The 144179-nt window shown below is 46.0% G+C and overlaps 5 protein-coding genes and 1 non-coding gene across 14 annotated transcripts; 3 read left to right on the forward strand and 3 right to left on the reverse strand.

The window, feature by feature from the left end:
- Positions 1-4260: 4260 nt before the first annotated feature.
- On the forward strand, positions 4261-52289 carry Amnionless (amnion associated transmembrane protein). Of its 4 annotated transcripts, none has more exons than XM_075700225.1 (13): positions 4261-4532; positions 6372-6535; positions 7936-8020; positions 9430-9680; positions 17264-17398; positions 18524-18623; positions 19344-19423; positions 20848-21004; positions 21865-21960; positions 26195-26309; positions 27978-28113; positions 30058-30189; positions 52267-52289. In XM_075700225.1, exons 1-12 carry the CDS (start codon positions 4490-4492, stop codon positions 30160-30162), a joined length of 1467 nt encoding a protein of 488 aa, XP_075556340.1. In that variant the 5' UTR covers positions 4261-4489; the 3' UTR covers positions 30163-30189; positions 52267-52289. The 4 variants fall into 4 exon arrangements, with proteins under 4 accessions (XP_075556340.1, XP_075556339.1, XP_075556337.1 ...); XM_075700224.1 differs by lacking the exon at positions 52267-52289 and adding an exon at positions 46316-46780; XM_075700222.1 differs by lacking the exon at positions 52267-52289 and adding an exon at positions 44077-44278 and having other exon boundaries at positions 4262-4532.
- yata (N-terminal kinase-like protein yata) lies at positions 31107-57001 on the reverse strand. Its single transcript, XM_075700219.1, has 19 exons — positions 56593-57001; positions 56326-56385; positions 56136-56216; positions 55899-56018; positions 55583-55806; positions 54503-54593; positions 54217-54372; positions 53958-54116; positions 53395-53502; positions 53074-53280; positions 52291-52353; positions 46353-46541; positions 44088-44163; positions 43816-43959; positions 42274-42428; positions 41064-41180; positions 39984-40127; positions 32984-33077; positions 31107-31313 (listed from the first exon to the last, which is right to left on the reverse strand). The coding sequence occupies exons 1-19, from the start codon at positions 56704-56706 to the stop codon at positions 31159-31161; spliced, it is 2457 nt and encodes an 818-aa protein (XP_075556334.1). The 5' UTR covers positions 56707-57001; the 3' UTR covers positions 31107-31158.
- An 81-nt stretch (positions 57002-57082) lies between these two features.
- On the forward strand, positions 57083-79649 carry LOC142588462 (uncharacterized). Of its 5 annotated transcripts, none has more exons than XM_075700226.1 (10): positions 57083-57638; positions 58681-58722; positions 63643-63696; positions 64848-64886; positions 68299-68403; positions 69961-70029; positions 70703-70786; positions 74487-74564; positions 77080-77115; positions 79247-79649. In XM_075700226.1, exons 2-10 carry the CDS (start codon positions 58702-58704, stop codon positions 79532-79534), a joined length of 774 nt encoding a protein of 257 aa, XP_075556341.1. In that variant the 5' UTR covers positions 57083-57638; positions 58681-58701; the 3' UTR covers positions 79535-79649. The 5 variants fall into 5 exon arrangements, with proteins under 5 accessions (XP_075556341.1, XP_075556342.1, XP_075556343.1 ...); XM_075700227.1 differs by having other exon boundaries at positions 70703-70783; XM_075700228.1 differs by lacking the exon at positions 77080-77115.
- A 30674-nt stretch (positions 79650-110323) lies between these two features.
- LOC142588465 (glutaredoxin-related protein 5, mitochondrial-like) lies at positions 110324-111656 on the reverse strand. The gene has a single exon (XM_075700231.1). The coding sequence runs from the start codon at positions 111426-111428 to the stop codon at positions 110964-110966; it is 465 nt and encodes a 154-aa protein (XP_075556346.1). The 5' UTR covers positions 111429-111656; the 3' UTR covers positions 110324-110963.
- Positions 111657-112037: 381 nt separating this feature from the next.
- TRNAR-CCU (transfer RNA arginine (anticodon CCU)) lies at positions 112038-112110 on the forward strand. The gene has a single exon. It is a non-coding gene; the product is annotated as a tRNA-Arg (tRNA).
- A 537-nt stretch (positions 112111-112647) lies between these two features.
- Positions 112648-118962, reverse strand: DnaJ-60 (DnaJ-like-60). 2 transcript variants are annotated; one of them, XM_075700234.1, is made up of 6 exons: positions 118773-118962; positions 118584-118668; positions 118107-118282; positions 117117-117305; positions 113844-113933; positions 112648-112801 (listed from the first exon to the last, which is right to left on the reverse strand). In XM_075700234.1, the coding sequence occupies exons 1-6, from the start codon at positions 118841-118843 to the stop codon at positions 112711-112713; spliced, it is 702 nt and encodes a 233-aa protein (XP_075556349.1). In that variant the 5' UTR covers positions 118844-118962; the 3' UTR covers positions 112648-112710. The 2 variants fall into 2 exon arrangements, with proteins under 2 accessions (XP_075556349.1, XP_075556347.1); XM_075700232.1 differs by having other exon boundaries at positions 118584-118677; positions 118773-118960.
- Positions 118963-144179: the final 25217 nt, after the last annotated feature.

The raw sequence follows: 144179 nt of genomic DNA on the forward strand, positions 1-144179 counted from the left end.
ATCGTGCGAAACGTTTCAGCGACGACCTTAGTTATTCTCACTGTCGACCTCAGACTTTGGCATGTTGTCAACCCTCGCTGCTGGACCAGCAAATTAATCGAGGCTTGAAGTGGAGCGCGAGAGGAAAACGGGGAGAACCGGTACATACACGGACATGCGCGTGCATGTCCCAGTCTTCCTCGAGTTTCTTTTTTTTTTCTTTGCGCCTCAACAACATTGATCAGGAAAGACGAGACGACTATGCTACAAAGACTGCATATAAACGAGAAGAGAGGGGGCTGACCGAGGGGCCCGATTTTTATTAGTCATATCATAAGAAGCCAACAAACACCGACACCAAACACAACATGGGGGAAGTTACATGTGCTTAATAAATGAAATGAAGAAACGATAAATTTATGGAAATCAAAGTGGATGAAAAAACTTCCACCTGCGGCAAGTTTTTTCATCCACTTTGATTTCCATTAATTTATCGTTTCTTCATTTCATTTATTAAGCACATGTAACTTCCCCCATGTTGTGTTTGGTGTCGGTGTTTGTTGGCTTCTTATGAAAAGGCTGCATATGTGTGCCAACCGAAATTCAGTGCGCGCGCGCACTTGCCCTGTTGGTGCCATGACGTCAGCATATGATGCCAGCAGGGAGAGAGAGAGAGATAGAGAGAGCGAGACGCAAAGACTGTGCACGTGTAATCATTATCATATTGTGATGTTTTTAGGTCATATCCCTGTTTATTCATATAGATGATTGTGGCGGCTTGTCACGGTTAAAAAAAAAGCGCAAGAAGTGTTAAAATGCTCGTCGTCTCATATATTTTGCTCTGTCCGCTAAAGACTATATAGCACTGTATAGTCGGTGACCTCGGGTCCCGCGCGGCTACCTGACATCTGAGCCATCTGAGCTAACCAGCCTATGCTGGTTAGCTCAGATGTCTTAGAGCGCGACTACCCGCCCGCCCCGGGAATACTGTCGTCCTGGGTTCGAGTACCCGGGCCAGGATAAGCCTTTTGTTCAAATGCGAAGCTTACTTTTTAAGAAATTAGTGTGGGTCTCCTTTGTATCGTCGCGTTTACTCTTTCCGATGGATGAGAGTCTTTTTTTTTAAATACCGGTATCCTTTACGGCAGTGATGGCGTAGTGAAATTTGTTGTGAAGTTGGTGTCACGAGTTAGCTGATGTACTATGCGTGTGTTGGCGCCAGCGCAAGAGCACTTATCGGTCCTGTTTGTGCGTTTCGGCGACTATGCCTCGGTATCGTCGACCATCAGTAAACTTTCGTGACGAATGCAAAGCGTCATGTTTGTTGCCCGCCAACTTTCAAGAAACGTTAGGCATTTTATCGAAGAACTCGCGCCTCAGCGGACGCTCCCCTCCATCTTATCTGAGAGCATGCACAAAGAAGCACTGTACGAACTTTCTAACAGTCTTGGTGCCAACTGTCGACTTTTTGCCGAGTACTAGGTTACGGGTTGCGGGTTCGACTGCCGTTCGATGCGGCAACATTTAGTTGCACGTTAACGAAACCGGGGTCTAAAGTATTCGAAAGCCCTCAACTACGGAGTCTTTCACAACCCCAGAGTTTCTGAAACGTTAAACCCAACGAACCAATGAGGATAGCAGCGTTTTGTGTTCTGTCGTGTGCCTTCTGTGTCCATGTCGTTCAGCTTACGCTACTACAAATTAGATGACCGACGAGTCAGCCTATGCTACAACAAATTAGATGACCCACGAGTAAATCAACTTTCAACTTTATTTCATCATCAAGGACTGCTGGGACAGGCACAAGTTTCGGAGTTGCCGCTTGACTAGGCGTTTGCCTCACTATATTGCAAGAACAAGAAACTCGAATAGAAACATTTGAGTGACAAAAGAAAAATTCACACATCGAACACGTAGTACTACGTGTCGACGTGCGCTAAGTACTATGCATCAGTACTCCTTCCATACAGAGCTAACTTATCTTCACATGGCCTCCGAGATCGGGCGGTGCGCCACGCATGCCCCAGTCTTGGGGGCCATGGTCTTCAGAACACGTGTTGATGTTACATTCTACGTTTATGTCTGTTAATGCTTACGGGGAATCTCTCTTCGGCTCTGACACTGGCACCTCCTTAAAATGTTTTGCTCTGTGTGAATGAGAAATGAACTGAAACTGAAAATTGAATCGCTCCAAGCATCCGCCGCGGTGGATCACTGACTGTCTGATGCTGGACACGAAGTTCGATTCCCGGCCTTCAGTGCGCAAGATTGGTCATTCATCTTAGTCGCGACTGCTGCCGAGCGGTGGCGCGCAAGTCTGAAGATCTGTTGCGCGATGCGTTCTTATTAACACATGCTACCATCCTCTTGGCGCTGTGAGCGTGGAGCCGAGTCTGGCGTAAACATGGATTGCCTTCCAGCATTCGTCTTGTTCGACCATGCTGGACCTTTATTATCATGATCTGTTACGTCGATGTAATCATCAGCGTTAACCGTTAACAGGGACTGATATGAGATGGATCGTTGAGGCCGTTTTTTGTAACGATTCATTTCGTTGTTATGACGTATCATCGATCATAACGAAATACGGCCTCGAGCATTATCTTGGAACGAAAAAGTTTGTTTTATTATTATTATTATTATTATTATTATTATTATTATTATTATTATTATTATTATTATTATTATTATTATTTCAGCTGTAGGCCGGCAAGCCCAAGCAAGAGTGGATGAACATAGACAGAACCAAGTACGCGTATCACAAACCATACAGTATAGCAACAGCAATATGCTCTTGCACCAAGCCACACAATAAAAAAGACAAAAGAGGGTAGTAGACCGCGTGCAGTAAGTTGAAGAGAACGATAATGCCTGCAATAATAACTCATAAAAAAGATGACATACTTCGGGTTATACGTCCCATCGCGTTGGCCCAGCGGAGGGGTTTCAGTTTTCTTTTTTCTTCTTTTCTTTTTTTTGACGATCCATCTCATTGTTCTGATGGATCATTGATCGTTACAAAGGTCCTTAGGTAGTATTTTGTAACGATTGGCTCACTCTTCTTTTATTTACGATCGGAAACTGAGCACGTTAATATAGGATTAATCTTGAGGCTTGTGCAGCTCTAGAGAAAGAAGTGTGCATGAGCAATGTTCTCTCGATCTCTCTTTTTTTATTGACATGAATAAATAAGCAGTTCTCGGTCAGTAACAATAGGTGCCCCTGGCTACTTCCTTTCTTGTAAGTAGTAACTTGGAACCATATCACACATAATCATAAAGGGAAAAATGACATTATAAAATGACGCATTATTAATGTCACAAACATTAGATGCAGTACGATGTACAAAATGTCACAAGAGATAAAAGTGCATTATAAAAAAAAAAACACCCGCCGTGGTTGCTCAGTGGCTATGGTGTTGGGCTGCTGAGCACGAGGTCGCGGGATCGAATCCCGGCCACGGCGGCCGCATTTCGATGGGGGCGAAATGCGAAAACACCCGTGTACTTAGATTTAGGTGCACGTTAAAGAACCCCAGGTGGTCAAAATTTCCGGAGTCCTCCACTACGGCGTGCCTCATAATCAGAAAGTGGTTTTGGCACGTAAAACCCCAAATATTATTATGCATTATAAAACAACACATTAAATATGTCACGAACACTACAGGTGCGAGAGAGAAAAAAGGCGGCAGATCCCGCGCCCTGTGGGAATCGGTGTCATGCGAAGCACTGTGGGGGGAGCCTCCCAAGTAAACGAAACAACCATGAGAGGACCAACACGTAGGCGGCTGTTTCATGACCTACATATGACACGCATGCCACGACCTACAATTTATGTTTGGCATGAACTTCGTCATACTATGCCAGTTGTGGTACATACCACGTGAACGAAGCGACCATGAGAGCACCAAGACTTGGCGGCTAGATAGATAGATAGATAGATAGATACTGTCAAAGTGGCAAATGTTCACCAAGAAATGAGTGCCAGAGGGTACCTGGAATGAGGAGACCTCCCACCTAGAGTTGAACCAGGGCTTACCCCGGGATACTGTTTCGAAAATAAACGTTTACTCCTCGTCCTCCTCCTGCCGACAAATATGCGTCGCACTTGTATCCCTGTATCACGCCGTTCTCACCAGGCAAAAATGCAGATATGCGCTTTTACGTGCGCTTGTGAGTGGCAAATGGTGACGTATACAAGCGCGACAGAGCGAGACCTGCGGGCGTTTCCGTGGCGTTCCGTCGCCACTGGCCCAGCGCGAAAGCTTTCACGTTGCGGCGGTGGGCGTCCGACCGACTCGCGGGCAGAATTCGATCCCCGCTCCGGGGGTGGAGCGCCCGGGCGAGCACAGTCTCTCGGCGTCTCGACCGTGCCTCCTTCGACGACGTCGGGGCTCCTCTCGTACCACGCTCTGCCAGCTCCCGGTATCTGGAGGCTCATTCATTCGGGATCGCACTGCGGACCAGTCGCAAGCTCGCGTCAAAGATACATCATCAGCACGTTCACTGCCATGCTGCCTGTACTCCTTTGCCTAGCGCTGCTTTCCCTGTCAGGTAAGTGCGAGTTGAAACGGTCAGATTTTTTTTTTTAAATCCCACAACCGTTTTTGCGCGGCCACGACGTGCGGCGGCGTGCTCAGTGTCGAATTTCAAAGAACAGCCGACGACGCAGCCTGCGCCGGGGTGCCAAATTTTCGCTTCGAAACGTTATTATAAAATAAAAGTTATATAGAAAAAAGAAATATGGATGACTGGCTAAAAACAACGCGAAAAGATATTGTCGTTTGTTCGAGTACAGTATACTCAACGAGAAATATGGATGACTGGCTAAAAACAACGCGAAAAGATATCGTCTGTTCGAGTACAGTATACTCAGGTATACCTTAAGTATACTCAAGGTATAACCTTGTGTATACTCTACTCGAACAGACGACAATATCTTTTCGCGTTGTTTTTAACCAGTCATCCGTATTTATTATTTCTCAGGACGCGTTTTACCGGCTCATCGTTGGAGGTCAGCTAGGAATTTGTACGACTGCGGCTGTGAAACCTAACGGCGTGGTCCAGAAACGCAGGCTATACGCGAGAGCCTCGAAGCGTAGCCGTTAATACCTGGGCGTCGATGATAAACCATCCAGAAGACACGTCCGACGAAGGGTGCACGTGAGGAAGAACTCGCTCATGCAGCTTCGTTTTCTTTGACGTATGAGTTACTCAGATTCACAAATATACATGTACGAGGCCTTCTTTTTTTTAATTCGCCTGAGTTGCCTCGCGACATAATGTGGGAATTGAATTATGGAGGCCCACTTCGTGTGGATACTGCAACTGCGACTCATAAGATGCTTCTCAAGATTAATATTTGCCTGGCTTTCACGTCGTAAAGCTGCACTGTCGGCTATGAAACACGCCGTATATTATACACGGAGGGCTTCGGAATAGCGTTGGTTTCGTATGTGGCTTTTTAACGTGCACTAATATCCCAGTGCAGCGACATTTTAGCGTGTTGCCACGGTCAGATTGCAGCCACCGTGACCGGAAGCCGAGCCCGCGTCTTCGTGCTCAGCAGCGGAACACCGCAAATGTTGGCAATGAGTCACCGCAGCGCACGTTGTCCAGTCAACTTTTGACTTTTTCCTTTGTTGTTCCTATAATGCGTTCCTTCCAGGTGCACCATGTAGTTTGTTGTCTGTCGAATACTTCCGGACTTTCCCTCCTTCTCTCCCCCCCAGATGTATCTATAGGGCCACCATTGTCGATGTACACATGTGACACCTGTCGTTTATGTATAGCATCGTCAGTCTGTCTGTCTGTCCGTCCGTCCGTAATTCAAACCTTACTGAGATGTCTCACTTTTCGTCATTGCAAAAACACGAACGTAAACGATACTCCAGCGAAGCGCACACAGGCAATATCATTGCGCAGTGAAATATAGTGCGGGGCGTAACTGTCTCATTAAATGACAGGATTAGAAAGTATTGTTTTTGCTTGGTACATGATTCGTTACAGTGATACGTTACACGTTAGGACGTTTGCGCATGCACGCAGTAGCGATTTCAGCAGCCGCTGAGCAGACGACGCTGCGTGCATGAACACATCTCGAGAGGCATTCGGCTTCCTATTGGCTAAGGAGTCGTGTAGCTTCAGCAGTGCTGTAAACGACTTGTGAGATAGATTATAGGCATAACGCAGCGTTTCCTTTCGGTCGATTCTATTCCTTTCTTTCCATCCGCTACCCACGACTAGCAGATCTTGGTGACAGCGTACGCGGAGTGCCATTCGGACCATTGACGAAGCGCGGAAAGTAAACGAATTGGGAATAGAATCGTTACGCCAACTCGGACATGTTCGCGGAGACATTCACGTGGCGTTCATATCAATTGATGAATGCAGTTTGCGGCGAGGGTGCCGTGAAGCGCTGGCTGCCGGATACCCGCTGGGAGACGGGCCGCAACTGGCAGGCAGGGAAGCCGCCCTGTGCCGGACAGAGGGCCTCGTTGGGACACTCGCAGGGACTGGCCATCTACGTCGGATCGGCGGTGCAGCTCGGGGCGCTGGTCAGTGCGCGCGATAATAACCGCAGAAGTTTGTCAAACTGTGTGTTTTAAGGTCCCGAAACTGCATTTGGGAGGGATGCCTTAGTGGAGGGCTTTGGACTAATTTAGACTAGCTGGGGTTCTTTGACCTACACCCAAAGCACGGTACCCGAGCGTTTTCGCATTCCGTTCCCATAGAAATGCTGCCGTTTTGGCCGGGAGTCGCACCCGCGGCCTCATGCTCATCAGCGAACGTCATCCACTAGCCACCGTGGCGGGCTACGTGTAACCATTAACGCAGACAAAAAGAAACATGCTGAAATCGGGTCCGGTGCTGTAGCAATTTTTCTTTTCTCAGTCCCGCTCTCAAGCGGCGACAACATGGACGCTAACGTAATGCTGGCGCGTTGCTCTTTTTCTTTTTTTGTTTACAATTTTTTTTATTGCGATGGCGACTTATAGTATGTAGTGTTCTCACTGGTTCGTTTATCATTTTGTCTGAAGCCTGTTGCGTGTCATATGTGCCTCGGAGATGTGCAAATAGTTGGAGTTTTATTTGCGACAGCCAATTATATAAAAATTTGAACTGGTTCGTGTCATCTTGTCTGAAGCCCATATGTGTGTCGTTTTTATCACGCAAAACAAAACAAAGCGGAGAAAACCTAAGGGCAGCACTCAAAAGCTCGACGCGTCTCTAGAGTATTCGTTTATTTGTTTTCTTTTTTCAAACGCCACTGTATTAACTTTGCTATAGAGGAGGAGGGTCATATACCAGGCTACAGGGCGTACAGCCTTTAAAAAGTTCTTTGTCTGTAGGCTGACGTAATCTACTTTTTACGGATATTGAGCAAAACGAGAATAAGGTGAAAGCAGGAGCCAACGTTTCGACAAGGGGACTTGTCTTCTTCAAGGCTTGTCGAAACGTTGGCTCCTGCTTTCACCTTGTTCTCGTTTTGCTCATGGTCTTGAATTTCCATCCCCCGCCTTCCCCGTGTTTTTATGGATATTGTCACGTGTGTGTCCTACATTTTGCCGATGATTGTTTTCACCGAGTTATCGTCGTTATCGATTTCTTGTTTCAGTGCGTGACACGCTTGTGGTATGAGATTACGTCACCTGTTTTACATCATGAGTGCTGTAGGTAAAGGTATGGCCCCCGTCTAATTAAATCTTCAGCCATCCGTCGCTTTAGTTCCGCGTATTGCAACATGTTCCATGAGGCAAATAATTGTCAGTTAGAAAGCTTTATTAATTGTCTAACTACACGCGATACCATATAGCGCGCAAGTGAGGTTCCACCTTTTCGGGTAATAATCGAGCTTATCCAGCACAGTTGAGATCTGTTTCTTCTTTTGAATCTGTTCCCGTTAAAAGAGATCGCGCCTATACGTCACAACGCGTTGCCGTTTCATGCAATGCAGGTATTCCCGAAGACGGGGCAACTGGTGCTTGAGGAAGGCGCCGCGCTCAGCTTCGAGAGCGTCGAGACGGACGGAGACTGCGTGGGTGAGTGCGGGGCTTATACCGCGTCTGTGCATTCGCGTAAAGTTGTACTCCCTTTAATTATGCAGCCAGTGTTTGTTAGTTGAAACATTCATTTGTTCATTGAGAATGTTTTTTTTTACCTTTTTCGTTCAGAGGACTTAATTTTATTTTATGTTTACCCATTTGTGACCCTCAATTCTGACTTTTTATATAGTTGTATGCCCACCAGGCATGCTCACAAGTGAGAGCAGGCGTATCGAAAATAAATAACCTACACGTGTTAAACGCAGTCTCACACGTTAAAACTCTCCAACATGACAATTGTTTTGCTGAAAAATAACCTCTTTATACCGCTGTAATGAAATGTCGAAGAAAAGTTATTCAAAATGAAGCCTGTACGCAAGAGATCACGTGACGCGTCATCAGAAAATTAACCGTGGTCGGGATTGCCCGTGTAACTCTGGTGGACTACGGTTCGCGTTAACCGCGGTTGAGCGAGTTAACAACGGTTAAGTTTAACTGCGGTTAAGCTGCCCGTGTAACTAGGGCATTAGTGTAGCCGTGCCATGCCGCGCCATGCGCAAGGACAGCGACGTCTCGTGGTACGCGAGGGAACGTGTGCGTGTCATCGGTATGCAGCATTCGACAGTGCGGCGACTGTGCAAAAAGGAATGAAACAATGAACTTTATTTTCCGCTCAGAAGAGCAGGAGTCGTGAGGAAAGCTCGACAGAAATTGACGGTGCCCCCGATCCCTACATTTATCTGCAGCACAATAAGACAGCTGCAGCATATGGGTTGGCATAGCAAGAAATACCATCAATGTCAGTAAACAACGAAAAAAATCTAATGGTACAAGAATCGAAAAACACGCACTGAAACTGAAATAGAATATGGATTAGTCTAGGACAGGAAAAAAAAAAAGTATCGGAGAAAAGCACCGGGCCGATTCCCTTGGCCTACGATGTTAGGTAGTCACATCTCTAACCACTGAACACCATAGAATTCATAAACATATCTTGCATCATGTTCTTTAAATATTTTTTTCGTTATACAGTTTGGCTAACGTTAGCTGGGACACACGGTATTGCGTTGTCACGTACCTACCTTCACCTTCATATGGCCTCTGTCTTAACATTCTGCTCATGTACGTGCCTCGTCATGCGTGAGATTGGCTGGACATCAACTAAGTCGATGTCCAGCGCTCGTCCAGTCTATACTTGTTTCCTTCTGTGTAGGTGCTTTTCAAATCCGAGCTGCAAACACGAATGCGCGATCCAGCAGCCAACTAGCCCGCCTCACCGCTTTAACTGCTTTACGTTGCGCTCGTCAATTTCAGCTTGTGCGTCTGGATTGCGAATAAATTTAGTTCTTTTTCGGCGGGCCTGTGGTCGCTGTGCTCTTTTCGCACGCCTCGACGCCCTGCCATAGGAGAGGCCCAGTTCGCGGCCCAAGAGCGCGTGCACTGGTACAACCCGGATCACTGGGCGCTGCGCCAGTCGTCGCAGCTGCTGCCCGAGGCCGTCGAGAACCGGCCGGACACGGCGCCCAGGCCGCCCGCGGTGCCGGACTCCGAGCTCGTGCCCTGCCCCAGCGACTTCGTGATCTTCGAGGACGAGCGATTCCGCATCGACATGGACGGCCTCAGGCCCAAGGTGCGCGAGGTCCAGATTGGCGACCGGGTGAGCACCTCGACGCAAATTTTTACAACCCTTTTGGCGCACTGGGTTTCCCTTGGCCCTGTACCGATTTACTTGTTTTTTTTTTTTCGGCTCGCTGATGACAATGACGGCTTGCGGGGCTGTGCCACCAATACATATTGATGTTTGTAACACGCAAACTATGAAGGTAAGCGCCTTAAACTTAGACGCGAACTGCATGTTGGGGTACCTTTGGCAAAATTTTAGCAAATGCCCTGCATCACTAAAATTACTGTTTTACAAAACAGTCATACGTTCCAAGTTGGAAGATGCTGCTGCCATTCGGCACCTTAGCAATGCTACGCTCGTTAACTTCGTTGAAATGGTTCAAAGCAATTCCACGCGCTTCATTCTTTCCAGCTACGATCGTACGTAAAGTATAATTAACATCCATGAAAAGCAGCTTGTGTGTACCCTTGCTATCGCTGCACATAAAGGTCTTTAGCTTATGCCTTTTTCAGAAAGTGCATCGTCACCGCATCATTCGCAGTGAGCTTCTCCTAACACCTACTTATCAGTCATCTTGAGTTGATCACCATCATATAATAAGCGGCACATTTTGTCGCACGAGCAGGTTTTTATACTCATTTATTCCACAAACAACCGGTGATTAGAACCATCCTTCCGCTGATACCGTGTCAGTCGAAGAGTGCACTTTTCTTCAAAACCTTGTGTGCACCTTTTGAATTGCGACAATACCACGTAACTTCAAGTCTTGTTCAGCTGTATCTTGACTAGTCAATGGCATTTTTCTCTATCTCTTCTGGCAATGTTGTTTTGGTAAACATGTTGAGCGCAAATGTCGCTAGCATTATCAGGGTGTCCACTCACGGGGGACAACTGGGAATTCTCAGGGAACTTGAATAGTCTGGGAATGCTCATGAAAAACTCAAAGAATTTGTGCTTCTATCAGGGAAAATTAGCTGTAATTTTATTGAAAGTGAACGAAATTCGCGCTAATGCTGGCTCCAGTAACATAGGAATCACAAGAAATCGTATTTGACGCCGTGGTCACCGGCTCGAGGAGTTTCCAGATTTTTTCTGACATGCCCGATAATTCGCGCGGCTTCGCGGCACCATCATGTCGTACCCCATAGAGTCAGTGTATAAGAACGTCTGAAATTTGGAATGCAAGGGCATTTCGCCGACCGATATTTCGTAATTTTTTCCGTGACTGCAGGTCCGAAACGGCATTAATCAAAGCCACCACCGCCGCCATTTAGGTTATCTCGCCGCCTCGAACCGGCGCACTAGCACGCAGATCCGCTGGCAGCCGTAGCCACCACCGTGGCAAAGCCAGGCCTAGCTGCTTCTACGTTAGCTATTAAACTTCTTTTCGTGCGGTGCCGTGTTTTTTATTGAAAGAATTCGCCGCTATCAACAATGGCACCGACACCGCCGTTTTAATCCTGGAGGTTGGCTTCGAAGCTCAAAGAAAACACCACGTGTTGTATAACGCCGGTTCTCGAAAGTGAACTTCGCCTCAATGCAGAAATGTTAGGCGTTGAAGCTTAACAATCGTGGGAAGGGGCAAATGTCACGGGACACAGTATATGCATACCAGTCTTCTGTCGCACTATGAGCACCGATATGCCTAATAAGTTTACTGGCAGGCCTCCAGAGCTTTTTTGAACGTGCCTGTGGCGATTTGAGCCCTTAAAGGGCCCCTCACCAAGTCTCGCAATATTGACACGTGTACTTCTTTATCTTTATCGGGCGACCACGTTTCCTTGAAGAAAAGAGCGCTACGAAGACACGGACTAAAAGAGGAACATGTACGACGGACAAGGCGCCTTGTCCGTCGTACATGTTCCTCTTTTGGTCCGTGTCTTCGTAGCGCTCTTTTCTTCAAGTATGCAAAACCAACTCGCCCACATCAAGCTTCTGCGACCACGTTTCTTCGCCTAACAAATGTTATCGCACAGCGCAGGACACGCATGCATGTATAGGAAGTTTCTGGAATGTTATTGATGGTTCCATCCGCTGTCTGTGAGCGAATCTTGTGTAATCTGATTGCATGTATGCGCGACGCGAATAATGTAGAACTTTGTGGAAGACACGCGGGTCCCAGCGATTACTCTGAAACATTCGACGACTGATGTACAAAAGCTGACGTGCTTTACCCGCTGATCAGATTTTCGACGATCGCTGACTGTGTTCGGCGCTGTCGCCGTTCTTTGAGTATAGCCTTTTTTTTTTTTTTTTTGAAGGCACAAAAGCTCGCCCAATAAAACGCTAGTTTCGTCGTTCCCAGTATTGCTGCTTTCCTCACCGTCACTACTACGTGACAATATTGAGCTGACAAGCGCAGAGCATACAATGCGCGCCAACGATCGTGTTTGCAAAGGATTACATCGCTATGCGCCGCGGAAAAGTCTGAAATTTCAATCCGAACGTCGCTTTTCCTTCTCGCGGCCGCTGCGCTCCAAGCCCGATGGTGACGTATACTCGCGTCCTTGCGCCTACGTACTCGGTTCTGCAGTGTGACGTCGCTCGTGGTGGCACGTGACTTCGAGAATTATTCAAGGCCACATCTGTTATTTGTGTGATCAGTGTTTGCTTGAATTGACGAATTGAAGTTTAGAAAAATAATAAAACACAAACGGAATGTTCTTCTTGTTTTACTTCGCACCTAAGCACGAGAGATGTACTTCCGCTTCGTCTGCTTGTTTCCATGGTCGTGTAGTCACGTGGGCAGGTACCGAAAGTATGCCATCTTCTGCCGTGTTGCAGCGCGTGATCATGCTCTGCGATCCGCTTGTTCTGCCTCAGTATTCGTGTAGCATTGAATTATACCACTAGTTATGTGTCCTTGTGCACAGCGCGCAAATCGTGCGCTGCGCGAACGAGACAACTAAAGTCCCTTTAGAGACAACAGCTCGCGCGGGACGCTGTCAGCGAAGTGCGTAGTGCCGAAAAAAAAAAAAAAAGCGAGGAGAAAAAAAGATTAAGGCGGGCCCTGTGACGTATGCGTCACACGATCCTCGAGGTCCGGTATGGGAGAACGCAGGGAAGGAATTTCGCTTGCGGAGGCTAGACGGGGCGAGTGGAGAGAGCGTCTTGTTTGGCAGTGGAGCCCGCGTGATGAAATCATGGGTTCGCGGCACTGAAATATTTCTATCTCGGCTATTATTGAGCCGATTTTAAATATTTTTGCGGCAGAACGCTCCTTAGAGGACATGTAACAACTTGCAGCGTATGACGAAAATTTGCTATGGGGCCTAGTGAGGAGCCCTTGAAGGGCAGTTAGACATGGGTTCATTTTTCCGGGCTGCCCGATTTTTCGGACGTTTTCGCGGCGCGTTCGGAGTCCGAAAAATCGGTCGTTGACTGTACTACTGACCAAGAGGGTGCTTCAAGTGGTCCGTGGGGCGAACGCGTGGTGGAAGGAGGACAAGAGCAGAAAGGATCTTTGCAATATTGAGGAATCAACGGGAAAGGAATGGTGCCGCTGCCTCTTTGAAAAAGCTTGAACTCAAAAAAGCAAAGCGTTGGCTGACGCCGAGATGCAGCTGTCCCTCATCCTAACCAAAATAAACTTTAAAGCAGTGCAACCCAACACTGAGGTGTTGTGTACGGGGTGGGAGCATGTCTGGACAGTTGAGGTGGACTTTCCAGCTGCTGAGAGAGAATCTTAGTTGTGACAGAGTTCAGGCCTCATACCAATGAGCTTGCTTTCAGTTGATAGAAGTAGCTCATATTGGAAAATATTTGCTTCTGTACGCATCTCCTTTTCATTGGTATTTGAAAATGTTTGACTCGATTTCGAATTGGGTTTGCCATTTTTTTCCCAATATATTTTATTCATTGTGCATTTTACTAACACCTTGCTTTTGTTTTCTTTTTGAAGAAAATAAACATTACACTTTGCTGTTTGAACTGGATAAAATAATTTTTTGTTTCAACATGCTTACAGAGACAGGGTGTCTACCAACCGGGAAAACCGGGAATTCTCAGGGATCTTTAGTAGTCTGGAAAAAGACAGGGAAAATTCAGGGAATTTGTGCCTCTATCAGGGAAAATTAGCTGTGATTTTATTGAAAGGGTCGCAAGTCGCGGTAATGCTGGCTCGAGTAACAGACAGAAATCGTAATGATCGTCTTTGACGGCCTGCCGTCTTCTGGAGGAGTTGCCAGTGTACAGTCAACGACCGACTTTCCGGATTCCCGATAATTTGGACGGCTTTGCGGCACCACCACGTACCCCATAGAGTCAATGTATCAGAACGTCTGAAATTTCGGACGTACGAACTCTTCGCCGTGCGATTTTCCAGAGGTTTTGCCGTGACCTCAGGTCCGAAACGGCATTAATCAAAGCCACCACCGCTGCCATTTTGATTATCTCGCTGCCTTGAATCGGCACTCTCGCACGCAGATCCGCTGGCAGCCGTAGCCACCACTGCAGCAACGCTAGGCCTAGCTGTTTTGAGGTTCGCTATGACGCTTCTTGCCGTTGGGTGCCGTGTGTTTTATTGAAATAATTCGTTGCTGTCAGCAATGGCACGGAGACCGCCTTTTTGGTCCTCGCGATTGGCTTAGAAGCTTGGAAAGCATGGTGCATTTCATAATGCCGGTCCCCGAAAGTCAGCTTTGCCTTCGAACAGAAATGTTACTTGGTGAAGCATAGGCACGAGTATCGCAGGGAAGCATAACAAGCGTGGGGAGGGGCTATTGCCACAGGACACAGTATGTATTCCTTAATTATATTCGCGTGCACCCGGTATTTCCTCTCACAGTACGAGCACCGATATGCCTAATACGTGTAGTGACAGGCCTTCAGAGCGTTTTGGAATGTGCCTGTGGCGGTTTAGGGCCTTAAATACAGTAAATGACATGCATTTATTTTTTTTCCCAGCTGGCCGATTTTTCGGACGTTTTCGCGGCCCGTAGTGGGTTCGAAAAATCGGACGTAAACTGTGCGACTGACCAAGAAGATGCTTCAAATGGTCCGTGGGGCGAACGAGTGGCGGAAGGAGGACAAGAACAGAAAGAACCTATGCATTGATGAATGAACGGGAAAGCGAGTGTGCCGCCGCTTCTTTCAAGGAGCTTGAGCTAAAAATAAGTGTTGTCTGACGCCGAGATGCAGGTGTTCCTTATCCAGGCCAAACTAAACTCTTTAAAGCAATGAAACGCAACACTGAGGTGTTGTGCCTGGGCTGAGAGTATGTCAGGACAGTTGAGGTCGACACACCAGTTATTGAAAGAGAATCTCACTTCTGACAAAGTTCGGACCTCATACCAACGAGCTTGCCATCAGTTGATAGAAATAGCTCACATTCGAAAACATTTGCTCCTGTATATGCATCTCCTTTTTTATTCATATTTGAGAATGTCCGACTCGATTTGCAATTTTTTCGAAGATATTTTCGAAGAAGACATAACACATAGTTCTGCATCACTCAGGGAATTTTGCAAAGGCACTCAGGGAAAAACCTGGAAAACTCAGGGAATTTGGAAATGTCAACTTGGTAGACACCCTGAGAGAGTGACAGCATCAGGCCACATGGTGTCACCTCGTCTTGACATATAACAAAGCTCTGTCTCATTTAAAAAATTTTGCAAAGGCATTCAGGGAAAACCTCGAAAACTCGGGGAAATTGAAAATGTCAACTTAATAGACACCCTAACTATATGTAAATTTATTATAAGTAATCTCGTTATTGTTGTACGCATGTACCCCGTCTCCCACTACAATGCCTAGGCACTTCATGGTATGTGATATAAATAAATAAAATGTATACAGCCTTCTCTTTAGTATGTGTACTACATATCGATCATCTTGCCTTTTCCCCCATCCACTTCTGCTGGCCGCTGTTCAGGAGTCAGTGGCCTAGATAGATTACAATGTTGCCAGCAGGAACTTTTATCCATTTCATAATAAAATGCTTACTACTGTTGCGTACTGCTATACTACTACTAGTACTTCTTACTATTATTACTAATATAAACTATTACTACTAATATATACTGTTGCTGCTACTGGTACTGTCTATATCTACTGCTGCTGCTGCTGGCTCTATACGACGGCCGGTACTACTACTACTACCTACTTTTATGCTATTCCTACTACTATATAATGTTGCTGCTGCGGACTACTACTACTACTAGGAGTGCTGCTGCTGGCTCTACGACTGCCGGTACTACTTTACTACTAGTAGTGCTGCTGCTCGCTCTACAACTGCCGGTACTACTACTAGTAGTGCTGCTGCTGGCTTTACCACTGCCGGTACTACTACTATAGTTGGATACAACTGAAGTCTGCAGTGAAGTCCCGCCTACGCCCTCATAACCGCGAGGCTGCAAATAGGTCGTACTTCAAACTTTCCCGAATAAGGCAGTAACCACAAAAATAAAATTATAAGCGCGCAATTTTATACGCTTTCAGTCGCCTATTACTGTGGAAAGGTGAAAGCCTAATTCTTTCTTGAACTGAAACAAAATGCTTGCTTCGCTGCAACTATTTACTGTCGTTTCACTTCAGCTGGCATGAAAGTTTCACGAGTAAAATGGGCTCAGCAGTGAAATCCATTGTACCGTGGACTTTTGAAGAGCGAAATGATCAGACTCCATGCACTTTGTCCATGTTTGTTGCCCATCTCATCGCTTTGGCGATGAAAAGACTCTCCAAGAACAGCAGACGCTCCGGAGTAGAGTGCACGTCCCGAGGTATCAAGTACGACGCCATTTTGAAAATGTTGCATGACAACGACTTTGTTTGCTTCTGTGATTGGTTAGTGGAGTAACCCAATGCCACGCTGTCCGTGTGCTTTGGTTGCCTACTGCTGTTTTTTTTTTAAGTTGTATCCTACTATAGTAGTGCTGCTGCTGGCTCTACGAGTGCCAGTACTACTACTAGTAGTGGTGCTGTGGGCCCGATGACTGCCGTTGCTACTACTAGTAGTGCTACTGCTGGCTCTACGACTGCCGGTACTACTACTAGTAGTGCTGCTGGTGGCTCTACGACTGCTGGTACTACTACTAATAGTGCTGCTGCTGGCTCTACGACTGCCGGTACTCCTATTACTAGTAGTAGTAGTAGTAAACTGGAACTAAATTGAAACTGCTATTCAATATGGATCACTTTCAGGAATATCACTTTGGATGCGCATTACAAGATTGGCTAAGTCATTGACTGGATGCACAGTCGCTATAATGAGGTGTTATGCTGAGATTGACGTCACGCAATAAAGAAAGCATTCCCGATGGGAAACATCATCTACTGAGAGTGCGATCGAGGGGTCTGCTGAGTGTAAACAGTAAAAGCCTTATAGGGCACTCCACTGCATGTTCTCTCTCTCTTCCTATGTCTGTTCTATTTGACTTCCTATAGCAAGTTAGTGTATACACTAGTTCATTAAGCCTTGTGTGAAGCCTGTTGTGTGTTATATGTGCCTCCGAGATGTCTAGAGAGAGAGGAAGTTATCTACATAAATGCGGAAAGCTTGACCAGAGCTTGCTCTTGCCTGCTGAATGCTGCACTGGGAAAAAGGGGGACGGTGAATAAAAGTGATGACGATGATGATTGTCCACGCCTCCTTCGTGTTTACATTTCAAAACGTGCAGATATATGGAGGCCCCGAGATGAACTCGCTACTCGGCAGCGACGAAGGAAAAGCTATGTTCAGTGGCGTTCTGACTAGCGGCTCACCGGACTGTGAAGACCCGCAGGGCTGCTCGTGCGGCAACGACCAGCCCGAGGTGAGGGCTCCATTGCAATACATACACCGCGACTGGGAATCGAACCCACAAGCTCATATGCTCAGCAGCAGAACGCCACTGAGCCTGCGGTGGGTGCAAATTCGTGTCAAGGCAGCACTGGATTCGGCATGCGCATTTGCTGGCCCCACTTTTTTTTTTTCTTTTTCTTTTTTTTTTTTTTTTTTGTACGTGCAGTTCTTTCTCAAACACATTTCAGTTTCAACGCCTGGCCTCCTCGCGACTTTTTGTCATGTACAGTTGTAACGACGCTCACATTAGCATGTGGCATGCATTTCAGTCCTCCTGGCAAGACATACAAACCAGTTAGAGCCATTTATTTTTTATTCACAAACACGCTCAATGGGCCCGTGACTTTGGAGTTACGGGGACTCTAAAGAGAAAAGAAATTTAGCTGTATTTGTATATTACCCTTCTGCAATACCGAAAAGCTGCTCTTAATTTGTGGACAGGCTCGGTAAGCCAAAAAGGTGCGAAAACGAAAGACGGGTGGTGACCCTGCCTTGAGGTTCGCGCACCAGCTCGAAGTGTCATCACGGATTTTGATGGCATCTGCTCAGGGCGAGTAAAATTTTTACTGGCACAGAAATACTGTATTGCATTCTTGAAGAAACAAACTGAAATTGACAAGTTTCAAGTACTTTTACTGAGCCAAAATGGGAAAAATACAAACAAATACTTTAAGATACTTCAGCTCACAGTGACTTAACGATGCTGAGGATTATGGGCAGAATAAAAAAGAAATGAAACTTTGATCTTCATTTTCTATTCTAATAATGAACCTATTTTTCCATGAAATTAACGAAAATTAAGTTTTCAACAAATATTTTATCAATCTGGAATGATTTAGTGTTTATCTTTATCCTTCTAACATACTTTTATATTCTAAAAGAAAATAATGGCTCACGTTTGTCTCTCTTTTTTTCTGAGTGTCACTTCAAAGCCTGCGGTTGAAAATTGCTTAGCGCTTGTATAGATAAATTCAGGAAACCTTAGTACAGGGCCATAGTTGCTCTCAAAATTATAGATTATCTTATCTGTTTATCTGGTGGTCTTGTTGATACTGTTTTCAATAGAGTGTACATGCGGTCATTCTTTTCCCCGCAGCCCCTGGAGCGAATCTGCATACAGCACGCGCCCCGTTGCGCCGAGGATTTGCCTTGCCAGGACTCCATCGTTATGATAGGAAACTGCTGTCCCATCTGCGGTACGTCATGTGTGTTCCAGCGAATACTAGATGTCGCGAGTCTCTAATATGTTTACCGGAATGTGTGGCACATATATGGACGAGATAGAGGATAAAGTGGCTGTCGCTATTTATATTCTGGCAAAAAAGTAGAGAGGAGAGTGAAAGTGTGTAACGTGGAGTCAGTGGCAGCCCTATAAGATGCACGATGTCACCATGCAACGTCACCGCGACATCACCACGCAAAGGTGAACTTCTTTCATTATGGGCGTCATTTGGGAACAGTAAATTATTTTGAGGCACTGAGAGACAGATGCAGTGCTTTTTTTTATGTGGGCAGAGCTTGTATTTAATTCATAGGTTGCGTTTTGATTGCAAAATTGTCCACGGAAATAGCCATAAAGCACTGGGCAAATATCAAGAAATGCGTGCTGGACATGTTGAAATTTATTATTGATTAGCGATAATACTTACCAGAGTTCTCCTTTTTTTTTTTTTTTTGTGACAGCGCATTATAACCAACACATTGAATTGCAGTTTCAGGTGTAGGCAATACGTATGCCTTATCGCCTATGTATTCGCCATCATTTCAGCTACTTTACTCATTGTATTGCGAGTGTCGTGACAAGTGTGAACTACTTGTTTTCTGCATTTTCTTTTATCTCCCTCCCTCGCTTTGGGAGTATACCTTCTCCAGCTTTACCCATCCGTGTATGTAACTGTTGAACTGCGTCCGTGCAGCTTCTGCGTTGCTAATACATCCCGGTCCGGGCTTCATCTTTGACAATGTTGTCCAGCTCCTCTTCACCGACATCATCAAGGTGAGCTCAGTGAGTGGTTTAAGAAAGATTCTCGTAAGGTACACCCAGCTCATATGCTAGATCTTGAAGTGCAATCTCGAGTAATCGATATAAAGGACAATTGTGTGTGTACGGCAAGAGATCCTCAGGCTTGTAGAGATGAAATGACAGTGCTTTTGCATTACAGGTATCTTTGTATAGCATGCCTTTTCCGACCTCAGGCTTTTTTAAGTCTTCTGTCGGGGCTGTGCGAGCTGTATTGGTTAATTACGTTTCTAGAACTCCATAGAAAGCCGCCCAAACCGTAAACTGGTAAGGCAGAAACTAGGCAAAAACACAAGGTGAGTGGCAACGCCCCATGTAAGTTCTCGCACCAGTTTTTCTGAATTGATCAACATTAACAGCATTTCCTGTTGTTCTAGTTCATTTTTCATAGATCAGCAATGAGTGTTTTTTTTTTTTTTCACTGGAGCAAGGACAAAAACGTTTTGAAAAAGTACTTTACCAGTCTAAACTTATTGTTTCCAAGAAATGATGTTGCTGGTGACCCACCGTAAGGGACTCGAAGCACACAAGCAGGCAACGTACAAGAAACAAATGGACACAAGCACGAACTTCCTACTGGTGTTTCTCCTCCTCATTTTGTTCATGCACCATTCAGGCATCCTGTCAATGTATCTTTGTGGTTCCTGAGCCAACCATGTCCTGCGAGTGCGACATTTGGACGTGTCTGGTGCCCATGTGAGCGAGGTCTGATAGCTTCCCAGAACGCCAGATGTGTTTCCTTCACAGGAATAGCTGTTATGCACATAATTAGCAGTTTCGTTATTGGCTGGACGTTATACAAAGACAGGAGCTGCCACCATATATGCTCCCGGTGGCAGTGCCACCCCTGTCTTAGGTTTTAACGTGAAGTGTTCTTTGGTCGACCATCCCAGGGCACTTTGTGGTAGGTAGGTGGGTTCCTCTCTCACATCGCCTAACCACTAAAGTGTCCGACGGTGGTGTCGAACCTCGGCCACCCGGCACAGTATATCTCGATGCTCCTCCATAAGGCACTACCGCATGTATGCTTCTTTCGTGCCAATGCCAGTTAACTCTTTCAGGCATGTGGTGCGTACAGCATGTCACGTAGCTCAAGCTAGAGCGCACATGCTGGTTTCAGCTGGTCCGCAGACTCGGAAATGAAAAAGCGCTACTGATAGTTGCCTAATCTTACACTATCGTTTGCGTGTGTCACATCGCATACCAACAAAAGAGAGTGTGTGTGTGTCTGTGTGTGTGATATACATAACCGTGTTGTATTACATGTAGTCTCACTCTACCATCAACATTTGGCACATGTAGAATAGCCGGGCTCGCATACTACAGCTTGCGGAGAGACTGCGATTTGTGCCAGGCGAAATCGTCACATGCACTTTATTGACAAGGCGATTTCCTTGCAGCCCAAGTATGGCGGACATGTGCAAGCCTACATCCATCGTACCTACACCGGACTCATTCAGGTCATCACCGTCGATCTCGGCACCAAGAACAATGGGATGCCGATAGCCCCTGGAAAAGCTCACAGCCTTGCCACGGACATCTACGAGAGAATAACAGGCAAGGATATTTATTTATGATAAGAGGTTGCTAAATTTTTATTTCAAAGTGTATAGAAGCCTACCGCTGAAAGTACTCTCGCCAAGTTTGGGCACTGCAAACAGACAAGCGTGCTGCGCACCTCACGCACTGACGACCATGTCTGCAAGGTATTGCATCGATGCACACCGTGAAAACGGCTGGAAATTCAAATGGCAGGCCTGCCCACAGTCACTTTCAAGGGAACCTTGCTTCCTGACAGAGCGACAACGTCACACCGCATGCCTGCAGTGTCACTGATAATGGCACGTGACTTCGGTAAACTATGCAATGCAGAATGCGCAAAAGTGCCATCGAAAGTGCACTGCACAAGAGGATAAAAAACAACAGGAGTAGAAAAAAATAATATGAAGGAGGCGGGGGCTCGTGATAATAGTGCGGCATGGTCCCTTGACTGCGGTATGTTAGAAGGCAGTAATGGAGGGAGAGTGATTGTGGTAGAGGGAAAGGCGTTATTTTCTGCAACCCTCTATACGGAGCACAGCTCAGCGCCTACAGCGAAGGGATGTCGCTCGCCAGAAAAGGGCAGGAAGACGGTGTCTATGTTGGCAGTGAAGCTTGCCTCCGGGCAGCATGGCATTGCGACATTTCAGTCTCTTCTATCACCGCTATTAGCGAACCAATCTGAAAAAAAAAAATGGTTCTTTAGAGGGGACTTCACAAGTTATAATGTATAATCTGAATTTCTGACGGGCCCTGGCGAGGGGGCATTTAAACAGTCAAACGTGTCGCTATATAAGCAAATGTAGTATGTGTCGCTTCAAGGTGGTTTCAAGAGGGCACACCAGACCTATAAGTATCATACATACTGTTTCCCACAGGCGAGGATGCAGAGCATTACAGCGTCCTCAGTGCGAGCCTGACCGGGAGTGAAAAGTGGAACACCACGCTGGCTGGCGGAAGCGGTGCATCGCAAGGTTAGGTAACGTCCGTATATTCACGTTAAATTCGGGCAACCTCTCGGCAGCTTCTTTCCCTTTATAAATTGACGCCTTGCGTTATTTTTTTTTTCCTTGGTTCGCAAGAGACTGGAATGTTCTTCTACTTGCAAATGCTAATATGGTATCTAATGACAATTTTTACCATGCCTTGTGTGTTTGATTTGAGTGTGAATTACACGATTTCACACGAGATGTATACCCCCTGATGTAAGTAAATAACTACATCTATAAATAAGTTCACAATGAAGCCAACAGATAATGAAGCCTGCAAAAGTAGAGAGGAAGTCATTAGTAATTTTAATTGAAGTGTACAAGTGATAAGCTAAGGAAATGAAAGTGGACGCATGAACAACTTTCCCAGAGAGCTAACTTTCCCTAACCAAGAGGACCGCATTCCTGCTAGTAGCGTGCTTAAAGCTGAGACGCGCATTTTGAAACCTTGTTAAGTGAGGAAATGGGATGGTGGCAGGAATGGCGTAACTGACCCACATTTTGATACTTTAATTATGATTACAGCCCAAGGTCTGCCAAGTTGGTTGCGTCAAAGGTGTGTAGAGAGGCGCACTTGCAAGTTTTGAATATCATCTGTTGTGCTATGACGGCGGCTGGTTCCACATCCACACTCTTGGATGTTTATTCATGTGTACTAGATCATTAAGTCAAGGGGATGAAAAAAAGACTGTTGAGTTAAGCTGTATTAGTGAACTACGCTTCTTCAGAATGCCAGAAAAGTGGAAAAAAGAAAAAAAAGATGAAAGGCGCTTAACGACGCCGTCCTGAAGTTTCCGCAACGGCTTACTATGATGCCAGGGATTTTGACAGCGCCTATTGGCGTCGAGATAAATGTTTGTTGGTAAAGGAGGACTACATTGGACTACAATATAAGCAATTGCTACTTGGACTCAGCCTAGCAACTTTCGAGAAAGTTTCCTGCATCAGAACGGTCCCCGGAGAATACGTCACAGTGCCGTATGCAGGCGCCGAGGTTACGGCGTGAAAATATAAAAAGGGGAAGTTTGACTATTTTGTTCGATAATAATGAACTATTTCCTGCCAAAAAAGTCAAAATAGATCTTTGAAAGAATATCACTTCGAAATGACTTTCTATAGTTCCTTAGTCTCCGTTTAAAGTTGCTTCAGGGGCAGCAGCTGCACGGCCAAGGTAGCACGTTATGTTAGGAGCTTCTATGTAAATACGTGGGAACTAGCTTTCTAGTTGAGAAATGGTTTTCCTTGGCATCCGCTTCACCGCATTTGGTGGGGTTTGTTGAATTTAACAGAACAAGTCAAAATCTACAGAATGTAGGCAGCATGTTTTCCATTTTGGCCATCAATTTGGCTACAAAAGTTGCTGAATACCGTGAAAATTGGAAAACTTTAACCATGAAGTATTGGCGACTCCGGAATCCGTTACTTGTGCTGGCAACACGGTCCAAATGTCTGTGTTGCCAGCACAAGCTGAATGTCGTGGTGCTACAACATTCAGGTTCACGGCAGCTCTTTTGCTTGGTGCTATGCTCAAGTTTCTCGTTTGTGGCATAGAATCGAGGTGTTTCGCCCAAGCCGAAAGCGACCTTGCTGCCGATTACCTTATTTAGATTGGTCTCAAGGATTATAGCGTTGAAACCGCGGAAATCGTTGCGCTGTGCGTGCAAATGTCCGGCCTGCCTGGCGAGCCACATCGGTCTTTTTTGAAAGACGAAGAGCTTTTCAAGCGAGCCGTAGGTTAGAAAAGGGAAGTGTTTATACGTAGTGTGCCTCCGAAAGGTGCAAGCACTTGTTCGTGGTGTTGCTTTGCCGCTACACGTACAATACTTGACCGTTTTCGACCTTCACAGGCGACTCCGCACTGTGACTCGTGTTGCAGTATATCGCATAGCATCCCGCACAATATACAGGCAATAACGCCTGTCGTGCTTTCAGAAAGTAAATACGGATATGGTGCACCGATAGAATGAGGCTAAAAAGTTTTCAGATTCATGGTCAATGTGTATTGAAATAAAAAATCAAATGAGAGTTCCGTTTGTGAGTCGGGATGCACCTTTCTCTTTACACTTGGCTGATCCATGTGATAAGGTAGTTTATGCCTGATGACTGGCGCTTATTCATGCTCGTAGTACACAATGTTCGAGGTAGGGCCCATACTTGGGAACACAACAGACAACCAGCGTCCGTAGAAATTCTCAAATCGCGGTGAAGCATAAGAAGTAAATAGTCAACCGGACCAATTTCTTCCCCTAGGTTTCCGAAATTTAGTGACCATTTCCTTTTGAGCAGTGCCACCTGTATTAGTGCAAATACACAACTTGCAAATGAAACGCACCAATTGTAATGGAATTTAGCTGTGTGCACAGTGTTGGAAAACAAACTAGCGGCGCTGTGACCAGTCCGATTGCTCCACGTGTGGAATGAATGCTGTTGCAATTGCACTTAAATTTTGTGCTAGCAAATTAACTGACAACTCATCGCATTGAATGAGAAAATGGCATCTTCCGCTTACGCCGCTAAACTAAAACATGCTCTCAAAATGATATGTCGCCTTGCGGCATATCATTTTCGCTCTCATGATCAACTTCAGACCTTCCGAGCTAGTTATTGTTCCGGGTATACTGGTGCCTGCAGACAAAAGTACATTAGCGAGAATATCCCTGTTGCTTAAGACATCTGTAACACTAATTCTGGGTGTACAAAACTAAACTAACCAAACCAAATGAAACATAAGCTTACATCACTAATTTATTAAAGTGCCCGCCTAGACAAGATGCACTCCGCGATCTGAAATGCTAGCAACATATTTAAAACAAAAAAAGTTGCAGTCTCACCCGAAAGGCGAAGCATCGACTGTGATTGCAAATTAGTAGACAGCTATACGAAGTAAAGAGAGTAGTTTTATTGGCCTTATAAACTTGTAAACATTTGATTAGTTACTAAATCAACAAGCATGGTGTCACGCGCGCACAAGCAAACATGAACACATTGCCCTCAACGACCACGGAAACTCGCTGTCAGAACGCCGGAGTGAGGAAGTGCGGCATCAGGAGTGAGCAAATTGACCTTCGAGCTGCCTCTCATTTCAACGCCAACTGAGCGGCGAGAACACAGCACACACAAAGCTATCAGCCCTTTGTGCGCCTAGATGCCTAGACTCTGTCCCCATGCAGATCGGTGCACCGTATGCACGCCGTGTGCACCACATACAGTGGTGCAGGGACGATGGTATTGCCCGGCGACATCACAGCGACAAGAGGAATGCGCCTGGAGTGTCCATATAATTGCTTTTGTAATAAAAGAAAGCAGTGGTCTACACGCCTGGAATAAAGCAGTCGTCCTATGCACAAGTTTCTTATCCATGTCGCTCTAGGTTGCGTGTCGTCTGCTACTTTCGGGGCACGATGAAATTATAAATTTCTGTCTTCTGCTGTGATGACACGCCGTAACGGTACACAGCAAAATTCTTTCGACATCCATATTTTTTTTTTTTTTACTTTTTTGGGCTTGTGCGTGGCGGCGTCACGGCGTTTGAGAATTACCTAGGCAATGCTGCAGCATACGCTGTAATGTGAGAACCTGCAGCTGAACCTAGATCAGCTGGATCTAGGCATGGCCGCTTTGGGGCAAGCATTTAGTTGGCGTCGCGAATACAACTCTATAACTTGGCAATAAAAAATGATATCATACGTTGTATAAGCAGCATCTATTTAGACATCTAAAGCAAGCAAGTAGGATGTATATACACTGCTCTGAATTATGCAGCTGATTTGTGAGTAGGTCTTTTGTAAAACCCTCATATACATCGTAACTGTTCTATGTAAGCTGTGAACTCTTATATCATGTCTTAACATGATGTGATAACATAACAGATCCTGCTTACAGAATTGTGATATCTGTTTCGCTGCATACTTGTGGATTTGTAAACATTGTGCATCAACGTTATTCCTTGCGAAATCGTTAATTTTTAGAAAATTAAGAATAAACGAGTTTAGGCACTGGATCAAAATTCTGCTACCTAAATTCGGTAGAATTTGGCCTCCTCTCTTAAACACAATGAATTTCATTCACGTCGGTTGATGGGTTGTGTAAGGAACAAGGAAATGAGCGTTGGCCCCGAGGCAAGCTTACTCTTATTGTCAACTATCGACATGACTCTGTATTTCAACCAGTGACTTTGCAGTTTCTTTTTTGTTTCTCTCTCTCTTTCTTCATTTTTCAGGAGGCTCCGTGGCTGGTGTAGTGTTTGGAGTACTGTTCACACTGCTCCTGCTCGTTGGCGCCGTCTTCCTGATCATTCGGCGCTACGGATTCAGACACCCCAAGACCTTTTTCAGGTGACTGCAATACGGGCTAATGAGTTAATGTGTTTCTGCGTGTATTACCCACCACAAGAATTCAACAAGTGTAAAGCGGAGATGGACAAGCTATACGGAAATGTTGCTTTCCAGTGCAGCTTCACGGCAATGCAATTTGTATATCCGCGAAGTCGCACTGCTCTTCACCGGAGACAAAAAGCCACAGAGCACCTATTGCCAGCTTGAGAAGCACGTGTTACCTCAATGAAGCAGTGAGTGCGAAGTAACGACTTGACGCACAAAACACAAAATTGTTTTCACAGCTGCGCTTTACGTGCACAGTTCTGTAGTTAATTGTTCTTTAGCAGCATAGAACTGTTGTGCGTGGTTAATTGCACGATTTATACAAACTGCGCACGACAAATTCTGTGTGACTTATGGATGCCCGAAAGGCTGCATCACGCAAACCGTTTGTTATGCGTAATTTGCAATGCATGCACTCGCATGCGCGTAAACGTCAGCAACTAGATGCGCACTAGGGACTACCGAGAGAGTGCTGTGCTGCTCTCTCAGTGGCACTGTTACTGTTGCTCCTCTGAACCAACAGCCAGATGGGAACACAGAGCCTTAGCCGTGATTCGTGTGCAAGTATATGTCAGGGCTAGTAATGACACTCGTGCCTCAGTTGATTGATTCAATAAAGTTTATAGCAAGATCGTGGAGACCGGCAATTCTCAATCACAAGTTGCATCACCATAGGCTTAAGGGGCCATGCATACTGGCCGCCAGAATACATCGGAAAGATGTCTCTACGTGCAACAGGAAAATACCTAAGGGGAGCAAGCTTTACAGGAGAACAGTGCAGCGTGTTGGGGCTTATTCGTGCCTCTTTACAATACACTCTTAGGCAAAGTTACACCTTTTGGCTTGCCCCTTCTGCCACACAACAATAATCGTTATCTGTCTTGATGCGTTTCTTTTCTTTAACGCTGCGAGCCTGGAACGTTCCAGTAACGAACGGCACGCACGTTATCAGAAGGGGCACTCCAAAGGGTGTAAACTGTTCTATGCCGATAACGCGCGTGCCGTTCGTTACTGGAAAGTACCGGGCTCGCAGCGTTAAAGAAAGGAAACACATCAAGGCAGATAACGATTATTGTTGTGTGGCAGAAGGGGCAAACCAAAGGGTGTAACTTTGCCTAAGAGTGTAGATCGCTATAACGCTTCTCTACTGGGCTCTCGCTTATGGTCTTCCTCCGCCAGGCTCTCGGATTCTCGTCGGTTGCCACTGGTCCTCGTACGAGGTGGCTTACATGGGCACGATCGGGTATTTGTGTTTTTATTTTGTCGGAATGCAGCTAGCCCATCATAAGATCTGTGTGTTCACATAAACGGGGAAATTATAAAGTGGATCTCACCATTCTACAGGTCGGACTCCCTTTTACAGGAGAGAGATTTCAAGTCTTGGCACACACAGCCACTCTTCTCACTGGAGAGAGATAGGGAAAAAATGACAACAAGAGGAAGTTGCGAAAAATAAATCTCTTGTTTACTACCCTTTGCTTTAGAAAGGGGGAAACATAAAGATCTGAAAAAAATGTAAAGACGGAAGTGTGAACTGTTCGCGGACGTGCGGTAAAGCGCCCAACAACGGATCACTCAGCCTTTCACACAGTCGTGTTGCTTTAAACAAACACTCTATTACAGGGGAAGACCTTTACTGCCGATGGCTCGTTTCGACGATGGGCGCATTGAGCTGGAACTGGGTACCACACCCCACGATGCCCTGGTGCCATCAGGGGATGAGCCCAGCTTCGAGAACCCCTTGGCAGGACCCTTTGAGGTAATGGATGACTGCGCCACATAAGTTACCTTGTCTTAGTAAAGTAACTAACCGCTTCTGCTGACGGCTATGTTGCATTGAAGAATTCAATGCAACAAGATTTCCTACTTTTTGTTCCAAGTTCTAGGGTTTCAAAGCTGCAGACTCCTTATTGGAGGGCAACAAGTTAATTTGGCCACCTGGGGTTCTGCTTCAACCCCAAGGCACGGCACACAAGTATTTCCTCATTCCACCATCAGAATGTGGCAGCCACTGTCGTGAATTGAACCCGCGATCATTGTGCTCATCAGCAAATGCCACAGCCCCTGACCCACTGCAGTGGGCACGTGTAACATCTAGTGCAACAAGGGGAAAAAAAAAGTCAAGTATACGCACCAGACACAATTTGTTTCATCGACGAGGACAATATAGGAGCAATCCTAAAAAGCCTGAAGTTTGAATGAGGGTATCTTTCAATGAACTGCCTAATAGCTGCATGCAATGTACTACCACTTGGTGTACTTGGAAAGACATTTAAGGAGTATTGATGGTACAATTATACAAAGATTGTAAAATGCGCGACTTTGTGGAAGAAACTTTTCAGACCATGCTGAATTAACCAAGCATTACCAAGCTCAGAACTGCGCCTAAGATAATGCAACAAAATCTGCATTGCAAAACTGGAACATTTCCAACAGAACTTTGACATGTCATGCAAGATCATAAGTATGGTAAATGGCCCAAATAATCTCCATTACATTAATCTCAAGCATCTAAAATTATGGAAGTTCACAACGTCTTGTAACTGAGACCATACATGATAAAAATATTTCTAGTAGAACCAATCTATGGATGAATGTCTGTGGCAGTACAATAGCATTTGCATGAGACTTGCTACAAGACTTACCATCATAGGCATCATCAACATTATGGGCATCAAAGCAGAATTTCATCAGGCAATGTCATTACTGCAAACTCATGCACAATGTGTGTGCGTTGACAGCATTGTGGCACCATTAATGGCACTCCTGGATGACATAGGACCCAAATACCTAGATTCAGCAATTTGGGCAAGGGCCGACCAGAAAAAGCTGCTCTCCTACTTACTATAAGATCACAGTGAGAAAAAGCAACCACTATCAACACTGACTTGATGTCATGAACTTGGCACACCAACTGAGGCTGCTCACCTTTACGACAGAACTGAGCAGTTGCGTTTCCACATGCACTTCTTTCATGTTTTGTACCACACTTCAGTAGAAAAAAATGAACATTTCTTCCCTAGAAAAGAAGACTCGCCTAATAAAAGTACTGCATACTGCATTAATGCAAGTCATGGCATCATAGTGAAGCAGCTTTAAAGGGACACTAAAGCATTACACTAAATCAGTTGAGACTAATGAAGCATTGTTTGAGAACTCTGCAGGCAGTCATTTCACAAAAATAGTTTGTTTATTAGATGAGAAAATGAAGGTCCAAGTATCAGTATTTGAATTTCGCGCCGAAACCCTAGTGCGGTACGTCAGCGTGACGTCAGGGATTCCAAAGTATGTTTTCGCATTTGGGCCGCATTGGCTGAATAAAGGTTCCCGAAACTTGCCATGTTTAATATTTGGTTCCTTTAGAACACAATGTAGTCAATCTATACCGCTATATATAATTAGTAGGCCCTTGAAGGTGCTATCAAAATCCAAGAGGTCACAGCCCCCCGGTGCGGGAACTTAAGTAGGCGTCGCCACCCGTATTTCGTTCTTGCGCTTTTTCTGGCTTACCAAACGTCTTATTGTTGTAAGAGTCGTGTTTTTGGTGTTGTAGAACGGTAATTTACTGATGCAGAAGAAATCATTTTTCACTTTAGTGTCCCTTTAAGCAGTTTGACATCAGGGGGTTTCAGTAACTTGAATAACTAGGGCTTGTAGGTCAGAGCTGATTCAGCATACTATGCGAGTCCGCTTCTCTGTGCAGGCTTTTCCTCATTATGGCGCCAGTGACAAGGAAGAACCAGGGACTTTTTCAAACCCGGCATACGAAGAAGCAGGGAGTGAGAAAAGCGAAGATGAATCACAGTGATGAGAAGAAAGACAACCGACGACAATGGTAATGATGCATCAGCTTTCTTTCTTTTCTCTTTTTTTGAAGCACAATGTTTGTCCTTATTAAACACATTACTGTACAAATCATGCGCATTTGCATGTACAGTTAAACCTCATCATATAGAAATTGCATCCAACATGAAAATACCGTCATTATACGCTGATATTTGGCAAGAAACAGTTAAGATTTACTTCATTGCTCTGACTACTCACGAATGCCAAAAGAATGGAAAAGCATTACTATTGGAAAAGAGATTGCTCTTCCAATGCTAATGTCCGAGACCAGAACTATAGCACACCAGCAGGTTATGTAAAATTTGTAAAGAAACTTCATCTTTTAAGCTTTTCAAAACACACTCTTGGTTATGCCCTTGACTGTAGCAATGAATGACTGTGGCCCATTACTAACTCTGGATTCTTTGAGAGCCACATTGTCTTAAATAATATATATGTCACCTCACAGATTATGTTAACTTTTCTGAAAGGAGAAGGAATGTGACATCAGTCACACAACCTCATCTCCAGTATACCGGTTTGACTGTACAGGAAATGTAGAAGTCATCATCTGCTGAATAGAGGCTGAAAGAGTTGACATTCTTTCATTCGACCCTGTCCAAAAGCCCCTTAAAGGTGCATAGGCAAATTAAACACTTATGTCAACTTCAGTGTTCCAACAGGGTTCATTCAACAGATGGCAGCTGTAGTTTTCTACTGTATTTTCTTAAGAGTCCTTTTATGGCTGCCATATCTAGGTAATTGGGAAGACACAACTGTTATTTTCTAACAAAGTGAAGCTGAAGTTCACGAACTCCTAATTTCAGATTAGTGCAAGATGACAAGTGACTTGCAAGGCAGCTTCTAACGAAGAATGCTGCTCAGATGTCCCCCTATGATTACCGCTGTTTTAAAGAATGCTGCGACTTTGGTTAAAACATTCTGAAACATAGCATTTATTCACATGTGTTGAGTTGTCTTAGAATTCCTTTTTGACACCTAGTTTCATGGGCCCCGCAGCTTGACGGGCTGCTCTCCGCTCTTGCAGTTCCTTCTGCCGCTGCTGCCGTTTGGCTTCCCTTTGCTGCCGTGATTCCTCGCTCTTTGAGTCACCCTTGCCAGAAAGGGTCGGGCCTGGAAGGCAGTAAAAAGAAGCTCAAGGTTACAAGGCCAACTGCAACTAAATCTTGGGCCACATAAAAAGCCTAATTTCAAATAGTGTAGATTACAGTAGCCTCTGTGCAAAATTCTGCTTTTTGAAGTACGAGTGGATGTGTCAAAAAGCTAGAAAATTAAATGCTTTTGATACAGAATCCACAAAAAAAGAAAAAGAAATGCCGTAATCATCGCTGACCGAAATGATTAATGATTGAGAATGCATGGCTCTTTAGCATGACGTCCTGAGATTAGGTGGCACCTGTGGCTGCCCTTGGCGCACTGAGAAATCTCAGAGGTGATGCGCTAGAATTTACATCATGTCCGCTAACCACCGGGTGCAAACACTGTCTGCTTAGGTGCTACTGAAAGGCAGCTAATAAGAAAATTATATGATTACCACGACTGTAGCTTTGCCAAGACTGCTCAGTAGTGTATAAAAATTAAGCCTAAGTGAAATTTCACTGCAGCTGGCCTTTCATCTCAATGTTCATCAAGATGCTGCATGCTCTATGAGCACCTCATTGAGCCTGGCACAGAAAACTGCCAGTACTTGAACTTACAAGACTCAAGTTTGAAAAAAAAAAAATGCTGCTGTAATAAGAATGTTACCTGGCATACACAGACAACAGTTCAACAGACCTCAGAACCATTCACAGTAACATGTAGATGCGGCATTATCAACATTGTGAAGCCTGCACACTGTTTTGTGAGGACTGCTAGTTGCGTCACTGAACAATGCTTCTCCTAGAGGCACGTTCAATCATGCTATATATGAGTAGAAGAAAGCAGTGTACAGTGCACAGAACTGCTGACAACACAGAACAGCACTGCTAATAATAGTTCCTGAGGTTTGTACATACAATGCACGTCACAATTACTGTAGGCACTGCAACTTAGATAAACAGCACAGCACATTTTATGTTGGTGCGTTTTTCATTTTTCCTATAGCTAACATCCTTTAGTCACCAAAACCATTTTCTTTGAAATTCTGGCTAAAATAAACTACTGTGAAAGGTTTTGAACAGGTAATGCTAGCACTGAACGTGCCTTATCATACATAGGTTCGCAACCTTGAGATGAACAGGGCACTGATTCTGATGGAGTGAACATTCTTCAATGACAAGAAATAAATGTTTATAGTATGATTAAAATTAAACACATCTGCACTGCCAAAATTAGACCAAGTTGACGTTCTCATGATGCTAAGTATCACAGAAGTGACTCTTTGCAAAAAGCATAAGGCACAAAGCTGTTGTGGAAAGGTTAGGTATTGCGGTGCCTTCTTACTTGCAGAGACATCACTGTGATGAAAGCTGTACTGAAGTACATGTGCAAGCCATTTTGTAGGTGCAAAATAGCTTTTCAATTCACCCAGGAAAAGATAACACCTTGTTGTGAAAGCAATTAAAAGGTCAAGTTTCAAGCTCTTAATCCTATCTACAGTGGCAAGCACATATTTGTTGCAAGACTGGCTGACTAGTATGCTTGAAAATGGCAATGATGTTATGCGAGGAGACTGTCAATTTAATCTGTACACCAAGTCAAGGCAAGAAAGCACAGAGTTGCAAAATTCTTGAAAAGCTTGGTCTCACTGCTGGACTGATAATGTAGCAAGACAAATAATGAGGCTAACACAAAAGGCTAACCTTTGCTTGTACCCCATTTGTCCCAGTCATCATTTTCCCATGCATTTTCAGAGCTTGGGCTTTGCTTCGAACTGGCTGCCGTAGGTTTGGGTGGCTAGAAAGATTGCACAAAAGAGGGAAAATGAAATACAATGGGACAGTGTAAATATACAGCGGTGCCAAATAGCCTTCCTTTTGTTCGAGCTACACAAAGTGTATACATCTGATATCATCTTGCATGCTCACTTTTAAAGTTTCCTGAACATGCTTGTGTGCTACTAACATTAAAGACAAGATAGTATAATCTGAATGCAGAAGCAGACTATGATGCAAGCAGGGATGAAGACAACACACAGAAGTGCTTTTGTGCATCATCTGTACCTTTTTTTTTTTTTTTTTTTTTGTCATCTCCTTGCACATTCAAGTTTTAGTGCAAAACCAACTCACCCAACTATCTGCTCTAACAAGATGCTTCTGTACGATCTATAACGTACAAGTTCTCTTATTCATAACATATGGCTCAGAAAAGCATCACAAATTATGATCATCTCTTGTTTACATGGTAAATTTTACGTCATTGTGGGTACAAATTGGTGCAGGGAAAGTTCAAAACATAAGGCAAGGAGGACCCATAAGCATGAAACTCCCATGACGGTTTGTTCATGCTGTAGCATATAAATGAATGAATAGACCTTTCATACGGGATGGCTCAAAGCCTTAGTGGGGAGAGGGGAAGGGATATATAAAAATCAACATTGACCCCCTTTAGTTGCCTCATGGGCGTGGCGAGGGAGGAAGAAGAACGCCTATAGCTGTGGTCTCTTCATTTTCCTGTGTCTCGGACGTTTTTCAACATCAGAGGCTGTGCAAAGGGCACAACGTCATCCTCCAGGATGGGGGATAGGAATCCCAACCAAGCGTTTGACCCTGGTCGTCCACCACTGGCTGCATCGAAGACAAGGGACCGCACTGGCCCTTCCACTGTCGCCCTTGAATCTTCCGACAGCTCAACGGTTGAAGAAATGGAATCGGACAACAATTTCACACTTGCCGTGGGTCGCCATTTGAAGAGAAAACTCAGGAGGACATCAACAGACAGTGAATCGTTGCCCAGGCAGGACACTGGTAAGCAATCATTCACTGTTGCTTACGTCCCTACCACAGCTACCGACGATCTGAATACCTTGAACAGGCAGAGCTTAACAGAGTACTTTGAGCGAATTGCGCCAGGCCAAGTCAGCGAGATCAGAATTAACGCACGGAGGAACATCCTTTCGGTTGATGTGAACAACAAGTCAATTCTGGATATGCTAAAGGCTGCCACACTACTAGGAAACATCCTAGTGCGCTCCTTCTTTGCGTATGGAAAAGGAACCTCAACTGGCATTATTTCTGACGTGGACAAATAAATCGCGGACACTGACCTCCAGAGGCTTTTGTATTCCACAGCACCAATAGTGCAGATTCACCGCTTCGGTCAATCCCGGTGTATTAAAATAGTCTTTGACTCTGAAACATTACCTGACTATGTAAAAGTAGGATATGTAAGACACCATGTGCGCCCTTACATGCCAAAACTGGTGCAGTGTCGGAAGTGTTTCAAAATAGGACACGTAAGCGCAGCTTGCAAGGGCGGCGTAACATGCCAACGGTGTGGAGGGGCCCATGAAAATGATAGCTGCGATGCTACTGCCCTAAAATGTCCTAATTGCACCGGTCCACATGAAGCGACATCAAAAGACTGCCAGAAAATCAAGGACGAAATGTCAGTGCTTCGAAAGATGGTGCGGGACAACTCCACTCACAGACAGGCTGCTACATCGATACGCCGCCGCAGACGTCGATCGCGACACAGACGCCAGCAAGACAAGAGTACTTCCCGTACAGATGGACCATCGGCTGCATGGCAAACTCCTCGCTTGCCAAGTTTGCTTCTGCGATCAAGATGCGGGCCTGACGTACCTTCTTCAGCAGCAGCACGTGGAACACATGCGCTGCATAAAATGACGCTTCTGCCGACCGACTCTGACATTGACTGGCCGTCGCTCCCACCTAAACAAAGAGGCTTAAATGCATCGGGTGATGTCTGCAAAGGTGGTTGAGAATGATAAGACAGAAAATGAAAATGTACGAAGTATGCTGAAACACCTGATAACTACGATGCGTTCACTTCTCTGCGGACTACAGACGCCGGTTGCTAAGACCGCGCTACATGTTCTAGATGATTTGGAACTGCTCCTCGCGGCTCTACAATAAGGTATCATGGCGCTCTCATTTGAAAACCACTTAAAAAGATCTGCAATAATGCAGTGGAATGCCAGAGGCCTACGAGGCCGCCTCGCAGACTTTCGGCAATGGATGTTCAAATACCAGTTTCCCGTGGTTGTAATATGTGAACCGAACATGACGTCTTTACTACGCGTATCTGGATATGTGCCACTGTGGTCAAGGAATGATCACAATTTAAGCAAAGTGCTCACTTTTGTTCGTCGGAATGTAACGTGCCTTCGTAAAGACATTCCTGCACACGCTTCCAACGAGTACGTTTGCATAATGCTGTAGTACAAGCGGCGCACACTCTCAGTAATTGGCGGGTATAGACCCCCAACATCGCGCATAGACTGTTCATATTTGCTGTCCATACTGAAAGCTTGTCCAGGTCCCCACATAGTCATCGGTGATTTTAATGCTCACCATACCATGTGGGGCTCTGCTTTGATGAACACCCACGGTAGAGACTTGGCTGACTTCATGCTTAGTCAAGGCTTGATGGTGATCAATGATGGCTCGCCAACATACCTTCGAGGCTCTTACTACAGCAGTTGTCTTGACATTGCGTTTGTTTCAAAAAGCCTGCTGTCTGCTACACGATGGTGTACTGATCTCAACACCCATGGAAGTGACCATCTACCAACATATGTTCAGTTGAAATGGTTACATCCCCCAGCTCCGGACTCTGTGCATTCTATCGATTGGCCAACATTTCGAGAATCTGTGACCACCGCATGTCAAGCCATCCAAGCACCATCCAATATTGAAGATGTCATCGCGGCAACTTTACGTGACACAACAAAACACCTCAGCGCACCTTCACCGAGATCATTTATTGATGACCAGTACGAGCGACTTCGTGCGATACGGCGTCGAGCAGAACGGAAATACAGAAGGACCAAATCACCATTAGACATTACTACATCACGCCGGGCTCAGCGACATGTCCTGCGCCACCTTGACAAGCTTGACAAACAATGCTGGAGATCATTCTGTGGCTCTCTGGATCCGAGAAAACCTCTCTCTAGAATTTGGAAAATTGTACGAAGCCTTCGCTCGCCTCCACAACAGCTTGACCCGTTCAGCACTGTGGCCATACAGCAAGGCCGGCGTGAAGTTGAGGTCGCCGATCACTTCTGCAAATTACTCATGAGCTCCTCGAACGATATACCAACTTATTCACGACTGACTTTCCCATCATCTAGTGATCACCGTCTGGACGCGCCTTTTACTATGCACGAGCTCGACGCTGCGATATCTTCTTCCCGCCGGTCAACTTGTCCAGGACCAAACAGAATTACACACTCCGCGATTTGTCATATTGGAGTAGAAGATCGAGAAATTCTCCTGGCGCTCTACAACTCTACGTGGGACACAGCAACTGTGCCTAATCACTGGAAGTGCAGTCGTCTTGTGGCTTTGCTAAAACCTGGGAAATGCCCACATGATCTCTCACATTATCGGCCAATAGCCTTGGCAAGCTGTGTCGGTAAAGTGATGGAGCGGATGGTACTGAGCAGACTGGAATGGCTACTCGAGAAAAGTGGTGGACTTCCTGATTTCATCAATGGATTCATAAGAGGCCGATCATCTATTGATGGTGTGATCGACCTAGTATCTTCTGTTCAACAGGAAAAGAGACGCCGTCGTCTGGTATGCGCAATATTTCTGGATATCAAAAGTGCCTACGACAACGTCTTCCACCATTCGATTCTTCAGGCGCTTGAGAATATTGGTGTTGGTGGCCGGATGTATGCATGGCTGCAGAGTTACCTCAGTGGCCGCACCATTTTCATGTCCACTTCGGATGGCGAGACTGATAGACATGACGTTCGCAGGGGTGTTCTGCAGGGTGGTGTCCTTAGCCCAATATTGTTCAATATCATACTGGTGGGCCTTGCAGACAAGCTACCTGAAACAGCGTGTATCAGTACGTACGCGGATGATATCTGTATTTGGTCATCTGGGGTCACACGTCCACAAGTGCGTGCAAGGCTCCAATGTGCGGCTACCATAACGGCGAAGTACTTGCGCCGTAGAGGCCTGCAACTCGCAGCAACTAAGTGTGTAGTCATGGCATTCACGCACAAATCAATGTCACATTATCCAATCGTTGTCGACGGAACGGCGCTCCCTTTAGTGACCCACCAGAGATATCTTGGCGTGATAATAGACCACAGTCTTTCTTGGAGCAAACATGTTACTGCGCTTAGGGTTAAACTGACCAACTTCATACACATTCTTCGTGTAATATCAGGACTGAGATGGGGCCCCTCTGAGCGAAGTTTGCTCGAAGTGTACCAGGCACTTTTTGTGGGCTACATATGCTACAGCATGCCTGTGTTATCTAACATGGGGTCATCTTGTATACGCACGCTGGAGAGCCTTCAGGCACAAGCACTACGGATATGTCTCTGCTTGCCACGCTGCACGTCAACTAAGGGCACAATAGCGGAAGCACGGGCTTGTCCTATCGACATATACAGGTCTTGTGAACCTGTGCGAACCTATCTTCGCCTGCTAACCAGACACTCACACCATCCACTGTCAACACTTCCAAGCACCAACCTTGACTGTGCTTTTTCTAAAGCTATTGCATGTCACGCAAGCATTGTACCTGCAAGATTCCAGGCCATCGACATCCCCGCGACACCTCCATGGACATTGCCAAGACCACTAGTGAGGCTTCAGATACCCGGAATTAGGAAGAACTCTCATGTTTCCTCTATTGGCTTGAAGCAGCTCACCCTGTCCGATATATTTACATTATATAGTGGGACTGTACAAGTATATACCGATGGTTCGGTCACGCCATCTGCCACAACGGCCGCATTTGTCATCCCACAACTTGGAATTACTCATCGATTTCGATTAGACCACAAATCGACATCTACGGCTGTGGAACTTGCGGGAATACGGGAGGCTGTCCGTTTTATGAGAACACAGACACCCCATAAATGGACGATATTGTGTGATGCCAAATCAGCGCTACAGGCGCTAAAATACTTTTTAAAGAAAGGACCATACTATCTGCTCGTGCTGGAAATCGTCGAACTTCATCACAGTGCTGAGTTAAGTGGCCACGTGATCAGCTTTCAATGGGTGCCTAGCCATTGTGGTATTTTTGGTAATGAACTCGCTGACAGCGAGGCAAGATCGGCCTACTCTTCCTCTGACGAAGTACGGATTGCCTACTCGCGACCTGACACCAACTCCATGATCAAGGCACCCATGCAGGACCTTACAAAGGCTTACAGAGCCCACTCTGATAACATTCGCAGATGTCTACATATGATTGACCCAGACGGTAAATTCTGTTTGCCCCCGAAGCTTACACGGAGCAAAACATCATTGCTACACAGGATTCGGCTCGGCGTTGCTTTCACCCGTCGCTACGCACACCTCATCGGCCAATCGAACAGCCCTGATTGTGTACACTGCCAGATGCCCGAAACACTGCAACACGTACTGTGCGACTGCCCAGCATATATGCTGGAGCGAAGGACGTTAGACAGTTTCCTAGCCAGCGTTGGCAGACAACTACTGTCGGAGGAAGCTGTCCTCGGCCCATGGCCTGACACTGCAATTTCAATGCGTGCAACAAAAGTATTGTTGAAGTTCCTGCAGGACACCAAGCTCGACGAGCGGCTCTAGCGAGGCAACTGTCTGATGTACATAAGCACTCACCACTTCTCTTATCATCATCATCATCCATCCCAGGCTTACAGAGCCCACTCTGATAACATTCGCAGATGTCTACATATGATTGACCCAGACGGTAAATTCTGTTTGCCCCCGAAGCTTACACGGAGCGAAACATCATTGCTACACAGGATTCGGCTCGGCGTTGCTTTCACCCGTCGCTACGCACACCTCATCGGCCAATCGAACAGCCCTGATTGTGTACACTGCCAGATGCCCGAAACACTGCAACACGTACTGTGCGACTGCCCAGCATATATGCTGGAGCGAAGGACGTTAGACAGTTTCCTAGCCAGCGTTGGCAGACAACTACTGTCGGAGGAAGCTGTCCTCGGCCCATGGCCTGACACTGCAATTTCAATGCGTGCAACAAAAGTATTGTTGAAGTTCCTGCAGGACACCAAGCTCGACGAGCGGCTCTAGCGAGGCAACTGTCTGATGTACATAAGCACTCACCACTTCTCTTATCATCATCATCATCCATCCCAATACTTTCACTCCCCTTCCCTCTTCCCCAGTGCAGAGTAGCAGACTAGAGCGCACTAGCTCAGGTCGACCTCTCTGTCTTTCCTATCAATAAATTCTATTCATATAACATTGACCCTGAAGTTTAGTCTATTATTAGTAAGCATGCAGAATATACATACGCAGTGACTTGCATATGGCCAGTCAGTATACCATCTCTAAAATTTATTTTTTATGCAAACCAGCTGATGATTAAGAGTTTTCCTTTTATTTAAAGCTATGAGAAACACATATATAAAGTGAATGAAAGTTCAGTGCTTGTTCTGTCATTCTTGCCTTACACCCAATTTGCAACACACAATGATTAATACTAACTCGCCGGAGTCACTGTCCACATTTTACAGCCTACATATGGCATGACTGAAACTGGTTAGTTCATACTTTTTCAACACTCTCATCAACAAAGGTGCAAAATCTTCGTCTTCTACAGCACTTTGTTGCACAAAGGCATGTAAAAATACATGTGACATTGCTTTCCTCACTAACTCCTAATTAGTAACCAAAAAGCACATCAGACAAGCACCTGTTTTGTGGCTCCTAGTCCAGCGGCACTACAAAAGAAATCCTCCTCGGCGTCTCGAGTTGTGCCCCAGTTATAGGAACTAGTTGGCCTTGCGTCCGGAGGCTTGGGCTCGGAACTGGACTTCCCTGAAGGCGCTTCAGAAGGCTGCAAAAAGTACAAACAGCAAGGAACTATCACTCAATGCCACAAAAGGATGAGTTTTTTGAAGCCATAAATACATGTTTTCTTATATTGTGACTCGATAAATAAAACCAGAGAGGTACTCATGAGTTATTAAACAGATAATACTAGTCAACCTGCATTTCATTCCAGTCTGAAAGCTGGCACATTTGCATAAACTCGATCACAGTGGAGATCTGGTCTTGCTGGTGTGACATTTTCATAAGGCTGTACAGTGCAAAACCAAAGAGACAGACAAGGACAGATGCAGCACTAGTTCTTGCATTAAGTCTTTCTGGTTAGCCTTTGTGGTTTCGCGCTACAAAAACCAAACACAAAATCACACCTACATAAGTTTCTCACAACTGTCTGATTTGACTGAACGTTTACCAGCTCGTAAATTTTGTCTACAATTCCGTTTCAATTCTCGTTTTAAATGTTTTATGACAGCAAAGATCGTGTGAGTTGCCAAATAATGCACAAGAATTCGTTTAGGTTAGTGTACAATGTTTAACTCAGCTGTTCAAAAAGTTCATGCACATTTTGTGGCTCTTCACCGCGGTCAAATCTGGAGAAAGGTTGAATGTACTAATGCCAAATCAATGTAAGCCCGTCACACTGTGCAACATATAAACAACAGCGGTAAACAGTGGGCTTAGAACAAACATTTCAAAAAGGGGACTTGTCTTCAGTCAGGGCCCAAAGTGCACAGACAAGCATCCTCGTTGAAGCACTGGCTCCAGGTTAAGGCCTTCCTTTGTTCTCCCACTGTTGACACCTTCTTAACTTTTTCTACTGTTCAGCATGAACAAGCATGTTAATGCACATGACACAATGCATTTATTGCTGAAAGCCCCTGCCATAGCCCTAAATGTGAGCTTTGTTTCGGAACAGCATGAATTGAAATGACAAAAGGCTCACAGGGGTAGGCTCTTCTTCGAAGCTCTCCCAGTCGCCATCGTCCCAGCCGTCTTGCCCCGAGGGGGCACGTTCCTTTGGCGATGCTCCACTTTTCCCAGAGTTGCCTTTAGTGTCTTCCTGCAATGTTGCAAGAACACACATTCTTAATGTAGCACAGGCAGCCAATATTATACGACTTCAGAGTCACTTTCATTCCAACATCCAGCGCAAGAAGTACACTAACGCCGAGGCGTGGAGGCGAGAATCCCACAGAAGGCTTGACAGAGGCCTAAACCTCATTGGAACAGAGAAAGCAAAATGCAAAAAGTGGTAGCTTCCATTTCAGCCTATGCACTAAATAAGGGTGCTGTAGCAACTATTATGAGCACAAACAGTGCAAAAAAAAAGAAAAAGAATGTCAAACAGTGTAACTATACAGTGAAAGTCAGTGCATCGGTTTCCCATGAACAATTGGCCCCAAAGTATACAGGACATGAGCTCCATGGCAAACATGACTTTCTGCTCTGTTAAGTCGGCGTGCTTCTAATTTCAGTGGATCACTGCGTAGGTCACAAATGCTACTACGCAATGAAACTTTCAATTCAAGGTCATGTGCCCACGCTGTATGGGAATCTAGCTTTTTCACAAATCTTATGTGCCATAAATTTTTGTGGCTTACAGTACAATAGTAGAGCAAGGAGATGCCAACAGGAAAGTGTGAAGTAGAACACCTCCTACAAAAGAAATAACTGGGCAGTACGATTTTGCACCGTTACATATCCATTTATGACAGATGGCACAGGTCCGAAAGTAGGAATCAGGACTAAACTGCAGCCTAATGACTTTTTCACCTAGTACTCAGCAAACCTGGGTGAACATTCTAGAACGCAAGCAGGCAGCAGTGCAAATACAGATTTTACAGCTTGAGCTGAAAGCAAGCTGGCTGAGCAAATCTCTGATGAAGTACTGTATCTGCAATACTACTATCAAGTTTATGAGGAGACAGTTATAATTAACAAGGTGCAGAATACACTGTTTTCTTATCACGGCATTTGTAAATTTAGTGACTCTCTGACAAAGAAAAGCTTCTGAGAGAGTAGTTTCAGTTATGACAAAACTTGAAGTCGGGCTTTACCTAGATATAATGGTAGCTTAGGCATTACCTTGTAAAATGTTGTACATATTACTCTGTGTAGATTTCACTGAGCGTACAAAAGAAGGCATCTCTAACCTCCATATCTCCCCAGTCGTCTTGGTCATCCCACTTGTCGTCACCCCCCGAGCCAGAGTCGACACCGGCGTCCTCTGATGCTCGGCGATCGTGCAGTGCGGTGCTCTCTGTGGCGGGTGAAGTAGCATTTGAAGACGGCTGGGACTGTGCCTCTCCTAGTGTAGCAGAGAAGACAATATGAAGTAAGGTTAATGCAAATTCTTAACATTAGTTAAAGGGACACTAAATATAAACGCTAAATCAGCTTCTAGCTAAAAGTTTTAGCTTTGTTAACTTTGCTATAAGAAGTTCATTACTAAAAGAAGAGATCAAAGCCACACTTCCCTATATTCAGGGAAAACCGGGGAAGGCGGGAGATGGAAATTCAAGACGATGAGCAAAACGAGAACAAGGTGAAAGCAGGAGCCAACGTTTCGATGAGTGGACTTGTCTTCATCACTGCCCTATATTGTATTTCGTGCCGGAGCACCAGCACTGGCACGTCAGTGTGAAATTATGGATTTCACTGTAGATAACTTAATTGTTTCTGATATGATCTCTTTTGTTGTTTTTCTGTTTACAAGTGCACTTAGTTTGCTCACGTTTCTAGGTGCAGCTTATGATAGCTGCCAGCTGGCTACAGCTCTTGCCTCATTCAATGCCTGATAACTCACGGCTATAGCTTTTTTTATGACATTAGCTATTTTCCTTGTTCCCCACTTTTTGTTCCCCAAGAAAACCACCAGTTGATAGTCAGTGCCCATAGTGTCGTCTTCCTATAGTCTTGTCAGAAAACATTCAGAATGTTGATATTTTGTCTTACTGCAACAACACAAAGCTTTGGGTGGCTTGCAGAACAAAGCTATGCGGAAGGATGTTTGCAGAACAAAGCTTTATAATAACATTTACACTTCCTGCAGAGCATACCTCCTTCCAAAATGCTATGCAGTTGATTCCAGCAGAGTGGCTGTTGTCTGCTGTTAGTAATCATGCCTTGTTAGAAAGAAGACGATGTCACGAGGGGAACAGGGCACAGGACAAAATGCAATAAAGAGGGGAAGGCAATAGTCCGAACCACTCGTCCTTTTGCATCAAGGCCTTTGTCCGCCCCCACGAAGAAGCATGCTCCACTTCAACAAAGGGCTTTTGCCTTTTTAGCAGTGTTTTACTATTGGTGAGCAAATGCATTAGTATGCTGTATAATATTATGGCTTACTGTAAGCTGAACAAGAAAATACAGAATCAGCTTATATACTTATCACGACACCAAGAGAAAATGTAAAGTCAAGCTAAATTGGCGCATGGCTTGCAAAAATAGGCCAATCCTTCAGTGAGGGGATGTACAGCATCCCAGAAAGGAAATTCAATACATTTCTTGCTCACTTTCTCCACTGAACTTTTTTTCTGTAAAAATAAAGATGGAAAACTGAACGGACAGTTTAACTGTGTAGAATTCTTAGTGTTTCTCCAATGCCATTTTAATCGCATTACAGTTAATTATTTGTTGGCAGCCATGAAAGTGCTTATTGCATCCAAAACTTATTAACTGGAGCTTCAACTCACCGCTCCCTGTTGTACCAGGTGCAGGGGCGCTTGCTGTGGGTTTTGAGCGGTAAAACTTGGACGTCAGTGACGTCACTGCCCAACCAGCCCAGCTGGCAGCCAGGCTTGATGGCACGCTCGAGCTGGCTGCATTTACATCTGCCTCTGTTGATGATAAAAGAAAATGTCAAAAAAGTTTGCAAATGTTTCTTATCCTTAATGCATAAACAAAGCATGCTTCACTGAATGCAATGTATTCTTTAATAAACCTATTTGCGACAGACGGCACTCACCCATTTGCTCGGCAAGGCTGGGGTCCTCGGACACCTTCTCCAGTTTTCCCAGGAAACCCTTGATTGCGCTGAATGCCTGCGGAAAACGAATTATATTGCCTGTCATGTTGCCAAACCCCCAGCCACAGCTTGATGTATTTGGATAACCTGTCAGCTTTCTTTGAATAAACTCTTTCTTTTTCTGCCTCGCTGCTATGCCTTAACCTCTTTTAGTTATTATTACTTGGTGCATGCTCAAGTAAAGTTAGCTGCCAGTTAAATTATGTATTTTTCGAGGGCCAATCATGGTTCACCTACAAAAGCAGCAGCACAGATTAGAGAAAAACACTGATGGTAAATGATTATTTACTTAATACGTTAAGAATAAGTAGACTTAAGTACACGTGATGCATATAAAATATATATATCCAACAACTCTACAAAGCAGTAGAATGTATACCAAAAGAAGCACTGACCGCCACTTAAACATAGGCAGGCTGAATTACACCACTAAGTGCTACTATGAGTCCTCCATTGCAAAGACCAATGCAGACTGGAATTGCCAACCTATCTACAGTTTTTTTACATCTGTGACTGCGTAGTTTTCAAACCAGCAATAAAAATGTGCTTTGTTCAGCTATTTCTAGGCATTAAAGCGATGCCCCACCCTGTGTGTGTGCTGGCTGCTGCCTTGCAGTACCAACTGAAGTGGGACTGAAAATGGGACCAAAACGTGCACCGAGTATAGGAAAAACAAGGCTTCGAAGAAGCACTGAGCAAAGCAGGAACATCTTCAATATGTAGCAAAGTGTGGTATATAATTGTATATGTTCGGGCTTGTTTGTTCGACATCACGACAAATCGTAGCATGGAAAGACATAGACCATTCCTGCGCTAGCATAGCTTGTCATGTAGCTTAAACCTTAAGCACAGCTTGTTTGCTCGTAAATACAGAGTGGAGCAGTATTGAGTGGCGGCAACAATAAGCACTGACAACCACAGTGGATGCTTTGCCCAGAAATGCGAAGCGGAGCAGCTTCGTCATACAGCAAAGAATGGCTTGAAACACAACTGCAAACTCGCTCGTAAACTTGAAGCAGGGCAGCATCAATGTGAAGTGATGGGATGGCAGTGCGGTGTACGCTGCTGTGAAGCCACACATCAAGGCAAGGTTCTCCACCACATAAAGTTTCGTTCTCTCGTTATGACCTAGAAACCCAACCCGCTGCCCACCTCTGCATGTTGAAGTGCCCTTCTCTCCTACTTCATGGACACCCATCCTTATCCTCTCTATAGGTCGCCATATTGCATTTAGTAGCTAGCGATGTGCACATAGCGATAGCGATAGTGCACGTGGCACCAGTAGTCACGATGAGCTGTGCTCAATGGCCATCCTTTACAAGCCCAGCAGAAGATGAAGATTATCAGTATTGCTGAAGATGGGGGTAACAAGGCCACTGGCCGATGATACGGCATGGACAAGTAGTGCATCTGCGAATGGAGACTGTTTTTTCAATAATGTGAGCGTTGTTGTATGCAGTTATTTCTGAAGGTTACATGTGCAGATTTTTCCTTTCCGGGCTGTTGTAATTGAGGGTGCAGGTTATATGTGGAAAATATGGTCAATGACATCATGCAGGAGGAGTTCGGTTTGATGTGTAGTGTGTGTGAGATTGACTCTGGTTTCTGCCTGACACATTCACTGCGTCAGAGTGCCACAAGTTCATGTTGAGAGAGTTGTTTCTTGTTGAAAACATGTCCAACCTAGTTACGTGCTCTATACATGCAAATGATTGCTCAACAATAACAGCACTATTTTCAAAGATCAAAGCAAGCTTTGCTTAAATGGGTTTACACAGCATGTCACATGTGCATAATTTTTAGACTTATTTTTTCTGTATGATGTCTCGTAACCCTGAGAATGAATGAATGAATGAACAAACTGCAGCTGACATCGGCCTAGTGGAACAGCGATAAAACAGCAGTGGCCTTGCGGTCTTGCAGTGCTCTGCTTGTGCCCAAATCTGTTTTTACACTCCACAAAACAAACAAATCAACAGATAACTAAATTGGGAAATACAGTCAGGTTTATAGAGATTCAGATGGAGTGATGAAATTTGAAAACTAGTTGAAAAAAGTGCAGTTCGTGGAAGACATACATTACAGCAAAACTCTGCAAAGCCGCTGCCATGAAGTGTACTGAAATTTAGGCCAGTGATGATGATTTACTGATGTGAACCGACATGCAGAACGAGGCCAACGCTGTCAAGTGGGGTGCTGGCTTACGTGGTCCCGGACTGTCTTTTCGGGGTCCATCGTGAGGGCACACAGAGCTGGAAGTACCCTGGTCGCACAGTCCTTCAGCGTGAAGTAGCCCTGGGTGGCGGACAGGGCCAAGATGGCAGCCATCCTCGACGGGTGGAATGGGTCCCGCATGGCACGCGTGAACGCCACTATTAGCACCCTCTGTCGCACCTATGTAGATAACATGCAAGTGCAGAAACATTCAGTTCAACTTAATCATATTGAACTTACAGAAAAGTATATGAGTGTGATATGTTATCGTTACAAACTACACTATGTATCCGGTTCCCTGTTCATCCAGAGCTCTCAAAAGTGATAATACTACTATCTCAAGTGCCAACCAACCACTTCACCTATAGCACAAACTTGTAGTTTCTCATTCCTTTCCATTACAGTGTATTGAACTTGCAGCTGTGGCAACAAATTTATGCATCCTTGATATTTCTCTCTATACACGGTGGTGATAACCAGAAGCTGCAGACCAAGCAGAGAGAAGTCAAAGAGCTACCTAGACTGTATCTCGTACCTCCTCATTGTCATCATCATCCTATTTTTATGCCAACTGCAGGACGAAGGAAGAGTGCTCTCCCTGTGATCTCCAATTAGCCCGGTCCTGCGCCAACTGACTCCAACTAGCGCCTGCGAATTTCTTAATTCAGGGTGTCTATCAACCGGGAAAACTGGGAATTCTCAGGGAATTCGAATAGTCTGGAAATATCAGGGAAAACTCGGGGAATCTGTGTTTTTATCATGGAAAATTAACTGCAACTTTACTGAAAGGGAACGAAAGTCGTGTTAATGCTGCCTCTAGTAACAGAGGAATTGCAACGAATCGTCATTGACGCCGATTCATCGGCATGGGGTATTGTCAGAGTAGTTAACCGATTTTCCAGACTCCCGATTTTTCGAACATGCCCGATAATTCGCACGGCTTTGCGGCACCACCACGTAATCCACATAGTCAATGTATATTGCCCTGACTGCCGATCTGAAATGGCATTAATCAAAGCCACTACCGCCACCATTTTGATTATCTCGCCGGCTCGAACTCGCACTCTCGCACGCAGATCCGCTTGCAACCGTAGCCACCATCGCGGCAACGTTACACCTAGCTGCTTCTACGTTCGCTATTAAGCTTCTTGCCGTGCGGTGCTGTGTTTTTCATTGAAATAATTCGCCGCTGTCAGCTGTGGCACCGACTCCGCCTTTGCAATCCTCACAATTGGCTTCGAAGCTCGCAGAGCACAGCGCGTTGTGCAATGCCAGTCTCCGAAAGTTGGCTTTGCCTTATTAGAGCAATGCTACGCGGCGAAGGATAACAAGCGTGGGAAGGGGCAATTGTCACGGGACACAGTATGCACTCCTTAATCATACGGGCATGCACCCCGGTCTCCTGTCACAGTACGAGCACCGATATGCCTAATAAGTGTACTGCAGGCCTTAAGAGATTTTTCGGGCGTGCCTGTGGCAATCTTGGCCCTTAATGGCAGTTAAAGACATGCATTCATTTTTTATTGAAAGAATTCGCTGCTGTCAGCAATGGCATGGACTCCGCCTATGTGGTCCTCGCGATTGACTGAGAAGCTTGGAAAGCACGGTGCGTTGCATAATAGCGGTTCCCGAAAGTCAGCTTCGCCTTTGTACAGAAATGTTGCTTGGTGAACCATACGCAAAAGTATTGCAGTGAAGCATAACACACATGGGAAGGGGCTATTTCCACGGGTCACAGTATGTATACAGTATGTATCCTTAAGTATACACGCATGCGCCCGGTATTGCCTGTCACAGTACGAGCACCGATATGCCTAGTACGTGCACCGACAGGCCTTCAAGCATTTTCGAATGTGCCTGTGGCGGTTTGAGCCCCTAAGGGCAGTAAATTACATGCATTTATTCCAACTGGCCAATTTTTCAAACGTTTTCGCGGCCCCTAGGGAGTTCGAAAAATCGGACGTTGACTGTACAACTGACCAAGAGGATGCTATTATCCATGGGGTGAACGCGTGGCAGAAGGAAGATGAGAACAGAAAGGACCGATGCACTGAGGAATTAACGGGAAAGGAAGCGTGCCGCCGCCTCTTTGAAGGAGCTTGAGCTCAAAAAACAAAGTGTTGGCTGGTGCCGAGATGCAAGTGCCCCTCATTCAAACCAAAATAAGCTCTTTAAAGCAGTGAAACCCAACACTGATATGTTGTGTACGGGCTGAGAGTATGTCGCACAGTTGAGATTGACTTTCCAGCTGCTGAGAGAGAATCTTAGTTGTGAGAAAGTTTAGGCCTCATACCGATGAGCTTGCTATTAGATGATATACATAGCTCATATTCAAAAATATTTACTTATGTATGCATCTCCTTTTCATTCGTATTTGAAAATGTTCGACTCAATTTGGAATGGGCTTAACCATTTTTTTCGCTGTTCCTTCTGTTTTCTTTTTAAATCAAATAGATATTACTCCTTACTACCCAAACTGGATTAAGTCTTTTTTTTTTTTTTTTGTTTCAACATGCTTACTAGAGAGTGACAGCATCGAGCAACATGGTGTCAGCCGGTCTTGACATAAAACGAAGTTCTGGCTCATTCAGGGAATTTTGCAGTGGTGCTCAGGTAAAACCTGGAAAATTCGGGGAATTTGGAAATGTCAACTTGGTAGACACCCTGTAATTTCATCACCCCACCTAATCTTCCGCTGTCCTCGACTGCGCTTCCCTTCTCTTGGCACCCATTTTGTAACCTTAAAGGGACACTAAAGGTTAATACTGCGTCGACGTGGCCTGTTTAAATACCATTCCAGAAACCTCGCAACGCACATTTTGACAAAGAAAAGACATAGTTTACGAGAAAATTGCATTTGAAGGGCCCGAATACCTTTCTTGAAATTCAAATCTCCCGCCACCCAACCGCGGGAGTGGTGACGTTGCATATGCCATCATCGCCCTCTGCTGCCATCGGTGAGTGAAACGACGTCTGACAGACGGCGGTACTGAGCCAAGACAGATAAAGTCGGAGTGGCAGATTTTCCGCAGCAGCTGCTTTTCGTCCAAGTGGTGTAGACCATCTGGGCGTCTTGCGACATCACATGGAAGTTGAATTCTCTGCTACTTGCAGTTTGTGCGAGTTTCGCAAGCCAGCAACCCCAGCGCAGCACTATGCGATAACTACTGAAATGCGAAAGCGTGAGCGGCACGCAGTCGAGAGAAAACGAAACCGTTTGACCGCCCACGTCGTTTTCAAGGGTAATTTTAATGAGTTCTTTTGTCTAGACATGAAATAGAACTGGACAAGTAGCATTTCATTTCGTCTTATAATATAATACGATAATGTTTTATGGAACGAGTGGTTGACTACTAGTGACAGAATTTAAGTGAGGAGTGCTTTTGTCACCAGGCAATGCTTGAATGTCCCGGGGGAGTCTCTGATCATGTCGTGCGTTTACCTCAATTTCTCGATTATTAAGGCTCTGTTCGCGATAATACTGACACATTAGAGATTCTCCAACACTAATCTATCACTTTAGCTGGACTTAATATTTGTCTTTGGTGTCCCTTTAATGGTCCACCAGTTATCTAACCCACATATTATGTGAGCTGCCCAGCTCCATTTTTTTTTTTTCTCTTAATGTCAATTAGAATATCGGCTATCCCCACTTGTTCTCTGATCCACACCACTCTCTTCCTGTATCTTAACATTACGCCTAACATTCCATCGTGCTTTGCACGGTCCTCAACTTTTTTTCGAGCTGCTTTGTCAGTCTCCAAGTTTCTGCCCCATATGTCAGCACCAGTAGAATGCACTGATTATACGCCTACCTTTTTAATGATAATGGTAAGCTTCCAGCCAGGATCTGACAATGTCTGCCGTATGCGTTCCAACCTATTTTTATTCTTCTGTAAATTTCCTTCTCATGATCAGGGTCTCCCGTGAGTAATTGACCTGGGCAAATGTACACCTTCAGAGACTTTAGAGGCTGACTGGCAATCCTGAACTTTTGTTCCTTTACCCGGCTATTGATCATTACCTTTGTCTTCTGCATATTAATCTTCAACCCCACTCTTACACTCTCTCTGTTAAAGTCCTCAGTCATTGGTTGTAACTTGTCCCCAGCATTGCTGAACAGGACAACACCGTCTGCAAAGCAAAGGTTGCTGAGATATTTGGCGTTGATCTTTGCTCCTAAGCCTTCCCAGTTTAACAGCTTGAATACTTCTAAGCACGCAGTGAATAGCATTGGAGAGATTGTGTCTCCTTGTCTGACCCCTTTCTTTATAGGTATCTTTCTACTTTTCTTGTGTAGAATTAAGGTGGCTGTGGAATCTCTGTGGATATTTTCCAAGACATTTACGTAAGCGTCCTGTACTCCTTGATAATGTAATGCTTCTATGACTGCTAGTATCTCTACTGAATAAAATGCCTTTTCGTAATCTATGAAAACCATATAGAGAGGCTGATTGTGCTCTGCAGATTTCTCGATAACCTGATTGATGACATGGATGTGACTCATTGCAGCGTATCCCTTCCTGAAACCTGCCTGTTCCCTTGGTTGACTAAAGTCCAGTGTTGCCCTTACTTTATTGGAGATTGTCTTGGTGAATGTCTTATATAATAGTAGAAGTAAGCTAATGGGCCTACACATTTTCAATTCTTTAATTAAATGTCTCACTTTTCGTGGATTAGTATAATGCTGGCATTCTTCCAGTCCTCTACGACCTTTGAAGTCAATAGACAGTTTGTACAAAGGGCCGCCAGTTTTTCAAGCATTACGTCTCCTCCATCTTTGATTAAATCTACTGTTATTCCATCTTCCTCTGCCGCTTTTCGCCATTTTATGGCTCGCAAGACTCTTCTAACTTCATCACTAGTTATAGAAGAACCGTCTGTAACCTGTTCATTACTACTTCGAATGGAGGTATTGTGGCTTCTCCCGGTAGTGTACAGGCCAGTACAGAATTCTTCCACTGCTTTTACTATATCTTCGAGATTGTTGATGATATTACGCTGCTTATTTTTAAGTGCACACATCTTGGTTTGTCCTATGGGAAGTTTCCTTCTTACTGATTTCATGCTGCATCCATTTTTTACTGCTTACTCAGTCTTTCTCACGTTATAATTTTCGAATATTCCTTATTTTCTTCTTGTTGATCAGTTTTGACAGTTCTGCGAATTCTATTTGATCTCATTAAAGCTAAGCATAGAGTCAGTCTATTATTTTGGCAGCTTCTGTGCGCTGGTGGTGACAAGTGAAAGCACCTGCATTCAGGGGCATAAAATTATTTCCGTCAATTGTGGTTGTCTTGATAAACAAGTCTTCCGAAATTTCGCACCTAATTTTGTGCAAATATTGTCAACAGAGATGAAAAGAGTCTAAATTCCAATGACTCGCTCTTAGCTTTCAAAGATGAACATAAATCAGTGCTTATTGTCTTCTATTCCCCAAGATCAACATAGTCTACACAAAGGTAGCCACTACAGATGCTAACAGAATACGTTTCAATTTACATATAACACAAGTGGATATAACAACTGGTGATTGAATCGTGAGGTTTAACGCTCCAAAGCAACACAAGAGAACGTACGAGGTGTCGCAGTGGAAGGCTCTGGATTATTTTGACCACCCGAGGCTCTGTAATGTGCACCTAAATTTGAGCACACACCAATATTTTTTTGCATTCCCACCATATTACAATGCAGCTGCCATGGTCATGTATTGAAGCTGTGCCTTCATGCTACGGCAGCAGAGTGCCAGAGCCACTGTGCTGGGTTTAAAAACCAGTTGTAACTATGGACATTTTTCGCACATCGAAAATGCATGAAGTAAGCTCGGATGCTATGATACTGTCATATTGATCAAAATATTTTATTATTAACATTGTAAGCAGACCGAACTCTATATTTATTGCAGAGAGAGCAAGGGCGATTGCCGTACCTGAGGGTGAAGATGTCCAGCTATCTTTCCAAGGCACACAGTGGTGTTTGTTCGGATGCCACCCTGCAAACACAAGGCAGCAGAAGATTAGCATGCCCATAAGGGCACACCTCAGATTAAACTGCTAGCCAGCATGGGTAGCAAAATATGGCCACACTGGCACATTAAACATATTATTTCCTGCAAAAATTTGCGGGACAGAAGAACCAGAAAAGAGAGAGAGAGAGAAAAATGAAAATAAACCTGGTCATGAATTCCAGCAATGGGAGGTTAAAAACTGTAGGCAAAGACAAAAGTGCCGAGTGAACACATCTATTGTAAGCTGCCAGTACAGGTTACAAGTGAGCTGAATTTTCATTAACCCTTACTTCCTGTGAACATTTATAGGCAATGTTACATTTGTCTTCTAAAACTCTTTTCAGGCTCATTTCATATATCTGTTACACAGCCACCTGTAGTTGCAACATAAAAAACACTGCTAATTCGCTATCCATGAGTTCCAAGACTACAGCATGCAAGGATACAAGAAAGAAGCTTGAAATGCTTGTGTCCATTTCAACCTTCGTTCTCGCCTGCTTGTGTGCTGCCAACTACAAGCCAGAGTAGCTAGCAACTTTTTCACCATAATTGAAGTTCCACAACCAGTGATTAAATGTGAACCTACACAATGGTTAAAGCCTCAAGATGCTGCAATGTGCAAAGGGATATTGAAAGCTTTGCATAGTCAAGTCATAGGTCATGTGCGCTACACATGACAAGACAAGGCAGCAATAGCCTACCAACCTGGTCATCCTTGGACTGAAGTCGTGCAAAATGTTGCATCACTTCCTCGTTGAGGTTGTTGTAACTCAGCTTCGGTGCCAAGTGCACAATTGCCTTGACTGTCTGCTCACGTATCGTCGGGTTGGTGTCTGAGAAGCCTTGAACAACGTGAGGAAACACCTCCTGGTTCAAGACATCATTGCTGAGGTAGTCAACGAACTGGTCCACCTAGAATTTTCAAGACAATGTTACAGATCAAGGGCTTACTTATCTGAGGTTGATTAGTATGCACACCACAAAGAATGGCTAGTGGAGATCAGAAAAATCAAAGGGAACTCATGCCTGTTGCAAGAGACGGGCCCGTGTTGCCCTGTCCTTTGAGGAAAATAATTTTACAACACAGGGAACAATCTTTTTCTTGAATTCTTCAGCATCCAGCAGTTTTCCAATCTGCAAATGCAAATAGATTTTATCCAGGTCAAATGTACTCAAAGGGCAACGAACAGTCTCAAATTTGTATGCTTGCTATACTCAAAAAACGCACACACAAAAATCTCCCATGATAGTTACACGAACTACCAAACAGCAGCCACCAGTTGCTCTTGTGCTGTGAGCAACTCGCGACTACAATGTATTACGAACAAGGGCTTCTGCGAGCAGATTGCTTGAACACGTGCTGTGTGTTCAGTCCCTGCTGTAGTACATTTAGATGATGATGAAATGAACAAACATTTCATGAACTGTCCTGGATTTTGTGGTGAGTCGGCATAAATGCCTCCTACTGCGGCTACACTATGCTTTTTCCTACACTATTTTCCTAGGTGATACTAGCCTAGTAAGAATGCCTTCCTGCTGTAATCATATAGAACTTTCAGTGAAGAGTCATAGTTACAAGAATGTCTCACCTTAAAGAGAGGTGACAGTACGACTGAGCCAGCATCACCAAATTCAAACGCATTGATAAGTTGCGGGAGGATCTTGTACTTGCAGACATTGGTTGGGAAATTATCCATGACAGATGTGAGACCTGTGAAGAACCTGTTCTTTTCTGTAGTGTCCTTGATCTGAAGTCAAAAGGATAAAAAAAAGCTCATCCCTTTCACACACTGTATTTTGGACACCACAGTACCCTGTAAGAATAAACAAAACATTATTATAACAAACCTGAATCTCTTCAATGAAGAGCATGGTGTCAACAAAACTATTCTTGAAGAACCCACCAGCTGATCGACACCTAGTGAGGACATCTGCTGGACTAGGGCGGGAATTAATGTTTGAATTTGTCAGCTGGTTAAAAGCAGGCGTGAGTGATTTTGGGATCTGTTTGTAAATAAAAGAAGAAAACCACACTGAGTGTGAACTAGTTCCAAAGTTATTGGAACATGAAGTTTATTAAATGCAGAGCATGTGCTTGTGAAGGAAACCAACATGAGAATAAAATGACACAAACCTTTCCAGGAGATTCGAGACAAGAAGGCTTCAACAAAGGTCCATTGAAAACTTCCCACATCAGGCAGCCAAGACCCCAGCTATCTCTTGCCCTTTCGATTAAGGAAAACGATACGATAAAATTTAAAAGTTTTGAAATGACGCACCTGGGGCTGGTATCATGATTGATCTTTTAGTGACATTTCTACATTGAGGCATGTTACAAAGTCTACAATTTTTATACTTTATATGCTTCATATGTCACTAGCCACAGACAAAGGTACTGTCATCACGCTATGCTGAAGGAACTCAAAGTTTCAACTCTGGCTTGCCATCAATCCCATTTCCTGTTCTCAAGTTGATTTGTATGAAACGTGGAAGACAGCTTTACACATGTCACTTCAAATGTTTCCCAAGTAATATTGCTAGCGCTAATATTGCCTGCATTCAAATAACCTATCAACAGTCTTTTTAGCACATGGTGCCATGAAATAGTAAGTGTAATATGAGTCGCAAACAGAAAAATGACTGTTTATTCAAGTGTACACAGTCCTAATTATGCGCTTCATATTCTTTTCTTTTACAATATCATGTGTATTACCCTTTTCACTTACTATGCAGTTTCAAGGATTTGGTTGGGCATCTTATTCCAAAGGAGAATGACAATACTTAGTGGAAATGGACAGAATGAATGCTCACAGCATATAACTGAGAGCTCCAACAACAAGCCTCATGTTGATCTGAAGATGTTTGCCAACTGATACTTCAGTTACTTACAAACACATTGATTCAAGCTTTACAATCTTCACAGTATATTTTCAGTGTATTGACTCTAGTGACGTCTGCCGTCCAGTCTGGAACCTGTCCATCGTTAGCCAGAGTGTTTACATTCGTCAATAGACATCATCCAAATGTACTAAGCTAGTCCTTTTCACGTGTTTCATACTGTTTTGCTTTGTCAGCCAGTGGGAATTTTATTCTGCACTTCCTATACAGTTCCAAGGATCAGAATTTTCGTGCAGTGTGACAGCACTTCAACAAAGTATAACTTTTGCAATGAACTCGCTTAACATCCATTGTGAAAAAGACGCATCAGTCTTACCACTTTGGTCCTGACCGCCTGTGGGATGCGGATGAATCCTTAAGTTCAGGAGGTGTGTAGACATCTAAGGCGGAAAGGTTTTTTCTTGGTGGAGACTCCGTCACAGGACACATGTACTCTACGCCGCCAATCTTCCACTCTCCAGCACGATTGACAAAAATTGATGATGAGCAGATGTTGTTATGGCTGAGGCCACAGTCTCCCGTCAAGAATCCGAGTCCTTTCTGAACAGCGAGTAACGGGGTTAGGCGTTTGTCAAAGCACTACTCGCTGCAACAATAGCACCATGTGGAGTAAGATGAGTCACTGCACTTACCGTAACCTGGTAAAGACCCCATGCGGCACCTAGTTTTTTTTCTTCGTCTTTCTTTTGCACCTCTAAATGTGTAACAAGGGGCTCCACATATTCAGTTACTAGGTATATCACTTTCTCAGTCTGAAAAAAGGTGTCATAATATTTAGTCATTATGCAGGTTACTACTGCTACTGCTATCGCTACAAACAAAAACTGCTTCAAATATGAATGAAAGAACGTCATAGGGGAAGCAGTTACCTCGAGACTGTCAACGTATTGTAGGACGTTCGGGTGTCTTAGAGTTTTGAGCCTTTTGACAGAAGCCTTGGCAGTGTCCAGCTAGGGAACAAAATCACAAAAACGTTATGCGCAAAGCTACGAAATTTTGCGACGTAACGCCTTATTGATCATGGAAAAAGTCCACAAATGATGGAAAGAGTCCACTCACCAAGCTCTCACTGCCTGATTTCGCTTCGAATACGAAAACGGACACATCTTGATCACCTCCCTGAAGAGCAAGGCGTCAGTCATGTCAGTGACAAGAAAAATATCTTACAAAATAGGGAAGCGACACAAAATTTTAAATGAAGGCTCGCGGAGTGCCAAACAGGCTCCCTTACGTCGGAGAATAATAACGGCTTTTAACAAGTGCCACGACGCAGCCACGGAATGGGCCTGACGTGACAAGTAACAGCTAGCGAGTTATATCCGTTACCTTTTTCTTTCCCTTGTGTAGCTGCCATAGCGATTTTTCTTCTAGTCCGGGCACAAGCTCACCGATCTCGTATCCAAAGTCCTTGGCGGGGTCTCTCGCAAAGAATGACCACATTATGGGTTGTAGACAATACAAACACCGCCTCTCCCGACGAGGCGATCAGTTTCTCGCCGCTACACAGTCGGTGGCTTGGACGCTGCGACGCCGCTGACGGGGTGTCAGCGTCGGATCGCAATCACAATCGGCAGAAAAGAGTACGGCCTCTTGGCGTATGTCGGTCGCACAACTTCAACATCCCATTTGCAACTACCTAATCAGAAGCGCGTAGCAGCACGTAGTAGGACGCGCCGATCAAACCCTGTGATCGTGCGCTTGAGCTGATGCTTCCTTACATTGCCTCCCATTGTTGCGAGCTGCAGAAAAGGAGCCCTCTGCATCTATCCGTTGTAAGATAACACGTTTGAAAAAGCGCGCGCAGTTTAAATTGATAACTTTAGCTAGCTTTCGCTTCCAGAATTCTTTTTAGTATTCTGTGATTAAGTGTGAAAAACACTGCAGCGAAATAAGCCACTCGAAACGATGCAGGTTCCACAGCCATGTTCTTTTTCTTTTTTTTTCGCACTCCTTCGTAAGCGCAGTAAGCGTCGCACAGATCGAAGTGGTGGTGCAGTGGAATAGTTAGTCGCGCGTTGAGTATTCCCGTAGTAGCTCCCAAGAGTGATGTTGATACTCCTTAGAGTGAGCTCTATATGTTTAATTCAATAGCATTTGCGACAACAGTAAAGTGTACTGAGCGCCTAGGTGTCCAGTTGAACACCGAGCAAGAACTTGAATTTCATGATGTCCGATTTGTCACGCGTTTATTTGTCCTCCGACAAGGCAGCCTTGCATAACACAACATATGAGAAACGGGCAGAGACGAAGTTTGTGGATGGCTCTTCAGCGTAGTTCTGTTGATGATCGGTGGCAACCGCCAAGGAAGACGAGGTGAATGCAGCGCGTGACTAAAAAGTGCGCGTGAACAAGAAGATCCAACACAAGCGGAGGTACGTACGTTTACTCCGTGGTCCTCACTGCTATATCAGCAAAAACCGCGGGTTAAGCCACAATAACGGTGGCTCCCAGGCGCAGCGGAACGTCTGTGTTCTACGAAGAACTCTGTGCTTATACGCCATTATAGCAACAGCAACAGCTTCCGGTGTGCTCACTACCATGGTTCTGTGCCTATGGAAAATTGACAGTGCTGCTGCCTTCGGTCAGCTGTAGTGATCATAAAATTATAGAAATAAGACATAGTTGCCCAGTTTTGGGGGATATATCGGGTGACCGTTTTTTTTTTCTTTATTCGTGGAGACAGATTTATTAAAATCAGCCTGTGGCAGACAGCGCAATTATTGCATCAGCTGTATTTGCTTAAACCAGCAGTATTTTACTTGTACTGCAGATCTCAGTGCCCTTGAGGTTATGTCAATGACACGCTTCTCTCGAATTAACTCTGGCAAAATACTTCTTCAGTATCATTCGTGAAATACATTGATGATTTACTGTTAAAACGAGAGTGTTGACAAGTTAACTGAAGCTATATAGCAAGAGTAACCAGACAGGCATATACGAAGATAGCCATAAAAATAATCTTTTTTAGTCTAGAGCTGCGGTAAAAAATGGCGGCGAGGTAATTTTATTGCTATTTCATCCGACAAAGCTGGTGGTCACAGTGAATGCCACTCATGCAGCGATTGCTCATTGTGCCTCTACATCGCGCTTCCCCATTCTTGAAGCAAGAAGCACCTTGAAGTTTGGCTGCCTGTGTATGTGCCTCTTCTAGAACGCAAAGGAAGCAAGTCTTTAGATGCAGAGATTAAGAGAGAGAAAGGGCGGGGGGTTACAGATGTCAGAGAGGCCGCGAGCCGCACTTGAACCCGCGAGACTTTGGTCATCCCTGCTATATATAGCACTAATAAGCTATGATCAGACAGACGCCAATTTTTTCCATTCATGAGCGTACTAAGCACGGAATGATCTTTTAAATTGGCATGTATGTTCCTTGGTGTGGCTGTCGCTCCACGGTGTGTTTTCTTCTCCTTGCAGTCACGTCGCCTTACCAACAACATGGCGCAGTCCCCGGAAAAAGTGAGTGTAGTGCGCCTTTAGCGAATCTTTAATATAAAAGTCATGCATGTCATTTGCTTGAATTTCAACATATAGTTCATTGAATGCTGCAAAAGAACACTAAAAACGCAATATAACTTCTGCAACAACTTATGCAAATTGTGCAACTTATGCAGCGAGTGTCGTCTTTTCTTGTGTGTCTTCACTGTGTCCGTGTCAGTTCACTGCTTCACCAGCAAGGTATGATGATTACTCACCAACTAGCCCAACTTTCCACATACTGATTGTGCAAGGGAGCTCGCCTAGCTTCTACAAGATGCAGCGTCAATGATGCAACATATTGCTGCCCATGGAGCCCATGGCCATGGAGGAAAGACAAGGAAACTAGGAGGAAGCGTCACGCAACAATTTGAACCCTCGTCATTAAAAGCTGGTTCATCCAGTTTTCAGAGGACTTGGCCATAACACAAAAGCTAAACGTTATTCGAAGCAGTGGCAGCTTTGTTGCACATTCATAAATACAGGTCCATAAACGTCCACAGTTTTTTTTTTAATTACAGTTTCGCTCGAAGAGCGTAGCTATGACAGCGATAGCAAGCACGCGAGGCCTGTGCCTCTGCGCAGCGTAAACAGCACCCCGGAGGCTGCATGCCGGGCGTCATATCCTACGAAACAGCGAATGTAGCAAAGCTGCGTCGTTAGAGCAGCCGCGGCATCGTGCGCCCATAGAAAATGTTCAAAGGTGTACACACACACATTTAGCGAGCGCACTTATCCTGTGTCACCTCTGAGCTGAATGCAAGCATCCGGTGGAAAAACAGCGAACTTGGCGGGGCCTTTCCCTGCGCCCTGTACAGCAACTCCTCCCGACACGCCCGCGAGACCACGTCCGTGTCCTTCCCCGTCCGTTTCCCCGTCCTGGTTTCCAAATCTAGGGGCAGTGCCAGTTCCCACCGTTTAGGGTGGTGACACGTTTGCCATTGGGGTACAAACTCCCTTTGTGAGCTGCAGTTGCCTCTACTTGACCCCTAAAAGAATGTCACGCTATCTGGAAGCCGGTCCTTGTTCAACTGCTTTTGCTCTGTGAATATAAATTCGAGAATAATTGAAAAAATGAAGCCTCATTGTTCCGGGCTAAACTATTGTCTCTGGCAGATTTGTGATATCGTGATTCCCCGTATACCATTTGCCAAGACGTTCAAATTTCATCCTAATACCAGTTACACTAGCGACACGTCGAGCAGTATATCGCGGGAAGGCCAGGAAATTTCCGTGATGATGATCGTGCGACATATGTACACGGGTCAGATTTTTGCTGGAGCTCGGCAGAGAACGCTTTGGCGTTAAAGCACGTGATAAGTCGTTGTTTCAATAATCCCGCGTGGCTGCGCTTGGTTCGTCACTTGCTTGTCTATACTGCGCCGCTCGGAAGTTGTAACACGTAGCGCATGCACTGCTAATTCTGCGGACGCACCGGGGCCAGTGTTGCCGTAGCAACAGCATCGAGGCCGAGAACATGCATAAAATTCGGCCAGCTGAAAGTGAGCGGCACGGGCTGGGCAAAGTGACGGGAGCTCTGGAGGCCAGCGGCACACTGTATACCACGAACCGAGCCACGTACAGGTATACAGGCCGTGCTGTTGCCAGGATTCAACGCCCCACATGCGCATTTCCTATGATTCCACGAGAGAAATCGCAGAGAGGACGGCGTCAGAAGGAGGCTTACTTGCGAAGACCGTCTGACGATGACGCCAATTGCTCTCTCCTATAAAGTATTTTTTCCCTGACTAGCACAATGAAAAGTTCCCTATTCCCCCCCGCCTCCCTCGTGCTATGGGAAGGCCCCTGACATGCGAGCGAAGTACGTCATGGAGCTCACTGACGTTTGAGTTGTTTTTGGTAGCCACAGAGGTATTTCTGTTGGTGAAAGCGCCAGGCGAAAGCCTTACTGCACGCATAGTCGGCAGCAAAAGTCTAGAATCGAAGTCGCCGTGTACCGATATAAGTTTCGAGTCTCCTCTAGACTACGTCATGAATGTCAGCGAAGGAGCCGGACAGTTGTCACTTGCAGCATATAATTGGCAGCAAAGAAAGCCAAGAATCGATGCCGCTGTATAACTTCGCACGTTTGAAGCCACCAATCCTGTACTGTCACACAGTATACCTCATTATAATCTCACTGATGTCGTCGTTGCCGTCGTGCTGGCAGCCACGTACATTTTTCGTCGGCGAGACGCGGTGCTCGTTTCATCTCGTTCGTGCCCTGCGAACGACTGAAGTCAACAAGAGCGACCGACGCGCATTGTTGTTGCCGTACGCGCCAAAGCGCGCGAAAAGGTTATCGTGCAATCCTTGACAGAACAATAGAGGAAGCCTATTTACTGGAACCCCCGGCGCAGGAAACGTGTTGCGCATGCGTTCCCGTATTCTGCCATTTTCGACAGTCGCAGTTTGTTCCTTCGTGCGCTTAGCATTGTACGAAACCACAATCGATTGATTGTTTCAAGGGGTTTACCGTACCAAAGCAACACCATGCAGAAATATGAAAGACGACGTATATAATGGAGGGCTCAGGCTTATTTTTTTCCAACTTGGAGTTATTTGAGAGAAATCTTTATTTTGCGGCGAATGCCAACTTGCTTATTCAAATGTAAAAGGCGGGAATGTTTTCGTGAGATTGAAACAAAATATATGTTGCGTTCGAGAAAGTCACATGCTGGCAATGTAGAAAACAAAACTTTTATTTACGGCTTCGATCTTTTTTAACGAAAATTGCTGAAAATCGGAAAGCTCCAAAAAATTGAAGGGCGAAGTTTACGAATCTGTAACATATTGCACCAAGACCAGATATCGCAGTTCCGTAAACTGCATCTTGAAGAGCTTCTAAGGCGGTATACGCTTTTAATGTATTATAGGGGGCGGTTTACAAAATTTTAATACCGTTTTTTTTTTTCATTTATTGCACCCTCTGCAGTAGCTCAGTGGCTATGACGTTGCGCTATTGAACACGCAGTTCGATCCCGGCCTAGGCAGCCGGATCTCGCTGGCGGGAAGAATGCAAAAAAAAAAAAAAAAAAAAAAAAAAGCTCTTGCGCCTACTTGATTTATGTGCACGTTAAAAGAACCCCAGGTGGTCAAAATTAATCCAGAGTCCCCTAACGCGGCGTGCCTCATAATCACATCGTGGTTTAGGCACATGAAATTCCGTAATTTATCACGAATATACGCAACTATAGTACTTGTGGACGCTGCGTGTGACTTGTTATTCCTGTGCATCCATGTATAGCAGTTGCGGTATGCGCAGAAAAACCTTCATGATTACGTGTACCAATAATCACAAGTGTCAACCAACAATTGATTTATTGATAGTTGCCCCCCCCCCCCCCAATTTTGCAGTTTTCAAGAATTTTTCTTTGAACATTGATGACATAAAGTGTAATTTCTTCCCTACGATTACTATATTTTAACTTCGTCTTTTAAGTGCAACAAACCTAATGAAAATTTGTCCTGTTGTTGTCGAGAAAAACAATTTCTCCGTTCCCTGCGCATTTAGACGGGAGCTCTCGAGCTAAATATTCAAAGTGCATCCAAATTTACGCACACATAACTGCGTGCGCCTTTTTTTTTTTTTCATTTTGACCCCCATCGAAATGCGGCGGCCGCAGTTGGGTATCGAACCCGACGGCGACTGGCTATTGGCATTTGTTGGCTGACTCAGTGGCTATGACGTCCTCGTGCTTAGCAGGACGACGTCATATCCACTGAGTCACCACGACACGTACAGCAACCAACAACGTGCTTAGCTGCCACACTTTCTCGAATTTTCTCGAATAGCAGCATAGCACACGACTGCACAAGCGAGCCCGGAGCGAGTGTTAAAACGTCACGATGTCCTGCTCTATCACGTGACCACACTTTGTGTCATGACGTCAGGACACACACCACCTTCTGAGAAACGAAACTGATGACGTAGAAAAGCTGTTACGGTGAGCTCTATCTAGGACACTCTGAGGCTTTCCAGTATTTTGTTTTTCCTAGTGTTTAGAAGTTGAAGACATTCGTTCAAAACAAAAAATGAAAACTAAGAAATGTCATGTCAGTACTCCTTCAATATTCCCGAACAAGCTCTCCGTGGTGTCATAAACTGCGACAGCACTTGTTCAGGGTTAGTTAAACATGTTTATCGATAAAGACCGATGACATTGCGTTCTAAAGTAAGTAAAGATAACGCCTCGGTCATTTGGTATTTAATTAATTAATTTATTTATTTATTTATTTATTTATTTATTTATTTATTTATTTATTTACACTAGAGGTACGTAGCAGTACTGCCCAAGCGGGAGAGGTTTTACAAGAGATGGGTTAGCTACATTTTTTTCAGGTGATGTAATGGTCGTGCATTAAGCACTATTTGCATACGAACGATTCCATGTCCTCACATGTAATAGGAAAGAATGACATGATTAAAAAAAATACCTTCGTAAGGGCTAAGTAAGGTCGTACTATTTTATAATGATTAGCGCGTGACGACTTGCGGTGCATGAAAAAAACGTACGCAACACTTGAGAAGCCAGTTTTGTCATGAATCTCGTGATACACCTCCTACATCCCACACATTTTATTGTGCAATATAACGGTGCAAAGTATGCCAGAATGGTACGAAATCCGTGGCGTCGCACTGAAGTCATCGGCGTATGTTTGACTTCAAGTTTCCCTGCTAGCACGGTCAACGCCAGTACTTTGTACCAGTCTAAAGGGATACCGCTTTTTCTTTTTTCAGTGTGTCCTTAATTAACAGTGGTTATCACTATACACATGTATTGTAAAGAACGTCCCGTACAGCATTATATACGTGCCTTGTGTCGTTTCCACCATGCCATGTGACGTTTTCCGGCCGTAAAACACTCAAGCGATATGTTGTTGTGTCTTGTTGCTTCCAAGGACGCCAAGCCGCATCCAAGTGACATAAAAGCCGCGATCGGGGAATATGAACTTGTGAGTCGCATCATATTCTTAGATGAGATATTGCTATGCCATACTTTCATTATTCGGGGAAAATTATTTTTCCACTAGAAAGCATCTCGCTTCTGCTTCCTTCGTTGAATGACAGAGTGCCGTATAGGGCAAGATACCATTCTTGCAACCTGACAAGGCAGTTAGCACTGCACCGTAATAGTCCATCTTATAGGCGTGATTCTAATTGCAGTGACGTGTAGTCTAAGACAGATGTGGGTCGTGTATTACAATGAAGCTGTAAATGTTGCTAAAATCACTTTTCGAGTCGAAAAAAAAAAACGAAGGTAGGCAAAAAATATAAGAAAACAAGTTCCGATTGAATGGTCGAAATAAAGCTACAAGTCGTATGGGATACAACTTTGCAGGGGTGCAGGAGATATTACATATCACATGTACTGGGAATTTTAAAGGCCTGCCTTGATCATGGGTGCCACAAGAAATTATCACAGCATCGCTAATTGCTCGTAACCACCCACGGTGCGTTTGATACAATTGCGGCAAGAGCCCAGTCCCCTGAGCGGGAATGAAACCTCAAATAAATAAAGTTGGCGCAATTGCGGAATAATCAGGTGAATTCAGAGAAACTAACCAAATATATTGCACTAAAACCCACTACAAACGGCTTACAAAGTGGATAATGGGCGAAAAAACACGGGGTTTAACGTTCCGAAACTTCACAGTTGGTCAGGAGGAAAACACCGTAGTGGGGGCTCCGGATTAATTTTGACCACCCAGAATTCTTTAACATGCACCGAAAGCACGGTACACGAGCAATTTTTATTATTTTGCATTTAGCCCGCATCGGAATGCGCCGGGATTCGAACCCGCTAACTAGTGCTCAGCTGCAGAACGCCATTGAGTCACCGCGGCGAGTAATGCTGGGCAAAGCCATTGGCCCGTTCCCACGTATTTAGGGTTGCGCAGTGCTTTCCTCTTGTGATGTAATATTACGTCGTCTCGTGGATAGCTAATCGCACGTGAATGCATGTGCCTATCACATTCGGCTGCTCCACAGCACACATAGGCGCGGCAAACGTGCAGCACATAAATGGCAACAAATAATGATCAATATAAAATATTGAAACATACCGTCTCGAAAAGTCTTGTTTATTCATGTCTCCCTCTTTCAGACGACTTCCCAGGCGGCGCACGCTGCTGCTACTGCAGAAGTAAGAGGCTCTCAGAAAGCGAGTGATGTATACTGTAGCCGTAAGCCATGTCACAGCCATATGAAGCCAACAGACGGTGAACCAATATAAAATACTTCCAGCGCCATGCACGCGCACAAATACACAAGGAAGTGCAACAGGGAGACAGCCGCCGCCGTAGCTCCCTTTATAGAGCATTGTTGCACGTGTGATGCGGTAGATGTGGGGGCAGAGTTCTGCCGTGCCGATGTGGGTCCGGCTCCCACCAGGTTGCAGGTTGTCTTTTCCCCTTTTATTCGCCTTATTAATGCGATTGGCATTCTTAGCCTACTTCGGTCCCTTTGTGTCTATAACTTTCTAACCTCTTTAACGCCACTGTTCGCTTAAGTAAAAAGGAAACGTTTTCCGGTGCCGGGTGAATTCGAACCCGCGTTCGCACGCACTGGTTGCGCCACTGACACCCGCGGGCCGCGAGAGAACAATCCTCTGCGCATGCGCGCAGTGGCGCGCCACCGGTGCAATCTCGGTGCAATCTCGCAAGATGGGAACGGGGGGGGGGGGGGGAGGCAGTAAGAGAGAGGATCCTGACTGTGTACACGGCTCATACATGACGCGTATACCGACGGTGGAAACACAAGAGTGTCGCTGCGTTGCTGAAAGGGTAATTGCGCATTAACGTCGGCGGTCATCGTGAGGTGAGTTCTGCCGGAATTTATTTATTTCTACGTTTCAGTTAAAAAGAACAAGTGATTTTCCCTATGTTTTCCCTGTCTTATGTTGGCTTCATCTGGTTGGACAAGACGAAAACTAGAGCCTTTCGGTTATTCCTATTCTTCTCGCTCGATATAAGTCAGAGAGAGAGAGAGAGAAAACAAGGATAGGAAAGGCAGGGAGGTCAACCAGAAGAGCATCCGGTTTGCTACCTTACACTGGGGGTGGGGGAAAGGGGAATAGAAAGAGGAATATGAGGAGAAATAGGTCAGGTTGGAACTTAAAGTTACACTGAAGAGGCAACACTAAATTAATCTGAAATGATAAAGTAAGTTTCTGAGAACCCCAGTTGTGTTTATTTGGTGAATAAGGGTTAATTACTAACGCAGTTAATGATGCAGGCTTCAATATATTGAATTTCTCGCCCGAACCACTCGTAGCGCCTGTACATAGGTGTGACGTCACAAATGTCGAACTATTTTTCGCTTTTGGGCCGTTTATACTGAAGCGGAAACTCTCAAAACTTGTTAGGCTGAGCTTTTGGTTCCCTTTGAACGTGGCGTCACGAAACGGGAGCTTCAATGTGGCGTTGCCGGTAGAGTTTCATCTTCTTTTAAGGCGAAAGCCTTGGGTAGAAAAATCCGATGTCCGGCGTTATGCACCGAAATTCTTGGCACCAAAATTCATAGGGAGTTGAGCCTGCGATCTTTGGGCGGAGTCGAACCCACGACCTTTGGTGTTAATTAAGGTGAATTAGGTCATCAATTTCATTATAGAAAGCTTTATAAACAGACCGTAAGTTAGATTCCTATGGATATCGTGAAGGTCGTGAGTCGAATCCACTAGCTTTGGTGTTAATTGAGGCGAATTTAGTTAAGACAGTCGAAATCACGACCCAACATGGAGATATGGGCGAACAGGCCTCTCCAAGTAAGATTCCAATTAACATCGTGAAGATCGAGAGTCGAACCCGCGACCATTGGTGTTCGTTAGGGCGAAGTTAATTAAAGCACATGTAATTAAGCTAGAGTTAATTAAGGCAATAGAGCCCACGACCTTTGGTGGGAGTCAAACGATTGACGTTTGGTTGGAGTCGAACCCACTTGGAAACCGGCCTTCAAGTTGGATTCCAATTGACATCATGAAGGTCGAGAGTAGAACCCACTACCTTTGGTGTTTGTTAAGGCGAAGTTAATTAAGGTACTCGAAACCACGACATTTGGTTGGAGTGGAACCCGCGACCTTTGGTCTTAATCAGGGCGAACTTAATTAATGCGCAGTCAATTAAGGTAGAGTTAACTGAGGCACTCGAACCCATGACCTTAGGTGTGAGAAAGTAATAAGGAGTAACAACACATTCGAATGCGAATGTCAGGTAATGCAATGAATGCCGCGTGAGCGCGCATGCTTCCGCCTTCATCCTCTTTAGCGTATGCTAAAGTGACTGTAAACTTTTTGTTGTGTTTTGTTTTAACTCTACTTTATCTCGGCCTTAGGTAGGCTTAAGCCTTGCAGAAATTTTCTCGTTTTCTTCTCTGGTCTGGATCATGACTGCTGTATTAGTGGTGCTGTTTGACATACAGGAATTGTAATTTAATAATACAGCTGAATTTAATGTTTCCCTTTATAGTGTGTCTAGCTTCCATCCACGCACAAAGCGCTGTGCCCCCCCCCCCCCAGCTCCCCCACACACACACATACGCACTCACATACACACACAGCAGCACCTATAGACCACACTTTTTTTCATCTAGCCTGCGCCAGGATAATGCTGCAGAAAAAATCTAAAAATACATTTAAAAATCCGCCCACAACACCGCACTACGCCAGCCCTCTGTGGATCTGCCGTGACGTCGCGGGAATGAGCGAACGTTATTGGCTGGTATATGTATACAACTTTTCAAAGTTTAACAGCAGTGTATCTGCCACTACTTCTTAAAGGGACACTAACGAGAAAAATGATTTCTTCTGCATCAGTAAATTACCTTTCTACGATGCCAAAAACACCACTCTTACTACGATAAGACTCTTGGTAAGCGAGAAAAAGCGCAAGAACGAAAGACGGGTGGCGACGCCTCCTTGAAGTTTCCGCACCTGGTCGCGGTGCCGTCATGGATTTTGATGACATCTTCTAGGACCTACTTAATTATATATTGGTACAGATTGACTACATTGTGTTCTAAAGGAACCAAATATTACACATGGCAAGTTTCAGGAACCTTCACTCGGCCAACGCAGCCCAAATGCGATAACATAGTTTAGAATCCCTGACGTCAAACTGATGTAGCGGCGTCGGGGTTTCGGCGCGGAATTCAAATACTGATACTTCGACTTTCATTTTCACATCCAATACTCAAACTATTATTTTGAAGGGACTGCCTGCGGGGTCCTCAAACAAGTGTTTGTTTGTCTAAGCTGATTCATTGTTTCTCTTTAGTGGCCCTTTAAGGTTAACAAAGCGACACTATATGTAGCCTATCCACAATACCCTTGAAAGGTAATCGACTACTGTACAGCGAAACTCAGTGCTTCTCCTTTGTGTCAATTTATTAAGCAGTGAATAAACTAAATTTTGCACGTATGGAAGCGCCCGATACACTCGCCTTTCCCTGCGTGCCTACCATTTCAGCAAATGTCGTACTGCACGCAATAGTCGTGTCCGTCTAGCCCTGAAACAAACCACGTGTCCTCTCGGATCTCTGGATCGATGCTTGTTTCGCAGTCGGTGACGGCTGCCGGCGGTGCAGCGCCCCACCTGTCACCCCCGACAACGCTGGTGCCCCCATCGGCGAAGAGCCCGACGATCGACACAGTGGCGACGCCGTTGGTGAGTAAAGCGCGCTCGGGCCCGTGCTTGTCGTACATGGAACATTGTGCTGGCGGTGGAAGAGGCAGACGACAGAGGGAATCCGCCAACAGCTTCCTCACTTTCGTTCTGCTCAATGTTTCCCAGCTTATTGGCGCGTCACTTCGAATAAACACACCGGCAGACCAAGTGGCTATGTTAGACATTGTCATGTATCCAAATTCTGCAATGGTGGTGGTTTGAGCCAATGAGAGAGGTTGTAGCAGCCCCGTGAGCCAATCAGAAGTGACGAGATGATGATTTCGACAATATGGCGGAGTTTGGCAGTATCCCCAATTTAGGTGGTGGTGATGATGATGATGTCCCCTTTGAAACAGGGCTGCAACTCGTAGTCGGCGAGCCTGCTTGAGCTAATCGGCAAAGTATGTCGCAGTCTATAGTCAGGTGCAACTTAGAAGACAGCGGCATTTGCCCCTCAGAGGCGGATGCACGCGATCCTCCTCCAATGGGCGCGCACTCTAGACTGACGTCATGAGCTGGACGGCGGGTTACCCCGCCGACGGAGAACATGGCAGCTCGCGCTTCGAACTGGGCCGAGTCGCGTCAGCGGGACTATTTCTTTAGTCGCGGAGGAAATCGGCTGCCGCTCTTCAATCATCTGGGCGGGACCTATCCTTCCTTCTTGAGTTGTACCCGACTATAGAATATTGCCTATATCTGCTTTATACTCTTTTCCGTCTTTAAAGTAACTGTCTCTATATTGTAACATTGTCTTGGTCTGTAACGACACCGACTGCATCTGTTTCATGGTTTGTTTGTTTGTTTGTTTGTTTGTTTCATCAACACCCTGAACGTCTCTTGTTTATCTCGACCGCGAGCAGTTAACGTTACCATGAGCAGAGAGACGTTAGGGAGCTCTCATTTCACGCAAGTGTGTGCTCGCATCCTTAAATAAGTAGTGAGATAAATGGATGGATGGATGGATGGATGGATGGATGGATGGATGGATGGATGGATGGATGGATGGATGGATGGATGGATGGATGGATGGATGGATGGATGGACGGACGGACGGGCGGATGGATGGATGGATGGATCCATCCATCCATCCATCCATCCACCCACCCACCCACTTAAGGATGCAAGCACATAATTGCATGAAAGCTACCTATGCATCTAATCTAGAGGACCGGGCTTGATTTAGAGTTGAGGCACCTTTGCGAATATGGGCGCGTGAGGCAGTGACGTGATCCAGCAGGCGCCTGGAAATAATTGTACTGTGAAAAAAGTGACCACAGATCCGACGCTTTCGACTTCTATTTGGTGTGTACTTGAAATTTAAGCGAGAAAAAAGAAGTCTTGAAGTCACAGCTGCCGCAGGGCTACTAGTGTGACTGGTCAAGTCACTGCCGTCATAATGAAAGCGACGGATACGGCAGCCCGAATGTACTAAATGTATATAGCTTGAGAGATGTGTTCGCATTGCGAAGCTTTCGAGACTTGACGGTGGTGCGACATGCGAAGCACAGCGCCTCTTGTACGCGGGTGGTTATGCTGCATTGCACTTCTGCTTTGCAGGAGCACAACCTGTCGAAGGAGGCGCTGTGCGGTTCGAGGGCAGCCAAGGACAGCAACGACGCTTCCATGGTAACGCCACTTGGCAGCGAATACCTTTTGCTATACCCTACGCTGCTGAGCCTAACAGAAAAGCTAACCTTTCAGTGCACAAAGGCGTGACGCAGGAACGAAAAAAAAAGATAAATAAGTACCGGTGGCGACGCCACCTTGAACTTCTGGCACTACTGCCAGTGATATCGTGGATTTTGACAGCGTCTTTTAGGGAGTAGCTTTGTTTATTGATTGAAGTGATCGATTGACGTGATTGAAATGATCTCATTTTGCCGTTGTAAGTATGCAACGTCGCTATTTTTCTATTTGATGCTAAGCAGAAATATGTACACCTAGATTTACGTGCACACGTACACTATAACGCATGTGAAGCAGGCGTACCCATATTATTTTTCCGCTTTTATTTTTTATCACATGTTTGTGTGAATCCATATCAACGCTGTCCACTGCTGCCAAAGAAAGAGATAGTCGCTTCCGACGAGCTGCTCAGCGCAGCAGCTTTTATGCGGCTGCTCCCCTCCGGCTGTTTAAGAAAACCAAACTTGAAGTTGAAAGATGGGGTTGCAAAAGAGTCAATGCTCACCATATCGAGCTTTGGCGACTTCTGCGCAGTGGCCGAACACTCGCAAAGAGTTTGAAATTTGGGACACCTCACTCACGTGCCTGTGCCGTTTTCTTTCTTCGTGCGCAGACGGCCTCTGCACTGCAGCGCGTGCTGAGCCCGCCGGGACCTGCATCTCCGCCGGCGGCGCCGCCGCAAAAGAAACTTGAGGTGGTTGGTACACGCCGGCTGATTCCGCATGGCGCGCTGTCGCCAGCCAGCGACCAGGGTTGGCGTTACTGCATATGCTGCCGTAGCATGTGCGGGCACACCAGCCAGGGTCGTACTTTGAAGGTTTCGCGTTCGTTGCACGGGGGCTTCGTGCTATTAGGACCACAGAAGCTAAATCTGTCGATGCAGCGGTTGATCCACAGTGGGAGTCATGAGTGTAGCGAGAGAAAGAGTACGCTGGGCATGCAAGAAGGAAAAATACTAGGAGGTGCAGCGTGACGTTAGGCCGCTATAGTCTCCGCAAGGCAGCCTACCCGGACGCCGCCCCTTTCCCCTTTCTGCGGATATCAGCGGGTTAGATTTTGGGAAGTGGGCCCTCCAACGTTGCCGGACCTTTCAAGGCGCTGTTTGTTTCGTGGTGGCTCTTACTGACGTCTTCGTCATGCTCCGCCCTCTCCACTCGCTCTCACCAAAGACCGAGGGTTCGAATACCTAATTAACTATATCTTAATTAATTTGTCTTAATCAACTTCATCATAATTTAGACCATATGTCGTGGGTTCGACTCCCACCAATGGTCGTGGGTTGACTGCCGTAATGAATTCTATCTGAATTAACCCTACATTTAATTAACTCTACTTTAGTTAACTGTGCCATAACATCGCGTTAATCAACACCGGAGGTCGTGGGTTCGACTCCCACCAAAGGTTGAGGGTTCGTAGCCCTTTCGGGCCATCTTGTGGTCACGCCAACGCCGACAACTGCGCCGGCTTTTCCTCCTCATGACCCGTACAGTGTCTTCGCATTAAATATATGGGGTTATATGTGAAGCACGCCGTAGTGAGGGACACCAGATTAATTGCGACCACCATGTGGTTCTTTAACGTGCACCCACTGCACGGTATACGAGCGTTCATTGCATTTCGCTCGCGTCGAGATGCGTCCGCCTCGACCACGAATCGAAACTGAGACCTGGTGCTTAGCAGCGCGACACGAAAGCCGCAAAGCCAACACGGTGAGTTTCTTCAACTGCGAAGCTTTCAGTCGGGTTCCCCCTTTCATGTAACTAAGAATTCAATGCAAGGTCCATCTACGAAACCGCATGGCACCGACGTTACTGAAATGGGCGAACACGATAGGATGACATTGGCATAAAAGGAGCGGAGAGAGAGAGGACAAACAGGGCGCGGTGTTTATTAATGCGTCAGGGTGCTTCACGCACTTTTCGTCCGTCAGTCTGTCTGTATATCTATCTGTTTTTCTGTGTCTTGCTCTGTCTGTCTCTGTTTGTCTGTGTCTCTCTGTCTGTCTGCGTCTCACCACCTGCCTCACCTGCGTCTGTCTGTCTGCGTCTGTCTGTCTGTCTGTCTGTCTGTCTGTCTGTCTGTCTGTCTGTCTGTCTGTCTGTCTGTCTGTCTGTCTGTCTGTCTGTCTGCCTGCCTGTCTGTCTGTCTGTCTGTCTGTCTGTCTGTCTGTCTGTCTGCCTGTCTGTCTGTCTGTCTGTCTGTCTGTCTGTCTGTCTGTCTGTCTGTCTGTCTGTCTGTCTGTCTGTCTGTCTGTCTGTCTGTCTGTCTGTCTGTCTGTCTGTCTGTCTGTCTGCGATGTACGTTCCGAAAGTAAGTTTCGACATTTATTTTCCCACGGAAACTTTATTTTAAAAAAAGATACACCGTGGCACATGAACTATACACCTTGCACTATTTTTCCACATAGTCGCCACCGACATTGTGACACTTGTAGCGTGCAATCAGCTTGAAGAGACCACCACTCTGGTAAAACTCGGTGCCCTGCAATTCAATCCCCCGAGACATGACTTCTTTACCATACACGATCTGTAAACATTCATGAATGACGGGCGCACTAGTCCCACGTGCCCATTCATACCGGATAACAGCACGCACTTGCATAGGGGACATTTTCTTGACAAAACGTCGTTTTGGCATTGAAGCACAAAAGTAACTGGAACACCAGTGCATTTCTCCGCAAAGTTCGGGAATTAATATCTCGAAACGGGTGTCATCCTGATAATTCGTTCCAAGTGAATCCGCCTTGCGAACTCCATGGCTAGTATTTGTAACTTGCAATAGGGGTCATAAGGTAATTACTTAAAATCTCAATTAGTTGTATTTTGTTAATTAGTCAGCGAGTATTTAAATTTTTTTTCAAGTGATGTGCGCCTCTTCGAGTAGACCAGCAAATGAGTCAGTGTTAAAAAAACATTACCAAGTAGTTTGGGTAGCTCCCTGCTGTGTTTAATGTCTCTTAAACAAATTAAAATTTACATGTACCCATGTCATCCAAAAGGTTCATTTTGGTAAGGCTTATACAGGTGTGTGTGTTTGTGTGTGTGGGGGGGGGGGGGTTAGGGGGGCCTCATGGTAGGTTTGGTACAACTAAAAAGGGGGTCAGGTACTGGGTAAGTTTGAGAAACACTGACGTATGAAGAGTTTATCGTAGCCTTGCAAGCCCACTAGAGGCCACTTACACAATTGGCAGAAACATGGCCTCCGAGATATGGCTGCGCGTGTGGACGCTTGCGTTGAAAATCTTGAAAGGAAATTGCAGAACGTGGTAGAAAGAATGTAGTGCCGCGCGAACAGACGGCGACGTTAGTGTAACCTAGCTACAGAAACACGGCAGCATGGCCTGGCAAGAACGGGTCTATATCGTCTATACTACTCAAGCTGCATTAGCCAATCCGACCGCTTCTCAAGAATGGTCTAAGTTCCGCGGGAACGGAAGTGACATTCATGTCGGCGATTGACAGAGGTCGCGCGACCGACCGTGACGGTCGGGCATAGAGCGACTCAGGGCGACCGATCTTCGCACCGCTCGGCGCGACTTGTCTGTCGCCGTGTCTCGCGAGTGATGCCTTTCACCTGTTCATGTTAAAGCCCCTTAACAAAGTAGCGACACTCTCCTCCTCCGCCTTCACTCCTCCTCGTTTCTCCTCTCTTTCACGCTCCCTCCTCGACCGTGGCGCCGCCTACACTGGTCGAGCGTAGCAACGGCGCCAACATGCGCTCCTCGCTACTCCGTAGACGCTTCAAATGGCGCTGGTGCACGGCGCGAGGGCCCACGTGATGCTATTAGGCCAATAGCGACGCGGCGTCGGCCTCGGCCAGAGCGCGCGAGGAGGAGGCGGCGTTCTTCAAAGCGTGCCGCTGCTTTACGAAGGTTAAGGGGCTTTAGTTCATGCCAGCCATGTACGCGTCAAATAACTGCCCGCGTACTCCGACGCCTCCTCCTAAGCCTCTGGTTGGTTAAGGACATTTGCTACTGCAGTCGCGCTGAAAAAGCGAGCGACGAGTGTCTGAGCGAAGTGACTGAGCCAAAACAAGGCCCAACTTTTAAGCGAGCTAAGCGCGCTTGCCTCCAGTCCGGCCGTGGCCTCTCGACCGCAGCACGGACTGAAAACTTGGTCGCGCGACCTTTGCACGTGGCTCCCCGCCTTGTGAATGGCGCTGCGTCGATAAGACCCCTGATCACGTGCCAAGATGCGACAGGAGCAACGACGCTGTTGGTGCGACGTGGAAGCTGTACAAGAGAAAGGTCTTTGCGCAAGCGCGTGGATGAAAAGATGCGATGGAAATCGACAAGCGGAAGGAGTATCTGCTGCGTTCCGTGTTTTGCGTGCAACTCTCTGGCGAGTGCGATTGACGGGGGTGATATAGCGCCCCGTTTTAATTCTCAACACATGCAGATCATCATGGGCAGCAAGCCGAAAAAGTCGACGTCATCGCAGAACCGCCTAGGACTATTTTCGCCCAGTTTCTTTGACGTAAGTGGTCCCTTTTCTTTTCTGCAGTCACACAGACGTGACTCAGCCACCGGGCAGTATAAACGGATTGCATGGTTCTATTTATACGTTTTTTACTAGGAAGAAAACCGTCGTATATAGTACGAGGAAGTTTGTCATTCATGCGTGAAAAGAATGCCGAGCCCCGTTCGGGATGAATGCAAGACCGTTTTCTGGAAACAGTTGACTCGATTTTACTTTTATTTTTCCTACCTAGCACTTAGTACTTCACGGCACATAACCGTTCCCAATACAGCATTCACTTATGTCGTCATCGCACATGACAAAAACCCAGAATGTGCCGGCACATTTACGATCCCAATCGTTATTCACTGGCGTGTGTAGTGGGCACTTGTGACCAACACGTTGAACATTATTGTGCTTTGATTTGCTTCGCGTCGTCTTGTAGAAATTGTGTTTGAAGCGTACCGAAGTATGTCGAATTGATACACGTTTATTTTTATTTTATTTTATTTTATTTACAATACTGCTAGCTAGGCGCCGTGGCAGGGCGGGGTTGACATCAGTACATATCGAAATTGTAAAACAGTAAACGTATAAAGAAAAAAAAAATGAAAATGATACCATACATGACCAGTAAATACAATTATGGAAGTACAAAGCATTAAAAGCAAGAACTGGCACGAAACAGACTTCACATAGTGTGTTGAATGAAAGCCTGAAATTGATCCACGTCGTCCTCTTCAACCCACTTATTATCAGGGTCGTTCCACTCGACTACCGAGCGACGAAAAAAAAGGAGGATTTACAAACTTTTTTTTTTTAAGGGAAGCAAAGTAAAATGACTTCTGCGTCTCGTAGCGTAGCGTAGCTTTACTTTATATAACGCTGAATTGATTATCTGTAACGATTTTTTTTTCTTTTCTACGCAGGGCATATTTAAAACAAATAGCTGTTGCGCAATGTCACTTGCGAGACTAATCTCAATGTTCACCTATAGCCAATACGCAGATTGCGTATTGTTATACGTATGTTATATATTGTTAAATAAATAGTTATAACTATTAATTTTAGTTCACATGCGAAAATAGCGCAATTCAAGCTGGGTATGTGAAGAACTCTGCTCAGCAGAAATCTGAGCTGCACCACTTTCTGCATGTACGGCACGAAAGATGATACTACAAAAAACATTGGAAAGATCAGCTTAATTTTGCCCCACACGGAAGAACACGTTGCTGGGTTAGTTGGTGCCCCCATGAGAACAAATTATCGATCAACCAATTAATCAATTAATTAATCCACTTTTATTTAACTTTTCTTGCATAACAAATTGACACTGGTGATCGAGAGGGAAAAAAAGCTTGGTTAGCTTGTTTTTGTTTAGGTACCGTCAACAATGTTTTGTCCTGTTTGGGCGGGGTAGGGGGGTGGTTGGTGAGGCTTGTCAAGTAGTCGTTTGGACTGCTTTTTATCTCGCCGACCTTAGTTTCCTAATAAAATCAAAATGCATAAAGATTGATTGATTGATTGATTGATTGATTGATTGATTGATTGATTGATTGATTGATTGATTGATTGATTGATTGATTGATTTGTGTACAATTCATAGCCATGGCCGCCGCATTTGAATAGGGACGAATGAAAAACTCCCGTGTACTTCAATTTACGTGTGTTAAAGTACCTCAGGCTCCTTGAGTGAATCGGGATGTAGGCACCGAGGTGTACCTCAGACTCCAGCGTTTCTTTGGGACGTCAAACTCCATTATTTACATTAAATGCATATTATCTCTATGTTCTCACGTTTTACATAACTTTAGATGTACGGTCATTAGCAATATTAGAAATAACGCCGAACTCATTTTCCAGCAACCATTACTACTTACCGATAGATTCGAAACTTACATGTAAACATGTAACAAGCAGCTTTCCCATTGAACACTTAATCACCTTGAACACTTTAATGGTTAATTAAATACGAAGATACTTGCCCGAAAGAGACGGCTGCAAAATGAACTCGCTCGTATACGAGGAAATTGGACCATGACAATAACACGCGCACAGCCGTTTTGAAAATGACAAAACCGGTATACAAAAGCTGCGACACCGGAGGCGGAGACTGTGGGCTACGATGGTGAGAGCACATTTGGGGCGGCATGTTCTCGGGCGATCACTTTCGCAGACAGTTTCACTCTTCCGAGATTTCCCGTGATTCGGCACCGGACGCGTCCGCGCATAGGGCCGACAGCGTTTCTGCAGGGCTGCGCCAAGCTCGCCATCTTCGCGCGACGCCCAAGGTCGCTGTCGGCCGTGTATACTTCGACGCGTCCGTTGCTGAGATTCGCGAGATCTCGCGAAAGTGAGACTATATCCGAAAGTGATCGCCCGAGAATACTACCCTTGGTAGACGGACGGCAGTAACTTTTCGTTGGCGCCGAAGTATCGATTCATTTTTTTTTAATAGAACAGAGAAGTTCTATTAAATTCGGTAACTTTCTAAATGCGGTGGCCGCTTTGTGTTTTACGTACACACTTGCAGGAGGATGACGACCTGGCGTCGACGACCAGTTCCGTCGTAAGCATCTTCAGCGCATGCTCGCATTCGATCGCGCGTTTATTGTGCGCTGGTATACATACGTCATACTGGCGCAGCATATTGCGCATGGCTCCGCAAACTGAACGACAACCGCGAATCGCATTCCCGCAGCATGCTATAGCTGTTAGGGCGCATGATCCCTTCCGCATGGAAATTTTGTTTGATAATTCGCGGTGGATCACTTTCGGCAGGTATGTAGCTACATTAACTTTTGTGAACGTTGTCAGTGGCCAAGCCAATAAACGCGCGCGGTTGAAGCGATATCCCCGAAAGTGATCCATCGAGAATACGAACCCCAGATCCTCCTTGTGTGTGTGCTTTTTTTATCCTCGTGTTTCTTGGCTTGTCTAGAGATCCATTTTCGAGAGAGGTGTACAATGTTACATGGACTCGTAACAACGGTAAGGGCGAACACGCGTCTTGCCATCGTGGCCTTGGTCAATGGACCTTTACGTTGGGCGAGGAGGAAAGGGCGCGCAGTGACAACACCCTGTAGAGAACTAGAGAGGTGTTGGCAGTGAGCCTTTCCTCCTCTCTGGCTCGTGCGATCTGGCGCCTATAGCGGCTTGACTTTGCGTGCTGCAGGACAATTTGGAGATGTTTTAGCTCGTTCTGCGTGATGTCACGTTCTGCGTGAAATTTACGTGATGTCAGTTTTTACGAGGTCGTCGAAGAAGAGGCTGCGCAAATATGCGGCGCGCATCATCAGCTGCGGTGTGTGTATAGGTGCGTGTTGTGAATTATTTTGTCTGTATCGGCTTTTATTCAACGAAGAGCATGCGGCGTCTCTGAATTGCCAGCGTGAGTTCGAAAGGCTTCTCAATATCTGATCGCTTGGCGTAAGAATTAAAACGTAAGAGTGCTCGTGCACGGACGGTCTAATGCAACCCAAAATCTACTGAAATCCAGAAAGCGCCAATCGTTACAAAACATTTGCGTCAGTCAGCGGCATCGTTCTCACGCATTTCAAGTCTGGTAGGCCTGAAATCACTATATGGCATGTCTACGTTAGCCTCTTGTACGATGCCGACGGCGTTGCTCAAGACAGCGATCACTGCAGGCATGAATGGCATGAGTGTTATCAACGTGGCATTGCATTACTGACAGGAAATTAGCGAGCGCAGAGTTTTCAATAAAGGAAACGCTAGCAAGACTGAGACGGTTATCGTTGTCGGACGAGATAAGGCCCAAAGGGTGCGAACTTTTGGTGCACACGGCTGAGTTCAAGCGCGAGCACCTTCACCCACCGACTACCGTCACTTATCTTGCGCAGTGCGCTCCCGTGGACTTGTTCAGGACCCGGGAACGGCAGGCGCGAGGCGTTAATTGCATGGATATATGTATACGTATACGGCGTCCATGACAGGTAGGTAGCGAGCACGGTGCGTGGAATACGGGAAGTGTATACGCAAGACTGATGATTACTGTAGGAGGGACAAGATAAGCGCCAAAGGGTGTAAAAAAGTTAGCATCGTTTTTCCCGTTTTTGATCGGAATAAATATCGCTTCCAGCACATTTTACACGCCGAAGCGACGACGTATGTCAAAGCGAAATTGCATATTGTCGCTCATAAGTAGCACGTGAGTCAAATTCGCCATCTCCGAATGACTCATGGGGCCCTCGTAGGGCCAACCGGAGGAGCCCTCTGATTGGTTCACTACAGTAACAGGGCGGGCGAAGCTCGGGTGAGTAGGCAACAGTTTATTTCGGTGGTGTTCACAGCGCATACACATATACGAAGGACATATAAGAGACACACAGAGTGAAAGAGTGCTGTCTGTCGGTATAATAAATGTACCTTCCGTCGCGCTATCGAATCATGAACATCTGGCCGGATTTTGAGGCAATCAACTGTGGGCACGTGCTTAAAACATGACAGCCGATGCGTCATAATCAGTCGTTCTCCACTGCCTCATTATTTTCTTTCCGTCAGCGCAGCGCTCTTTGAATACCCACCTGTCGCTTAATTTTCTTATAGTATATATGTGCTCGCTGTGAGCACCTTCACTATATGAACCAACATAGCGGAATTTGACAGTGTATACAGAATAACACCCGCAGCATAGATGAAAACTGGAACGACCTCGCATCGCGCGTTGCCCCCACCAGATGGCGTTCCGGGAGCGGCTTCGCGCTGTGCGGCTCGAGGTGATCCGGCACAAAGGCATCATCGCGGCCACCTCGGTGACGGCGTTCTGCTTCGCCACGTACTTCATCCTGGTGGCCGTCCTGATGATCATCATGTACGCCGTAGCCGACCGGCCCGAGGACCGCGTCTCCGCGCGCATGGGCTTCAATCCCATCAACATCGCGGTCACGCTCATGGCCATGGGCGTCGGATGCTCGGCGCTCGCACTCTCGCTCGCCTTCTCCATCGAGGACATTAACTGGGCCTAAGACCGCCGCCACGGGTCCGCAAAGGCGAGAAATAAAGTGCAGCCGCGGGGCTCGAAGACTGCGGCTCGAACAATTCATTGTATGCGCCGATGCGCAGGCCTTCCAGCGCACTGTGTTGTCTGTTTTCATTCGTCCCGTAGTCTGCGCTTTCATATCCAGCTTTTCTGGACACGTACCAACTAGCGCCCCAAGCGGCCCCGGCACGAAGCTAGCGCGTTTTCAATGGAACGAGCGGGTTTTTCGCGAATAACAAAAGCTGCAGGTCGATTATCAAAAAACGCAGGTGACAGACGTGTTCTGGAAGACAATCCACACGAGCCAAGTGCAGTGATCACTCTATGGCACGTAAGAATTTTGTTCCCACAGCGGTTAAAGATTTAGCAATGGAAGCCTATGGAAACGACGAAAATTTGTACTCCATTTTCGAGGCAAGAACCGCGGCTGTGATTACACTACGGCTTCTATCGCAATACGCAGTGCAGCGTATGTAGTCCGGAGACTCAGCTTTCGACTGATGCCTAGCTCGACTCTCCACACACGGCGTAACACTGTTCCCAAAAGCGTTTTTTGTAACACTGTCGTGAAAATTTACGTGGTGTCTATAAAAAGACGTTCGTACGCCTGCGCGAACCCTTGGAAGCCGTGGCCGAGCGGTAGAATTGCGCGCACCTTTAGTCACGTTTCGCGGTGGCCGCGGTTCGATTCTCGCTTCGGTCTTCTTTTTTTTCCGCATAGGACCTAGTTTTGTAGTCTCTCACTAGATGGCAGAAACACAAAACCCAACATTTGCTTTCGGTTCTGGTTTTTCAGCGGCGCAGTTTTTTTTTACAGCCGCATAGTACTTAGTTTTATAGTCTCCCACCAGATGGAAGAAACACAAAACTCATGATTTGCTTTCGGTTCTGGTTTTCCAGTCGTTCTCTTGAAATATTATGTTTTCTATTTTTCCTTCCTAAAACACAGCAATATCGTGTTCATTTGTTAGGTCATCGCATTTATGAAGGTTTTATTCATTGGACATCATAACTAGAAGCTTGCGCAAAGCTTTGTGCTACGCAAAAAAAAAAAAAACTTTCGTGCTCTGTAGCGTGGCACCTGGGAGAACAAAATGGCCATTGTTATTGCGTCCTTCTGGAAGGTGCGTTTTCTTCGACTTTCCCATGTCTTTAATACTCCGAGCGAATGAGGTCAACCTGGGCCACAATGCCACCCGGTGGCCAGTGCCATTCCTACGCAACATTCGTGCGGAACAAAGTGTCTGCTAAGCTGAGTCGCTGCCCGAACGTTAATTATTTCTAAAGATTCATCCAATTAAGAAATGCACCAAATAGGAGATGTGCAGCGTGTGGATTAATAGCTACTGGTAATGTGTCCCCTACAGCCAAGTGGTATGAATCCGTAGGTGTGGCCGTAAAAAAACAATTTGAATAAATGTCCCGTGCTGTGTCTGCCCCGGTCGCTCTACAGAGAAGCTAGCTTGGCTAGCCGTCAGTATTTAGGATCAACATATGGCGTCACTCGTTCGGTGCAGTTGCTTTTAATGCGAAGCATTCTTTGGTGAGTGCCCCAGTGATCTGGTAGCAAAATCGTGCGAAATCGTGTCTGTAACGCCAAAAAACTTGACGCATTTCCCAAATGAATACATAGGTCTTTATAAAAGGGGGTGTGGTGGCCTACTTGAAATTGGAAGTGGCGTCAGCACAAATTTGGCCGTGATACAGGGATTGGTCAAGTTGAATGTGGTAGTGATATGGGAGTGGCCCAACCTAAATTTGGGGTGAAATGGTAGTGAGCCAAGCTGAATGTGAGGCTGATATGGGGGTGGCTCAACCTAAATTTGAGGTGATATAGGGGTGGGTAAGCCTAAGTTTGGGGGAATATGGGGGGTGGGCCATCCTGGATTTGGGGAGGATACGGGGGTGGAAGAACCTAAATTTGGGAGAAATATGGGGGGTGGGCCACCCTAACCATGGGGCTGATATGGGGCTGGGTGAAGCTGAATCGGGGGTGATACGGGGGTGGGCTAAACTAAATGTGGGAGTGATTTGCGGTGGGCCATCCTAAATTTGAGGTGATAGAGGGCTGGGCTAGGCTAAGTTTAGGGCTGATATGGGGGTGGGCGAACCTGGATTTGGGGATGATATGGGGGTGGGCCAACCTAAATTTGGGGCTGACATGGGGTCGGGCTAACCTAACCATGGGGGTGATGCGCGGCTGGGCCAAGCTGAATTGGAGAGTAAAATATGGATGGACTAACCTTAGTTGGTGGGCGATTTGCAGTGGGCCATCCTAAATTTGAGGTGATCGAGGGTTGCGCCAGCGTTAGTTTGGGGCTGATATGGGGATGGGCCAACCTAGATTTTCGGGTGGTGTTGGAGTGGGCCAATCTAAATTTGGTGGTGTCGTGGAGGCGGGCCAATCTATATTTGGGGGTGATCCTACCTAAATGTGGGAGCAATCTCGGGGTCGGCCAATCTGAATTTGGGGGCGATATGGGGGTGGGCCAACCTAAATTTTGGGATGCGTCGGCTCGAAATTTGGAGGACGATTTATGGAAATTCGTCTGTGGACCAACTTGAAAATTAGGGGTGGCCCAATTGAAATTCGGGTTTAAGCCAACTTGAGGTTTAAGGCTGGGCAAAAAGAAAATAGGGCGTGGCCGACTTTAAACTTGAGGGTGGGCCAATTTAAATTTGAGGGTGTGCCAACTTGAAATTTGGGGGTGGGCCTACTTATTGTTTGGGGTGGGCCAATTGAAATTTGGGGGCCTGTTTACGAATAGTTAGACAACACCAGTGGTGTTTCTGCATATTTTTCATCATCGCAAAGTAGGTACATCAATACTTGTTACCTATATCCCTCAAGGTGAGCTACCACTCGAGCCTTCCCAGCCCACTGAGCTAATGATGTCATGGGTGTGCTCTCATCGTGACGACTGCGACGTTGAATGTGGAGATCCACAAAAACAAATCGCAGACCGAGCTGACCATTTTCACACCAATGACATCGCTAACACTACTCGCTCGTGCTAGACGCAACACAAGCTTACAACGATCATAATTAAACTTTCAATCGCACGCTAGTCGACACGTTCTCAGTGCAGAATTTCGTCAATCATCTGGATAGAAACCATGCTGGATGTTTTACTGTTATGTTGGGCCGTTTTTCACGAAAGCCTTTCCCACAAAGACAATACATTTTTGAGATTGACGAGGCAAGCTAGTACATAACTCATACGAAGCAAACGTACAAAGGGTTATAGTGATTTCTCAAAAAATATGTTAGGTAAATAAGATTTCAGATGGTATTATTTAGACCGGGCATGACAACGATTTCTTCCCGCCTGTCACAGCGCTTTCACCGAAAACCTAATCATTTTGCTCAAACGCGTTGCCCCAATACTACATGTGCTGAATGTAGGAAAGTGCGGTGCGTGGTCACAGCTTCAAAGCCAGTCTATTTTGTGTACTGTTGTTGATATTGTGGAAATGTGGAGTTTTCCTCTTCATAAGAGCACAAAAAGAAAAAAAAATATTACAGATAGTACCTGAGCGCAAAGTACATTGGAAGATCTGAAACCAGCAATTATTTTTAATTTGCGGGTTGGTCTTCCCTGCTGGTAGATTGCTGTCCGATCACTTCAACGAAGTTTGTTTGTGTGCAACTGCAGCAAAAACAAAGATACTACCATTTCATTGCGAGGACCTTTATGCCATTCACACGCACAATAAGGACACCAGATAATTGACACTGTCAGTTTATAAACTGATTTTCTTTTGCTAATTTCAGTGTAGCGTGGTGTCTGCGAACGGAGTATTTTCTTAGTATCAGTCCAGTGTTAGTAGTGCGAAGCAGTTCGGTCTATCATCTCCGTGAGGCCATACTAGCCATTGTAGCGCTTGACTCCAGGCCAAGCGCTAAAAACTTGGTGTGCTTCGTCCTATCCGCAGGTGGTCCATCCATTCTGTTATGGTGGCCTCTTCCTCATTTTAGCTTCACCATCGCGAGAGTGCGCAGAGAAAGGAAGCTTTCTTCACTATCAGCCCCAGCGGGGTTCCACCACTCGTAACTGCTGCAATTTGCAGCAGTTACGGCTGGGCATGCCAACTACATCCTTAGTTTCACAATGGCTCATCATAATCATCATCAGCCTGGTTACGTCCACTGCAGGGCAAAGGTCTCACCCATACTTCTCCAACAACCCCGGTCATGTACTAATTGTGGCCATGCCATGCCTGCAAACTTCTTAATCTCATCCGCCCACCTAACTTTCTGCCGCCCCCTGCTACGCTTCCCTTCCCTTGGTATGCAGTCCGTAACCCTTAAGAGGAAGCTTTAGCTCGAGTGCTCCTATCTAAATACATGTAAAAGGAGAATTCGTTTTTTTTCGGCAACCACTGCACCAAATTTGACGAGGTTTGTTGCATTTAAAAGAAAAACATAAAATCTAGTGACTGTTGGTTTCGAATTTTCGAGTTAGATCGTCAATTTTTTATTAAAAATTGGCGAAAATCGAAACTTTTCAAAAAACGAAACTATCAAGTTTACAACTCCGTAACTCAACCACTAAAAATGATAATACAATTCTGTGAATGGCATCTAGTAGTACATCCAAAGTGAACAAAATCGATATGTTGCACATGAATATAAAAAATGTATTCATAGGGAAATACAACTTTTGCAAAACCGTTGTAACCAACGTAACAAATTCACGTAAGATGGAAAATGACATATTGAATTTGTCCGCTTTGAATGATCTAATGGATGCCGTTTACAGAACCACGATATAAATTCTTTATGCAGATCTATGAATTTGTAAACTTCGTGCTTCTATTTTTTTCAAACGGTCAAATATTTGAAAATCGTTTAAAAAGAAATCAAGCCTTAAATCGAAATTCCGCTTCCAACAGTCACTAGAATTTAACTTTTTCTTTCAAATGCAACAACTTTCATCAAAATCGGTCCAGGGGTTATCTCATAAAAACGTTTTTGCGTTTTACATGTATTTGAATAGGCCGCGTCGGAGTTGGGCCCGAGCTAAAGCTTCCTCTTAATGACCATCGGTTATCTTCCCTCCTCAATACATGTCCTGCCCATGCCCATTTCTTTTTCTTGATTTCAACTAAGATGTCATTAACTCGCGTTTGTTCCCTCACCCAATCTGCTCTTTTCTTATCCCTTAACGTTACACCTATCATTCTTCTTTCCATAGCTCGTTGCGTCGTCCTCAATTTGAGTAGAACCCTTTTCGTAAGCCTCCAGGTTTCTGCCCCGTAGGTGAGTACTGGTAAGACACAGCTATTATATACTTTTCTCTTGAGGGATAATGGCAACCTGCTGTTCATGATCTGAGAATGCCTGCCAAATGCACCCCAGCCCATTCTTATTCTTCTGATTATTTCCGTCTCATGATCCGGATCCGCCGTCACTACCTGCCCTAAGTAGATGTATTCCCTTACGACTTCCAGTGCCTCGCGGCCTATTATAAATTGCTGTTCTCTTCCGAGACTGTTAAGCATTACTTTAGTTTTCTGCAAATTAATTTTTAGACCCACTCTTCTGCTTTGCCTCTCCAGGTCAGTGAGCATGCATTGCAATTGGTCCCCTGAGTTACTATGCAAGGCAATATCATCAGCGAATCGCAAGTTACTAAGGTATTCTCCATTAACCTTTATCCCCAATTCTTCCCAATCCAGGTCTCTGAATACCTCCTGTAAACACGCTGTGAATAGCATTGGAGATATCGTATCTCCCTGCCTGACGCCTTTCTTTATTCGGATTTTGTTGCTTGCTTTATGGAGGACTATGGTGGCTGTGGAGCCGCTATAGATATCTTTCAGTATTTTTACATACGGCTCGTCTACACCCTGATTCCGTAATGCCTCCATGACTGCTGAGGTTTCGACAGAATCAAACGCTTTCTCGTAATCAATGAAAGCTATATATAAGGGTTGGTTATATTCCGCACATTTCTCTATCACCTGATTGATAGTGTGAATATGATCTATTGTTGAGTGGCCTTTACGGAATCCTGCCTGGTCCTTTCTTGACAGAAGTCTAAGGTGCTCCTGATTCTATATGCAATTACCTTAGTAAATAGTTTGTACGCAACGGACAGTAAGCTGATCGGTCTATAATTTTTCAAGTCTTTGGCGTCCGCTTTCTTATGGATTAGGATTATGTTAGCGTTCTTCCAAGATTCCGGTACGCTCGAGGTCATGAGGCATTGCGTATACAGGGTGGCCAGTTTCTCTAGAACAATCTGTCCACCATCCTTTAACAAATCTGCTGTTACCTGGTCCTCCCCAGCTGCCTTCCCCCTTTGCATATCTCCCAAGGCTTTCTTTACTTCTTCCGGCATTACCTTTGGGATTTCGAATTCGTCTAGACTATTTTCTATTCCATTATCGTCGTGGGTGCCACTGGTACTGTATAAATCTCTATAGAACTCCTCAGCCACTTGAACTATCTCATCCATATTAGTAATGATATTGCCGGCTTTGTCTCTTAACGCATACATCTGATTCTTGCCAATTCCTAGTTTCTTTACTGTTTTTAGGCTTCTTCCGTTCCTGAGAGCATGTTCAATTCTATCCATATTATATTTCCTTATGTCAGCTGTCTTACGCTTGTTGATTAACTTCGAAAGTTCTGCCAGTTCTGCGCGTGCTGCCACAATGGCTATCGCGCGCAGAAAAAGTAGAGCTGTGGTCGCTATCACTACCACGAACCCATGTCAATGCAGATGTAAGTACCTGGAGGGGCTGGGCATGCTAACTTCTGCGCTACGACCCGCCGGCGCCACCTCAGATTTTCTATGCATACCTGCTTCTTGTTTCTATTGCACACACATGCAGGACAAACGCGGATAAGTAATTGGATTAGATTGGGAAAACGTTTATTGAGCCTGCAGTAAAGCGCGAAGGCGCGCTTCGGACGTGACCTACGTCGTCATCGTGGTGGTGTTAGGAATGGCCGTACGGGGTGGCAACGTGCCAGCTTTCAGCCCGCAGCACTTGTTCCAATCCCACCAGACAGGGCGCACTTCAGAGAACTGCGGATGACCGGCAGCCACGTGGCGCGCGGTCAACTCAGTAATGTGGTACTCGGCTGCGCCACCCGAGACAAAGCAGAGTTCTACGAAGCCCTCTGACGTCGGCTCCGGACCCTTTTCCCCTGTGCGTGTGTGCGGCACGTGTTTGTGAGCCCTCCGCCAGAAGGGCTGGTCCACGGGGACATCGAACTATGACGTCGAGCGGAGAGCTTATAAGCAGCGTTTACCGGCTGCTAGAGCGTGCTCGTCGTCGGGAGCTGAGTGCTCGTTGTCATGCTAGAAATGTACTAGCGAGCTGTGTGCTCGTAAGCTGTTTGCTGTATGATAGTCTAGCGGGCTCCATATGGGAGTCGCACTAAACTTCCAATGTATCTTCCTTAAAATGTTAATATGTAAATAAATCCTGCTCGCCTAGTCCTGTCGCCACAAGGTCCTCCCTACGGCTACGACTGCCGACTCTTACAGCGGGTGCTCTGCGAGGATCCCCGCTCGCCGTTGCCAGCTCACCAGGCTCCTGCCTAGCCATCGCCTCGATGACCTGCTCGACGGCCTGTAGTTGTATTTCTTGGTCTTCGCTCCACGTTGCTTCCTCAAGCTGCGGCGGTATATGTCCTGAGTTAGCTTGGCTTGGATGTTTGGAGCAATCCCACAGCATGTGCTCGAATGTGGCCTTCTCCCTGCAGCACGCTCTGCACTTGTCATGGTGGTGCGATTCTGGTTACATCCTATGCAATAGCGCCGGGCTTGGAAGTGTTCTCGTTTGTAGTTACCTGAACAGCACGGCCTGCGACCTGCTGAGCCCTTTGCAGGGCGGCGGGAGAAGTCTACGGGGCAGCCGAAAGCCTTGGTCAGTTCGTTATAGGTGGTCATCCGGTCTTTGGCGCTGAAACACAGCGGGCAGCCATTGCGTTGGGGGCGGTCGGTTAATCCTCGTGCTCGGGCGTGTGCCGTTTCGTTGCGATTGGCATGCTTCTCCGACGCTTGTCCTGCGTACTCCGGGAACCACTTGATTCGAGTCCTCTTGTCGCGGTATGCCTGTCGGAGCAGGACGCGTGCCGACGTTGGGGCAATTCTTCCTTTGGCGTAGTTCCTCACCGCCTGTCTGGAGTCGCTGAGGATCATGTGGCATTCTCGGGTTACGATGGCCAGGGCGATGGCTATTTCTTCTGCTTCCTCCACTTGCTTGCTCGATGTGCTGGCAGTCGCCCGCACGGAGTCTACGACCGCGATCGCGAATCAGTTGCGGCCGGCATATTCGGCTGCATCCACGTATCTGGCACCGGTGTCTTCCGCGTGCAGGTCCGTTAGTGCCTTGGCTATAGCGCGTCTTCTGCCTTCGTTGAATTCCGGATGCATGCTCTTCGGCAAGGGGTCAACATGCGCGTTTCATCGTACGTGGTCGGGGACGGGGCATTTTGGTCCCTGCTGTTCATGATAACCGATGCCTAGACTGCACAGGATCTTTCTGCCGGCCTTTGTTGATGACAGTCTTTCCAACTGAGCGGCTCTTTGCGCTTCGATGACCTCGTCGAGCGTGTTGTGTATGCCCAGCTGGAGGAGACGTTTCATGTTGGTAGTTTCAAGTAGACCGAGGGGTGTCTTGTAAGCCCTCCGGATTAGGATGTCTTTTCACCCACTTGTGGAAGGCTGCCACGTACACTGGCAGAGTACGAAGGAGTGTATAAGCCTGATGAAGTTTTCCTCCTTCATGACTCCCTTCTTGGTGGTAACGCGCTTGAGCAGTCTGCTGGCATTGGACGCCTCACCCATGCTGAGGGTGATGGTGTCTCCGTTCCTGCCGAGCGCTTCGATCGTCATGCCCAGGACTCGGATCTTGCTGACCGTCGGTATTCTGTTACCATCCCTGGTGCGGATCTTGATCTTTTCGTGTTTCCTTTGCTTCTTGATTCTGTGCGTTTTGATCGGTTGGTAAAGCAGGAGCTCCAACTTACTTGGGGAGCAACGCAGTCCCGTACCTTCCAAGCTTTCTTCGATCGTGTCGACTGCCGTCTGTGGCGTGGATTTTGTGCGGGCATCACTGCCCCCGTCCACCCACAGCGTAATGTCGTCCGCGTATATCGTGTGCTTCAGTCCTTCAAGCTGGCGTAGTCTTTTGGCAACTTGAATCATAGCAAGAATAAATAGCATGGGTGAGATGACGGAGCCTTGGGAAGTGCCCTGGCTCCCTAATGTCTTCTCGTCCGTCTTCAGGTCGCCGAGTCTGAGCTCCGCCATCTGCCGGTGAGGATGCCTTTGAAATATTCGTACGACCTCTCGCCTAGGTTTAGATGCGATACCTGCGCGAGGATGGCAGAGTGCGTAACTTTGTCGAAGGCGCTTTCTAGGTGGAGCCCGAGGACGGCTTTGGTGTCCCTAGTTTCGCCGTCGATGACCTGATGTTTGATAAGTAAAAAATCTCAGTGCCCTCCCACTCTCTGAAGAAATACGACCCGCAAAGCTGTGTATGTGGGCCCCTTAATGGCGAACTGCACCTCCGCCGTATGTCGGCACCGCGTTGCACTGTCTTCGGGATCGGCCCACGTATGGGGAGTGCTTAATGCCTGCTTCACCTCCGCCGCTGGTCGGCCTGGCATGGCGTTACATTCGGGATCAGCCCACGTATGGGGAGAGCTGAACGTTTGCTGCACCTCTGCTGCGGGTCAGGCCGGTATTATGCTATCTTCGGGATTTTGCTCTATACGCGGACGCGATAGTGGGTAAAGTAGCCCTTAAGAGGAATCTTTAGCTCTGGTGGTCCTGTATAAATACATGTAAAAGGAGAACTCGTTTTTCTCCACAACCACTGCATCAAATTTTACAAGGTTTGTTGCACTTGAAAGAAATACTTAAAATCTAGTGACTGTTGGTTTAAAATCTTTTATTTGGGTCATCATTTGTTTATTCAAAATTGGCAAAAATCAAAAATTTTCAGAAAACGAAACCAACTTTACAACTCTGTCTTTCGGCAATCAAAACTGATATCACAATTCTGTACATTGCATCTAACAGCACATCTAAAGCGGACAAAATTGATATAATACGCACGAATCTAAAAAAATTTAGTAATGTGGAAATGCAGCTTTTCCACAACCCTTGTTCACAACGTAACGACTTCACGTAAGATATAAATCGGCATATTGGATTTGTCCGCTTTGAATTGTCTAAAGGATTCTGTTTACATAACCGCGATATCAGTTCTTGATGCGGAGTTATTAATTTGTAAACTTCGTGCTTCTGTATTTTTCGCACTTTTGAATTTTTGAAAATCTTTTACCAGAATTCAAGCCCTAAATAGAAATTTGCGCTTCTAATAGTCACTAGAATTTACCTTTCTCTCCCGAATCCAGCAAAATTTATTAAAATCGACCCAGGGGTTATCTCAGAAAATCGTTTCGGCGTTTTACATTTATGTGAATAGGCCACGTCGGAATTGGGCCCGAGTTAAAGCATACTCTTAACGACTTCGTTGTAAAAAAATTAATAAAAGAAAAAAAATCGCCTCAGCCGTCAATATCGCCGCCTCAGATTTTGTCATGATGGCACCGCCACCATCGGCACGGCTTCCTGAGCAGCTACCAAGCTGTTCCCTTTCGTTATCTTCCTTCGCTCGGCGGCAGTGCACTGTCTTGATACCGACGACACGCTAAATCTGCACCATCATTCCGTCATGCATCGCTTCTGCGACCAAGCAAGCTTTCGGCGGCACACGTTCACTGCCGTATTGACACTAAAACTTTAAAATGCTTGCCTTCGAGAAAGCAGCGTGAATAAAAATGGAACGCAACTATGTGACCATGGGGAACATGTTCACGGGGCCATACTATTGATGACAGCACCACAAAAGGCTAGATGGTTTAGGTTGACTTTACAGGTTTGGAAGGAAAGACTGACGGGCTATAGTTGCTTCATTATCACATTAAGAACAGCACTTAATGTTAGCGCAGTTTGTGTGTGGTTCCCCCTGTGTGTGTCCCGTCGTGAAGTGCTGTTCTTTCTTTGACTTCACAGATATTCTTTTTCTGCGTCAGTTTATTTATTATTTTTATTTATCAATACTGCAATCCCCATTGGGGATTTTAGCAGGGTGGGAAACAATACATATGTAAGAATACTATAGTATAGGCAACGAAAACAATACAAGTCAGGTTAACGGAGCTTAAACATAGCAGTGGCACAGCAAGAAAACAAATTGTTACTCAATACTTGAAACAAACGCCGAAAGGGATGATTTTAAAACTTGGTCATTGGTTAGATGATTCCATTCAACGATTGTTCGAGGAAAGAAGGAATACTTAAAACAATTATTACGTGTACTAAATGGGGTTATTGTTCGGCTATGTCGCTGTCTAGTAGCATAACCAGATGAAAAAGTAATTATTCCCGTGAGATCTGTCTTATAATGACCGTTAATAAGTTGAAAAAGAAATTTTAGTCGTGATACACGATTTCTTTGCATTAATGGTGGCAGGTTTGCTTTTGTTAAGAGGTATGTCACTGAAGTGCGTCCGAAGTTGTTATAAATGAAACGAGCTGCTTTTCTTTGCACCATTTCTATCTTGTTAGTGCCAGTTTTAGTAAAAGGGTCCCAAATTACACATGCATAGTCTAGCATCGGTAAAACTACAGCTTTATATGCGAGTAGGCGTACAGTGGGAGTAGAAAGTTTCAAAGCCCTTCTTAAAAAATAAAGCTTGCGGTTAGCATTAGATACTACATATTCAAGGTGCTTAGCCCAAGTGAGGTCATTTGTGATCCAGAGTCCTAGATACTTATAATGTGTTACTTCGGAAATATTTATGTTAGTAATACCATATGGAAACGTTAGTTTATGTTTCTTATGTGAGATGGACATAAAAACTGTTTTCTCGAAATTAATTGACATTTGCCAGGCAGCGCACCAGTCGACAATTTGTCGAAAAGCATCATTCAGCAACTCCTGGTCAGTAACATTGTCTATCTCCGAGTACAATACACAGTCATCTGCATAAAGCTTAGCCATAACAGGAATACCATGCAGCATATCATTAATGAACAAAAGGAACAAGAGAGGTCCAAGGACCGAGCCCTGCGGAACACCAGAGCCTACCGGAAGTCGTTCAGAAGCATGATTATTAAAAACAACAAATTGTTCTCTGCTATCAAGGTATGCTGTAAGCCAATTAATTAGTCTGGAGTTTTTCAGTATCTTGCTCAATTTGTAAAGTAGTTTTTTGTGAGAGACCCTGTCGAAAGCCTTCGAAAAGTCCATGAAAATAGCATCTATTTGTTTCCCATTGTTAATTGCTTTCGCAAAGTCGTGCACTGTTAAAACTAGTTGAGTAATTGTAGAGTAGCCTTTTCTGAATCCGTGTTGATGCTTTGTTAGTACATTATTGTTTTCCAAGAATTCTGAGATATGATTATGGATTATGTGTTCCAAAAGTTTACATACTGTAGATGTTAAAGAAATTGGACGGTAGTTTTGAATGCAGTGCTTTTTTCCTGTTTTATGTATTGGCTTCACTCTGGCTGTCCTCCAGTCACTCGGTACTTGTCCCTCGCACAATGACCTTGTGAACAGAATGTGCAAGTACTTTGATGTCCATTCTGCATACCGTTTTAAAAATGTGTTTGGAATGTTGTCCGGGCCAGAAGATTTTTTAGTGTTCAATTGTAAAAGCATGTTGAGTATACCTGGTTCGCTTATTTGAACATCGGGTATAGGCGGCACACACATTTCGAAAGGTGGTATTACATCATTATCGTTTGTATAGACGGACTTAAAGTGTTTGTTAAACGCATTTGCTATTTCTTTGCTTTCGTGAACTGCCTTACCATCAACATGAAATAAATCACATTCCTGGGAGGTCGGAGAAATAGAACGCCAAAATTTCTCTGGAGCCGTGGTTATGAAACTTGGTAGCGATTCACCATAGTAGCGTTGTTTATCGGCGTACACTTGACTTTTGAGCTGAGAAGAAATGTCGTCGATCTTTTGTTTTACAGACTGCTTGTTTTCGATTTTAAATTGTTTCTTTACACGTTTCAGTTTCCTTTGGAGCCTCAATGTCTCGCGGGAGATCCAGTGTTTACTTGGAAAATTTTTGTTCGCATTGCTCTTACAGAAGCATATTTAGTCGAAATTTGTTCGTTTGGCTGCTTAATCTCGAGGACGGGCTCCAAACTGCTCATTTTCTTTAACCACGTAAAAACCCTTACTGAAAATTTAATTACGTAACTTTGTTAATTACGCAAACAACTTCTCAACTTACTCCGCATCTAGAGGTTACCAATCTGAACACTTGAATGATAAAATGATGTTAACATTGTTTGCATCGTTCGAATGGTTTTGTTTTGTGCAGTTAAAAGCAGCCGGCATATTGATAGTGCTGTAGACTTCTTATAAAGTAAGTGTGAAAGTTTGGACAGGTTATCTTGGCACAAATCAACTTCATGAGCTTAAGCACATGACCCAACCTTGCACGTCTGTCTTTACAACCGATTCTCATACATTATACAAGAAGCACCTCAGCGCTACGGTACATCCCACAAGGTGTGCGAGAACATTGTGCGCGCTCCCGACTAGGTTTCTGAGCGTTGGTGGCATCAGACTCGGTTTCCTGGCATCATAAGGAATAAAAACAGCTTCCTGGAGGAAAGCATTGGGTACATTTTCAGCACTTTGTAACATATGGATCAGCACGGATATGTACGTTAGAACGAAAAGTACTGAAATAATAAGGTGATGGTTTCGCTGCATGTATTTTGGCTGTCTAATGTTAATATCTAAAGAAAAAATGCTTTGATTTTGTGACAAATAATGCTGACATGAAATATGAGCTCCGACACAGTACCCGTGTTGGAACTGGCCCCTGGAATACAGGGCTACATTAAACCACGATATGCTGGTTTTATAAATACCAGTAATTGTAAAGTGGTTCGCTCTTGAATTTCCTGTATGTCAATCGGCGCCGCTGTGCAGTGTTGTGGGCCCTTTTTATACCACCAGCACTATGTTTCAGCTAATATTGAAAGCAACTGTATTCCTTCTTTTAAGGGGGGGGGGGGGGTTAGCGTCTAACCACAGTTCCAAAGTTATCAGTTAGCTCAAGATGCGCCTGCATGTGTTTCTAATATCCAGTATGTTGGCATGGATTCAATAGCGAAAGAGCGCTATCTTATCAGATTGCGCGCGTGAAGCGAATACTGGCGTACATTCTCCATCACATTTTCCGACCCGAGATTGCGCTGCGATGTACGAGCATTCCAATCTGACGAACCGACGCCTTGATCCGTAGATCGGAATCAGAGGAAGCACTTTGCGCGCAGCCATCGGTATCTTTGAGTGTTATTTTCTTTTCCAGCGCAAGCTCATCTTATAATGAGTAACATTCGTGACTGACTCTTTTGGAAGTGTTTTGTTCTTCACATCACTACAACGTGAGAGTATAGAGGTGCTCCATCTTCATTGAGAGAATACTAGGAAATGGACTAGGCCTTTTCTTGCGTATTAGTTTACACATTAACCACACCAATTTATTTTCCATAACTTACGTTTTAATTTAGGGGGCTGTAAAGCACAGCAACCTTTTACTAACAGGATGTTTTATTAACAAAGAAAATTTAAATGCTTATTAGTCGGCTTTCACTTCATAGTAAAGAATTCCAATAAAGATCTACTTACGATAATTAAAAGCCTATCTGTTTGACAGCGTTTCATCTGAGTTCCCCTTTGCAAGGTAATACAGACTTGCAGATTGTTCGTATTGGGCACCCTCGACATATGTCCAACCGCCAAAGAAAGGGTCATTCCGAATGTTTCATTTCAGGAAGGCGTGTTACCCTCCTGTCTTTCATTCCCGTTCGCAAACACGCATAAGACGAAAGTGCTGCTTGAAGAGCGTCGTTAGTCCAAGCCAACTAGCTACCGTAACTCACCTCGCCTATATCGCTGTCATTTAGGCTTAGATAAGAAATATTATTATTTTAAACCGACGCATCACGAATCCAAAAAGAGCTGCGCGCGACCAGCCCAGCTAGGTTTCTTTCATTTCGTACATCGTCGTAGCGGCTAATAGTAGCTGACGAAGCAGAGCACTGAGTGTGGATATGGCAGAGAAGGTGTTCTATATAATGTCTCGTCACCCATCGAAAATTGCCCGCCGTGCTACTGGCCTTTCCTAGAAAATTGTATATGTGACGCCCAGCCATTTGGAACACAGCAACTTTGTTTTGCGATGGGAGAGTCCAGGTGAGAGACGGGGTGGTTATGGAGATAAAGACACGCTATTTTCTGCAGTAACCTAGGCATGCATGAATGAATGCCTTTATTTATTGAGAAAAAGGAGGAGCAAGACTCAGTGGTAGCACGTCTCAGCAGACTGGGAAAGAAGCGGGGGACAAAGAGGAAAAGCTGGTGCCTGGGTGGCAGGCGAAGTCGCAGCTTAGAGGCGAGAGAATATAAGCAAGAGTTGGCGAAACCAGTTGAATTCCAGTGTAGATGTGTGATGTGCCGAGTAAATGATTGGAGTCACCGCCCAGCATCCGTCCTTTGCGGCAGTATAAGCTCCCACTGTTCTTGGTAACAAACCTTTACTGAAAACCAACCTTCGCAATTACTTATTCATCAGCCATGCCTAGCCACGTATTCCTTAGTGGCAGGGTCTGTGGATTACATCTACGCTGCCCCGACAAGTTACGACCATAACGTGGCACTTGCGGTTACGGATGCCATACTCGTGACTCTTACTATACTACTACTATACTGCGCGAATACTATAAACATGGGTTTACTGCACAAGTTAGTGAACAGACATTTTAGAACCGCGTTTTTCGCCTTACATACGCCCAACGCAAGCACCATTGTAGCATGTCACGGTGTGAGTCCCTTCAAGACAGAGACGCGAACGCAAACATAAGAACGTGTTAGAAGACAGGGTCTTGGGCCTCGTGCCAAACATATCCAAGCCAACAATATGTTAACAATCATGCCGTCGTTTCTATGCAAAGAGGTTGTGTATTTAAACTTCTGGAGTGACAGTCCAATCCGCCACCTACTGGAGCGCGTGAAGCCGCCGGGGGCCACATTGTTAGAGGAAAAGGAGTGCGGCCACAGTACGTGGCTGCGGTATACGCGCGACGCAACCTGTGCTTGCGGTTCTGCGATGAAAAAATAAAGTTAAACCCCTTTAGGAAGTATATCAGTCCGCCATTTGGTGTCGCAGTTGTTAAAAATAAAATGTCATGGTGGTGGCTGCCTAGTGTGCTGTGTACAATATTGTTACGAGGAGTTGCGAAGAAATGGTTTTATTTACAGGAGAATTGGACGATGATGGTAGCGTGATCGTAGTGCAGCCCGGCCTCTCTAACTCCTCGTTTTCTTCGTCCTCTCTTTCTTCTCTTCCTGTCCGTGCCTTTCGTATCTGTTAAATTTCCCCGCAAGCAGACGAAGCCCGTGGGGCGAGTCAGGATGTACAAGCAGGGTAGAAAGGCTTCAGGCGAGCAATATGAGTCAGCTGAGTTCTGCTTGATCGCCGACCATTGCACAGGAGGCGAGCTATGACGTAAGTGAGTTCGCTCAGGCGGTCCACAACTACAAATGGGCCTGAATATTGTGTCAAGAACTTTTGGTACAATCCACGCTTGCGTTGCGGTGTCCAAAGGAGGAATAAGTCACCTTTTTGCAGCGATACTTGTACGTGACGGTCGTCGTATCGCTCTTTCGAATGACTTTGCGAGGCCAGAGTACGAAGACGAGCTATTCGACGCGCTTCTTCAGCGAGACACAAAGTCTTCGATACAGAATCATCACTGTGCAGAACGAAGGGTAGGAAAGTGTCCAGAGGGCTTCGCAGTAACCTTGCATACAGGAGGTAAAATGGGCTATAATTCGTGGTTTCGTGCTTCGCAGTGTTGTATGCATAAGTGATGAAGGGCAGCACGTCGTCCCAGTTCTTATGATTGGAGGAGACGTACATAGCAAGCATGTTAGTCAGCGTTCTGTTTGTCCTTTCAACGAGGCCATTGGTCTGTGGATGATATGGCATGGAATGACGGAACTGTGAAGTGCTCAAACGAAGTAACTCTTCAATGGCATCAGCCGTGAACTGGCGACCACGGTGACCACGATCGCTGATGATGACACGTGGTGGGCCATGACGAAGGACCACGGAACGGAGAAGGAAGGCCGCCACGCAAGCAGCGGTGGAAGACGGTATGGCTGCAGTTTCTGCATACCGTGTAAGATGGTCTACGCAGACAATTATCCAGCGGTTCCTGTTGTTAGATGGCTGGAATGGACCCAGAAGGTCAATGCCTACTTGCTCAAACGGCGTACTGGGCGGTGTCAATGGCCGAAGGGGACCCGGGGCTGCGGTGGTCGGTCGCTTGTGACGTTGGCACGTTTCACAACTAGCGACATAGCGACATAGCGCTTGGTTGCTTCGTACATCTTGGGCCAGTAAAAGCGCTCCTGCGTGCGGTGCAGCGTTCGTACGAAGCCGAAATGGCCGGATGTCACATCGTCATGCATGGCGCGTAGAACCTCGGAGCGGAGACTCTCGGGGACAAGAAGCAGAAAACGCGCGCCATGCCCGGAGTAATTAGTTTTGTACAGCAATTTATCACGGACAGTAAAGCGGCCGCTGCCTTTAGAAGTACAGGCGGCGACAAAAAGCGGATCAAGGGTAACATCATCCCGTTGTTCTCGCTGAAAGTCTGCCGCGTCAGGGAACGTAGGAGTAACAGCAGCGAGACAGTCGTCAAAATTCTCAGCATCGCAGTCGGTAGTCGCAAGACGAATCCGAGAGAAGCAGTCTGCGTCAGCGTGACGACGGCCACTCTTGTACCCACAAAGTCGTATTCCTGGAGGCGTAGCGCCCAACGTGCGAGGCGACCAGAGGGATCACGCAAACCGACCAGCCAGCATAAAGAATGATGGTCGTTGATAATCTTGAATGGTCTACCGTAAAGATAACATCGAAACTTTTGTACGGCGAAAACGGCTGCCAGGCATTCCTGTTCCGTGACCGTATAATTGCGTTCAGGTTTGCTCAGACAACGGCTGGCATATGCGACAACCTGTTCTGCACCACTGTGACGTTGTACAAGCACCGCTCCTATCCCGATTCCCCTCGCATCAGTGTGAACTTCAGTCGGGCAAGATGGATCGAAGTGACGCTAGAGGAGTGCTGACGTTAGTATAAACTTCGGTTGAGAGAATGATGCGTCACACTCTGGCGTCCAATTGAAGGATGCATTTTGCCGCAAAATACTTGTCAATGGGTAAACGATGTCGGCAAACCGGGGAAGAAAACGACGAAAATACGAACATAGGCCAATGAATGAGCGGAGTTCTCGTGTTGACTGCGGTGGCTTGAAGGAGCTCACTGCTTCAATCTTACGAGGATCGGGTCTGACGCCATCCTTGTCGACTAAGTGTCCCAGGACCAGTGTTTGACGTTCGTCGAACCGACACTTTTTTGAGTTTAGGACCAGTCCAGCTTTCTCAATGCAGTCGAGAACGAGGCTGAGGCGTTCGTTATGTTCTTCAAACGTGCGGCCAAAGATTACAACATCATCGAGGTAACACATGCATATCTCCCACTTTAGACCGCGTAGTACTGTGTCCATGAATCTTTCAAAGGTGGCAGGAGCATTGCAAAGGCCAAAAGGCATAACATTAAATTCGAATAGGCCATCTGGAGTCACGAAAGCGATCTTTTCCTTGTCGGCAGGGTCCATAGGTATTTGCCAGTACCCCAATCGCAAATCAAGTGTTGAGAAGTAAGAAGCAGCGTGTAAGCAATCACTGACGTCATCGATTCGCGGTAGTGGATAGACATCCTTCTTCGTCACTGCGTTTAGATGTCTGTAATCCACGCATAATCTCCAGGAGCCATCTTTTTTTCGGACCAGGATTACTGGGGCTGCCCATGGACTAGATTACTCTTGAACGACACTTTTGTTCATCATCTCCTTGACTTGCTCGGCAATAACTTTGCGCTCGGACGATGACACTCGGTAGCGCTTCTGGCGGATGGGGTGTGCTGAGCCAGTATCTATTCTGTGACGAGCGCAGGACGCGGTATGACGGTAAATGAAGGGGTGCATCTCCATGCGTGAAATCAAATTCGGCCTCATGCCTGGCAAGGACTTGTACCAGTGCTTGCCGTTCCGATGTACCGAGAGCCTTGCTGATCATGCCAAGCATTAGCTCTTCAGAATGGCGATTATCGCAAGGAAAGTAAGCTGTAGAAACGTCCGTAGTTAGTGCCGCTATTGAAGTACATGCGGCTTCATCGAAAAGAGCGATTTTCATACCGCGAGGAAGGACAACCGGCGTGGCGGAAGAGTTCAGCGCCCACAACGTGGCGACTCCTTTCGTCATTCACACGACAGAGCAGGGCACAAGTATATTGTTTAGCACCGTTTATGCGGAGAGGCCTAACTACAAGGTCAACACAATCAGTATCAACAGTAGTTGTAGAAACACGAACGGGCGTCAGGCACCACGATGGTACAACCACTTCATCAAGAACACTGACTGTGTCTGTGTCCTTGTCTTCACTACCCAAGCTTTGTTCAGAATGTGCTGATATAAATAACTTGTTCAATGAGATTTCGCCACAACCACAGTCCACGGAAGCGCCGCACTGTTCAAGAAAATCGATACCAAGAATAACGTCGTGCGAACAACGAGGAAGAACAAGGAATTCCGACACAAACACTTTCCCAGCCAACAAAACACTCACAGCACAAACACCAAGGGGATGAAACCACTCGCCGCCTACTCCACGAAAGGTAATGCCGTCGTTCCAAGAAAACATAACTTTGTGGCCTTGCCGGTTTTTCAAAGCGAGGCTCATCACAGACACAGTCGCCCCAGTATCAACTAACGCCATGGTCGGTATTCCGTCAATCGAGACATTCACTGTGTTTTTGAACATCACAACAGGCAGAGGTATTTCTTGCAAAGACCGTCCGGCGACCACACATCCACTGTCCGCGGATGCTAGTTTCCCGGGGGCGGTCAGGAAGAACGGCGCCGAGGGGACGCAGAGCGACGGGGACGGCTATTTGGAGGCGTGAAACTCTGCTCAGATGCTGGCGAATCGCTGCGTCTGGTCTCGTGTGAGAAGTGATCCCTTGGAAGCAAATCGGTCGTCCGCAGGTCATATGAAGTACGGGTTCTGGGTGGCGAGAACATCGATGGTGTCCTACGTGATTGACGGGCTTGGCGACAATACCGAACTATATGGCCTGTGGAACGACAGTTGTAGCACACGGGTGGGTCGCGGTTCACAGCGTCTACCTCGAAACGAATGGTAGACGGCTGCAGGCGGCGAGAAAGTTCGTGGTCATGTGGATAACGTGTCTCTGCTGCTTGCTGAAATCCGTTATATCTTTCATAAGTCGCGTCGTGGTAGTAGGGTCGGTGCTGTTCTTGTCGTGGCCTGACAGAAGTCGCAGGGCCTCGGGGGTAAAAACGCGGCTGCTCTTGTTGTGGCCGAGCGCCATAAGTAGGGCCTCTGTCGTAGAGACGTGACTGCTGTCGGGGCGCGAGTTCATAATCCTCAGTGCCCCTTGCCGCAGGATACAGGGACAAGGATGCCACGTTTGGCTCAAAATCTGGTGATAGGCGGAAGCTACGAGTGCCTGGATATGTCACTTGCGCGTGCAGGCTGAGTTCTTCCCGAACTATTTGTCGGATCGTTGATTCAAGATCAAGGGGCTGGTTGCTGTCCACGCTTGCAACTGTCGTTACATTGGCTAGCCTGCCAAACTTCGGCGTTATGCGCCTCGTCTTTAGTTGCTCGAAAGTACGACAGTGCCGAATGATGTAAGCGACGGAAGCCAGGCTGTCTTTTGCAATGAGGAAATTGTAAACATCCTCGGCAATTCCTTTTAGGATGTGCCCGACTTTGTCTTCCTCAGACATTCCAGAGTCCACCATCCTACACAGCTTTATTACTGCCTCAATGTAGGTCGTGCAGGTTTCTCCTGGTACTTGCGCACGTTGCAGTAGCGTCTGTTCTGCCCTTTTCTTTTTCGTCGCGGAGTCACCGAATCGCTCTTTGATTTCCGAAACAGATCTTCCCCATGTTGTGAATGTTTCCTCGTGGTTGTCGAACCACACCAATGAAGTATCGGTTAGAAAGAACACGACGTTCGAAAGCTGAGAAGCGCTGTTCCACCTGTTGGCGGCACTCACCCGGTGATAATGGATGAGCCATTCCTCGACGTCTTCGTCCGATCTTCCGGCGAAGGGACGCGCATCTCTCAGTTGCAGAGCAGAACTTGGGGCAGCAGTCGGATGGGCCGCTGTTCGTCTGCGTCGTGGGACATATTCAACTCCGGTAGATTCGGTGGGAGTCCAGCAAGGCGACGGCTCCGTCGAAGAACTTGTGGTTCAGCCTCCGTCTTCGGGTGTCGATTACGCAGCACCTTTCACCACAACTGTTACGAGGAGTTGCGAAGAAATGGTTTTATTTACAGGAGAATTGGACGATGATGGTAGCGTGATCGTAGCGCAGCCCGGCCTCTCTAACTCCTCGTTTTCTTCGTCCTCTCTTTCTTCTCTTCTTGTCCGTGCCTTTCGTGTCTGTTACAATGTGTTGCGAGAACTGAAAAACAGTCGCTTCCTGATTTCTTCATTCAGTAACCTGCCGCGTGCATCGGCATTGTGATGCCCTTTCGTCGATACGTGGTGCCGGCCCGTACTGACACAACGACATGACCCGAAATGTAGTATCCTTATGCCATTTCTTAAAAAGATCACTATTTGTGTAAATCAGCGTTTTTGGTTGAAATCAAGAAAAAGATATTCAACGGTAGGTATCATTTTTGTCCGGCATTTGAGTTCTAGCTGAAAAGAGTCGGTGAAAGCAAATTTACAATAAAGCTAAGGCGACCCACAATCTGCACACAGCCGCAAGCCTACATGCGCTCCACTGAGAATAACCTGCCAAAGTTAAGGTCATGTGTCAGCTGGCCGCTCAAGCAATCTTTACTTTTTTTTCGTTTCTGCATCCATTCTGCCTGCGTCTACGGCAAAAACGTGAAGTGGGATGGTGGTGGTGGTGAATTGCAGCAGCAGGCGGGTTTAGCCTGGCGAACAAGTCCGGCAATTGCTCCAGGCAGATAGATAAACAGAAATTGGTGGAGGCAGGTGGTAGCGTAATGGTTAGCGTGCCCATTTCCCAAATGCAAGATGGAGCATTTGGGAGATGGGCTCGAATCTCGGTGGTTTGTTTGTGAAGACAGCTTTCTGTGGTCTCTGGTGACTGCGAAGCTCAGAATGAGGCGGCATCCTGACGACAACGGTCGCCGTCAACGTAACAGAATAAGCGGGCGTGCAAGGTCACGTCTAAAGCCGAAAGCACATTCGGAGGAAATACACTATACTCTTGCCGACAAAAAAAAAAAAACGTGATGAGTAACGAGCGGTGTTGTTGAGCGAGGCTGTAGACGGATAATGTCACCATAGACAGGACAACGCTCCCATCCTGGTGCTCAGCGGAAATATACGTCGACAGTGTGTCAATTAGCGTGTAATTGATACTTCATTAAGGTCGTTGCGTGTTTGTGTTGTGTCTAGCAGGAGCTAGTAGCGTAAGAGATGACACTGGAGAGAAGGCGGTGAGCGAAGTCCGCGAAAAGTAATTGAGGATAGCCATATAGAACGTCGACGCCATGTTGAATAAAGCCTGCGACTTCAGTTGCTCAGCCGCCAGAAAGGCTTGTGTCGTAGCATACCGCTGGGCGTATTTGGTAACCACAGCGATAAACACACATTTTGCGGAAGTAAACAGAGGAAAGGGACGTAGTGAGTTGGCCGCCCTTTTCGAGCTCTGGCATAGTTTGAAAAATGAATGTGGGGAAGTATGACGCACAAAATAGTATATGTCAACCCAAACGAATCAGCGTGGTCATACTTGCGCGACACGCCATGGTGGCCTGCCACCAATACATCATGAACTTGCAGTGATGAGAGTTTTCATTGCGTACTTGAGAATAAAAACGAGCACGTCAGAGACGTCCGAGGGACATTTCTAGGGTACAAGAGCACAACCCCCCCCCCCAAAAAAAATCACGAATATAAGCTTACGAATATGGGCGTCGTAAGATCGAGCACTTCGGCGCTTGTTGATCTTCTTTAGGATCACGTCAGCATTTCATTCAGCGTTTCTTTCTGAGAAAAAGAGTTGAAGGCGCCCGTTTATTTGCATCACAATGGCAGGCGTAACCAGGCAAACATTGACAGCATTTCATTAGAGAGTGCCTGCGTACTCTGTGGAGATTACGCATGACAATGACATCAAACGCAGAAAGCTTTGCTTACATCGATTCGCACATACATAGGATTCGCATAATTTTTTCACTCATTGAATACAGTGCATTCTACGGTGTCATTCTTCGACAAAACAGATGGTACCGATTTTCGCGTAATGAGGATTGGAACAAATTGTCTCACCTTCCGGCTGTCACCTTTCTCCTACTGCCAACATTCCTTCCCTTCCGTAGTTGCTTAGCTTTTATTGGGTTCGGCTGCTAATCACGAGGTCTCGAGATCGAATCCCAACCACGGCAGCGGTATTTCAATGGGTGTGAGATGCGAAAACCCGCGTACTTAGGGCTAGGCACACGTTAAAAAATCCCAAGTGGTCTAAATTATTCTCGAATCCTCCACTACGGTGTGCCTCCTAATGAAAGCGTGGTTTTGGCAAGTAAAACCTCATAATGTGTTATGTAACATTCGTTAAGGATGTCCTGGGCAGTCGCACAACTCTTGAGTACAATTAAGCGTCAGGAGTTGTGCGCGAGGTCTTTGAGTATGTGGATAGCCTTTATGGCATTCGATAGCTGCTAGTCTACATTGCGGCTATATAATAAAGGCGGAACGGCAACATGGTAGAGAATGGGGAGAACACACAAATCCCGCATATATTACTGCACAATAATTTTAAATATCGTTCTTGCTTCACGCACGTGGACAACCGCCATAGGAGACTACTTTGGAAACTAACTGCAAGTACTGTATATGTCGTACCCAATGGTGTACCTGGCCTGGTGGCCAGTAAATGAAGACGTAATATTGCGAACAGCTTCGGCTATAGCGTGCTAACGGACAACGACACAAACTGAAGTGACTAGTGCAAGAGTGGACAGGGAACACTAAAGACGCTACAAGGACAAGCGCCCAGTTGGATGTTTGCGCGCTTATCCTTGTCGCCTCTAGTGTCCCGTGTCCACTCTTGCGCTAGTCACTTTAGCATGGAATACCAACTAGCCCGGTCTCACAGCCTGCGACGACACAGGGATAGTTTGCTCAACTCTTGTATCGTGACTTTTGTGTTAAGGTGAAAAACCAACTTATCCATGCATATTTCTTAATGCTTAAGCACATCTAGATTTGCAGCTGCGGCGGTGGCCCATGTGTGCGCATTGCAATGTCGCTAGTGAAATAATTTTGTGCACCTTAACGAATTCGATAGTGGAAAATCAAAATCCGTCCACGACGGCGTCTCTAGTAGGCGCTGTGCGATGTTCGGACGTTAACAATGTATGCCGACTGAAGAAAGGCTGCCCCGAAGTACTTCTGACGATTAGGCTAGCTTCTTTACTCCGTAGAATGAAAAAAGAAAAGGAAAAGAAAAAAAAGAAGAAAAAAGAACCGCATCAAAAGCCCAGAATCAACCATTGCTCGTCGCGACTAAACGCTCTTAGGATGACGAGTAATTTCTAGGCGACGAGCGAATACGCTTGATCAAGAACACTGATAACACCGGCGGGACAAGCATTGTGGCGAAGTTGAATGCGCAGGGATAGCTTTTATTTTTTTTTTATTTTGTTTAGTTGACGTCATCACGCGTCACCGCGGGAAGTTTGAAAAGTTTAAGGTTAGTACGCCACGTGGTGGCACTCACGCGAACTAAACCCTCATGTCCAGAAAAGCTGGATACGCTCGCCCTAACGAACGCAAACCAGCTAGCCTATCTTAGAACCCTTGTGCTTCCAGAAACGCTTGCTCGCTATGTGTACTGAAGCGTAGAAATGAATACGGATTCTTGGTGGGGGAGGGCTTACACAAGCAGCATTGGAGATATGGCGATGACGTATAGCTGAAGAATCCTGATCAGTTTTTTACTATGTAAAGTTCTTTCACGCAAATCCAAATGTACATTAAAAGAGTGGACTCTACCAGTTGGACAGCACCATCAAGTAAGCCGATATTAGACGCACGCCTTAACTGGCAGAGACGGGCTCCGTGGTTCAGCTCTAAGGTGCCAGGACTGCCTAGTCAATCCTTGATGAAAATAGTCACCATTATTGTGGCGCAGAAAAAGACAAGGGACGATAGAAGCCACACAGGGGGACGCACAACGAGACAAAGAATGACAGGACAGGACTTTTCTCTTTTGCGCTGTTGTCCCGTAATGAAGCCTTACCAACAAGCTGAAGTTAGGACCCTTGTGATACATGTAAAATGTAGAAATGCTTTTCTTAGACCACCATTAGACCAATTTGAATGAAATTTCTTGCATTTGGTTAACTTTTGAGAGTGCATGGTGTACACGGATCTGTACTATGTTTTGCAGTGGTGGTGTATAATGCACCTGTTTTGTCCGCTTCAAATGTCTCTATAGGTGCAGGTTACACAATTGTGATATATGTTATTTGTTACAGAGTTAGAGTTAGAAACTTGATACTTGAGTTTTCTTAAATTTTGCAATTTTGAAGAATTTTCCCCTAACTATATGATAGCATAAATGGAAAAGTCGCTTCCTATATACAGTCACCATATTCTTTTGCAACAAACCGCACCTAAATCAGTGCAGTTGATGCAGAGAAAAACAATTTTGTCGTTCCCATGTATATTTAGGCGGTTTTCCGAGCTGTTTTTTTTTTAATAAACGCGAAAGTAAACGGTAAAAGTAATGATCGTTAACGAAAGGTAGAAGTAACGACCTTGGTGGCACCAGCCACCACACTGTTTCAGAGGGAATTCTCATCGTATTCATCGATCATCCATCCATTCATTCATCCATCTTGACTCCAACCACGTGAGGCGCCAGGACCTTTCAGTTTGTGTCCAGGGCAGTTTTCTTTCCGTCCACGGGGCCTTATTACATTTCATCGCGCTTATCGTGAAGTGCGACTGCTGATGGCGGATATCCTACAATACTATTCCTGTCTGACATCTGGTTCGTTACACGAATCGGCAGATTTTCAGATGAATGAGGTTCTGCATTGTCTCTCGTGTCAGACAAGCAGCATACGGAAGTGGTTATGAACCAAGTTGACTGGCCGGTAGTGGCGTCGACGTACAATTATCCTAACTGAGGTCGTAGCTAACGTCGGAGAGCCTTATTCTTGAGGATTCACATTACGAATTAGTCACGTGTTTCGTATGCTTACTATACGCCTCAATCGGCGCAAGCAAGCTCTTGAAGTATACTTGGGCACAATCCCATTCGTTGACGTTCGAGGCCGGACCTCGGACACCGACAGTCATCCGTTCTCCGCGCACCACCAGCCTATCACCTGATCAAATATATCGGTTTTTGGTCAGACCAAAAACCAAAAACAGCAAACATAATCTTTGCTGTTTTTCAAACTATGAGGTCACTTACGCGCGTCACCACAGAGCCTTTTACAAACCTCCGCGGTGACCAAAAGCGACGGTATAATATAATATTAATGATAATGGTAAGCTTCCAGTCAGGATCTGACTAGGTCTGCTGTATGCACTCCAACCCATTTTTATTCTTCTGTAAGTTTCCTTCTCATGATCAGGGTCCCCTGTGAGTAATTGACCTCGGTAAACATATTCCTTCGCAGTCTTTAGAGGCTGACTGGCGCTGCTGGACTCTTGTTCCTTTGCCAGGCTGTTGATCATTATCTTTGTTTTCTGCATATTAGTCTTCAACCCCACTGTTACACACGACAAAGGATTAACTACCAATATGAATACGTAAAAATCAAATACGTAAACAGGAAAGAACTAAGACCAGCACATATACGGGGCGTTTTTTTTCTTCAGGCCGTGCATAACTTTTTTGAAGAACTCGCCTGTGGCAAATAACGCGATAGTAGTTCTTGAGCTGAATTACTAGCGTTACTAACGTTACTAGCGCGATGAGTCGAAATGGGTACATGACTAATTAACAAAAGGTCACTAATTAACTTCCTAATTAATTTAGGCACGTATTGCACTTTGCGAGTTGGAGCAGGTGAGCTTGCAAAGCAAATACACTTGGAGCGAATACCAGTGATGGCACCGGTTCCGAGCCGGATATACGCGCCGTCAAACTTGCGGAAATGTCCACCGTTGTTCCACTTACTTTTTTTAAAGACAACGTTGTTTACGCATTGAAGCGCCAAAGCAATTGGGGAACCGACGTATCTTGTCGCGAATTTCGGGAACTGCTATTTGAAAACTGGTGTCATCCTGAAAATTCGCTCCAAGTGGATAAGCCTCAATTGCGGAATCACTGGCCACAATTTTTAAATTGTAATATATGCCGTGAAGTAATTAGTTAGAAATTTAAGCAGTGAATTTCGCTTAATTATATGATTATGCATTTCGATTTCTCGCGCAAGTAATGTCCCCGTCTGAGTAATCCCACTCGATGACTGGAATTACGATATCTGTCACGGGCGATTGTTCTTAAATTTTTGTATAGCAACAATAAAAAAGAAGAGAGTGGTGTAAGAAAAGAACACACACGAGTACGCGTGTTCGTCTTTGTTTCGTGCCGTTTACGTATGAACCAACCAGCCCAGATAAAGTTCTGAAATTAATTAAGATTAAGTTCTGAGGTCTTGCGTGTCAAATCCACGATCTGATGAGGCACTCCGTAATGGGAGACTCGGGATTAATTTTAACATGGTGTTCTTTAATGTCACGTGCTCCTTTAATTACTATATTTTCAAAAGTTCGCGATATTTTCTCATAAAATCAGAAGTACCAGCCTTTTCAATTCTTCTCTTTTTATTATTTATATAGATACTCGTATAATTTCTCATTTGTGTAGCCAATCGCTCCTGTGTGTTTGTGCCATGTTGAAAAGGACTCAACAGCCACGATGAACGCGCGCACAATCCGCGGCCGGTTCAATTATATTAGCGCCCGATTCGTGGCCTATCCCCCATAGTGGGTCTGTGCCATTGATTGAGGCTTCATCATCATCATCATCATCATCATCATCATCATCATCATCATCATCATCAATCCGCGGCTGGGATCAGACCCGTGATATTCCGGTCAGCAGCGCCATAGCCAACGATCTACCACGGCGGAGTGTCTAAAGTTTCGATTGATTGATTGGTCGAACAAGTACGAACCCTTGAAAATTAAGTTATGTAGTTGTGCGTGCCAAAACCACGATCTGATTGTGAGGCACGCCGTAGTGAAGGGCTCCGGAATGATTTGCACCGCCTTTAACGTGCACTTAAATTTGAGTACATGGGTGTTCTCGCGCCCGTCGAAATGCGGCCGCCGTGGCCGCGATTCGATCCCGCGACTTCGTGCTCAGCAGCACAGCACCACACCCGCTGAGCAACCACGGCGGGTAGTACGAATCCTTAATTGACCTCGTCCTTTCCCGTTCGTGTAACTACCTGATCCTCCACAAATCCTTCTTCAGATCAACAACCTTGAGATCGTGCGGTGCTCACGCTGTCTTCCGAGGTGTGACTGTGACATAAGCTCACCTTAAATGTGACTTGTACGTAACGAATTAGAATAGAATAGAATAGAATAGAATAGAATAGCTTTATTTCCATCTACTTGACGGAGGAGGCTGCAAGTAAAAGCTGCTCCAGTAGATGCAGCTTGACGAGGCCCGCAGCTCCCCCTACAGAATTTTCGGCAACAGCATACATGCAAACACATATGCATCATACATACATACATTATATACATATGTACACACACACACACACACACACACACACACACACACACACACACACACACACACACACATATATATATATATATATATATATATATATATATATATATATATATATATATATATATATATATATATATATATATATATATATACTCTCATGAACCCACATACACCCGCCGTGGTTGCTCAGTGGCTATGGTGTTCGGCTGCTGAGCACGAGGTCGCGGGATCGAATCCCGGCCACGGCGGCCGCATTTCGATGGGGGCGAAATGCGAAAACACCCGTGTGCTTAGATTTAGGTGCACGTTAAAGAACCCCAGGTGGTCAAAATTTCCGGAGTCCTCCACTACGGCGTGCCTCATAATCAGAAAGTGGTTTTGGCACGTAAAACCCCAAATATTATTATTATGAACCCACATACTCGCATAAACACATGCACACCCATATCCATAGAGAGCCACTGGTGACTAAATCAAAAATACTTAGGGTAGCTTGTGTGGTTCTCGTGGTGAATACAAATGAAACAAGAAGACGCCGCTGAACATTATATACACACATATATATGCACACTTTATATACATACTAGCCGAAAGGATGTACACTTAAACAGTAATTTAAAAATCCTGCACATACAAATATCTCAGTTGTTGGGCCGTTATTTGGGCGATATCAACGCCTAGATTATTATATTTATTTAGAAGCATTGGCATTGTGTGTGACAGCTTTTTCCTTAAATAATTTGTTCTGGGTGTGACCACCCGCCATATCTCAAGTAATCGCAAATAATTATTGTAAGGAATTTGATTGTAGTTTTGTAATTGATCGATTACTTTTTTCAATCAGTAAGGCTCACTGTAACTGGCTGCTTTATTGACGAGATAAGCTGCAACAGGCAACACAGCTTTGAGCACTTGAATTTGGCGGGAACTATGAAATATAACGCCTGTGGTATAGACGATAAACTCTATGGCCTAGCCAGCCTTGCGGAATGAATGCCTATATTCAGATCGGCAGACCCAGGCACTCAGTATTAGTTTCCAGCGCACACATCCAAGCGAGTTTTCGGAGTCGCCGCAGATTTCTTCGCAAGACAACAAGAGAAGATGGCCGAAGAGAATTTTGAAAAGCAATTGTAAGCGAATGTAAACAGCGTGTGAATGGCTACAGAGGGCGCACTTTTTGGTGATTACTCATTAACTTTCGTGGGGCAGTGATTGGTCACTGTAATCAATAACACTTTCGAAAGAATTGTAATGTTACTTTTTTCCTGTAGCATGTACTAGTCTGCTGGAAGGCTACTGTGGCTTTGCCTTAGAGAATCACTGATAGAAACACGTGCTATCATCTATGCTTGATATCTTATTAATATACCATAAATAATGTCAATATAATTCAAGGGGCAATACATTTTTCTAACATTATTTGTGGACTGAAGAACGGAGAGCGTAAAAAGAAGCTTCCGCATTTTGAGTCGATTGGCGTTGCAGATTTGATTAAAACAAAAAGGACAAGTTAGAGGGAGAGCTTATTGTGTGCTTCACCCACGTTGGCTAACGGAGATGAAGCCATCGCCGGCAGCATGTTGTTAATACTACGGCTGGCAGCTAATGGTGCTTCGCTCCTTTCCTACAAAAACAAGCTTGATGTCAGCCAAATAACGTTGGTTCTTAACATAGACACACACGCGGGAATTGCGTGCACGTGCCAAGTGGTTACGGTACTTTTTTTTTTCTTTTTTTAATATGTACCTACAGCGGCAGTTTGTTATGTAGGGGCAGAAGACGGATAAGTAAAGCTCACAAGACGGGGCTGAGTAACGCTCAGACACGAGGCAGGCGGAAAGAAAAAATTTATTGCATAGCAGCAAAAATAAGGAGCACCAATAGCCGGTAAATCACAAAACTTGTGCGCTTGAAACCAGTAGCTTCGACGAACAAAAAAAAAAAGGAAACTAGAAAACACACTAGCCGTTTTACATTACATCATATATCCACGCGAGACGCAATGCACACAACAGACGGCAGGAGGGAGAACAAGGGGCAGAGAGAAAAAAAGATGGAGGGGATAAAAAAAAGGAGGAGGGGGCGGGGGCGGTACGCCGCCATAACCGCGCAACCGGCAGTCACGTCGCCTCGGAAGAGGAACTACAACGGGCTTCTCTAGCGGTCGATGTTCGATTCGCGCCACAACCGACTGTCTCTCGTTGGTCCCAGAGCAGAAAGCCTTTCGTTCGCAAAACGATGCTGGAAACATCGCACGCCGAAACTCTTCGCTTTGGTTAACGGGATGCACGGCTCCTCAGCAACTGCTAACACGAGCACAAAAGAGCTTTCACTTCATCCTGGCAGACCGCAGGTCGGTGCACGAGGTTTCTGATAAGGCGATATCTAGAGTCTGTGTTCACTGCCGAACCCGTGTACACGAAACGTCGCCGAAAGGGTCTCCCGCTAATCTACTGAACACACCGTTCCGTTACCGCTTCTCCTGTTTTTCTCCGGCTGCTTCGTCGGACGACGACACGGAGTCGATGAGGAGCGACTTGATGCCCACTTTGGCCAGTTCGCCGACCAGCTCGCCGCTCTGGTGCATCTGTAGCAGGATGTCGCAGCCGCCCACAAACTGACCGTTGATGTACACCTGCGGTATTGTAGGCCAGTTGCTGAAGTCCTTGATGCCTTGACGAAGTGCCTCGTCTTGGAGCACGTCGTGCGAGCTGTAGTCGACGCCGTGCATGCGAAGCACTTGAACCACGGCGTTGCTGAAGCCGCATCGGGGCTGTTCAGGGACGCCCTTCATGAAAACGACGACCTTGTCCTGGCTGACGAGCTTGGAGATCTTGTCGGCGATCGGCGCGGTGCAGAGGAGACGCACGCGCGACCGAAGTACTGCGGCCGCAGTCGACGCCAGGCTTAAGCGACCGGCCAAGGAGAACGCCATGGCTTGCGCTGTTCGACGTTGGCGCTCTTGTCTTGTAGTATATAGCGGTAGCGGTCCTCGATCCTATCTTTTTGACGATACTCCTGAACTGGAAGCTTTCGTTAGGAAATAGCCTGCAAATACGATCGCTTAGTAAACCGGCATCATCGCCCCCTGCTTCACCTTCGGAAGAAGCTCGCGAAAACACAAGCACGCCGACTACACACTACCGCCAACCTCCACTATTGTTCACCGCAGCGTTCTCAGTGTTGCGAACACAATTACTACTTTTCGTCAAATTAAGCAATCGACATTGAATGTAAAACACAACAGAATACAAAAACCAGCTTAGGATATCTTGAACTTACCTATAAATATCTTTAATTGCCACACTTATATGTAATTACTTTATTATAATAAGATTTTATTTGACAATGCGTTTCCTGCATGTGTGCTCGTAAGGTGCAGGATATTGTGAGCTAATTTGTGCGGCATCACTACTAATGATCTGCGGAATGTGGATGGTACTGATCACTAATATCAATAATTTGTTAATATTATTTGAAAAAGAAATACTGCTGAATTTGCGAGTTGCTTTAAGAAGCAATGCCGCGGCCCTCCCGCCGCCTCGCCCTCGTGGCCTAACGGATAAGGCATCGGTCTCCTAAACCGGGGATTGCGGGTTCGAGTCCCGCCGAGGGTATCTTTTTGTTTGTTTTTTAAATTAAAATACATTTTTATGCAGCAATTTCACGCCTTTTTCTGTCTGCAAATCCATAACGTATTGCTTAAAGTGCATGCTTTCCGTAGTAAATTTTGCACGAATAAGGATTTAGACAATATTGCATATGGTGGCCACCGGCATACCGTACAAATTTCGTTGCTTAGTGGCTATGGTGTTGGGCTGCTAAGCACGAGAGTGCGGGATCTAATTCCGGCCACGGCGGCCACATTTCGATCGGGGCGATAACACCCGTGTACTCAGATTTAGGTGCACATTAAAGAACCCCAGGTGGTTCAAATTTCCAGAGTCCTCCACTACGGCGTGCCTTGGTCAGATCGTGGTCTTGGCATGTAAAACCCCATAATTTAATGTTTCAGTACAAATTATGTGCCTTTTGAGCATACCGAGATTCACACCTTTGCTTTGTTTAATACTACTCAATTTCAAGAAGCAGTAATCGTGCGCTCTATTGCACTACACAGATGCATAAGCAAGGAAGCATGTAGTGCATGTATATAATGCAGGACAATAGAACACCTATATTTATTAAGCTTGTTCCTAAATCAAACATACTAAGGCTCAGTCTTCACTGCTTTTATCACCCTTGTCCTCTTTTGTCTCCCGTTTGAATCCGAGTAGCCGCTCGATCTGGCCTTCCATGCCATACTTCCTGCAGAACACATGGAGAAATATGTGTAAGCAGCATCAAGTGTTTGAAGCATTTAAGATATAAGTTGCGACAGGGGCTAAATGGTGTGACTTCACGGCTGAGCACAGTACGCAGTTCTGAAGAACCAGTTTTTCATCAAAACTTGGCAGTGCACTCAGCCATGAAGAAATAAGAGATTAAAGAAACGTGTTTCTTTCCTGCCAAATGGGCCAACCAAGATCATATAACAATGCATGTGCTTGGTAGATGTAGGCTTGGTGACAAAGTATTGTGGCGGGCTCATTGGTCACTTTCCTAACAATGCTTTTCTGTAAACCATGACAGTTAGGCTTGTTGACGAATACTTCTATGTGCAAAAAAGTTTGTTTTTGTAAGATACTTAAAAGATATGGTAACAGGTGCCAAGAAAATATATGCTAGGGACAATGAAATAGGGAAGTGTCATTAAATCCTGAGCAGATTTGAGGTGGTTAACATATATTGACAAGGAAAGAAAACTACCTTGGGTCAAACTGTAAAAGTGACGAATAGGCAGTTATATGGGGGGCTAACCGTGATGCATCTATCTCGAACTATTACTCTCCTGTTATTAAGAATGAACCACCACAATACAGTATACTACAAGCAGACATTAACATTCTATGGTCGGCAGCTCGTCAGTGGGGGAAAGAGTTTGAACAGAATTTTGGGAGCACAAGATGACCCCTTGAACACTTCCCCTCGCCCCTCCCAACTTGACCTGGTTCATTTATGATTACATTGTGCTGAGTTTTACAATGGCAAAAAAATATAACAAAGAAAGGAACAAGGACGCAGTTGTCTGCTTCTTTATTCCCTTATTTGTTTATATATATATATATATATATATATATATATATATATTGCCAGTGTAAGGCTCAGTGCAACATAATCATAAACATGCGCTCACTAGCCCTTTTCATGGCTTGGCTTTGTGCAGTTCTTTATGCCACTGAGCTAGTCAAAGGGAGAAAAACATGCTACACTGCATCTTGAGGGTGCGCTATGAAATGGAGAAAATCACCTGAAGTCACTCTTGGATTGATGGTACCCTGCCCAGTTCTTTCTGTTGGTCTCTTGCATCTTCCTCTTCATTTCGTTGGAGGTTCCATATCTGTGGACGAATGATAAATGTTTGCTCAGTTTGCATCGAAATGCATGCTGTTAAATAGCTGGAATCTTACTGAGACAGCCAGCAAGTCAAGCAGCAGATTGAATGTGTTCTTTTACTTCACAGACAGCAGAGTATGCAGGCACAATATTTATTGTTTTTTATTTAAAGGATATCCACACAAGGATGACGTAAAGCCTACAGATAACATAAATGCTCCCTGTTAAGCAGCTGAATAACAGAGAGATAAGGATAAATGAAAGGCAGGGAGGTTAACCAGGGCTGACCCAGCTGGCTACAAGTAATGTTGAGACAGTGAGCCCCAGGTCACCATATTGCTCCTTTGCCAAAAATGTCACCAGAGGCGTCATTTGTTAAGGACTTTTTCCAAGAGTAATTAGAGAATAGAACTCTCATTGATTATTTGCCTAGTCTTCCTTCTAAGCCTTAGTACATTCCCAAAAGACAGTGTTCCGATTTAATTATCCCTGTTACCTTACACAGTACTTGCTCACAATGGTTATATTGCTTTGCATCTATATGTTTACTCTGTTGTAAGTGCACCAAACCAAAGGCAACTTTTTGTTAGCTGCCATGAAATGATGCCTATGAAATTATCGCTGCCACTTGCTACGATATGCATTTCCACTCCTGCAGTCTGTCCTTTATTGTGGCTAACAGTATAAATAAAGAGCAAACAATCAAAAATAAACAAACTGGGTGTACACCGACACTGTCAACCTAGCTCCATGCGTGTTGCAGTGTGGCTAACTCAACAGTCATGGTTGTCCACTGCACCTCAGCTCTATGCTGTGTCCCAGATGTGTTGGCCGGCCATTCTCCTGCCCGTGATATGAAAGAACTTCCTAGATCTGCCACCGATTGCCAGCACACTCTTTAAAGCATGTTTGGATTAGAAACAGTGTAGCATGAGGCTGCTGCAAATATTCCAGTGCATGTGAATGCCTGTTGTTAAACTTTATCTAGGCAGTAATGACATTGTAGAGTTTCAACATAGATCAGTTCTTCTGCTCCTTTTTTATGCAGCCACTGCTAAATATTATCACTTTATACAAAAATGTATGAAACAACCAAGAAATTGGCTGCCATGTAGTTTATTCACTTCTACGATGAAAGGTCATGCATACTATTATGCCGTGGGGCCTCTACTCACGCCATTAAAGGCCAGATGCCGTGGGGCCTCTACTCACGCCATTAAAGGCCAGCTGCAATGAAATTTTGGACCGCATAAAAAGCCTAGTTTTATACACGTTAAATGCAAAGCTAGCTCCAGGCAAGAAGTGGAAGCATCACATAAAGTTTGAAAAAATATATGCTTTTCATACTGGAACTGCGAGAGATTCCATTCCTACTGTTGGCAGTAAATTATGCACTACGTTGACAAGCAGTGTAGCTCCTCAGTATGAGCTCTAAGATTTAGTGGTGCCTGCATTGCGCTGATGATTCCAGAGGAAATGGTCTAGAATTTGTGTTATATGCACTAACCACCAGGCTCAGGCGTTGCCTGCTTAGGTGCTATTCAAAGGCTGTTAATATGAAAATGAAACAATCACCATTCCTGCAGTTGGGAGAGATTGCTTCAATAATATACGCTGCTCATTCAGAACCAATTTAGCCACAGTTCCATTCCATTCCTTTATATGGTATGAAATGGAACTTAGAAGCCTCACTTAAAATTTTATTGCAGCTGGTCTTTAAAGCACATTACACATGTATTCTTAAAAAATATGAAGCTTGTGGCAGCAGACCAAGCATGATATATAAGCAGAAGGTCCACTGTCAAAGTGCAGATAAAATTTATGAGCAAATGCTTAAAAGTTATTCAACGGATGCAAAACAATACTAAATCATTTCAGACTGTTTAAAGCTCTATTGTCTTTCATTCAAACTTTAAACATTAATACTTCAAACTTCAAACATTAGTAAGCTTGGGCTACCTTGCTGCAAGAAGAGCATTAGAAATGTATTAGTTTGAGTTATTGGTTCTTCTAGAATGCAATGTCATCCTTTACTGACAGACATGCAAGTACTGACAGACATCAGAGTAGGCTTTGTCAAAATCCATGATGTCACCACATGCTTTTGCGGGAACTTCAGGGCAGTGGCATTTGGCTTTTTGTCTTTTCTGGCTTACCAAGCTTGCTCTCAGGTTTTGCTATTTCAGAAGTGTGATTGGCTATTATGTAACTTAATAGTCCCCATTAGTGGCCTTCTTAAAGTCTCTGAATATAGAAGGTCCCACAGCTTCTGGTTGCGAGGGAGACCTCCTATAAATAAAAACATTTGATCAGCTTGCCTGAATCCGTATCTGCGGAGAGAGCGCATGTTCGAGAGTGCGCAATCTGCCACAACATACGACAGATTGGTGCTAGCTTCCCATGAGCATACGCCACTAGATTTAAAGCGAAGCTCTTCTTTTTTTTTTATCCGTCCCCTGGTTTGCAAGTGCTGATGTCTTGCCAAGTAGACAATAGTTAGGGCCACTGTGTATGTGCCAGAATAGACAATGGGCAACTGGTTAGGAACACTGAAATACTAAAGCGCCAAACAGACGACACAAGAAGAGACACGGAAGAGCCGGTCGTCTGTTTGGCGCTTTAGTACTTCGGTAACATGCACCAACTAGCCCAACACAAAGTTCTGCTGTTTATGAACAACTGGGTATGTGCCACTGTGACAAAAGGGGTACAGAAGCCTTAAATCTATTAGGATATGTGTCATACTTCTACATGCATACATCTCTCAACATTCATACCTCGACAAGCACCACATATTGCCTTCGTCCTCACAACAGATAGTTAACAACAATTTACAGGCTGTGCTGATATGCTACTGTTACTGCCTCACTGACTCAAACAAGCTCCATGTCATTTAGATTTCAAAACTGTGTTGGAGCTGATTGTTCCTTGCATCTCCTTTCTTGCCACAGTGTGACCCTTCAGTTGATCATCTCTGCATTGTCTATTTTGTTTATCCTGTTTCAGTATCTTGTACAACCATAAAACTTTACACTGACTAGCTCAGCATTCATTGATTAGTGTGAAGTTTGAGCTGCAAGAGCAACATTAGAAGCTTGTACAGAAGCAGACTCCTAGAGACAAGCGAAAATGAAAATTGAGAAAACGTGAGTGAAAAGATAAATAGAACTCCAATAAGTGTTCTTACCTGAATGCTACATAATGGAGGCAAGCACCACAAACGATCAAGACAAGGCACCCCATAACAATATAGACCTTGGCATTCTGGTGCTGTCTTCTTTTTTCTTTGTACAGATGAGCAAAGTCCTCATATCCTGGTGTCTCATAGTCATCGTAGCCACTGGAGCCTTTTGTGTGCATGAACGGCTCTTCATAACTGCAATAAAAAGCAACCCGTGCTTACTCATCTACACTCATTTGTGGATTGGTCAGTTTACTTTCATAATAAGGTGGTCCAGTGCAAACAAGAGTAAACATATGAAGAGGATGAGCATTGCCTTCATTTTGATCCTGTCCCTTCTTTCAAGTGCCTGTCTTGCTTGAGCTAGATTCTTTCACCATGTGCATGCTGAGCTTGCACACAAAGATGCACACTGAAGTTTTCACAACGCTCTCAAAATATCCTATCAAACAAAGCAGAGAGTAACTTCAGCAGCTGTTTAAAATTGTGGTTTTAAGCTGTTGTAGAGTAATATTTTATAGGTCTGGTGAACATCATTAGGAATAACTTCCTTTGAATTAATTGTGCCTAGTCTCTTAACATCATTCCATACATAACACTGCACCTCGCTTATAGGGTAGGAAAAGAAGCCACAATATTTAGACGAGTGAGGTAATTAAACATGGCCAAAGCAGCAATACACACGCGCGCGCCCGCCCGCCCGCATGCCCGCACGCGCGCACACACACACACACACACACACACACACACACACACACACACACACACACACACACACACACAACCATGAATGGTTATTCCTGTGCGTGCATAATAAAAAGCAACGTTCGTTATACAATAAAAGATCAGTTCAAGATAAATACATACCAGTTCAACTATTTATTCGGATATTTCTACCCGTGCATGCACTGGATCGTGAAAATACAGTTGTGGGCAGGGAACATATTAAGTTTACTCTGTGTATATGACACAATGGTGGAATCTAAGGAAGTTTACCGTGTGTATGGCCTCCACACTGTACGCTGGACGTTGTGAAGCTCTGGATGCAGTAGAGTGTCATCGTAATGCTTGCGGTCAAGAGGCCTGCTAAGGATTGTGTAGGCTTGGTTGAGTTCAGTAAACTTGCTGTGGTCTTTTATTGATGTGGCAGTACCTTTGACGTCAGGGTGGTGCTATATAAACAAGAAAGATAAAGGTGCACATGCAAGGGATGTACTTTTGCATTCGCAAATGTCGCTAGAAGATCTGCACGTTATGGTGCTTAGGCAGATTTTACGAGCCCGTTTACAATATGAACAGTTTCTACGCACTGGTTTTAACTTTTTCCAATGGGGAACCGTTCAGTAATTTAATTTGACATGTATGTCACCGTCGAATACATTTGATTTCCAGCAGTTGGCCACGCGCATGCGCGACCGGCAAGTTCAGACACGCCACTTTCAGGTTCAAAACAGCTGATTATGAGTTGTGTACCTGTTTGCACAGCTTGACATAGGCGTCCCTGATCTCCTTCTGTGTGCAGTCATTCTTCACCCCCAACACTTCGTAGTAGGTCTTGCTGAGGTGCCTTAAACAGAAAAAATGTTAACAGTTCCAAGAGAACAGCTAAGGCAGCGCGCTGTACTCGGGGCCACCATGCTCTGGGAGAACAAATTGCCTCACCTCACTAAATGCCATGCAATTCTGTGACTTGATTTTGTACTAAAGTCTAGCTTTACAGCGTGTAGCAACATCGCAGATCGAAAGCATGACTGCTGGAGCACAATAGAGCACAAACCAATTACGCTATCGGCTCCGTCAACATACGTGCACGCTGTGATCAGAAACCACAAGCGGAATAAGCCATCGAATTCATTCGGACAAGGGAGTGCTTTCTATTAAACAAAATAGATGGCGCCACCAATTCACTGAGCATTCGTTTGTTTTGGCGGTCGTTGGCGGCGAAGCGCAGGTCTTGGAAGCCACAGTTTGTTGTTCGTTTTAAAAACTTAACCAAAACTAGATGGCGCCACAAAGGCCCTTCGAGTTTACCTGCGAGCTGTTTTTCCCCTCTCTCTTTCTCGCTTTCGAGCTGGGGCCACCTGGGGCGTTGCAGACATTCGTCTACTGCCGCCACTTTGACGCATCTTCTGATATATAGCGATTCGGAGGAAGGAGAAAAGATGCTATTACCTGCTACTCGTGAGGGGTGCTAGCACGCTGCATTGCGCAGAGTGCATGTTGACCACCTAGTTTTATGCTGTACTGATATCTCTCCTCGGTATGTAGAGGGCATTACCCTCACGTAGCATATAGCACAGAGAAGAATGAAGAGTTGGTGGAATGCCTGAGTGCTAATTTTAAGGGTTTCCGGAATGATGCCGAAATTATCCTATTAGGTGACATGAAGGCCCACACACAGGACTTTGATGGCTATACTGACAACAACGGGAAGTCAAAGCTATATCTTTGTGAGCAACATAACCTCGCTATCGTGAATACAGGGCCTAAGTGTGAAGGGCAGATCACGTTGGAAGTGGGAAACCGGCAATCGACCATTGATTACTGTCTGATGACAGAAGGAATTCATGATAACTTGAGAGAAATGGTCATTGACGAATAAGGGTTATAGCAGCATAGGGAGTGACCCTAAACGCATCATGTTGAAAATGGGATATGTAGTTGGGAAAGAGCAAGGAGTGCAAAATGGCCAGTCCAAATTTGAATGCTGAACAAATTACAAATATAGTCACAAAAGTCGAGGAAGAACTTGGCAAATGGCCAAGGAAATAGTGGGAATATAGTGAGCCTCTAAGTGTAATAACGACAGAAACACGGAAAGAGAAACAACATATTCGTTGGAAAGGAACAAAGAAACCGAAAAGCTGGTGGAACAGGAAGGTACAAGAAGCGATCGCCGAACGACAGAAAGCATCCCGAGAGCACAGGCAGGCAAAGAAGGCGCAGTTGCCAAAGGATGAAGTAGCCAGTAAATGGGAAATATACCGGGAGAAAAAATCTATGGTTCAAATACTGGTGCAAGCAAAGATAAAAGGTGAAAGTGAACGTTGGTTGTCAGAAATGCGTGAGAAAAAGAAGGCCGCACCTAGAATATCTTGGAACCACATAGAATTATTAGGCAGGAAGTCAACAATACAACAGCATATCCTGGACGAAGTTGGAAACAAACTGGAAAGGGAAGCGGCACTAAATTACATCCGAAAAATAACAGCCGAATCTTTCCAAGGCAATGACGAGGTTGTACTTGAAGAAAAAAAACAAGAGCATGAAACAGAACCAGATGGAAAAGGAGCTGGTGCTGACAAATTTCAACTGGAAGAAAGCCGAAGAGAAAATTCCTAAGCGCACAGCCACGGGGCTAGACGAGGTTCCCGTTAAGCTGATTAATGAACTACCAAAAAGTAAGGAAGCTCTCTTGAACACAGTGGAAAAAACTTTAAAAGATAGACGAACACCAGACAGGTAAATTGGCGACAAAGTAGAATGAAATTAATTTATAAAGGTAAGGGCTAGAAAGATAGAATTCACTCGTATAGACCGTTGACCATTACATCGGTAATATACAGGTTAGCAATGCAGGCAATCAAATTAAAGCTGCAAGCATGGGCCGAGAATAATGGCATTTTTGGGGAAACTTCAGAATAGCTTCAGAATAGGTAGGCGTTTGGATGATAACTTATTTGTTCTTACTTAGTGTATTGAAATATCAAGAGTAGAAAGCAGACCATTATATGTAGCCTTTTTAGACATTACAGAAGCGTGTGACAACGTAGACCGCAACGTTTTGTGGCGTATTCTGGAGAAGGAAGGCTTAGGTGACGATTGTCTACAGCTTTTGAGAGAGATTTACCTAGAAAATATCGTTTGCGTTTAATGGGAAGGGATGAGGAGCGAGGAGAAAGTTGATATCAACAAGGGACTGAGGCAGAGGTGCCCTTTATCCCCACTACTGTTTATGATGTACATGGTGAGGATGGAGAGGGCGCAAGAAGGAAGTAATATCGGGTTTAATCTCTCATACAAACAGGCGGGTTCAGTAGTAGAGCAGCAGCTTCCAGCTTTATTTTATGCGGACGACATTGTGTTGTTAGCTAACAAGCAAAGTTATTTGCAACGTCTGGCTAATATCTGTGGACGGTAAGGCGAGAATTTAGGTTCGAAATTTAGCGTTATAAAATCAGGTGTTATGGTATCCAATGAAAACAGGGAACAGACAGTGGCAATACAAGGCCAGTGTTGGGAACTCAGCGCTGACGCCCGTTGTTGCACCTGGGTCGCAAGCCCCAAGGGTAGCGTTGGCCTGGCGGCCTGGGGCACAACTGGAAGCATCCGAAGGTCCCGGCAAAGCATGAGTCGACTGGTAACAGAACAACTTGTTTATTCAAGCATAGCATAAGAGCGGGCGGTCAGGTCGACCGAAGTAGAGAGACGGGAGTGCACGTTACTCAACAGAAGAAATCGGAGCCTTTCTTGGCGTCCGGGGGCAGCTGCTTTTATACTCTCGCAGTTGAGGGCAAGAAGGAACGCGCCTAAAGACGCGCACGTGACTGTGCCGCTCGGGCACGTTGGGATGAGAAGGTGGCGCAGCCGTCGTGCCGGCGCCGGTCAGACCTCCTCGCTTCACAGTTGGGGGAGCTCCTCTCCCCGGCTGCCGCGCTTCGACAAGCGTGGGCACCAACATGCACATACACACACACACGCACATGAAGACACGTGGCATTGGAACATGCCTGGACGCGCTTGGCGGGGAGGCGTAGCGGCGGCGCCGAACGGGCCAAAATGTCTGCCGCTTTGAACGAAGCCCCGGCGTCCGTTGCATCCGCGCCGGCTTTACCGCGCGTCGTAGGCGAAACGTAACACCAGGAAATTCCTCGGGTAAAAGAACATAAATACCTTGTTATATCGATAAACGAAGGCAATAGATACATGAAAACACAGGAAAAGAACAATAACAGTAAAGGGGAAGAGAAATGCAGCCATAATGAAACACAGAACGCTATGGGGATACAATAGGTACGAGGTGCTTTGGGGTATGTGGAAAGGTGTAATGGTACCAAGGCTTACTTTTGGAAATGCGGTTGTTTGCTCGAAATCGGAAATCGAGACTACAATCAGGACTGGATGGCAACCAAAGGTCAGTGGGACGCCTCGCATTGGACACTCACGGGAAGACAACAAATAAAGCTGTGCAGGTATGATATGGGCTGGACAAGTTTTGAACTGAGGGAAGCTCACAGTAAAATTGATTATGAAGAACGACTGAGGAATACGGAAGAAAGTAAATGGGCTGGGAGAGTGTTGAGGTATTTTTACAGAAAAAAAGATAATTCACAGTGGAGGAAAATAACTAGGAAGCTTACCAGCAAGTATGCGGCCTGTAGGGTGAGCAACACAGCAACGGAGAACGTCAAGAGAAATGTCAGAGAGGCTGAAATAATCTCATGGGTGGCGGCAATGGAAAGGAAACCTGCCATGAGTAACTACTTAAAAAGAAAAAAAAAACGAAATCAGGAAAGAACAATTTATGATGACTCAAAGGGAAGCTCATTACTTTCGAAGCGAGATCAGGATGCCTTAGAACACGCACCTATAAAGCGAGATATAAGAACGAAGAAAAAGCATGTGCTTGCTGCGGTAAAGCTAGGGAAATGATGGAGCATGTTTTATTAGAATGTGAAGATATCTGCCCAGAGGTCGATTTAGGCACCACTGGCCTCCTTGAAGCCCTTGGGCTCAGCGAGAGCAGGGGGAAAGTAAACATGTCCGCAATAAAGATTAGTAAGAGGCGATTGGAAGATTAGTGGAAGTAGGGAAATGACGAAAAACGGAGGCGTACAAAAACCAAGTTCACAATAAGGGGTCAGAAAATTTGGTAATGGGAATTCATCGTGGGGTCCTTTTTTGTTTTTTCTTTCTTCTTCTTTAACCTAGGTAGTACATTAGGCAGTATAATAGGAAGAGCTTGGTGGTGCAACCCGCCGCCCCGTTGCAAAGGGCGCACTCATAACATCCATCCATCCATCCATCCATCCATCTACTGGAACGCCTGCGCGCACTAATGCTTTAGTAGACATTGGGGTTCGGCGACGTGGCCAAAGACACCGCCAGCGTAGTGTTCATAAGAAAAAGGGACTGCGCAAATGGTTGACAAAAACGTGGCGGTAGAAATTATGTCTGCACCTGCGGAACGTTATGTGGTTGTGTGACAGCGCGGAACGTCATGCAACTGTATGGGGACAGCGTACATCGTAGAGACTGTGTTTCTCTGTCCATGTCAGCGATGGCTTTTTTCTTATTACTATCATTGTTTGATAAGACCACGTTTTTTGTGACGTTAGTTGTGCGTAGTGTGCCTAACATAATCTGTTTGTTTATGTGGATATATTACATCGGCTAGGGCGCTCTACAGCTGTCCACTCGTTTCAAAAGGTAGAGCCACGCACTCGCATCATCATCATCATCACCATCATCATCATCACCACCACCACCACCACCACCACCACCACCACCACCACCACCACCACCACCACCATTCAGCACATGCACATTACAGGCGTGCATGCGAAGCTCTGCTTCGCTTTGCCTAAGGCAAAACTCATCTGAGCTCCAAAATTCCAGCGCTGCATTTGAAGCTTCAACGTAAGAACATGTGAAAGAACGAGGGAATGTACAGATATGTGTTTGCCATGCAGAAGAGTGAATGCTTCATACTCATTGTCATACGCGCGTGCGCCACCCCCCCCCCCCCCCCCCCGCCTCCCGTACCCTTTCCCGCGTTCATTCTTTCCCGCGTGTTTTCCACCCAGGGACATTTCGCGGATATTCGCAAAAATAGAAGGGCAGCATAGCTCAATATATTTATTATTTATTAAATAACTGCTTATCACACTCCTACATTGTAATGCGCTAAGCGTGGTGTTCAACGTGCATTTGGCCACAGCCTGCAGCTGGCAACCATATGCACTCGTATGATACAAATTGGTAGACAAGATAATTTACTAGGAGTTGGTACAGTCGTAGTAGTTTTGTAGGTTTCTATTCGGAAATATCCATATAGCACAATCAAAGGTACATAAAAAGTTCCATCTTTCTGTAAATAGCAAACAACTTTCACAAGCATCTTACATTGTGCTTTCAAGGCAAGAGTTCGGGATGCTAATAAACATGGATAATCTGAGCAAAGCACTCGCACGTCCTGTCCTTACCTATTTAAAGCAAAAGCATGCATTCTTTTGCAAATTTCGAGTGATCGAATCATAGCTAGATGGCAGACAGCGTAATGCCCTGCTCAACAAAAGGCAAAAGCAAACACGGAAAGCAGTCACAGGACATAATACTAACGACTATACGTGCATTCGATAACTGAGCGGCAGCACGGGATGTTCACTTTTGAACATGCACGAACGCTGCCTGCTGCCGGCACTCCATGAGTCAGGCTGTGGCCGCGAGAAGTGAACGTTATTCATGTGCGTCTTTGGATGAGTGACACCCCGCTTGTTTAGTTAGTCAGCGAACTGTTGTAATCGCACCGCTGGCACGAGTTGTTGGGAACTCAGCGCTGACGCCCGTTGTTGCACCTGGGTCGCAAGCCCCAAGGGTAGCGTTGGCCTGGCGGCCTGGGGCACAACAGGAAGCATCCGAAGGTCCCGGCAAAGCATGAGTCGACTGGTAACAACAAAACAACTTGTTTATTCTAACATCGCAAAGAGTTGGCGGTCAGGTTGACCGAAGTAGAGAGACGGGAGAGCACGTTACTCAACAGAAGAAATCGGAGCCTCTCTTGGCGTCCGGGGGCAGCTGCTTTTATACTCTCGCAGTTGAGGGCAAGAAGGAACCCCTCTATAGACGAGCACGTGACTGTGCCGCTCGGGCACAATGGGATGAGAAGGTGGAGCAGCCGTCGTGCCGGCGCCGTTCGGGCACAATGGGAAGAGAAGGTGGCGCATACGTCGTGTCGGCGCCGGTCAGGCACAATGGGAAGAGAAGGTGGCGCATACGTCGTGCCGGCGCCGGTCAGACCCCTCGCTTCACAGTTGGGGGAGCTCCTCTCCCCGGCTGCCGCGCTTCGACAAGCGTGGGCACCAACATGCACATACACACACACACGCACATGAAGACACGTGGCATTGGAACATGCCTGGACGCGCTTGGCGGGGAGGCGTAGCGGCGGCGCCGAACGGGCCAAAATGTCTGCCGCTTTGAACGAAGCCCCGGCGTCCGTTGCATCCGCGCCGGCTTTACCGCGCGTCGTAGGCGAAACGTAACAGACCGCCCCGCCGGGGGAAGGAGATCCCGATGGTCAGGGGACTGCATCCGCTGTCCGGAGGGATGTCGCTCGATGATGCTCATAACCGAAGTCGGGCGTCCCTCGACGTTTCTTGAGCGCAGCGCACAGAGAAGGCCTCGTTCTCTCGTTCAGGTTCGCACAGGACACTGCAAAGTGACTTCGGGAGAGTTCACATTTTTGTTCTTGTTCCCGGCAAGCGTTAGAACTACGCTGAAACTCAACCGCTCAGTCAGCAAGCACGGCACAACCCTCACTAAGCCCTGCCAGGCTCTTTCCCCTTTTATACCACTGCCTAGTTCCTTACAGTAGTCTAGCAGCACTCAGAACGCGTCCACAAATTAGAAAATTGCACTAGAAAGCACATCATCACTTTGAAACACTAAACAAAAGCAATATGTTAAAAATCCTGCCTCAGGAAGAAAAACATCAGTAACAAACAATTTTGAGGCTGATTCCCACGTTAGGGGCTTCGACTTAAGGCATCGGCGTTACCGTTGAGACTCCCCTTTTTGTAACGCACCTCAAAGGAATATTGTTGCAAAGCGAGGCTCCAGCGCAGGAGGCGGCCATTTTTGGGAGAGATGGTCTGCAGCCATTGGAGAGGGCAGTGATCCGTCTCAATGATAAACCTCGAGCCGGCTAGATAGCATGACAATTTCTGAACGGCCCACACGAGACACGCACACTCTTTCTCGGTGGCGCTGTACGCCTGCTCACGACTGGTCAGCTTACGACTAGCATACAGGACGGGGTGTTCTACTTCTCCATTTTCCCGTTGGCACAGTACAACGCCCATGCCTCGCTCACTAGCATCGCACTGAACAACGAACCCTTTTGTATAGTCTGGCGATCGTAGCACAGGCTGGCTTGTTAGGGCACTCTTTAGGGCGCTAAAAGCTCTTTTCTTTGTCTCGTCCCATACGACTGTTTGGGGCTCTGTTTTTCTTAGAGCATCCGTCAGGGGAGCCGCGATATCAGAGTACCTGGGGATGTACCTCTGATAGTAGCCGGCGACACCTAAGAACGACCGAATATCGGTCTTCGTGCGCGGTTGCGGGAAGTCTCGCACAGCGGCCGCCTTTATTTCAGAGGGGCGGCGACGACCCTGACCAATCACGTGACCGAGGTAGACAACCTCGGCCTGTGCTAACTGGCACTTGGGAGCCTTGACTGTCAAGCCCGCTTCGCGCAGGCGGGTTAATACTGCCCGCAAGTGTGCCATATGCTCAGACCAGGATGCGGAGAATATCGCTACGTCGTCTAAATACGGTAAAGCGAATTCTTGCTGTCCCCGCAACACTTTATCCATGAGGCTTGAAAAACAGTATGGCGCGTTCTTCAAACCAAAACTCAACACTTTAGGACGGAATGTTCCCATTGGTGAAATGAACGCCGCATACCTACTAGCCTCTTCTGTAAGTGGAACCTGCCAATAACCCCTGACAAGATCTGGGGTGGAAATAAACTGAGCGCTACTAACTTTCTCAAGGCGCTCCTCGATGTTAGGGATCGGATAAATTTGATCCTTAGTGATGGAATTAAGCCTGCGGTAGTCGACGCAAGGACGAGGTTCCTTGCCCGGTACCTCAACTAAAATCAAAGGGGAGGTATAATCACTCTCACCTGCCTCAATAACACCGAGCTGTAGCATTTTCTTTACCTCAGCCTCCATAATATCGCTCTGGCGGGGTGACACCCGGTACGCCTTGGATCGTACTGGCTCTGGGGAGGTAAGTTCTATGTCATGAGTAAGGACAGAAGTCCTACCAGGCCTCTCAGAGAACAGACCTTGAAACTCTTGTAAGAGCTGGTGTAGTTCGGTTTTCTGCTCAGGCGACAGCGATGCCTTACTGATTAAGTCACTAATGACTTGATCGGTGTCTTCCCTGTTCGTCACTGAGCCTAGTCCCGGAAGCTCGACCGGAAGCTCTTCAGGAACGTTTACCATCATGCACACCACTGCTTCCCTTTGTCTATAAGGTTTGAGCAGATTACAGTGGTAAACTTGCTGTGCTTTCCGCTTCCCTGGCAGACTCACCACGTAGTTAACGTCCGACAGTTTCTGAACAATTCGTGCTGGGCCCTCCCACTGCACGTCTAGTTTGTTGTTTAGCGATGTGCGCAATATCATGACCTCATCGCCCACCTCGAAACGACGGGCCCTGGCGGTCCGATCATAATAAACCTTGGCCCTCTGCTGGGCCTTTGCCATTGCTTCACCTGACAACTCCTGTGCCCTTCTTAGGCGTTCGAGGAGCTTAAGCACGTACTCCACCACGACTGGGTCGTCGCCCCTGCCTTCCCACGATTCTCGAAGCATGCGAAGCGGAGATCGCAGCGAGCGACCGTACACCAGCTCAGCTGGCGAAAACCCCGTAGCCGCATGCGGCGCGGTCCGTAATGCAAACATCACCCCAGGCAGACACAGCTCCCAGTCAGTTTGATGTTCAAAACACAAGGCTCTCAACACGCGCTTCATGACGGAGTGGAGCTTCTCAACGGAATTCGACTGTGGGTGGTACACTGAGCTGTGTAACAGCTTTACCCCACACCTTTCGAGAAAAGTTGTCGTCAAAGCGCTAGTAAACACTGTGCCCTGATCTGATTGGATTTCCGCAGGAAAACCAACTCGCGCAAATATGGACAGTAGTGCATTGACTATCTCAACTGAGCTGAGTTCTTTAAGCGGCACTGCTTCAGGGAACTTTGTCGCTGGGCAGATCACAGTCAAAATGTGTCTGTACCCCGTGGCTGTTACCGGCAGAGGTCCCACTGTATCAATAACGAGCCGTCTAAAAGGCTCCGTAATGATAGGTACCAATCTCAACGGCGCCCTCGATTTGTCCCCTGGTTTGCCCACCCGCTGACAGGTGTCACATGACCTCACGAAGTGGTCTGCGTCCCGAAAACACCCTGGCCAATAGTACTCTTGCAAGAGACGGTCCTTAGTTTTCTTAACTCCTAGGTGTCCGGACCACGAACCCCCGTGCGACAAGCGCAACAGATCCTCACGATAGCATTGAGGCACGATCAGCTGATCGAACTCCACTCCCCTGCGGTCTAGATACTTCCGGTACAGGACTCCACCTCTTTCCACAAAACGCGCATTTTTCCTGGCGATACCTTCCTTGACATTGCAGCGCACGTTTTCTAGGCTGCCATCCTTCTTTTGCTTTTAGCAAGCTATTAAGTCCGTCTGACGTAGGCGCGATGAGCAAATCTGCAGATAGCTCTTCTAACTTTCCCGCATCGGGAATTTCCTCTCCAGTATCTGGTGCCTTTAACGTTACAGACTCAATTTTATTCAGTTCGGGCGTGCTCTGAATATCGGCTTGCTGCGCCTCTGACCCTTTTTCATTGTTTGATAACGTCGGCCCCGCAACTACCGCCTTTGCAGCGAGCTCCCGAACCTTCGATCTGGTTAAGGCCTGAACGCTAGCCTCACCAAACAAAAGCCCCTTCTCGCGCAGGAGGTGATCGGACCTGTTCGAAAATAGGTACGGGTACTGGGGGGGCAGCATAGATGACACTGCGGCCTCCGTCTCAAGCGCTCCGAATGGTCCTTCAATAAGCACTTTTGCTAGGGGCAGACACACGCTATGAGCTTCCACGGCTTGCTTGATCCATGCGCACTCGCCTGTGAACATATCGGGTTCTACGTAGGAGGGGTGAACTACATCCATCGTAGCTGCGGAATCGCGAAGTACTCGGCACTCTTTCCCGTTCACGAGGAGGTCTCGCATGTAAGGCTCGAGAAGCTTCATGTTCTCGTCAGTGCTGCATATTGACAAAAACACAACTTTTGGTTTTGTTTCCGGACACTGCGCCGAAAAGTGACCCGGCTTCTGGCACGTATAACAAACGCGCGCTTGCCTCGTCTCGAACCGCTTTCTGCGTTCGGCTTCGGCTGCCGCCGTCTCCTTAGGTTCGGTCGCACTGCTTTCACTCGCATCCGCACTACGTGTGTTCCCCTTGGCTCTCATGGGTGTGAACTTTGGCCTTTCAAACTTGGAGCCAAATTCACCCTTTTGACCGTCCTTAGCTCCGCGAGCCCGACGCGTCACAAACTCCTCGGCTAGCTCGGCGGCTTTAGCCACTGTACTAACGTCTGGCCTATCCAAGACCCAGTACCGCACGTTCTCCGGTAACCGACTATAAAACTGTTCTAGCCCAAAACACTGCAGAACTTTATCGTGGTCACCAAACGCTTTCTCTTCTTTGAGCCACTCCTGCATGTTTGACATAAGCCTGTACGCAAACTCCGTATATGACACACTTCTGCCTTTCTCATTTTCCCGAAACTTCCGACGGAACGCCTCTGCTGACAGCCTGTACTTTTTTAGCAGACTCGATTTCACTTTGTCGAAATCCTCTGCCTCCTCTCTATCCAAGCCAGCGACTACGTCGGCCGCCTCGCCGGGTAACAAAGTGAGCAAGCGCTGTGGCCACGTTTCCCGAGAGAACCCCTGCTTCTCGCACGTTCGCTCAAAGTTAACCAGGAACAAACCAATGTCCTCTCCAAGCTTAAACGGCCGCATCAGGTCAGTCATTTTGAACAATACGCGTTCTCCTGCACCGTGTGCCTGACTTCCATTACGAGCGCGTTCCATCTCTACCTCAAGACGCTTCATTTCCAAAGCGTGGTCGCGCTCTTGTTGCTCTCGCTCTTTCTGTTCTTTACGTTCACGCTCTTCTTTTTCTTTATGTTCTTTAATTTCGCGCTCCTGTCTTTTTGCCGTCTCCCTCTCCTCAATGGTCTCAAGGCATTCCGACAGCTCGTCATCCTCAGCCTCTAACTCAAGAATAGCCCTTAGCAGTTCTGGTTTTCTGAGTTTGTCCGAGACATCCAGAGCCAACTCTCTTGCAAGCTCCAGCAATTTCTGTTTGCGCAACGACTTCAAATCCATGGCTGCTCTGAATGCTGCTTTCTCTACTGCCTATTATTGTCTTGCCGCAAACTAACCCGGCAACAACGACAACCACAATTACCAGCTCTGTTTCTGACACTAACAAAAGCCTGGCAAAGCTCAGAAGAAGAAAGTCCCGCACTCACCAAACCTCGCAGCCAAGAATTCAGCGCAGTCGTTCCGCTGCAGGCAACCAGTCATCACACAGGGCTCGTTGCACTGCTCCCGAATGGTCGTTGAGCTGCTCAGCATACAGTCAACTGCATATCTTCGCTGCTGGCCTCCGTTGTCGCGATCTCACCGCTGGCAGACAGTTGTTGTAATCGCACCGCTGGCACGAGTTGTTGGGAACTCAGCGCTGACGCCCGTTGTTGCACCTGGGTCGCAAGCCCCAAGGGTAGCGTTGGCCTGGCGGCCTGGGGCACAACTGGAAGCATCCGAAGGTCCCGGCAAAGCATGAGTCGACTGGTAACAACAAAACAACTTGTTTATTCTAACATCGCAAAGAGTTGGCGGTCAGGTTGACCGAAGTAGAGAGACGGGAGAGCACGTTACTCAACAGAAGAAATCGGAGCCTCTCTTGGCGTCCGGGGGCAGCTGCTTTTATACTCTCGCAGTTGAGGGCAAGAAGGAACCCCTCTATAGACGAGCACGTGACTGTGCCGCTCGGGAACAATGGGATGAGAAGGTGGAGCAGCCGTCGTGCCGGCGCCGTTCGGGCACAATGGGAAGAGAAGGTGGCGCATACGTCGTGTCGGCGCCGGTCAGGCACAATGGGAAGAGAAGGTGGCGCATACGTCGTGCCGGCGCCGGTCAGACCCCTCGCTTCACAGTTGGGGGAGCTCCTCTCCCCGGCTGCCGCGCTTCGACAAGCGTGGGCACCAACATGCACATACACACACACACGCACATGAAGACACGTGGCATTGGAACATGCCTGGACGCGCTTGGCGGGGAGGCGTAGCGGCGGCGCCGAACGGGCCAAAATGTCTGCCGCTTTGAACGAAGCCCCGGCGTCCGTTGCATCCGCGCCGGCTTTACCGCGCGTCGTAGGCGAAACGTAACAGAACGTTGACAGCAATTTATATTGCTCGTGAAAATACGAACGTTCTTTCGCGTAATAGTGCAACGCTTTGTTATCGCTGTCAATACTTTTCGCCTTTCGAGCGAGGCCCTGCAAAACGATGATGTAAACGTTGAGTTTCAGAGTTTCACCATTCACATTAAAAATTCATTAGCCCAATGGACACATACCTATTCGAAACACAACACGAATTAGCGATAGGCCGGGAAGGATGTAACATATTCTTGTGTACTGCGAAGACTTCGGTTCGTATTCCACCTGCGGCCAGTCGTTTTTTCATCCATTTTCATTTCGCTTATAGCTTTTTGCATTTCAATTAAATAACAATTCTCCATCTTTTTCTTGTTATCATTGTCTGTCGGCTTTATGTGGTTGTGACTTAAGGCTCACTCACACTAGGCCGACCGACACCGCTTTCGTTCTGCCGACTGTCGGCGACAGGGTTTTTTACCTTCGTGTCGGCGACTGTGTCACATTGTACCGAGGCCGAGCTCTCCGCCGACTGCCGGCAGAATGTCGGCGTGGGTACAGTGTGACAGAGGCGCCAACACGAAGGAAAAAATGTCCTCGCCGACAGTCGGCAGACCGAAATCGGTGTCGGGTCGGCCTAGTGTGAGTGAGCCTTTACGAGAAACGGTTCGCGTGGTTCCCCTTCTTCTCATTCACAAGATGTTCTTGTCACATTCAAGAGAAAACGCTAGCATTACAAAATCCGAGGGCACCTAAGCACTTCATATGAGCTGTGAATGCGAAAGCACTAATGGTCAATGGAACGCCGCTGAGTGGCCCTTCGAGTTATGAACTCCTCCCGGGCAAGCGAGCGCGTTTTGATTTGGCCTCACCACCGAGGTGCAGTTGGAACGGTGGCGAGAGCTTGCGCAGACAAGGAACGCGCGGGCTGTCGAGAGCGAGGGTGATTTGGCGTGGCGACGATGCCCTCTCCCCTCTTCACGCAACGCCTGGCGCGCTAGCGAGGCCAGCAGGTGTTCCGTTCGCTCTGCTCTGCCGAGGCCCGCTTGTGACGTGGCGTCTCAGCCAATGGGAATTTACTGCTACAGACGACAGACGCTAGGCTTTGAGAAAAATCAAAGAAACTCTCCTCACCATACAGGTTTATCACACGAAGCGAAAGTGATACGGGACAACAGTGGAAGATTGCGAGGGATGCAACTGGATTAAACCAAGAAAAGCGAGTAACCTTTAACAGCGTATCCCGCGCAGGTGACCAATGAATTCAGCAAGATTTCATAAGGGTTGGCTTTAAAGTTCACTAATGAATTTCCATTATTACCACCTATCTGGATTGTACGTGTGTATGGAGAACCATGATAGTGCGATTGATGAGATTAAATCTTTTAGTACGATGCCGGTGAATAGATCAACTGGCCATGACGACATCCAAGCAAGAGTGCTTAAGAGGAAGCTTTAGCTCGGGCCCAACTCCGACGCGGCCTATTCAAATACATGTAAAACGCAAAAAAAAAACGTTTTTATGAGGTAACCCCTGGATCGATTTTGATGAAATTTGTTGCATTTGAAAGAAGAAGTTAAATTCTAGTGACTGTTGGAAGCGGAATTTCGATTTAGGGCTTGAATTTTCTTAAAACAATTTTCAAATATTTGACCGTTTGAAAAAAATAGAAGTACGAAGTTTATAAATTCATAGCTCTGCATCAAGAACCGATATCGCGGTTCTGTAAACGGCATCCATTAGATCATTCAAAGCGGACAAATTCAATATGTCATTTTACATCTTACGTGAATTTGTTACGTTGGTTACAACGTTTTTGCAAAAGTTGTATTTCTCTATTATTAAATTTTTTTATATTCATGTGTAACATATCAATTTTGTCCGCTTTAGATGTACTATTAGATGCAATTCACATAATTGTATTATCATTTTTAGTAGTTAAGTTACAGAGTTGTAAACTTGATAGTTTCGTTTTTTGAAAATTTTCGATTTTTGCCAATTTTTAACAAAAAATTGACAATCTAACTCAAAAATTCGAAACCAACAGTCACTCGATTTTACGTTTGTCTTTTAAATGCAACAAACCTCGTCAAATTTGGTGCAGTGGTTGCCGAGAAAAACGAATTCTCCTTTTACATGTATTTAGATAGGAGCACTTGAGCTAAAGCTTCCTCTTAAGAAAAATTTTGATACTCTTTGTACACTCCTATGTTATCTGTTTAATAATTTTCTAGAGAATAGTTGCAACTCATACATACTCAAATTGTCTTTGGGCATCGCCGGTGGGGCTCGTAAAGAAGGATGGTGGCCTGCGGTAATAGTTGCACTTCAGACATAAAACAGCACTTAAAGGGCAGCTCAAGCACTTTTCAGAAAAGTGAGCTTTCAGCGATCTGTTAAAGTTTTTCACCCACTGCATACGAAAATCATCGTTTAACAGGTCAGAAGTCACCGCCACCCGCTTTATTTAGCAAAAACAAGCCAGAGCGTCTGTGGGAGACGCCGCGCGTTTGACGGGCTATGATGGCGAAGACGATCGTGACGTCTTCTTAGGTATGGGCGGGGTGCGTGATTTGAATACAGTGCTCACGTGACCCCTGTGATGCCGTCATCCGCGCGCCCAATGTTTCGCCGCTACGCTTGGCGCGCGAGGGGGGGGGGGGGGGCGGAGCTTCAACGAAAATTTCAACGACGATTGCTACGCTGCTACGTGCACAATCGAGACAATAACTTCAGGAGTTGAATTACGCTGTGGGAGCCTTCGAAACCACCGTAACTCTTCCAATTACTAAAACCTCCTTCAGCTTCCCTTTAACACAGGTTGCCATGTACCACAGAAGTAATCAGGAGGCCTATCGCTTAACTTATAACGCATTAATTTATTTTCGGGCTAGTCATTCGGGCGCGTCGAAGGAGGCGGCCGAAATCGTTCCTGGCACTCTGCGAGGATAGCGAGCTCGGCACAGCGCCAGAAACACTGTCACCCGTACGTACACCGGCGCGACCGCGGTGCCGAGTCACGCGCACAGATCGCCGATAGCAAGAGCTTCGCCCGGCGAGACAGCCGACGACGACAACGACGACGACCGCGCACCACGACGACGACGATGACGACACACCAAATCGCGGCGAGGTAGGCAAAAAAAAGCTTAGCTCTAAAAAGGCGTTCCTCCGTCGTGTCTGGTCAGCGCGTGTCCCTAGCCGTTTCTTTTGCAAACCCTGCGCGCGCGTGTTACGCGCTATGCCGTGAAGGATTTTCCTTTACGCGGTTCCGCGCCGCCGACAAAATAAACGTGCCTGGCGGTCTTAGCGGCGCGTTACAAACGCGTTTCTCGCATTCCGCCCGCGCAACCCTACCCACCTCGACCCTCTTGTTCTCTGTTTTTATTCGCCGATGTTTCTTTCTTTCTGTTTTTTTTTTTACGTCTTTTTTCGCTGTTGATCCGTTCACCCATCCGCACAGCGTCGCCTGCAGCAGGCGGTTTTTTAGATCGCCAACGGGGGCAGCAGACTATAGAGGGAGAGAGGGAGTATATTCAAGTTGTCGACTGGGGTCCTTCCTCCTTTCCCCCACAGCTGCGCGGACGCGATAAGCCTCGACTCGAGGACGAGCCGCGCGAACATGCGCAAGCACACGTTCTTCGCCGCGGGACACCGCCGCATCGCGGAGGGGAAGGGCTTAAACTTTGAGCGCGCGGTCACGGCGCAAACCCTCGTCGAGGTGTTCTGCACGGCCTGTGGACTCTTCCTCTGCAGCCTGCCATAAGCGTTAAAGGGACACTGAACGGCAACGCTAAATCATTCTTGAGTGGTGAACTCACTTTTAAACTCACTCTTAAAACTCTATTTCATTCGTTTTGTAGAAGAAAGACAGGTGACTCCTAAGGAAATTAAAGGACAGGCTTATCTTTCTTGAATATTGCGCCCAAGTCTCAGCGCCCGCACGTCAATCCAGTTTCAGTTTTCAATTTTATTAGTACTCATTTGAATTGCAAAGAATGTTCAGAACCTTGGCTGGACCCATAGCCCACGAGCCTTTGTACCGGGCCTAACAACAAAATGGGCACTCAGAGTAACACCATGTAGCAGCAACATATTAATGTATATTACTCTGTTTCTCTGTATTTCCGTAACCAGGCAACAGAACTTGGTGTTCAATATTGTTCAAGCCGTGTTCATAGCACATCCGGGCGGTGCCACGAATTGCAACTTACGTCTTCCCATTTTTGCCACAACTTCCTAAGTCGACTTCGTATAGATCAACTTCCTGTGTCGAAACTCCCTAGGTTGACTCTTTGACTTCTTTGGAGTGCAGTGTATCCATTTTTACTCGATAAACAGTCAACTAGACAGCAGCAGACCCTCTCAAGAGCTGGTGTGGGATCGTCAGCATTGCTCACTTCCCAAAACAGCTGCGGAGTCTCCCGGGCGACCACTACGGGCTCGCCGTTTAGAACACCGGCACTTCTTGTGACGCATGACTTGATCTTCTTATTGAGCGTCCAACAAAGTGGGAAAATCTTGCTGCGTTCCCTGAAGAGAGAGAGAGAGAGAGAGATTTATTAAAAGAGAAGTCTGAAAGGTCGGCCTGGAACTATGCTGTATTCTATCCTGCCGCTGAGCGTTCCGGTAAGGGGGAACAAAAGCAGAGTGATGGTGACGAGAAGCAAATGAAAACATATGCACATGAATTAAAAAAAAAGGAAAAATAACTTACAGACTAATAACAATTATTACATTCGCGTACCTAATTCACTTTCTCACAAAAGCCCCATGCCATCGCCTTCGCGGCCTGACGCCGGTCACGGTACATTTAAAACTCGATCTAACCAAACCCGATTTTCCGATGTTCCCGATCTGACGAAGAAATTTACATTCCCCGGCATGTACCCATAGGGTTCGATGTTATCGTCAACCCGAATTAACGAAACAAACTTGGTCGAACTCGATTTAACGAAGTTTTTCCTGAAATAAATGAGTAAGCAAAAAGCGGTGATTTCTTTCTAATTGTGACACAGACGGGTTCTTGTTCGTGCGTGCGCTCTAAAGCTATCGCCTAGGCGCCGTGGTGGCATCCCTAGCTTTGTTTTGACGGGGCTCCACGTTGCGCCCATGCACGGAACAGCCGACTCAACACCGCCTCGGTAGCAGCCCTCGAATAGACGCACAGTGCCTCGAGCGGCCATTCGCACGGCAATTTTGTGCGCATAAAGCCGGCTTCTTTCACGTTCAGGAAAACACTCTTATGTAGCAGGTATTGAGCAACAGAAAGCTGTATCGGGAGTCTCTCGTGTCGCTCTACAATTTTCTCGTTGACACTTTTCATCTAATTATAATATTTGAGAAGTTTATTAATCAATTAGGACTAACTAAGTAATTAGGCAGAATGAAAAAAATAATCTGAGTCAAGCGACGGCAAGCAACATTACCTTGGTTCTTTGCAGCTGCGTGGCATTCACATATTTTTAAGCTCTGGCTAAAGTTAGCTCGGACACCCTGTATACTAGTACGTATACTACGTATACTCTGCGACGTTTTGCTGTGCAAAGACGGATGTTCCTAGCGTGCCGAGCAAGTTCCGTCACTCTGTTTTTGCCCTTCCATCTTCCCTGCTAACGTTTCATCTCACGTGCCCAAACTACTTTTCGTTGTTGATTCTTGTTTTTCGTCGCTTTCGTCGGCGGATTGCCGCGCTTGGTTGCCGGCTGATCAAACTGTCGCCGCGCCGTTCGTGCTCCCTCGGGCGCAGGATCGTCGCAGCTGCGCAGGTGCACCGTAACTAAGGAAGCACCCCTTCGGGGGCAGCGGCGGCCATCGGCTGCGTCGACGCTGGACAGAGGACCGTGGTGCGGCGCGGGGACCGTAACAGAAAAGCGGAGAAAAGAAGAAACCCCGTCACCTGCACCCCCCCAACGGGTCACGCTTGACCGATAGCTTTGTTCGACGCCGAGGGGGGACTTTGGCCGCCCTCCCGTCTCATCCGCGTTGGTGCGCGCTCCGCGCTGGAGGCAGAGGCCGGTGCTGCGCGGGCGGCGGCTCTGCGCCGGGGGATCGCGCGGTGCTTACCAAACTGAACTTAAGTTTAATTGCCAAGGATTGCCAAGGCGAAATACAAAGTTCGACAGCGATCCGTCTGGCCGCGAAGTTACGTTGCAACAGAACTGCTAGTTGGTCTAGTTGGTGATTGCTAAAAGACATGTTTCTTGCCGCAAGTTAGAACACACAGAAAAGGAAGACACATAAAGACAACGCGGGCGTCATTTCTGTTCACAGCCGCCCGTGTTGTCTTTATGTGTCTTCCTTTTGTGTGTGTTTTAACTTGCGGCAAGAAACATGTCTTTTAGCGAAATTACGTGTTGCCCAATACACGTTGACGCTAAGTAAATCACCGACCGAAAGTGCAAATTTAATGACCTCTCGGTTCCCGCATACGGGGGCCTTGTTGAGAATAAAAAACAGTGGCAGAAAGACAGCGTGTTTAAGTACGCTTCAGTTTGTGACGCAAGCAGCGAGCGTACATCGACGGAAGTGCCCCGTCATTTCCGTTCACAGTGCGCCTCGCGATCTGGACGTGCAGAGATGCACGCGTGATGCGAGCTTGTTTTTCCTAGCACGCGTTTTCACGCGTGCATTTTCCCAGTCAGTCTTGCGGCCTGTGATTTCTACATTGTCCATTGTGAGCGAGGTAGCCGGAACGTAATTAAGTTTCAATACTGCTTTGGTCGGCGGCTTCACTTCCGAGTCCTCGGACAAGATGGTACAGTCGTCTCTGGGGGCAGCGTCGGCTAGACGCTGTTAGGAGCCTCCCGATTGGTCTTTTTGACATTATGCTTTACGAATGTGTAACTTGCTTTCTTTTATTATCATTATGGTTCAACTGCGGCCACAGCAGATGCACAGTGGCTTTGAACTATTTGGAAACTTTTCCCACGCAGTAACCTTTTCTCTTTTTTTTCTTTTTAGGTGACTGTAGTGACTCTTAAGGTGACTATAGTAATTCGTGAGCAATGTCAGTACTTCTTATGAAGATATAGCAATACTGTCATCAGGTAGCAAATAATCGTCCACATAAACGCTTTGATAGAGTTCAGACGCGCCATGTTCTTTTATATGTACTGTTGAAGCAAAGCTGTACACAAATATTTGTACAGTTAGAGCAAAAAGTCAAACACCAGCTATCTTTCTTTTTGCATTATTTCTGAGTTTGTGGCGCACACTGTACCTAGAAAAAAATTGAAAAAAATATTGCTACCATTTGCGTAGTTCTTGTAAGTGAATTCCTAATTTTTCATTGCCGCATATTCTATTTACAAAATGAAGCTGATTGTTCAAACATAATAATGTGAACTACCCAATATTAATACCTCTCCGTGTATCGGGAAGGCCTTCATTGATGTTTTTTCACTGTCCATAACCGGTGCCAAAAAGAGATTTAACACTAGCAGCACTTCCTATTGACGCTACTCCATGAGTGAATCCCATAAAATTGCCCACTAAACTGAGACAAATATTTCAATGCTGAAAGCCTATCCGATCTCTTAGCATAGAGGCCGCAGCATAACTGGGAGTAATATAGTCAAGCGAGCTAGTGTTAATTCAGGTTTCCGGTGCAAACATGAAAACAGTTTTACGTAGCAGTACTGTTCTTACGAGTATATATATATATATATATATATAGATATATATATATATATATATATATATATATATATATATATATATATATATATAAACGAGGTGAACAGAGGGGCCAGATTTTCGTAAGCCATGCTCTATGAAGCCAACAGACAATGGCCCTAAAGAAAGGATAGATTGAAATCTAACAATTATAAGCAAAGGGAAGGGAAAGTGAGCGAAAAAACAACTGGCCACAGGTGTGATACGAAGTCAAGTCTTCGCATTACGCATGCGGTGCACTTGGTACAGTGTTTGGTATTGAATGCTTCAGTGAGAGAGAATAAACACTTAATAATAATATTTGGGGTTTTACGTGCCAAAACCACTTTCTGATTATGAGGCACGCCGTAGTGGAGGACTCCGGAAATTTTGACCACCTGGGGTTCTTTAACGTGCACCTAAATCTAAGCACACGGGTGTTTTCGCATTTCGCCCCCATCGAAATGCGGCCGCCGTGGCCGGGATTCGATCCCGCGACCTCGTGCTCAGCAGCCCAACACCATAGCCACTGAGCAACCACGGCGGGTAGAATAAACACTTATTTAGTCGGATAGTTGTGTAGGGCCGGTTTACAGTGCCCTACTAGATGGCCATCAGGTCAAGCTTATATACTGGCTATCCCGTAGGCGCGCTTGAGGATCCGGTCTTGGAGGCACGAGTCGGAGCTGCGCAGCAGGGACTCCAGTTGTCTTCAAGCAGGATTTTCCCTAATTCTGGAGGTCTTCCTTGCATCACCAGAGTATATATGGCTGAGGGTATACCTCTCTCAAAGCACAGAATGCAATCGGGAGAAAATTGTGATGGAAAAATGTGGGAGAGAAGTATACCGAGTTAGGGAAAGAGTTTGTTTGTATAGTCTCCTCCAGGTTATTTCCTGCTCTTTATTGAACTTCTTATGTGAGGGCTGGAAACCTCCTTTGTCCAAGGTGGAAGTGGTGGGTCAGGACGTAAAACGAAACTAGGTTATCCTTGGCTGTCCCCAGAGCGGAGGTGCTCACCGCCCGGCCGACTGAACCTCGGGCTGTCTGACGAGCCGCCTAGTTTCCAGTGTTGCCAGGATGTGCCAGTACTAAAATCACTTCAACGTCCCTATCTGGGGAAGTGATCTTACTAAGAATATTAAGAGAGGATTCAGCAATTCTGTCCCGGGCCAAATTGTATATGGCCGTCTTGGAGCCACTGAAGGTAATATCTGCCTGTGAATTTGTAGTGGCGAAAGCAATGAGTCACTGCGGACGTGCGTACACGAATTGAGCCGGAAAGAACTGTGGCAAGTGTGTACCCGTAATGCCTCACACTGTGAAGGCTCTATTCGGAGCTAAATGTTCAGCCGCATCGTCGTAGATGACGCCCGGTTGCTGCTTATATGCCTCACGGATTGCCAGAGCCCTGACAATCCTCTATACCCTCGTGGTGTATGGGATGCATGTTTTATGGGAAGAGGTTTAATGGTGAGCCGTCTCCTGATGAACCCTATTTCTTGACGATGGTGAACCGTTTTCGCTTGGGGCATCTGTTTGTGGTTCTACATTTTTGTCTAATTTGGGGAGGATGCTTCTGCGTGTTTTAGTTTTCGTGAACCGCGCCATCTGTGTGGTGATGTGGGCCGCGCGGAGCTCTCCAAGTGTGTTATGAATGCCGAGGTGGAGACATCTTTCTTCAGATGTATAGTGGGGCAGACCTAATGCCGCTTTGGATGCTTTTCTAAATTCCCCGCACGTTTTTTTTCTTTTGTTTTTGTTTTGAGTAGTCGCCATTCATTGCGTGTACGGGCCGCACAGGTAAACCCCTTATTACCGCCCCTTAGTGGGGCGGTAATAGAGGTCTCGGCTTTTCTACAGCTCAACCTCAAGCACGCGACTGGGCACGTTAATGAGACGGCGGTTATCAAGCGTATATGTCAGGACCATATTGGAATACACCGGTGCTGTATGGGACCCGTTCACACACACACACACACACACACACACACACACACACACACACACACACACACACACACACACACACACACACACATATATATATATATATATATATATATATATATATATATATATATATATATATATATATATATATATATATATATATATATATATATATATATATATTCCGAACGAACCGCGATAACTGCTTTAAGAATATCTGCAGTCGCTAGCGCACTACCTGTCCTCAGGCATGGACCACGAGTTATCCATGATCACGCCTCAGGGACCGATCTCTTTAAACATTCGTTTTTTTCCGAGGACCAATGCTAAATGGAAGAGAGAGAAAGAGAGCTGCAGGAGTGCTAACTCATTATTTGATTCTTGCCGCAATAACGCCAAGAATGGCGCTGCGGCTAATGTACAAATAAAAATGTATTATCAGTGGCAAAGCTCCTTATGGGCGTTTTGAGCTGGAGACATTGAATTTCCGCAGAATAATTTGCATTCAATACGCTATAGCCAGCACTAACTTTACCATCATTTTATTGAATGAACGCGGCCCTTCTTCGTTTCCTCGCACCAATTAGTTCTCAATATCTTTTTCTTTTTTTTTTCTCGATAAGGGTTGTATATAGGGGTTCGGGCATTGGGCACAGATTGATCGTTGAACTTATATATATATATATATATATATATATATATATATATATATATATATATATATATATATATATATATATATGTGTGTGTGTGTGTGTAAGGGAAAATGAAAATTCTTTATTTATTTGAAATATGGTATGACGGCTACTCATTTCGACGGAGAAAGAAATTTTATGGAAAGTTACAAAGTTACAAGAACAAAAGAAAGAAAAAAAAACAATATGGTTGGTCCATCTGTGCGAGGTCCTCGCTTGGCAAAGCACAGGCGCACCGAGTGACAAGTGAACTGTTTAACAGGAAGACAGCAAAATAGATATTCGCGAAGGGCTAAACAAAAACGACGCCGTCGATGACTCGTCATGGCCACTTAGGCGCCAAGCATGTACATGAAAGGGGAAGGCAGACGTAACAACAACAACAACAACAACAACAACAACAACAACAACAGCGCAAGTGAGGAGTTCACTTATCAATCTGTTCCCCTACTTTTACTTTTATTTGTTCGTCAAAACTTTCGGTTTCTCTGCAAGTTGTTGTGAAAAGCTTCGCTCAAACAGTACTGTAGCGTCACTAATTTATTTCACTATTTTTCCGTTAAGCTAAGTGGTCGTCAACAAGTATACTTGTATGCGTCGCCTGCTCTGTAGTTCACTTTGCCCGTTATTTACGGGTTGACGTGTTTATGCCCGCCGTATAATTTGCATTTTGTATACCATTGAATGAGTCGATACGGCGTTTACTTTAAAGCCGCCGCTAATATTGTCACGGACTTTCTATGAAAAGGTTCTGCATTCTTTCTGCGCTTTCTTTTATATTTTTTACATCGTGCCAGCAACGCTGTATGTACAAAACGCTTGTACCTCATTGTGTCGTCGTGTATAGCACTTGCAAGATGGCCGCGCGTACGCATAGATAACACTCGCGAACAGATGGTTGTTCAATGTGGCGAACGTCGTCGTCGCCTTACAAGCGCTTCTTAAGAAACCGTTCAATCATCGCTCCGCAATCGATTGACCCAGCAACGCTTGCGGAAAGGAGACATAGAGAGAGAGAGAGAGAGAGAGAAAAATTGTCGGAACCGTTGGAGAAATGTCGCCAACTAGTCGTTCTTTTCTTTTTCTTTTTCGCTTCCCATTTATTTACAAGCCGATTCGGAAGCCCTCTGAATTCGCTATGTATGTGACAAACTCCCGTCGTTTTGTCTGTTCCCGTTTTCCGTTCTTTTTCCCCCCTCACTGAGCTTCGCAGATTATAAAATAGTAGACAGCGGTGAGTGGGACAAAAAAAAGGAAATAATTTTTATTCGAGTTCTAAATATTAATGGGCCTGTCTACCATCATCTATTCTCTTCCTGTTTTTTTCGTTCCGTTTCTCTTTTCAACACAACGACGGCGGTCCAACGCACGTCGTTCGCATTTGCGTCGGTTTACCGCCATTGCTAATCCCGAGAGGCGATAATCCCTGCCGGTGTATATACTCTGCTGGGATTAACGGCCGCACAAGAAGAGGAAGAAGAAGCGTTGAACGTTGTTCGCGGCGAGTGATCCTCCTGGCTTCTGCTGCATCGCGGTTCGCACACAACTGTTGGCTTGCAAAGAATGCAACAACGATGGCGACAACGCCACCAGTAGCCCAGGGTAAAAAGAAGTCAACGGTGAGCCTTTTGAGGGCTGGCAGGCCGTGTGGCAGGCGTTGGTTCAACGTGAAGCTACATGCTACATGGGCAATAAAGAGAAGAGGGAGGGAGGAGGGGGGGAGCTGTAGGGAGGGTGCATGGTCAATGCTGCCTATAGGTGACACGCGTGCGCAAGGATTGGCAGCGTCATCCTGCGGGCTTAAAACATAACCACGGAACTCTTACAATTCCCAGAGAGATGCGCGAAAAGAAAACAAATAGGAAGGAGGAGGGAATGAAGGAGATCGCGGGTGGAGGGATTCCCCGACGTTGATGCTAAGAGTGAAGCACTGTTCGTGTTTTGCTGTCAGGGCGTTATTGGATGCGACGCTCTGCACAAAAAGGAAGATAGGGCGTTTGGGGAAAGCGGTGGAGGGGGGGGGGTGAGGGAGGAGGGGGCTATGCGAAGTGTAGGTTGAGCCAACAGCAGGGATTGCGTGAGCTGTGTGAAGAGCACCACCGCGGTATAGTATAGCATCTGCGACGTGAGGTTGTCTTCGGAGAAGCGTTTGTCGGCGCGTTGGCTTCCGGATTAAAAAGAGCTCGCTTCTGTGTGTAGCCGGTAGTCGTCGCCTTTGAGAGCTTAGATGGGCCCGCGTTCTCGGTCGGTTGTTCGCGCGGGGAACTGTGTTCGACGTGCTCTGCGGACAGTGACAGGGACGGTTGCGCGCGGCGTATACATGTGTACGGGACGCGGGAAACGCGGAAGAGGCGTTTTTGCGAAGGCGTCAATGCGTATACGACGGGAGAGAAAAATTGAGTTTTAGCGCGTGTATGTTCCGTTGAATTTGGGCTTAAGCATAGAGTGGTGACATATCGGTTGTACAAGAATCACGGGAGTTCGGTTCTGAGGGAAAAAAAGGAGGGGAGAGGAAGC

Source organism: Dermacentor variabilis, chromosome 7 (genome assembly GCF_050947875.1).
Source record: "Dermacentor variabilis isolate Ectoservices chromosome 7, ASM5094787v1, whole genome shotgun sequence".
NCBI classification, from domain to species: Eukaryota; Metazoa; Arthropoda; class Arachnida; order Ixodida; family Ixodidae; genus Dermacentor; species Dermacentor variabilis.

Bases quoted from the DNA above. Each gene is read 5' to 3' on its own strand.
- Amnionless (XM_075700225.1), top strand. From the start codon at position 4,490: ATGCTGCCTGTACTCCTTTGCCTAGCGCTGCTTTCCCTGTCAG. The intron at 4,533-6,371 runs GTAAGTGCGAGT...TGATGAATGCAG, and splicing joins AGCGCTGCTTTCCCTGTCAG to TTTGCGGCGAGGGTGCCGTG. The intron at 21,961-26,194 runs GTTAGGTAACGT...TTCATTTTTCAG, and splicing joins CGGAAGCGGTGCATCGCAAG to GAGGCTCCGTGGCTGGTGTA.
- yata (XM_075700219.1), bottom strand. From the start codon at position 56,706: ATGTGGTCATTCTTTGCGAGAGACCCCGCCAAGGACTTTGGATACGAG. The intron at 56,019-56,135 runs GTAACTGCTTCC...ACCTTTTTTCAG, and splicing joins AATACGTTGACAGTCTCGAG to ACTGAGAAAGTGATATACCT. The intron at 53,281-53,394 runs GCATGAGTTCCC...TGAAAATTCTAG, and splicing joins GGGCCCGTCTCTTGCAACAG to GTGGACCAGTTCGTTGACTA.
- LOC142588462 (XM_075700226.1), top strand. From the start codon at position 58,702: ATGGCGCAGTCCCCGGAAAAA. The intron at 64,887-68,298 runs GTAAGAGGCTCT...CTTGTTTCGCAG, and splicing joins ACGCTGCTGCTACTGCAGAA to TCGGTGACGGCTGCCGGCGG. The intron at 74,565-77,079 runs GTAAGTGGTCCC...ACACACTTGCAG, and splicing joins TTTCGCCCAGTTTCTTTGAC to GAGGATGACGACCTGGCGTC.
- LOC142588465 (XM_075700231.1), bottom strand. From the start codon at position 111,428: ATGGCGTTCTCCTTGGCCGGTCGCTTAAGCCTGGCGTCGACTGCGGCC.
- DnaJ-60 (XM_075700232.1), bottom strand. From the start codon at position 118,843: ATGTTGCTACACGCTGTAAAGCTAGACTTTAGTACAAAATCAAGTCAC. The intron at 118,678-118,772 runs GTGAGGCAATTT...TTTCTGTTTAAG, and splicing joins ATTGCATGGCATTTAGTGAG to GCACCTCAGCAAGACCTACT. The intron at 113,934-117,116 runs GTAAGAACACTT...ATTCGTCCACAG, and splicing joins CTCCATTATGTAGCATTCAG to ATATGGAACCTCCAACGAAA.